General features: G+C 45.6%; 3 protein-coding genes and 1 pseudogene across 6 annotated transcripts in view; 2 read left to right on the top strand and 2 right to left on the bottom strand.

Moving 5' to 3' along the window:
- The window catches only part of SPP2 (secreted phosphoprotein 2), a 20,280-nt gene extending 10,003 nt beyond the window's left edge, over window positions 1-10,277 (bottom strand). Inside the window, exons 1-4 of the mRNA XM_084779698.1 lie at window positions 10,018-10,277; window positions 9,745-9,869; window positions 5,702-5,821; window positions 4,551-4,658 (exon numbers count right to left, since the gene is read on the bottom strand). Coding sequence (XP_084635824.1) covers window positions 4,551-4,658; window positions 5,702-5,821; window positions 9,745-9,869; window positions 10,018-10,084 — 420 coding nt within the window. The 5' untranslated portion in view covers window positions 10,085-10,277. The remainder of the gene's footprint in view (window positions 1-4,550; window positions 4,659-5,701; window positions 5,822-9,744; window positions 9,870-10,017) is intronic.
- A 12,623-nt stretch (window positions 10,278-22,900) lies between these two features.
- On the bottom strand, window positions 22,901-130,357 carry TRPM8 (transient receptor potential cation channel subfamily M member 8). Of its 3 annotated transcripts, XM_084779685.1 has the most exons (27): window positions 130,107-130,357; window positions 103,011-103,180; window positions 91,600-91,721; window positions 87,727-87,800; window positions 84,700-84,856; window positions 83,693-83,870; window positions 80,855-81,027; window positions 78,736-78,910; window positions 77,750-77,817; window positions 73,250-73,447; window positions 67,906-68,008; window positions 66,206-66,324; window positions 61,880-62,170; window positions 60,283-60,378; window positions 59,286-59,415; window positions 58,766-58,911; window positions 57,438-57,550; window positions 56,605-56,821; window positions 52,625-52,716; window positions 51,704-51,845; window positions 48,488-48,659; window positions 45,497-45,674; window positions 36,028-36,218; window positions 31,410-31,509; window positions 30,022-30,055; window positions 27,416-27,507; window positions 22,901-25,249 (listed from the first exon to the last, which is right to left on the bottom strand). In XM_084779685.1, the coding sequence occupies exons 3-26, from the start codon at window positions 91,714-91,716 to the stop codon at window positions 27,457-27,459; spliced, it is 3,315 nt and encodes a 1,104-aa protein (XP_084635811.1). In that variant the 5' UTR covers window positions 91,717-91,721; window positions 103,011-103,180; window positions 130,107-130,357; the 3' UTR covers window positions 22,901-25,249; window positions 27,416-27,456. The 3 variants fall into 3 exon arrangements, with proteins under 3 accessions (XP_084635811.1, XP_084635813.1, XP_084635812.1); XM_084779687.1 differs by lacking the exon at window positions 27,416-27,507; XM_084779686.1 differs by lacking the exon at window positions 103,011-103,180.
- LOC311596023 (small ribosomal subunit protein eS6-like) lies at window positions 97,263-98,018 on the top strand (annotated as a pseudogene). Its single transcript has one exon. The product of its transcript is annotated as a small ribosomal subunit protein eS6-like (transcript).
- Window positions 130,358-130,453: 96 nt separating the features above from the next.
- HJURP (Holliday junction recognition protein) lies at window positions 130,454-141,992 on the top strand. Its single transcript, XM_084779688.1, has 7 exons — window positions 130,454-130,643; window positions 130,732-130,798; window positions 134,078-134,133; window positions 136,234-136,324; window positions 137,532-137,602; window positions 138,919-138,997; window positions 140,322-141,992. Exons 1-7 carry the CDS (start codon window positions 130,548-130,550, stop codon window positions 141,863-141,865), a joined length of 2,004 nt encoding a protein of 667 aa, XP_084635814.1. The 5' UTR covers window positions 130,454-130,547; the 3' UTR covers window positions 141,866-141,992.
- Window positions 141,993-144,179: the final 2,187 nt, after the last annotated feature.

Here is a 144,179-nt window from a genome sequence, read left to right as displayed (position 1 = left end):
GAGAGAAAGAGAGGTGGGGAGGGAAGGACAGAGGGACAGAGGGAGGGAAGGAGGGAAGGAAGGCAGATTTACACATTGCTGGTAAGAATGTTAAACAGTGCAGCTGCTATGGGACCCAGTTTGGAAGTTCTTCAAAATGCTCAACAGTTACTGTGCACTCAGCAACTCTATTCCCAAAAGGATTAAAACTATGTATCCCCAGAAACTTGTGGCACAGATGCTCCTAGCGCTGCCATTGATAATAGCCAATATGCATAAATAGCTTACAATGTCTGCCAGCTGATGCACACATAAATAACACATAGCATGACCACACAATGAGGAATTATTACACAATAAAAAGGAACGAAGTTCCTGCATATCCTTTTACATACTACATGCAAACACATTTATTTATAATTCTACAGCCTGCACGAGCCTGCAAAATATTCGGCTAAGTGACATAAGCTAGTCACAAATGGACACATGCTGTACGGGGCTATTTATGTGATGTGACTAGGATGGACGACATCACGGAAAGCAGATCTGTTTGCTGGGGGTGGGAGGATGGATTCTGAATTTGGATAGTGGTAACAACTTGACGACCACCACACAAATATACCCAACCCCAATGAGCTGTCATGTTTAAAAGGTAGACTGTATGCCATGGAACTGTGGCTTAATAATGGTGTTGGCTTAAAAAAGAAAGAAAAAAAATACATTTCATCAGGGACTAAGGATGTATAGCTTGGTGGCAAAGCACACACTGTGTTTGGGAGGCCCTTCATCCCATCCTCAGCAGCACACAAAAATAAAAGTCACAGTGTACATAGAAAGCATATATAACAATACACGGTAAAATGTTACCTTCGCCTCGTTTGGCCCTTGTTTCTGAGTTAGCTGGACCACATGTCACAGGTATATCAGAGAGTTTAACTCAGACAGTACAGGAAAGGGGATCCTTGGTACTCAGCATCAAGAAAAGAAAATCTTCAAACTACAGCTCTTGGGAAAGCTCAGAAATTACCTGGGAGGATGACCCCTCAGAAGTAGGCAGTGTGACTGAGATCAGTCAACAATGTTTTTGTTGTTGTTGGTAGTGGTGGTGGTGGGTTTTTTTCTATGCACTGAGAAGATATTCTCATGTGACCCTGAGGTCTCTGGTCATTGGTTTCATGGCTTCCTAATTCTAAAATACACTTCATGATAAAACAACCAAGGGGTGGGTATGCCAACTCCATGGAAGGCACTAGCGCTCACGTGCAGTCCTTGAAGTTGGAGTTTTATACACCTTTAATACAATGTTCATAAAAGAGTTCCATTTGGAAAATTGAATAAGATAGAAGACAGAGAGAGAGTTATTCTATACAGCTGTACGATAGTGGAAAAGATGTAAACACTTGTCAAGAATATCATCCCACTATTAATGAGCAAATGATGTAACTGTGATGTTAATCTCACCATTGGAATCTAGAAGGTTCCTCTTTGTGTTGTATTCCTGCTCATTTCTTTCCCAGATTTCTTGTATTCTTTTAACAAGTATTTACTGAGCACCTATGTTGTGGAAGTTTTGATTTCTTTAAAAAATCAGCTGTGTTATGTAACCACATTTTTGTTTTAATGCCAGTTGTGGGCTACAGGACTGCTCCTCTCTGTCCATAGCTGATAACAGCCTCATGAGAGGGCACATGATCTTTGTCAACAGGAAACTGCCTTGTGCAGAGACATGCAAGAGGAAGAAGGGCTGCAAGAAGAACGCTTGGAGGAGACGATTGGAGGAGGAAGAGAAGGCAGCTGCAGCATTTGCTGTTACTGGCTGAATATCCTGATGACAGAGATTGGTATTGCCCCAAAGAACCCGATGACCTTAAACAGCACAAAGTAGCCAAAGAGAACTACATTCCTCTCCATTAGCCTTCTTTCTCTCCTACATGGTATTTGGGTGTTGGGATGGATTGGAGTGGAGAAGGGAGAAAAAGATATAAGAAACCAAACTAAAAATATATTTTAAAAGTGTGTCTACACACCTATCTGGTATCAAGTATAAATGAAGTGGATGAAAATGAACATTCCTTAGCCTCAGGGGATGCAGTCTAGTATGGAAAGCAGTCAAGGATGTAATGGGACATCAAGTTATAAATGTATATCATTGATTTCATGGTAATATTGCAAACCACTTTGTCATGGCCACTGCCGGTTGTTAACATGATGAAATTTGGAATTAAGTAGAAGACACAGCTCCTGGGGACTCTATGAAAAGGTTTAAGTAAGGAGAGAAGATTTGCGCTAAATACAACAGTGCCATCCCATGGTCTGGGGCCCTAGGCTAAATAAAAAGAGGAAATGGAAAAAGCCAGTGGAGGACCAGAACTCTGCCCCACCCCACCCCTGTTCCTGACTTCAGACACAGTGTGACCAGTACCTCACACTCATGATCTCCTGCTGCCATAGCTAAAGCCATCCTTGCTGCCATGCCTAGCCTGCTGTGATGGGCTGTGCCTTCAAACTGTGAGCCCAGCTGAACTCTCCTTTAAGTTGTTTTTGTCACAGCAACCAGTAAGGTAACTAATACATATCTCCAAGGCAATTAGGGGCAAAAGGCTCTGCTACTGACTCAACATCTATTATACAAACCCTACTGCTGGTATTTCACATCCATTGAGGCCTCATTTGGACCCACAGGGTAATCACTCAGAAGCCTTTATCTGACATATCTCATTCCCCTCCAGGGCTGAAGGCTCAGAGACAAGTCAATATTCCTAAACCCAGGTCACTTTTGATTTCAAGAGGATCAAAACTTTGAAGGACCCCATCTCTCCCTCCTAAGGCACTATACTGGAACAGAAGCCATCAGGTGTAAGAACTAGGCTGGATCTCTGGGACAAAGACAACGATGAATAGATTATCAATTTACTCAACCAGATTGTAGGACAGATTGGGGCTGAAATAATGATGAGTCAGTGATGGGCTTGGGGGAGGGGTTCACACCTTGATAAAAAGTGCTTAGTCATGCATATGCCTCTTAACCTCTTGCCTCATTTTTTTCCCTGTAAACCTAAGAGTCATGTCTAGACTCCAAAGATGGACTTGGGGATCACTGGACCCTTTTGTCTATTGCTTTTCCCAATTTGGCCCCATTAAATAAATCTCTCGTGGCTTTTCACTATTTCTTTAACTGGCTTAGTGGAATGGGTTGCCTCACCTAGCCTGTTGAGACTGGAGCCTGGCTGGCCTTTGCTCTGAAACCTCTGGTAATAGCAGCTGTCTTTATTACTCAGCATTTAATGGATGAAGAAGCCGCAGGTCCTGGAAGTTAAATAAGGGTCAAGTATCCTGACTAGAGTGAAGATCTAATAAACAGTTTTGAACACTGGTCCAACAAAAACGTCCCTGTGCTCTCCACTAAGCTACAGACGTGGGTGTCAAACTTGGAAATTTGGTAAGTGCTGTTCTGAAATCAAGTCCCAAATCTTAGAGAAGGACAGTGAGAGGGGAGCGAGGATAAGAGGGTTAAAAGAAAAAGGAGAAAGATGAAGGGAGGAGGAAGAGAGGGAATAAAGGAGGAAAGAAGAAAGAGAGATGGAGAGACAGAGACAGAGACAGAGACAGAAATAGAGGGATTTTATCAGTCCTGTCCCCCAGCACAGTGGTCCTTGACCTTCATAATATAGCGACTCCTTAACAGGCTTATTGGAATGACTTGCCTCATGTTGTGGTGACCCCAACAATACAATTATTTTTGTTGGTAAGTCATAACTGTAATTCTGCTACTGTTATGAATCATAATGTAAATACCTGTGTTTTCTGGTGGTCTTAGATGACCCTTGTGAAAGTGTTGCTCAACCCCCAAAGAGGTCACGACCCACAGGTTGAGAACTGCTGCACTACAGAACCCCCATCACCACCACCACCAATTCACCGACGAACTGGGTAACATTTGGTGATTGTGGGAAGCTGGAAAGTCTCAGGCTTGGATCAAATCATCTTGCGTTATCTTAGCCCCTGATGGCCTTTATCACCCACCTCTATGTATGAACTAACATCCTTTTGGTTAGTAAGTCAAATCCTTTGTGAGTGTAGAGATTCCCTAGCTCCCAGCAAACCCAAAGCTAAAAATGACATCAGATACCTCTGATGTCATATAGAAGTCTCCCTTCTTTGCTGTAAGCCACCTATATGAAATTTCCACAAATGTATTTGAAAAATGCCTTCAATTGTTCTGTTCCTATAAAAAACATGAAACAAAAAGCAAGCTATCACGCTGGGACATAGCATGTGGGTTAATCAGAATCTATGCTCTCAGCTCATGCTGACTCATATTTAGCTCCAAAGTGAACTATTTCTTAGTCCAGTCGAGGTTAAAAGCTGTGTTGGGGAGGGAAGGGCATGGCTGAGAGGCAGTGGGAAGATGTATGGAAGGCGAGCCTGTAGTTATAAAAGGGAGAAACCAGCTGTGTGAGCTGAATTCTGTCTACCCATGTCTGAATGATGACCCAGTTGTCCTATCGAGCTCCCACGGACATCCCCAGCCCCAGCTGGAAGGAGACAGGCCCCCCCTGCCGCCATCATACCTCTTCACTGCTGCTGGACTCGGATGTGAAGGCCCAGCGGCAGTGAGCCCACACATCCTTCACCTGTCCCCTGGACATCTGCACGGTGCTCCTGCAAGCAGCTGTTGGCTGGAAAAGGCAGAGTCGTGAGTTGCTTCTTCAGCACCCTGTGGGAGGGGTTAGACGCTGGACAATAAGCTGGGAAGTACTGCAAGGCTTGCAAAATGAGGCAGAAAGGAGAAATCCACAGCGGTGGTTCAGCTTGCCAAAGTGAACCCACTACAGAAGGGAATGTTCAAGTATCTGCCCAAGTTCAATACCAGTCTCCGAGAAAAGCCTGCCTTTCCTCATGAGCAAAAGGGCTGTGTGGAATCCATTCTTGCTTTAATAGAAACAAGTGGTAGAGATGATATATATTTGATTATATGGCATACACACACACACACACACACACACACACACACACACACACACACGTCACTTGGCCATACAGTTTGGTTAGGAATGCATGCATGTGACAGCCCTCTGTAAAACAGAACCACCTTGAAATTTCACGAGAGAAATAACAAAACCATTCCTCTGTAATGAGACCTCAGAAAGGCACTCATTTGCCTGAAAACAGTTTGGGTCTGGACTGATGGTTCCACTCTCACCCAAGAGCATTCCATCCCACAATATCTGACTCTTCTGGTTGCAAAGAATACATAAATAAACCTGCCATGTGACCAGGACGAGAAGGAAAGACACACTGTGGGCAGCACCCAATCGTGGACAGTGTGCCAAAGCTTGGCTCACAGTTCACAGTCATGTCGAACAGTTTCAGATGCATTGGGACTTTCCTTTGCTGTCGGCCTCTTTGCATTCACCATGCCTGATACAAAGCATTCCACCTTAGGAGACTGCTATGTTGCCTCCTGGAGATTTCATAATAGGGCACTGGAGCAGAAAGGCTTAAAGAATTGAGCCAGATCACTAAAGACTGCAGATTCCACAACTCAAGAGCTCACTCCTTCCAGCACAGAGCACACAGCTCATGACAGGAAATCCTGTGGTGACCCAGAATGTGGCTGTTTGCAGACAGGCAGTGGCCAAGCTCACTTGGTGACTCTCCATCCACTCATGGTCATGGAAGTAGTGAGGTCCCCCCTTGCATCATGTTCTGCATCACTTACCACATGGTAGCCCTTTTGGAATGCACAGGTGGAGGGGTCATCAGAATCTCTCAGACACGTAGTTTCCTGAACACTGAACTCTAAGTTCATGACCAAGGTGTCTTCATCCAGGACGTTGACCTTCACAAAAGCAAAGCATGGATTTGCACTAGACATGTCCCTGAGGTTCATGGTGCGAGATATAACCCCTTCTTCCCAATGGGAAAACATTGACGACAGAGCCACTTGCTCACTGGGAAAACTATGTGCTATCTTGGCATCTCTTTGTGCAGTGGACACACTCACACTAAAGCCCATAGAGAAAAACCATGCAACACTGACAACCGTAGACACCTCTAATCCCAGCACTCAGAAGGCCGAGGCAGGAGGTTCCAAGCTTGAGGCCAACCTGTCCTATAGAAAGAGGCCATGTCTCCAAGACCAAGAATGGAGGGAGGGAGGGAGGGAGGGAGGAAGAGGAGGGGACAGAATGTATGCCCTTCATGCCAATGCCAACATCACTTTTAAAGAGTTATGTTAACAGTTCTTTCTCAGCACTCATACAGCCCATACTAGTGAACCCATCCAGTCCCCAAATATTATTTGTAACTCCTAAATCACTGGCAAAACTCGGAGTCAGCCAATGTGCATACCCCCAACTAAAAAGGAGAAGGAAGCAGGGTACTCTGCCTTCTGCACCGTGAACAGGGTATAGCTTCTGCTGGGAAACACGTGTCTGGCATTTTTGTGCTTTCTTTGGGTCATCTCAGTGCCCAAGCTGGTGCAAGAAGCTGTCTGGCATCAAGAATAAGAGATTGTGATGTGCCTTATGTAGAAAACACATGCATTTAATAAGAGTTCTTTGGGTGGGAACCCCAGGTCCACGAGCAGTGGATTCAATGCTAACGAATCTACAATGTATATTATATTAGGTACCTATAAGCGAAAACTCACAAAAATAAGGCTATATATTGAATGTGTCAACGAAAGCATTGTGCCCCATACATCACTCTGAATCTCTTCTAGGAGCCACGATCTAGTCTTTGCCAGTTCAGTCTAGAAAACAGCAAGAGCAGAGCACACGGACTCGTCGTGACATTGTCTTAATGAAGGTACCACACACGGCTACCAATTCATAAAATAAGTAAATGAGCCACAGGCCATCTCTTGGTTGAGCAGTTTTGAGTTATGACTAAATCGACATCATTTTAAAAATTCTTTCCACCAAGGGTGGCATCCAAGGGAAACTTTCAAACTTCCTGAAAAGCCTGGGTGGTCTGAGGGCAGCGGATGTTGTGATATACCAAGTCCTTCCCTGTGAGCTGGGCACCTGAGACAGACTAGAAAAGGTGTCAGGCAGGTGTGATTCCAGAGTGGGTACTACCCCACCCATGCTGTAGTTTGTGCTGAAGTTACGTCAAAAAGCACATGGTAATGGGGGAGAAGGGAGGAAATAAATGAGGAATAAAAAGACTCAGAGGAACCTTCCAGAAGAGGAAAAATGTAAGCAGAGACTCAAAGGAGGGAGTTTATTATCTGAGGAAAAAGCAGAGCCCAGTGTCACAGGGCAAAATCAGAGCAGCATGAAGAGAGGAAAACCACTTACTGCAAGGTTGGAGAGATGGGAACGTCAGACAGATCGTGGCTATGGGAAGTCTTTACAGAGTCAAACATCAACCCAGGCTTCTTTGCACCCACAGCAATTTCCATTGCCAACAGCACTTGGCCATACCGTTAGCAATCTGTCTCGAACACACCCTTTAATTCTTTCCATAACCAGGCTAGAGGGCTGGGGTTCCAGGATCCTGTACTCTGCTTCCCTTTGAATGACAAACTCTGTCCTTATGCTAATTGTCTCTTCTCTCATTTGACTGCAAGTGGCCCAAAGAAGCCTTCCACACTTCACTGCCTTGTTATTCCTTCTCTCGGACAGCTTAGGTCCCTGGTGGGGTTGTGAGGGGATGCAGAGACAAAAAGGCCACCCTGACTAATGAGGGGGTCTGAGTAGGTCTCCCGCACAGAGGAGGAACACCTTACTAGGGAGTTGGTGTAAAGGCCGTCTCTGTCCCCTTGTTTTGCAGAAACTTCAGTGGTCCTGTGCGCATTTCCTGTGACACTGTAGAATGCAGAGCTCAAATGATGGAGTAGAGCAAAAGAGGATCAGGAACAGGCAGGGATGAGGTGGGAGAGCGACACAGAGACAGTCAGGCAGGGATGAGGTGGGAGAGCAACACAGAGACAGTCAGGCAGGGATGAGGTGGGAGAGCGACACAGAGACAGTTAGGCAGGGATGAGGTGGGAGAGCGACACAGAGACAGTAAGTGTCACATTAAGTATCGGTTAGGATCACATGTGTCATCTGTAAGTGGCTTATCTTTAGGTCCATGTGCCTGGGGTCCGGCCTGCATGACCACGATGGTCACATGTCAGGTTATGCTGTGTTAGCCGTGTCTCACTCGTTACCTGTCCACGCTGTCCCAGATTTGTTCTCTCTGGATCTGTCCTTGTGCTCCTGTTTAATGAATTGTTTGGTTCTGTAGTGAGCAATAGCTAAATTACAAGTGAATTTAAACTGTTGATCTGCAAGTTTGGCAAGAGGATGTACGTTCTACAACATTCCAAGAGGATTGTATCCAGTGCCAACAGAATGTGGCCTGGGTGCCAGCAAAGCAGGGCGGGAGGAAGAGGCAGCTTCATTTTGATGTGGCTTTCACCCAGAAGCTGCTTGGCCTTTGGCTGGCAGCTGCCTACGCCCATCTCCAAGTGCCTCCCCACAAAAGTACTCAGTGTGACCCTTGACAGTCAGGTGCTTGGGCTGGTGCCTCACTATAGCTCAGCCCACATCTTCACGAGCAGCTACCCGGCTAGAAAAGGCATCTGAAACAGTCAATGAATTTGCTTTGATTTTGGAAAAGAAAACATGGAACAGCGTCTGCAAAAGGGGACCAATGGGGCATGATCTACTTGAAGGCAAGCTGGAAAAGTGAAGTGTGTACTCCATGGAGGAGCAGCTGAGTGTGAGAAGAGCAGCTGGGTGCGAGAGGAGCAGCTGAGTGTGAAAGGAGTGGCTGAGTGTGAGAGGTGGTGGCCTAGAATAGAGTGGAGAAGGGAAAGGCAGGGAGAGGCTGTGGTGGCTGTGCGGCCTCTGTGGAGGTAGTGGCTGCTGGGCCACCTGGCCACCAGGTCACTCTTGTCTCCATTAGCTTGGCTACTCTATATCTTCCTCATTTCTGTCCTTACCTTCCGGTGAACCCCCACTAAGCCAATAAGAAGACAGTGAAACGTCTCAGGGAGCAGAAAGGAGAGAGGCTTCTCTATGATACTGCTCCATCTTCCCCTCATTTTTGCCACACTAAGTCATGGCAAGCCCAAGATAACGTCACTTTCCCCAGTTCTCTGGGTGCCCAGGAAACAGTACTAGCAAGTCAACAAAAATAGGTGGGTTTCTTTGGCTCAGAAGCCAGTGTTTCTTTCCTGTAAACACTGGGAGCCCTAGGCCGGGCGTGGTGGCTCATGCCTTTAATCCCAGCACTCAGGAGGCAGATGTGGATCAATGTGAGTTCGAGGCCAGCCTGGTCTACAAAGCGAGTCCAGGACAGCCAAGGCAACACACAAACACACACACACAAAAAAACAAACCAAAAATGAAAACAAAACAAAAACAAACAAAAAACAACAACACCAAACAAACAAACAAACAAAAACACTGGGAGCCCAACACTGAGGAGAAAGAGAGGCTCCTTACCAGGCAGCACTCCTGAGTCAAACAGCACCCTAGGAGTCAGGAGGGCTTTGGGGCTCTTCACACAAACCAGGACACGCACACAGAAGGAGCCAAGGTCAGAGGGAAAACACAGAGGGAAAGAATCAGATGCCCCCAAAAGCTTTGAGAGTCTCAGGACAAAAAGAGAAAAACTGTAATTAAATCACTTCTTGGTCCAAAAAGTGAGCATGAAAGAACAACCAGCTCTAATCATTGTAATAAAAATAATTTGCTTGGCAAAGTAAGCAAAGACAGACAGGGATGGTAAAGAAAGCCCGGGAAGGTGTCCCCATTCACTTACTCTCTTCAAGGAGCTCCGGGTCGCCCGAAACAGGTAAGGACTCAGAGACTGTGAGTTCACCTTTGCCACCGAGGCACTGAGGGCTTCCCGCAGGGAGGAGGGGTCGTAGTCATACACCGGGAACCCTGGAAGCAGGCAGGCCACAGTGAGAGGAGTTGAAGTCGCAAAAGGGCTGCGCTCACCTAGAGCCTGGCCAGCGAGCGCATTGGTGTGTGTGTGTGTGTGTGTGTGTGTGTGTGTGTGTGTGTGTGTGTGTGTGTGTGTGTCCTTTACCTGAGGCACACCGGTAGTGCATTCCCAGCGCCAGCACAACTAGCACCTGCAGCACTGCCCGCTCCATCCTGAGAGCTGTGACCCAGAGCCAGGGAGATGGCCTCTAACAGGCTTCAGGACAGCAAGGGCTCTGCTGAGGGCGGCAGCCTGTCTTATCCTTGTCACCTGCGACCTAGCTGCCCTGGCTGGTTGGAGCAGTCAGGAACTTCACCAGAGATGATTGATTCCGGTGTCAATATTTACTGCTGACTTTTCCTGTGGAAAAATTCCACGTTGGGGCCACTTTTGAAGTTTGGACCTCTCCGAGGGACTTTAGCCCACAGCAGGAGACATTCCCAGAGGCTTGAGTCTCTGTGTAGGATGTTTTTCTGTCTTTGCGCTTCATTCTTTTGGGGGAAGGTGGTATAACTGTAGACTCAATAAAACGATGACTTTAAAGTGGTTGGGTATTTATTCCTTCCCAGGTCCTCTGTCTCTCCGTGCCAGCTCCCTCCCTTTCTAGAGACCGCACACATGGAGTGATTTTTCCCCCTGTGTGCATAGCTCTGCCTGCCACCCCCAGTACACTACAGGGGCCGTGATTCAGAAGCCACAATGGCCATGTTTGTGATACGGAACGTAATGGAGTGTGTGTTGAATGAGTGAGCGCATGAACACACCAGGTCTCCCTGAACTGTATTTCAGGTCTCTCATTTGGAGCTGGCACTAACTCCTGGTGCATACAAGGACCCAGAGCACGCTGCTACGAGACAATGACCACTAAAATTTGTAATTCCATTACTTTTAACCTGGTTTGAACTCAATTCCATTAGAGTCTTCCAGATTGAACTAACGTCACCATCTGGCTCCAAACACTCTGTTCTCATTAAATGAACTGCAGTAATAAAAGCAATTGCAGATGAGCAGGGGAGACGAAGGAGACAGCAATAGCATCGTGTTGCCAGCGCAGGGCTATTGATTTTGCTTGCCGCTTGCTGGGATGAGGAGCGAGCGCTGGATCTCTCAGATTCTCTCGGCTATAATTAAGTGTTAGCACCAGGCGTGCAGGATGGGCTCTGATGAGAGCTAAAAGGCAATGATTTAAAAATGCCCCCACAGAATTCCATCATGTCTTGTAAACCCAGAAGATTAAAGATAAGCCATCCAGACATGCTCATGTTATGGGTGGTTTCTTGTTCTTCCTCCAATCTGCAGAAATGTGGGCCATGATCATCCCAGCAATTTTCTGCTTTTCCAACCTCAAATACTTGGCCAAGGTATTAGCAATTAGGTGGCACTAAGTGAAGCATTGTGTGGCGTTTTGCACACAGTCCCTGGAAATTGTATAAAGTACATCACAGACCATTTAGCAGGAGGACCTGGGAACACACTGAGCAAGGACGGATGGGTGGGTGGCTGGCTGCATCAAAAACGAAGATGCAATGCTCCCCATTTTCCCCAAGGTCATTTCCTTTTTTTCATCTCTACTGTCATTAAATTATTTGCACGGGGGGGGGGGGGATCACTAAATTTAGAACAAATGTAAAAATGGAATCTTCAGCTGATTCCCAAACCACAGACTTCGCAGCTGCCTTCTAATTTCTTACAGCATCATGGTTTCTAAACTGAGCTCTGTGGCCAAGAGTCTGCTTGCTAGTCTCGGCTCAGTGTTTCTGGAAACATCGAGCCTGCCACCAGGATGGTCGTCATTCGGCGGCAAAGCCCACAGACATCCTCAACACCGTCTCAGGACTTTGCTGAAAATGTGCATCTTCTAGACCCATCCAGAAGCACCCAATGGAGACTCCAGAGAGATGACGGGCTGCCTTTACTTAACAGAAGCACTCACGCATGCACGCACGCATGCACGCATGACCACCCATATGCACGCACGCTGTGATTCAGATCCACATTTATGCCTGAGAAATACTAATACAGAACAGAGATTATTAGCCAGGGGACTTTGCCCATATGAGGGTTACAGCTTGAATATGAAATGCTGCTCAGAACCCCACTACCCCGCTACCCCGCCCAGCTGCCACAGACCCTTGTGTAACAGGCTACCTCAGCCGGTGGTCCTACTAGCTTCCAGAAGCAGGGCTTCCACAAAGGAAGTGTCTCAAAGGAGGTGCACCCCAAGGAACACTTTCTTCCTCTTTCTCTTCAGCTTTCTCTGCTTCTGGCTTCCTTGACAGGAGCAGCTTCATGACTCCATAGTGCCCCCCCCCCACTCCCCACCACCATATTCTGATTAGCCATAGGCAATTCAGCTCTTAAGAAAATTAAGAATTTGAGAAAACTTCCTGCTGTTTGTGTACACAGTAGCTGCACTATTTTGCCTCCCTATTAACAATGTTCAGAGGTGTTAGTATCCACAGATCTTAGCTAACACTTGTTGTTTTCTCTCCTCTGGATAACGGCCATCCTAACAAATGTCAAGTGAAACTCTGCCTTCAATTTGCATTTTTCCTCATGATGGGTGGTTGTGCATCTTTTCATACCCCCATCAGTCATCTACCCATCTCCTAGCCTGATTTATTTGAATCTTTTAGTTAGGATAGATAAAGGTTTGCTAATTTGATGTCTTCCAGTGGTATCGAGCGGTGGGGCTAGTTCTATTGCTCTTCCCAGTCTCTCTAAGCATGTAGAGAAAGGCTGGTCCCCAGCACCCCAAGATGAACAAAGCCCCAATAGTTCCTCAGTCAGTCAAACAGCCACAGCATTTGCTATGCTTTCCCCGCTCTAAATCCCCAGATAGAAACTGGGAGTTGGGTTTCCCCTCCTACCTATTTGTTGTGCTGTGTTGGGTATGGAAGTAGGAAAAAGGGTTCCCGACAACTTCCCTAGTGACTTCTAGACAGCTGGCTTCATTCTCATGGAGGGGCCAGACCCCTTCACCAACTCTAGCCATGCTTCTGAGAAGAACTCACTATGAATGAGAACTGAAAAGAAGTTGTGTCTGCAGAGACAGATTGACTGATTAGAAGTTCAGTACTGTGGAGAGATTGGAAATATTACAGGTTAGAAGCTAATTATCTTATCTTGGGCTAGATTTAGCCCCTGGAATGGCCATTCCTTGCCCAGCTTTCTGTCTGAACTAACATCTTGTGACAAATAAGTCGAACCTTTTGAAATCTATTGACTTAGCTTCCACCGACCCAAAAGATAAGAATGACATCAGACAGCATCTTGGACCTTTAGAAAAGATTCCCATCTTACTGTAACTGCCTCTCACATGTACCCACCAGTGCATTTTAAACTTGCCTTAATTTATGACTTTTCTCTGTTCTATAAAACTATAAAAACTTCATGAAACTTCTTCCACATTGAAACATGCCATTTAGGGTAATCTAAATCTGTGTTCCCTGGTCATAGTGTTTCAAACAGGCCCCAGAAAAAACCATCTCTTGTTCCCTTGGGTTTTTGGGTCAATACTGCTCTGTGATGTTAAATTAGTACCTACTTTGTGAGAAGACTCTGAGGCTTACTTTCCTGTTGTGTGGCATCAGTGTCAATCAGCTTGTGCTCAGGGGTGAGCAAGGCCAGACAGAGAAAGCTCTGAAGGTCTTATACACGTAAAGAAACTCTCCCACCTTCAACTCATTGGCTAGAGATGGCTACATGGTTCTGACTTACTCCAGCTTTGGGGTCATCCTGTAAGCATGTCATGTCTTGTATTCTTAAGGTCTATATAGTGTTTGGATAAGAATGGCTCCCCATAGGCTCATGTATTTGACTGTTTGGTCATTATGGAGTGGCATCACTTGAGAGTGATTAGGGGGTGTGACCTTGTTGGAGTACATGCCACCTTGTTGGAGGAAGTGTGTCACTGGAGAATGGCTTTGGGGTTTTAAAAGCCCAAGCTAGTCCTAGTGTCCCTCTCTCCCTGCTGACTGCAGATTCAGATATAATATATAAAGCTCTGAATTTCTTCTTGAGTACAATGCCTGCGTGTGTACTGCCGTGCTTCCTACCATGATGAGAATGGACTACACCCCTGAAACTGTAAGTAGTAAGCCCAATGAAACGCTTTCTATTTTAAGATATGCTGTGGGCATGGTGTCTCTTCACAGCAACAGAACACTGACTAAGCCAGTAGACAAGTAAATGGGAGTCACAGAGTACTAGTGACAACCGTGAAAAGCCACGTGCTATTCTGTGGACAGTGTAGTCAGGATCACAAACAGACCACACTTCTGTGGCCATGGAACATGAGGGGGGGGGGATGTAAAACAGCTCTTCTGGGAAGATGAAGAGTTGAAGAAATTCCATTGTACAGAAGTGAGATTGGAGGATGGGACAGAAAAGAGCCAAGGCACTAAAGTCATGAAATAGGAGCAGAAGCCCACCATCTTGAAATTTGTAAATAAAAAGCAGAAGGGAAAAACAAGCAAAACCTTTTTTTTTTCAAAAGTCATAAGTGGTGACGTCAGCTCTGGGTAACATGTGGTGGGCAAGGATTACTGCTTTTTAATAAGCCTTATATTCTTGGTTTTCTAAGATAGGCCAAATATTATTTCTTTTATGAAACAGAATTGAGGTTGGCTTAAATGTAGGATTTAAGCCTGAGAATTAAGAGTAGAGAGGCATGTAAAAGAAAGGCAATCATGCACATGCTTCTCAGGAGACTGCCTCAAATACAACTGCAAAAAAGACAAAAAAAAATCAGCTGGATGTCTCAAGACTAAAAGAAATACCCCAGATATTTAACATAGATGATCTATTTCTCTTTAAAATGCCACATAGTACCATGTGTCATCGTGTCACTGGCATATTGAATCTGGCCTGTCTTCACAGATACCAATGAGCAGAGACAAGGGTTCAGTCTTTAAACTGTGTTTTATGTAGAGACCTGGCAATCTGAGAAGGCAGCAGATTAACAGTCTAAAAAAATACTCTGCCTTCCAGCTCACCAGCCAACAGATATGCAGGGAGAATCAGAAAGCTGGAGAGACACAGGCGTGGGTTAGGCATCCTGGACCAGTCTTGGGATGTCTTTGAGACTTGTGATGTCTGTCTCTCGTTATCACCCCCTGCACTCTTCCCTCATTCTCTGCATGTGTGGGCTCAGGCACTCCTCCAGTTAATGTGTGCTAACATCAGCTTGCACTCCTCCAGGGGCATCTGGGATGGAGGAGGGTTAACTCAAAACAAACAAACCATTAACGGTGTCTGTGCTGAGCTAGTAATGTGTGTGTGTGTGTGTGTGTGTGTGTGTGTGTGTGTGTGTGTGTGTGTGTGTGTTAACTCCAGCCTCCAATATGGAATTTGAAAGGGTCCCTGCCTGTCCCTCCATCTGCTACCAATACTTTTGGGGAGAAAAGGAAGAAGAGATGTGGTGGGATGGTTTACCAACTCTTCCACTCCATGTCCTCTCGTGAAGCAGCAAGACTGAAGGCCTAAGATAAGTCTGTTGTCAGGTTCCATCCTGCAGTCAGCAAGCACACTGGAGTACTTTCAGGGCACAGGAAGTTGAAGAACTGAATGACCTCCACTGAAGAGCTGTCAGTCACACTAGAGAGGTGTTCCATGAAGATTCTAGAAGAGTGTCCCATGGGTGGATTTGAGATAGTTAGGAAAGGCTCTTCTGAAAGAGCAAGCCTTGAGATATGAGCTTAAGGGTGATTGAGAATGAATGAGAGAAAAAAGCAGGGCAAGAGAGCTCCAGACAGACAGACTAGGCGAAGTAGGAGCTCTGGGGCAGAAATGGAGTCACACAGAGTGATTCCTCTACATTTCTCTAGGGCAATCATTGATAGCATCTGGAGCCCTGGGTAGAGTCACACAGTTTACCTAAGGTTGCTCTAGAGGAGTGTTCTTAACCTGTGGATTGCAACCCCTTCAAGAGTTTAAAGATCTTCTCACAGGGGGTCACTAAGACCATTGGGAAACACAGACACTTACATTAAAATTCAAAACAGAAGCAAAATTGCAGTTATGAAGTAGCAACTAAAGCAATTTTATGGTTGGGGGGGTGTCACCACAGCATGAGGAACTGTACGTATTAAAGGGTCACAGCATTAGAGAGCTTGGGAGCCACTGCAGTCTGGTGTAAGGAATTAAAAGCATCCTGAGCCCTCGATGGAGTCACACAGTTTGCTCAGCATAATTTCGCTGCACCATGTCACTCTAGAGTAACCCTCAAGAGCACCCTGAGCCCTCTTAATGGTGTCTCATGAGAAACAGAGTCTTGGAGCTCAGGATGAGGCACAGAGGTGTGTCTCAGTTGAGCAGGAGCATGGCAAGCCAAGGTAGGGGACACACACCGGACTAATTTCAGAGCCTCCTACCTGAGACTCCAAGTTATTTTTGTTAACCAGGCAGACAGTTGTATGAGAGGCACTGGGGATCCTTCTGCTTCCACTGCAGTCTGACAGCTGGGATCTTTGGGGGGTAGGGATGAAGTCACTGCTTGCTCAAGCCAAGATGATAGTCCAAAGTGGGCAAGAGTAAGAGGAGCAAGGAAAAAGAGAGATGCTTAAGTTTAAAAAAGCATTGTCAGGACAGCTTGGAGGTCAGGGAGGGAGCGAGGGAGGGAGAGAGGGGGAGACAGAGAGAGACAGAGAGAGAGAGAGAAACAGAGACAGAGACAGAGACAGAGAGAGGTAGACAGAGACAGAGAGACGGAGAGAGAGAAACAGAGAGACAAAGACAGGCAAAGATACACACAGCGAGAGACAGAGAGACAAAGACAGACAAAGACAGACAGAGATACACAGAGGGAGAGACAGAGACAGAGAGACAATAGTGAAGATGTCTCCATGTAGCCAGCCAGTTGGTCGAATATGGAAATCTAGGCTGGAGATCTGAGAACACACGCACACGCTGAGAGTGGGGCTGAGTCCACCCCTCCACCTCTCAGCCCTATATTTTCTACTCCAGATCCAGCTGGCCAGACCTCTTTTCCCTGTCTGCTCACCCGGCCTCTAACGCCTACACATCCCCCTCACTTTGCCACCAGCAGCAACTTCATCCCCACCCTCAAAGATGGCTGAATAACAGAGGAAGAATCTCTTCTCTTAGACCAAAGGGGGAAAGGAGGGAGGAGAAGGAGCCCCAGTCTCTCTCTCTCTCTCTCTCTCTCTCTCTCTCTCTCTCTCTCTCTCTCTCTCTCTCTCATCTAACATCTGCCTCGTTTACAAAAATAACACAGAGGCATGACCAAGAAGAAAGAGAGCATGGATGGCCTCACCAAAGGCATCCTCCCTTCCCTCTGTCCAGAGATGAAACACCACTGTCCCAGAGAGGGCACAGCCTGCCTGATTATTTTGTTCAAGGCCTCCTTTCTCTAATGAGGCAGCTCAAACTGCAGGAGGTAGCTCAGTCCAACCCACCAGAAGGGACCTTGCATCTCGGAGACCATGAACTATGAGGGAATTAATCTGGACCCGTCTAAGCCCCAGGCACACAGTGGGCGCCGGATCAAACTGATGGAAATGAACTCACCTCCTCTCCAAGTTCAAGCCATGTGTGCTTCAGCTCTGGTGATGAATGCCTCCTGGCTTCTAATAAGCTGAGGAACTGTGCCACTTAATTACAGAAGGATCAGAGGAGCAAACCTTTAAAAAAAAAATACAGGATTTTGGAGCTAGAAGGCGGAGCGCTCTCAGTAGCAGGAGAGAAATTGTTTCCTGACTTGGAAATGGCCCACACTTGGAGTGAGAGCTCTGAAACCTCCCGAGATGATGAAGGACAACAGAGGTCAGAGCCAGGAGCTGGGCTTTGACGGACCTGCAGGTGGTGAAGGGCAGGGGCTCTGAGGAGAAGGGCTATTTGTAATGTTCTGTTGCCCTGGGGTTCTCCCACAGGGTAGGCTGCTGAGGGCACTGAAGTCGCCTTCCTCTCCTGTCCCCATACCAGTAACTCCAGAGTCTCATCGCTTTTGCATCAGTAAGGGTGCTCACCTCAGAATAAAGCATGTAGGCATTGCCTGGTGCATCTGCAAAATTGTCAGCCTAGGATGGGCATCCAAGAAGATGCTGGAGAGCTCTAGTCTCAGAGTGTATTTGTCAAGGTTGTCTAGAGTGACAGGACATATAGAGTGAATGTATGTAAGTATGTATGTATGTATGTATGTATGTATGTATGTAATCTGTGTGTATTATTTACACACACACACACACACACACACACACACACACACACACACAATGGTTGTCAATGAGCAGAAGGTCCAAGAATCCAGTAGTTGTTGAGGCCAAGAGGCTGGATGTCTCAGCTGGTCTTCACTGTATGCCAGAATCCTGAAGAAGTAGGCTCTAATTCTGGGGAAGGAATGTGCTTGCCAGCAAGGCCGAGAGCAAGCAGGCAAAGAGAGCAAGCTTCCTTCTTCCATGCCCTTTACATAAGCTTCCAGCACAAGCTGTAGCCCAGATTAGAGGTGGACTTTTCTACTTAAAAAGATCTGAATTAAATGTGTGTCATCCCACCGCAAAGATCTGTATTAGAAGTGTATCTTCTCATTTCAAACGATGAAGAAAAAAAAATCCCTCATAGCCGTTATTGGGTTTTAGCTCATTCCAGACATAGTCAAGTGGACAACCAACAATAGCATCACACACAGAGAAGCCAAGGAGGCTCTGGAGAGGCTGTACGTGGTGGTGGTTTTGCCTCTATAAGAGGACACATCAGGGGCTGAGAGCAGCAAAGCTGAAAACAGCAGCCCTCTCCATCCAGCTAGAAGGATGCCTGCTCTTTCATTCTTCACTTGTCTCAGAAAAATGAATGAGGCATCACTGGGGTTTGTCATCAATGAAGTAAACGTAGGAGAGAAGGAGGATGAAAGTGGAGGCTGGGAGTAGGCTACAGCCAACAGGGACATAAGCATCTCACCATTGAGGGACAAGAGATTCTGAAAATTTTATTAGTATTGTTGTTGCTGGCGGAGGCAGCGATGGTGGTGATGGTAGCGGAGGGGGGTTGCGGTGGCGGAGGGGGGCGATGGCCGGGGGTGCGGGCGGTGGTGGCGGTGGTGGCAGCAGCAGCAGTAGTAGTAGTTTTTACTCAGAAACAGTAAACCAAACAAACTGTGGAATTTTACTTTTATTTACATAAAATCATTACACATGCTGCTCCTGGACTCCTAAGTTAAAAGTGCTATTGACTCTTTTTTAATGTAGGAGCCTGAAGTTTTGCTATTTCAAAGCCCTCTGCTGTATGCAAACGCACTCCAAGCTGAGGGCAGGAATGGGCCTTCAGTGCCCTCACCCTGCACAGCCCCCTGTGCTCCTGTAGGATCCACGTGCCTTGTCTCCGAGTACAGCTCCTTGAGCACAGTTACTTTGATTTCCCCTGGGGAGGCAAACACCCATGATATGTGCAGGCTGATTGCACAGGCTCACAGCATGAAACATTTGTCCAGAACACAGAAATAAAGTCTGCAAAAACACTTGGAAGCCCCAATAACCAACATAGTGCGAGGGTGGACCACAGGGCACTCCAAAGGTAGCATTTGAGGCCAGGAGAGACAATGGGAGCTTGACTTCTCAAGCACTGGCCGCCCTGTGATGTCTGTGCCTCAACCCTTCCTTGTCAGTAATTCTATTCTGCCCATTGTGGGTTCTGGATGTCTCCCATCTTCTTCCTCAGAGCTAGTCCCACTTACTAAAGCCCCATCATAGCTCATGACTCAATTACAGCTATGGTCACCAGCTCTTCACTATGGATTCAGAGCTGGATCCAGCCACAATAATGCATACAACTTATGTATCAAATGAATGGTTTAATATACAAATGAAAAAGTCCAGGTCTTTATCTTGTAAAAGCTTCTGATCCAGTGGAGAAAGAGATCTGGGATGGTGATGATATTTTTTTTTTTCTGTTTCCAGTCGACTGGGTGTTATTGCTGGGTGTCTGGGAGTGTATTGCATGATAGGATTCATGTATGCATTGCTGTAATCAATAGAGACATTTCCTTCCCTAGGGTGGGTGGGCATCATCTATCCCCATGTGTGTATGTGTGGTGTGTGTGTGTGTGTGTGTGTGTGTGTGTGTGTGTGTGTGTGTGTGTAATATATATGTATAAAGTTTCAACATTGACCTTTACTGGCCCCTGGACTGGGACTGGTTCCTAAGACAGGATTCTGGATGGACCTGCAAACTGCCACAGATGGTGGATTGTTGGACTTCTTAGCCTAATAAACCCCATTCCAAAAACACCTTCCATTGGTTCTAGAGAACTCTGCCACATGATCCTCCACAATGCCTCATAGATAATAGGCTGCCAGGGTTGTCATCAAATCCACAGACTGGCTTCCATCCTCATGTGAGCAAGAACTGGTGGGCTGGGAACACAAGGGAATACGTGCACTTAGCTAGGCTGAGAAATTATCTCAACTAGGCAAGACAAGAGAAGGAATGTGGGCCTGGAAGGCATCTCAGGACATGTTAAAGAGCCAGGGCATGCCATCCAACCACATAGCCCTTGATGTGTGCCTGCAGCGTCCATACAGAATGGATGAGACAAATCAGCTGACATTGTCTCTCCCTCAAGCACTCCACAGCCCAGCCAGGGAGATAGTCTAAACAGACTCCGTGGGGGATCAGTAAGCACAGCCTCCCTCCCAACCAGGATGGTGGATGAGGGATGGGTTATAGGTCTGTCAAGGTGCTGAGGTTTGCATCTAGCATCAGGTGATCTGGGGGGCCATGAGTGAGGGAGTTGGGGAGGTTACATGAGAAAGAGATGTCAGAAGTTGCTCCGGGAGCAGAGTCCAAGACAGGCTGTCTGGAGGGAGTGACTCTCTAGTTGGACTCTGACCAAAGCATAAGAGGTTGCCAGAGGTGAGGCAGGGGGTGGGGGGGCAAGGAGTTGAAGAGACTTTAGGGAAGAGAAATGGTAGAGAATAGTGAGATATGCCTCCCAGCATGATGGATACATAGGACTTCACAGCCTGGCATAATGTGGCCCATGTTCTAGAAGATTCTGTGTTATCTCCTTATTGGAGTACTTTACATTATGTGTGCTGTGCACATACGAACGTATGAATGTATGAATGCAGTGGGAGGGGTCAAACCCAGGATCTCATGCATATTGGACAAGCGCTCTACACTGAGCTTTAGTGAAGCCAAGATATGTAACTTTACTTATTTACTTTTAACTTCTTGCTGGTTCTTTGTTAACTTCACACCATGTCCCCAATCCCACTCATCTCCTCCTCCTCCTCCTCTCATACCTGCCCTCCACTCTTGCAACCTCTCCTTATCCCCATCAGAGAAAAACAATCTCACTGTGGAAGTTGTACTAGGTCCAACAACTTCACATGCCCCCACCCCAATGCTGGAGTCCTAACAGTCACTACCCATCTTCAGTCATACATGCCCTGTTCTCCACCCTATACTGTTTCTTGAGGCATTTCTACACGTCAAACACCAGATGGTCTCCTGTAAGGGGGCATTCGTAGGAAGCCAGTCTTCTCATTGCTATGGCAGGGCCACATCCTGAGAGACCTCTCTCACTCTCTTATCCTCGGTCTGAGTCCCTCTGTGTTTGAACCTACCCCTGAGTTTAGCTGGTGTTCCCTTTGCTGTTGGCTCTCTGTCTTAGAGTCACTTCTTCTACCTGAGTAGATTTTAAAATGGTGGAAAGCACAGCCTGCCAGTTCCTCCCGATTATTTTAAGCCATTCTCTTCCCAATTAAGTGATCACACAGGAGAGCACTTCGCCATGTACGAGAAGTGAGGGGAACTTCACAAACAAGACTTCTGTAGGGGAAAATGCAAACTGGCAAAACACATCGGTGCTGTTAGCGTGGATATTTTCCCCATAGCCCAGCTGGACGCCAGCTAGCTGAGCTGCAAAGCTGTCTGCTCAGGTTTGACAGATGAATGGGGCAGGCCACCAAACACTGAAAAATTTGTCGCCAGGAGAGTAAAGTCCCATGTCCTCGTGCCTGCGGCAGTGGGTAGAGAAGGATAGCAGGAGGTTGGCCTCCAGTGCCCAGCTCTAGCATGGACCAACCCCCTGACTTCTGAACAGTTTGTTTTCAAGACAGAGGCTGTAGGCAGCATCCGTCTCCATGACAACCACACGATCAGTCTCCTGTGGACCACAAAGGAGCAGGTGGGAGAAGATACATTTTCCCGATTCCTCCTGGGGTGGGTGTGGAATGTGCCTTAGGAGCAGAAGGATTCGGGAATACTATCAGAGACATATCTATTTCCAGCATCTCTGGTCCCATGCTGGGCACAGGTGGCTGTACTGTGGAGTGTGGTTGTGGATGAAAGACACCCATGTTAGGCAAGGGTAATCTGCCAGCCTACTGAGTTGCCTACATCTGAACCCCTGTAACCTCTCAACACACTGGTAAGTAACACAATGGGGTAGGTGCCTCTGAGTCCATGAAGCTGGAGACCCTTAGGTTACAGATGGGTGCCCTAAGCAAATGAAACCTACTGTGGTAGTTTCAAACACTTGATCTCTAGAAGGTTATGTTGTTTAGGGAGGTTTAAGAGATGTGGTCTTTTTTTTTTTTTTTTTTACTATTTATTTATACAATGCTCTGCTTGCATGTATACCTGTACACCAGAAGAGGGAACCAGATGCCATTATAGATGGTTGTGAGCCACCATAGGTGTGGTCTTGATGGAGAAAGACAGGCCTGCTTTGAGATTAAGATTCCCTTGCCAGTTCTGGTTTGCTTTCTCTGAATCATGTGTATGGTTCAGCTTTCTCTTCCTGTCACCATGCCTGCTGTCTGTTGCTCTGCCTCCTTGCCATGACAGATTCTTAGCCCTCTAGAACCATAAGCCCAAAGAAACTCTTCTATAAGTTACTTTTGATAATAGTGTTTTATCACGACAACAGAAAAGTAGTTAATACACCTAGCAAAAAGTGGACCACAGTATCTAAAGCTCTTGATGCCAACTGCTACTGCTGGCACTCTTGTTTCTGCTTGTACTCGGCGTGGTCCAGTACTCATCCCTGTAACTCAAATCCCTCTAAGAATGACTGCAGCTCAGCAAAGAATGGCTTTTATTTTATTTTCCACTCTCACTAGAATGACATACATAAACATGACAATTCCTCCACGGCTTCATGCTCTCACACACTGGCTGAGGCCGTGTCGCAGGGTTCTCTGGAGCTGTGCACAAGACCACAGATGGTTAGTACCAGACCAAAGGATGTAGCACCTTTGATTTGACAAATAAGCAACAACACATGTAGCTATTTCATGAGCTACATTAGAAATTATGACATCACGTGCGCGCGCATCCTGCAGAGCAAGCATGTGGAGATCCCCACCGAATGCGAGCAAACCCTGAGCATTGTCTAACTCTTCTTCAGGGTCAGTCAGCAGGAGCATCCTGTGTACACAGACTCTTTTCTTAAGCTGGTGGAGACATGGGTGGAAATATGAACACGTGAACACATGCATTAAGCAGGGGATGACAAATAGACTAAGCTAATTTAGTCCTACAGGGACTTCTAAATCTCATTTATGTCTCTTATTCATAATCCTTACTTGAGTTGAAGGTAAAGGCCTGGTATGGGTTTTCTGTCCTCACAGTCTGTGCACAGCCACGGGTTTTATTTTTTGCAAACCCCTGTAGAAAGGACAGACCTTCCCCCTGGTGGTGTCAGACATGGCAAGCACCTGGGTCATCAGGGTGGAATGGAAGTGGAACATTCTCACTAACAGAAAAATGTTCAACTTTCCGTCCATTGGCCGTTTTCATTGTGTAAATTTGTCCCATCTGCCCTCTGCTTCTGAAACCCCAATGAGTCAGAGTCCTGTGAGGTCAGGATGGGTTTAGCTAGAAGGCATCCTTTATCCCTCCATTCTGTATTGGCATTGTGCAGGGCACGAATAGCCAGACCAAACAAAAATAAACACATCTGGGTTAGTGCTTCAGTCACCCTTCCTCCTAAATATTAATTCAACAGCTTCCCGCTGAGGGTCGCTTCTTCAGTTGCTGAGTGTGTGGTTTACGAAAAGGCTGAAAAGCTAATTATGAGTGCTAAAGCTGCCTTATTCCTTCTCAGCGCAGATCTACCACTGATCCTAGAGAAGGGTAGGGGTGGAGTGCTCACCCAGATAACCACTCAGGGTCTATACCAACCACATCCCCATACTCCACAAAGCTGAAGCAAGAATGTTGGCTTCTTCCTAAGGTGAGAGTTAAATATAACATCATATCTTAATAGAGAGAGCGCCACGTATCTTACATCCTATGAATAAATCAGTAAATCCTACGTTGCTATACATTGGTGAAAAAAAGCCTTGCAAGTGGCTTGATAATCAACAGATGTATTCCAAAGACTCTAGTGTGCCAGATAGGAGATTTCTGATGCTCTTAATGTGGAAGAAAGAGTCATGCACAAAGATCAGCTATCAATGACCTACATTATGGAAATTGCTAGAGGTTTGGATACTATTGAATTACTGATTACACTTGTACAGACTGTGAAAAAACACCTTTGACAAAACAGCTGTTGAAAGGGCCAATATGTGCAGATGATGACGCGTACGATTTTAAAAGTGAAGTGTAGCATGCATAGAAAAAGCAGGATTTGGGGAAACACACATAAGCGTGAGCAATGATTACACGAGGGAGTGGGAGGTTGTTTATGTGCATTTATGCCAGCTGACATCCTCTAATATCCAGTCACTGATCTTAATGGGGAAATAATGAGAGAGTGGAGGAGGGGCGTACCCAGTAGGAAAAAATGGGCCTCTCAAGGGCTCCTTCTGGGATGGTCCCTGTGGCAGGAGTCCTGGTGAGCCCAGAAGCCACTGCCTTGGTGCCCCTCCTCTGATATGTGAGAAATACCCTGGGGTATTTTAGAATATGGCCTCATTTGGAGGAGTGGGGGCTAGGTCTTTTTAACAATGTGTCAATGGATTTATCATGCAATGCAGAAAAAGAGAACATGGAAAAGAAACACAATAATAGCATAGGTACAAAATCAGGGCCAGGGTCATAGTCATGGGATGTGCAAAGGGCAAAGGTGGGAAAGTTCAAAGGGCAAAGAAGGTGTGAGAACATTTGAGCACTCAACATTATCAGTACAAGGCTCTGAGATGCAGAAAATACAAGCAGCGTCACAGAGGAACACATGATCCATGATCCTTTGCGCCCCTCTTCATGGGCAAGGTCCTCCTTACACTGTGCTCCCTGACCTATGCCCTAGAGAGTGGCCATGAGTCATCAGCTATGTGCTCAGGGGCCCGAGAAATCGTCCTTTACAAGTCAATAGCAGTACTGATCATCAGTGTCCCATGAGCCTCTGCATCCAGATGGCTGATTTGACCTGCGAAAACAAAAGATGGTGAACACAGAATGATTTTTACATCTCCACCCTCTGACAGCACAGGCTTGTTTCAAATGGTGTTAGGAAGAGGTCTGGGCATGCCAGCAAAACTAAGAGGTTAGCTGGTGGCATTAGCTGTGTTGGGAGTCCACCCGTGTGAGCTGTGTGAGCTTCACTGAGCAAGGCCCGGCTCATCCTATCCAAGTTAAGCCTCAGAGAACCAATAAGGACTTTATTTGCTCAGGGGTTGCTACATAAAATCAAAATTGAATAGATAGTCAAGTTGAAAACAGAAACATTTATCAAAATGCAGCTTTCACACGACTTGCAGAGGATTGTCCAAAAGCTCCCTCTTTCAGAAAGAAAGTGAAACAGTGAAGCCAGGAGACCGTTCTCTGGAAAGCAGGGTCATCTCCAAGAACTTTCTTCCACTTGTGGTGCTTAGAGAGGCTGCCCACTCCTGAGGAACAAAGTAGGGAAAGCAAATGCTTGCCCTAGAGTCTTACATCCAGCTACAGTGCAGGAGAAAGAAAAGAATTGATACAGTGGATGGACCAAAGGTGGACACAGGAATGAAGATGAGGAAAATGCTAACTGCCTGTCTGCATGCCTTTCCCCAACCTGTGGCAGCTCTCACTCCTCTGAGGTGGCTTTTCTGTGCCCTGTCATGTCACCCCAGGCAAAGGTTACAGCCCTGAGCCCTAGAGAAAGAAGTACCAAGAAACACGGGACCACCAGAGTCTGAGTCACGTGAGGCTGGTGGCCAGTAAAACTGAACTTTTCCTTAAGGGTAAGAAAAACTTACCTAGAAGTAAAAAGTGTACGAAAATGGCATTTGGCAAACTGAAGATGCCAGTGGGTGAAATTCGTGGGGCATGTATTTTCTGCTGTGTGTGTGTGTATGTGTGTGTGTGTGTGTTAGTGTAATTACTAGCATATGTTAGTTGGAGTGCCAATGTATGTGTTAGTGTTTGTTATTCTGTGTGTATGTTAATATGTGAGTGTGTTAGTATGTTTTTCAGTGTAATGAAATGGGCCTGAATTCCCCAGCATATTCAGGAAGTGCCGCGCAGTTTTCCGATTCTATCAGGCTTCAGCCTTCTGTAATGGAGGTCTATAGCTATGAGCTGTGACTGCCGGGACTCAGGGAACACAGATGAATGGCCAAAGTCACCAGAACTTCCTTGCAGCATGACCACCAGGCAGAAGGAAGTCCTACAGTCCGAGGACTCACTGCAGGGAAAGGCCAGTGCGACGGGCAGTCCAGGAGGCCAGAGCCAGAGAGCAGCATAAGGGAGGAGCTCAAAGGTCAGTGTGAGAGGCAGTTCAAGAGGTCAGCACAAGAGGTCAGTGTGAGGGGTCAGTGTTAGTGGTCAGTGCAAAGGGCCAGTGTCAGGGGGTCAGTGTGAGACATCAATGTGGGGGGTCAGCATTAGGGACCAGGGTAAGAGGCCAGCACATCACAGTCCTAACGCTGGCGAAGAGGATTCTTCACTGAGCTTCCATTCCCTTATGATTTACTTGTAGACCAGCAGAACACACACAGTTGTTCCTCCTCCCCCTCCCTACCTCCCCATGCCCTGAAAAAAATTTAACATGTGGTCTCAGGACTGGAACAGGTTCCGGGAAAACATGTTCAAAGCCAACGGCAAGATGCTGGAGCAAAACCTTGAGTTTGACTTTGCCAATTAATTGAATACCCGTTATTGTGCAAACGAGCTGTTGTTAAAAACCCTCCCAGGACCCCCTTTTTCGGTTGGCAAAATGGTGGTCGGCACACATCCACCTACCCCACAGCAAGAGATGTAAGAAACCATGAGAAAAAGCAACATTTTAGACATGCTTCCACAAAATATCTATGATAAAGTGGTAAGGAAGGAAAAATAGCAAATCTTAGATCAGTATGACCTCATTTCAGTTTATGTGAAAACTGCCATAAGGTTGGCGAGTGTTACACAGATCCTGTAGGCTCTCCGTGCCCTGGAGCCACCATCAGGGAGGGACGTGACGAGGAACTTCCATCTCTTGCCTCTAGCCCATGACTTATTTGATTTGTTTTCTAGAGTGTTTTATTGTCAAAGCTGATAACACACAAGAATAAAAAACCACACAATTTAAAAATATTCTTAAAGCAGAGCAAAGGAAAGAAGACGTTCGCCAACTCACCTCGCTGCCGTTTGGCATCTCCCTGTGAGGACTCACGCATCTTATTTGATTTTATTAGCAATCTCTTTCAGAAGACCTTTGAGATCGTTAAGCTTGGGGAGAGGGAGACACAGAGTCCAGTCTTAAGATGGATGTTCAACATCCCATTTTAAATGACAAATACGTTAAATAGTAAACGTGACACAAGGAAGTCAGGGCAGGCCCTGCTTATTGCTTACTTATGGTCAGCAGTTAGCCAACGAAGCAACATTAGCTTCATGAAATGCAAATAAAAATGGGTTTCCTCCTAGACTTAGCAGATTATGTTGGCACAGGAATAATGTATGCAGATGTATGCAAATGTGCCCAAATGTATGCAACACATTACTAATAAAATTTTGCTATATAAAATATAATACTAATAAAAATCATTACAATACTAGTAAGACATGATTGTATGCCTCCTAACACACACACACACACACACACACACACATACACACACACACACACACAAAATCCCCCAAATACAATTTACACAGATGATACATATGTGGTCCGTTGGCTCATTTTAAGTCACATGCCATCTTGATGTAATTTATTAAGGTGCATGGACAAGTTCTAATTTCTGTGTAGTTGGCTCCCAGCTTGCTGTGTGACTTACCCCCACAAAAGAAAAAAACAAAGAGAAATCGTGATTGCTAGTGGCCAACTCAGTGAATTTAGCCCTAAGAGAACACCACTTCCAGGTCCCTGGTCAGCTGTGAATAATTTTGTTTTCTGTTATAATGAGAAGGAGAATGGCTTTGCCCTCCCCAGTCCCCTGCCAAGAGGATTTGTTAATATAAAACAGGATCAATAAGGCTCTTCGAGGAGAGCGCAACAGTCTCAGAGTGAAATAAGCGAAACAGAGAACAAACCAAAAATGAGCAAAACTAAGAGTTGCTTTTGTGAAGAACTAAACAAAGCCGGGAAACCTTCAGCTAGGAGGCAGTTAAGATCTGTTTCTGCTGCTGAGCTGTGCTGACTTGAGGAACCAGGGCTGTCTAAGCATCAATTTTCCCCAGATGTGGGGGAGAGCACAGTCTAACATAACAGGCTCCCACAACCAGAGTGATGGCCAGGAAGGTATAAACTAAACCCAGTTAGACAAGGGCCACAGAAGTCCTGCTCCAGGGACAGGCTGGCCACAGATCAGACAACTACGCATTGGGCCACACACCAGATTGAGCACAGGTCTCATGAAGGACACACTTTAAGCATCTACATCCAGGCCCCTTCACTTTGCACTAGGGTGGCTTGCTAGCCACTCTGGTACTAGACTCTCACACTAGAAGCTAAAGGCTTCTTAAATACATACAACCTCATAAGGCTAGATCAAGAATACAGAGCTCAGGGACAGCAAGATGGCATGGCAGGTAAAGGCACCTGCTGCTAAGCCTGGCGACCTGAGTTCAATCCCCCAGGCCTACACAGTTGAAGGAGAGAATCAATACGTGAGAGTTGTTTTCCACACCCATAGTGTGGCATGTACACACACACACACACATACACACACACACACACAAACACACACTCACACACACACACACACACACACACACTAAAATGTAATTTAAAAAAAATACAAAACTCTGCCGGGTATGGTGGCAGAGGCAGGTGGATCTCTATGAGTTTGAGGCCAGCCTGGTCTACAGAGTGAGTTCCAGGACAGCCAAGTCTACACAGAGAAACCCTGTCTTGAAAAAAACATCAGTATCAAAATGTCCCTAACAAAGAAAAAGCTCAAGAACAGAGAGACAGCTTTGGTAGTGAATACTAGCCAACATTTAAAGGCAAACAAACACCAATACCATTTAACCTCTTCCACAAAATACAAGAGGGACTGCTTCCAGACTACACATATGAGGCCAAAATTACCCTGGCCCCAAAGTCTGACACATATAGCAAAGAAAACGCTAGTCCAATACCTTGGTGGATAAAGATGCAAAAAGAAAATTAAAATAATAGGGAGCTCAGTTCAAGAGTACATTAAAATGACCATACACCACAACTAAGTGCAACTCACTCCAGAGATGTAAGGGTGGTTCAGCATATGAAAACCAATGGTGTGGTAAACTTCAGGAACAGAACAGGGGCACAGAAATGACACATCACATCCACAGTAAGAGCAGGGAGAATGAATGCATGCATGCCTAAACTCAGTTCAACTCTTACACAGTCCTGGACCCAAACCCAGGGAATGTTGCCACCCATAGTGGGCAGGTCTTCCGACACTAATTAATGTAATCATGATGGTCCCTTATAGACATGTCCATAGGACGAACTGGTCTAGACAACTGTTCACTGAGACCCTCTTCCCAGGTGATTTTTTAGATTGCGTCAAATTGACAGTTAAGTCTAACAGAAGGGGCACTTCTGGACTGTTGCATACAAAGGCTGGCAGCTTAAGAAGAAATTTTGCTGTAGGCCCTAGCTCTTAGGTGATTCATGCAGACCCACGTCTAATTTTTTTTTTTAAACAATGAATGTCTTCTTTTGTTTTCCAACCCCATACACCAGCCTATAGCCAAAAATCTCACAGACGTTAAAGATAAAATAAATCATTCCAGAACTCTGAGTCATACCTTTGTATCCAGTTGTCTAAACCGATGCCTCATCCTGCAAGGAAATTACAAAGTAAAGTAAGAGGAAGAGTTGGAGGAGGGAGGCTGCCTGGCCCTGTTTTTGTCTTTCAAAGGGCAGAAGACAGATTATGTACAGTCTTCATCAGGGTCAGCCTCACTGGTCTCTCTGATGTTCTTCACACCCAAACAAAGCAGAATTCCTTTCTCACCCCAATTAAAAAGACAGAAAATCAAGGCTATGTCTGCTGATAGGGGTGGTGAAACTTGACACGTAAGATCTACCTTTGTCCATATCCAAGACCTGGGAATCTAGAAGACAGGGCATCGGTGCTGTCTCAAGAGAAAGAGCGTCCTACACTCCTCAAGGGTTATGCTAATTCTAAGAAAGAGATTAGTTGGGCTCATATTTACTCATGCTGGTCAGAGTACATTTTGAGGTGTGTTTAAGCTCTTAGAAAAAGTAACAGCTGTCACTGAGAAAGGCCAGCCTTCACAATAGCAAGAACATGCTTTCTTTCTTTCTTTCTTTCTTTCTTTCTTTCTTTCTTTCTTTTGCCTGCATTTTATTTTTTTATTATTTATTCAGATTACATCCCGACTGTCATCCCCTCACTTGTATCTTTCCGTTCCCCCTCCCTCTTTCACCCTATTCCCCTCCCCTAGGGGACCTCCTCCCCCACCATCTGACCACAGCCTACCCAGTCTCATCCAGATAGCCTGCTTCCCTTTCCTCTGAGTGCTGCCAGGCCTCCTCACCAAGGGGAAGTTGTCATATTGGGGGCACCAGAGTTCATATCAGACTCCGTGATACACTACTTACATACCTTCTGCAGAACGGATCGATTTCCCAACTTCTTCAAGAAGTTTAATGACTGGGGGAGGGGTCACATAGGGATTATATAGTTTTTTAAAACCCACACAATTTAAATATGATAGCTATCACTTTCCAGAGACAGCTTGTAACAGGCCACCTTCTAGCTCTGTATTGCAGCATTGTGAAGATAAACATGCCAGTGGCCTCTGAGTCTTCCTGGAATTCACTTCTGCAGTTTGTGGCTCGTGTTTCTTGGCTCTGTGGATCCTATTGTCTATCCTTCTACACTCAAGCTCTTGATGCCCAGAACACAGGTCATCCCACTGTTCCAAGAGAAAGACGCAGCCCACATTCTATTCTGTACCCTTTGGTGGAACAATCAGATTAACTGAGGTGTGGTATCTCCCTGCTTTGAGGGAATGCCGTACGTCTAAGTATCTGTCATCTGCAATCGCCTGGGAAACATTTTGAGTTACTATCACTCTCCTAACTGAGTATGCCTAACTGCCATCACTCTCCTAACTGAGCATGCTCCGGTACACCGCCTCCTACATATACAAAGTGCCTGACGTACTCCTCTGAGTTGTCATTGGCTTTGGTGTTGATCTTGACAAGGTAATTCTCCTTCATGACGCCCTCCCATGCCAAAGTCTCGTTGTCCTCGTTCCTGAAACCTGAAATAATGAGAAAAGGGGGAAAATAAAACCATTCAGGTTGCCTCATCTGGCCCTGTTTCCCAATCGATGCCCAGCAGGCATCTGACAGGCTCTGGAACTAGGACAATTAGATCAGTCTGCACCAGCTGATCTGATTACACCACTGCATACTAGTGATGGGGGGGGGCAGGGCGGGGGAGAGCAGTGGGATGCTGCTACAGTTCTCAGTAAGAATGAGGGCGGGAGCCACCTGTGTGGACTAAGAGTGCAGTCTGTATTCTAAATAGAGATTCATTTGAACCCTGTCTGTGCCTTTTGAGACTTAGCACATTCCACCAATAATTTGAGTGTTCACATTGGGTGCATCCTACTCCTCTGTTTTGATGACGTGCACACACAAAGCCGTTTGGCTGGTTACTCACTAAAGGTTTTCCAACTCTCAGTCTAAAGCCAGGAGATCCTTAGAGGTGAGTAACCTGATGACACTGATTCTGTGTGTGGGTCATGTGGGTGTCCTCTCTTCCCTCCACCCTTCCCCCATGCCCTAAGCCACGGCAAACTGGACAAACTGGCCTGGGACATGTTCTAGGGAGGTTCATGTTTCCTTGTCTTTCAGCATGTGAGCCTTTCAGCTGGAGGCCAAAGGAAGGTTACATCATCAAGATCACATTTGCAATGGACACCAAACCCCAAGAATTCATGGGGACAGGAAAGAGATGTTTATATAGGTGGCCACTGGAATAGACTTCTGAGGTTTTCACCCTTAACTTACCATGTAAACACATACACTCTCATAATAGAGTTTATAAGCTCTAATACCTTCCTGGATTGAAATAATTAATTGAAGATCAAAGCAATGTTTGAGTGGCTGGATTCGAGAAAGCTCCATGCAGCAAACATGCCTTTATCTTTAAATGATTCTACATGATAGTTCCTAACCAATTTCCTTTCGAGTGAGTTTTGGAGTAGTTTCCAATGTCTTTCCTTCAAACTAAATGCTTAGACCTCAACATAGGTAAGATGGAAACTTCTGGACACAGGCAGCCAGTACAAGAATGAAAAGCAGCCAAGAAAAATGACCAGCTTCCATAACAGTCAGGGAACGGTTAGCTGAAGTGGTGGCCTAGCATTTCCACCAGCTCTATGGGAAAAAATGAGCAGGCTCTAAAGTAATAGACATATATTAATCCCAGCAAAAATATAGAGAAGCACCCGCCCAAACTCTGGGGAGAGTTCATCCACTGGAACAACTTAATAGTGACAGAGGATGAGAAGGTTGTGAGAGGCATTGCACAAAGAATTAGTGACACACTTATTCCTCATCTAGATAGTTGTCTTCTATAATTAACATTAAAAATTATTCATATGGTGAAAATGCACGTATATCACTTCTTATCATGACATCATATACTAATAAGAATCAAACCAGGGGCTGGAGAGATGGCTCGGTTGGTTGTGAGTGTTTGCTGCTCTTCCATAGGATCTGAGTTCACACAACTGCCTATCACTGCAGCTCCAGGAGCGCCAATGCCTTGTCCTCCGCAGGCACCCACATTCATATACACATACTCACATGGAGACACATGTATACATAATTAAAAATTAAAATAAATCTTTTTTAAAGAGCCTACCCAAAGTATACATTTAATAAGGACTTGGCTAAATTAACTATGGTACACCCATACACTAGGATAGTTTATAATAAAAATTCTTAGTATGGACATTCTTTGTTCATGGATATTAAACATGTTTGTGGTATATTATCAACTGTATAAAAGAACAATTTACCCTATAAATGGATGTGCAGCCTATTCTCCAGGCAATATGCATGCCCACAGAAATAATGCCAGCTGTTGACATTTATGTCTGGGCGGTGGTTATATCTGCCATGGATTCTTACACGTGCTTTTCTGTATTTTTCAAATATTCTATAAAGATCATATATTGCCTTCCAAATCAGAAAAAAATATATTTTCTAAAATCACAATTACCAAGTAGCACATTTTTTTCTGACTTGAAGATATTGCTAAACAAGTAAAAAAAAATTAAAGTTTGGACTCGGCCTTTTTGCTTTCTGGGTTTTCATTTCTGAAGAAGAGCCATGTCTAGATTAAACCCTTGACCTCCCCGTTGTGTTGGAGGCAAACACAAAGTGCCCCTAAGGAAAATCTGCAGCTGGAGTCCGGGGAGAGGCAAGGTGCTACGGTGTCTAGAATTAGTCCTCTCTAAGAGGCAACAAGTGAGCCCGCGTGACTAAACAGGGTAGAGAGTATCCGTGAGGGAACTGGACTCTGGTCTCCTCTCCATGATCACTGCCACCAATGGGGAGAGGGGACCTGTCCTGCTTCTTTGTCTCCTCCTGAGAGTGAGGTCTGTAGGAGGAGAGCAGGTGGCATTGTTTCTTCCAATTACAGGCATGTATTACCATGTCTGGCCTTTCAAGTCCTTAGGTGTGTGAGGCAAGGCTTTTGTCAAAGCCATCTCTCCAGCTCCTTTTCCTCACTATGACTCTTATTCATTGTTCAAACACAAGGAAATGTGGAAGCCTTCCCAACACATTGATTGTGCCCCCTCAGTCTTCTCCCAGATTCTGAAGACACTCTCATTTACAACAGGATCTCAAGATGGAACCAAATATTGATGTGGGCATGTCACTAAACGCCTCTGATATTCGGATGTGGCTTTTGAGTAGTACTTAAATTCTAGATCTGCACTTCCAGTTTCCATACTGGACATAAAGACTTTCAGTTAGTAACGGCTCAATTTGTTTTCCAGGGTAAAATAATAGGGAGGAAGACAGCCACTTATCCAAATTGTCAACATACTTTCATCAAGGAAGACAGTTATGCATGTGTAATGGTCAATGACACCTCCAAAGTGTCATTTAATGTCTTGGAATGACACAGTTAAAGCTGAGTATGAAGGCCCTTCCTTCTTCAGGCTGACTGAAAGCTGGAGGTGCATTTATATTCTGAAAGCCAGGATATAAGTCAGGTCTCTGTGGATGGGACTGAAGGTCAACAGTGAGTATCTTGCCTCCAGTTTGAAGTAAAGAATCACACGCGCACACACACACACACACACACACACACACACACACACAAAGATGGCACTTAAAATTTGTCATAGTTTCCATCAATTATAGTATCTAGGAAAGTGATATTGTTGCTTTCTGAATCATAGTATTTGAAGTTCCATCAAAGAGGCCTTGTCAGCCTAACTTGACTTGTAAATCCGGTAGTGGAACTTATTCCATATTCACTTCATCACATACCACAAGGTAAACAGCCAGAACACCACACCTAGTTGACTCTGTCAAGGGCACAGTGACCTTGCAAGAGCCTCTGATGGAGCAAAATGGAGTGGAGTTCTGAGAGGCGCTGTGATGGAGACCCAGAAACACAGAGGTGCCAACAGCATGCTACAAACAAAACCTCTGGAGCATTGGTGGGCTGCAGCCAGCAAAATGACGGGGGCAGGCAAGCCCTTTGGTAGGTGACTCTCTGCCTCAGTGTTGCCCAGATGCTAGGCATAGGGCTTTAGGATGTAAAGTTAGCCCTTCTGGGTGTTCATCTGCCTTGAGATGTTGCCTCCTTTCTATTGTTCAGCCTTCCTTTCTGCCATAGAAATGTTTATCTGTCTCTGCCCCCATCACTGGACCTTGGAAGTATGTAAAGTTGACACTTGCAAAGGTTCACTCCTGGGTTTGAATGGAAGGTTAGATGAGTTTAGATGTTTGAACAATTCTGAAATAATAGTTAAGACCTCAAAGACCATAAGAATGACGTAAATGTGTTTTGCATTGTGATATGGACATGAAAATTTGGAGACCAGAAGTAGAATGACACCAGTTGAATGAATTTTTCTCCAAATTCCCATGTGTTAAAGGGTTGGCCTCCAAGATGGCACTGTGGGGAGGTGGTGACACCTTCAAGAGGTGGGGCCCAGCATGCTCTTAAAGGAGATAGTGAGACTTATTTCTGAGTCTCTCCCTGTTTCCTGGAAAGTGATAGATTGATTTTTCCCTGTCACACACTCTCCGCCAGACCCAAGGCCATGGAGCCACCCAGTCTTGAACTGGATTCTCCAGCACTTAATCAAGTGAACCTTTCGCTTTACAAGTTAATTACCTGAAGTGTCTCATTACAGTGATAGAAATCTGACTAATAAAAGCAACCCCAAAAGTCCTTGACCCTGTTGAAAGTCAGGCTAACCCTGCCTCCCAAACATAGCTTCACAGAAGTAGTAAGGGGAAAAAAAAACCCCCACTCTACCCATGGTTTTACATTATCCATGAACCCTACTGAGGAAACATCTTATTTACACTGTTACTATGTTTGTCCCAAAGTCATTCCCCTAAAAGAGGCTACCCAGCAGCCCTGCAGTGCTTCCCAACACACCTCGTCTCTTGAGCCATGCATTGGCTGACCTGACACACAGAGACACACAGAGAAGTGACCGCAGTGATGGAGACCACACATGCCTTGTAATGACCCACTGCGCCAGAACCCGAGCCCCAGCAGCTGACCCACTCACAGCAGGCGGAGGACTCCATGTTCTTCTCTTTACAGCAGCATTTGAAACATTTCTTCACCACCATGTAGAAGTAAGCGAAGACGACGAAGGGGAAGGGGATGTTGAGGCGGTTGCAGTACTCCTGCACCAGGAAGTACCGCTGGAATTTCCACACCTGGTCGTTGTTCTCCTGCACGATGCCCACGGTGTAGCTGTCAGGGGAGAGAGAAGAAACAGCTGAGAGAGGGATGCACTACCTACCCCACCGCTCCGTTTGCCTGTGACGCAGCTCTGCTGGGCAGCCACTCATGTGGTGGCCTAGGCTAGACATGGGAGAAGAGTTGTGGTTGGCTCCACAGCCAGGACAACTTGGTGCAGGCAAGTCTCTGGCTTTGGTTCTCTTTTGGGTTGTTTGTTTGTTGGTTGGTTGGTTCTGATAACCAGACCAACAAGAAAAATGTCCAGTGAACTTCAAAATGGTCTATATTTCCAAGCCTTTCAATGATGCCCTCATCCATCTGTTACTGTACTAGCTACAAAGAGGCCTGGGAATGATGACTCTGGGAATGGTTTACCCCTTCTTCTGCCTAATTTAAACAGTCTGGATACATCTTGCTGGCATTTCTCAGGAGCCTCAGACAGAAAGACAAAATGGCTGTCCTAAGGACACCTGCCACTCGTTGGCTTCTACAGGACCAGGGGAGAAGGACTCTAGGAAGAGCTATCATCAAGGACTGTCACCTGTGAGCTTGTACAGATCCCAGTTGCAGACATACATGACTTCATGTGGAAAGACCCTGGCAGAGGGAGAAATGTGAAGAGAGTCCTATGGTATGCCGACAAGGGCAGATGTGGCTTTCTGTGAGCTGTAAACTTGCGGAGATTAACAGATGCACAACTGCTAGGAACCAAGGTGAGGGGAAGCCATCTCTCTCCCCATCCACCAATGCGGTCTCACTAACTGTGAAGATTACAAGCCGCTCTATAGTGCTCTGCTCTCTCCACTGCACTTGGAGTTGATGGAGCTGAGAGTGAGGCCACTGTTTATGAGTTCATCCACAGTTTAGAAATGTCATACGAGTGCTCCATCTGAGCCACTGAACTACAGAGCGTGTTGGATTCTGGTAAAGTCAGTATTACCTTGGGAGAGATGGTGTTCAACAGCCACATTGTGGAAACTAACCAGGCAAGAATTTGCACCCCTTTCCTACTCTTGATAAGACCCAGAAGGCTGAATGGAAGTCTCTGCCAGACACAGATTTATAGGAACTGTGAGCCCCATGAGATATACAATGCTGCAGCCCAGAAGAAGCCGAAAGGTGTGGTTTCTAAAATGAAAAAGAAAATACCTCTACAGAAAAACTGTCTCTTAATGGAGATACAGGCTCTCGGTTTTCTAACCAAAAGTATGTCTTCCCATTTCTTTGAGTTTTGCTGAGCACCGGGAAACTTAGTTTGGCCTCTGCTTCTTTTCCCATATTAATTCAGCAATAGCAGGTTAGTTGTGGGATGAGCATGTGGCAACTGATTACCAGCATATAACATTTCTAGCTTGGCAAAAGGTTTTCTGTTTGTTAGTTGGTTTGGGGTTTTTGTTTGTTTGTTTGTTTGTTTTGTTTTGTTTTGTTTTGTCTTGTTTAAAGATGTATTTATTTATTTATTTATTTATCTATTACATATACAGTGTTCTGCCTGCATGCCTACACACCAGAAGAGGGCACCAGATCTCATTATGGATGGTTGTGAGCCACCATGTGGGTGCTGGGAATTGAACTCAGGACCTTTGGAAGAGCAGCCAGTGCTCTTTCCCTCTGAGCCATCTCTCCAGCCCCTGTTGGTTGTTTTTTTGTTTTGTTTTGTTTTGTTTTGTTTTGTTTTTAAAGGAGCCTTAAAAACACCCATTGTTTCTACCCAGTGACTTCACTTTTAGGTGCTCAAGCTAGAGATAAGGAGATACTGATAAAGCTATACAGGAATGGATACACACACACACACACACACACACACACACACACACACACACACACACGGCTCCTCACCAGGTGAGAGCTACCTGTGCCCCTCAGCTAAGAGAAAAGAACAATGTAAGCACTCAATACTGAGAGCACACTTCCTGTTTATGGGATGATAATTGTGATCTCATTGCACGGCCCGTGAAATCCAGTTTATAAATAATAATTTTTTGTACTTTGGGGAAAATTTTATATGTTAAGAGGGAGTAACTAGGTTCAAACACCTACGTAAAGTAAACCATGACTCCAGGGACAAGTGGGTCTGTCTCCGGTGGTAGCATCTCCTGTATCACAGCTGGGTGCCCTTGGTTCTCCTGCCCTCCCACCTTCCAAGCATCATACAAGAAGAGTGAGTGCTGCACATGCTTATCTTAGTGTTGGTTTCACACTCTACCCCTAACTCTTCAGAGTGACGACCGTTGAACTACCAAAACTCCAAGGCTATCAAATAGAACACACTGTCAATATACAAGGCTCGGATTTGTTTACTTATTTAAGCTCTCCTATAGCTCAAGAACCTCCAGGTCACTACATAGCTATGGATGACCTGGAACTGTTCATTCCCCTGCCCCCATCTCTCAAAGATGGATTGCTGGCACAAGCCATCACCACAACACCACTTACGCTGTGCTTCAGATCAGGCGCAAGGCTTCATACATGCTTGGCAAGCACTCTACCATCTGGGCTACATCCCCAGCCCCTACAAGATTTATTCTAGGCCGCCATGTCTGTTGATTGAGTTAATATGTGGATAACTCTGTAAGTCTTGTTACCACCTATGACTGACAGATTGGAAAGCCGAGGCACAGAAGGGCAGGTAAATTGAAGTGTTGATTTGGTCTAGCAATCTAGTCCTGAGTCTGTCCCAGAGCAGTAGAGCAAAAATGTGTGATGTTCTGAGAGTTCCGCTGTTTCCAAGGGGTTTAATAGGATGACTTGACATTTTGTCAAGTACAAAGCATTTGACAATTTGGGTACAAATCATTACAAAGCAGCTAACAATTTGGGTAGTGTGCATTTTGAACACAGCAAGGCCTCTGAAAGTTAAGAAACCCATATTACTGAAGGCTCACATGCAAAAGTGCCTATGAGGCATGCCAGTGGCTGCCTGGCTGATTCTTTCATCTACTTTCCACAGCAGAATTTTCATGTGCAAAGCAGATCAGGGCTGTGGATCCATTAAATGAATCTAACGGTGCCTTGTCTGGTGGTTATTCCCAATGTAGGTCAGGTTGCTGGAGGCTAATGCTCAGCCTGCCATCACTACCACCTTCCCTGGTCCTCAGCTGCTTTTGCTGTCTACAAAGGGCACCGCCTTCATCTGCCACAGCAGTAGCCCAGAAGCACTCGAGATTAGTGACACTCAGGCTAAGCTGCCAGACATCAACAGCTCACTATTTTCTGCCAGAACAGCCATTTTTATTCTAATCTTTAGCTCTAAGAGCAGCTTACAATTTCATGCACCTATTCCAAAATGGATACTGATTGCTTAAAACTCAAAAACCCAAACAGAAGCCACTGCACCCACTTTAAACATTGAATGCCATTTTCAGGTGTTTTATACAAAAGACGTTGCTGTGCCCAGACGGAGGGAGAACATTGCTTGCAGCAAATTAAGAAGCGCATGGGCCTCCCTCCCGTGAGAGCTCAGAGAGGAACTCTGATGGAACGCCCACTATGCCTTGCCTGAACTGGCCATTCGGACTCACTGAAACACATTTTGTATTTTCCAAATCATGTAGGGAAGGATCCGACTGACTGAAGCCGTTTGCAACCTTTCATTTGTTTCTGCACAGCCCTGAGAATGCTCAGACCAGGATAAGGCCATGGGGCATCACTTTTTTGAGTCCATTTAGCCAAAGGTCCTTCTGGGAAGGCCTGCAACCCCTGCCTCAGAGGTGCATAGTTAGAGTCTGCCAGTCACGACTCTGCCTTGTGCTGTCATTCTCCACCTCAGAGGACCCCCCCCCCCCTGTATCATTGTTTTGTTTCTTCTTCTAGGGCACCAGACTTCAAGGCCCTTCCTGTCAGAACAGCAATTTCTTCTGCATCTCCTGGGCAAGATGAACCTTGGGAGCAACACTTCTAATAAATGGTAAAAAAAACTTGCATTCACCTCCCACGAGGCTCAAAGGAGCTAGTGAGCATGGGCACCAATACCTGAAAGCCAGGGTCCACCTTTCCTGCACGACAGAAGCTTCCAGATTGTTCAATTTCTTTTAAATCAGCTCAAGATTCAGTCAAATAGACGTGGGAGTCCTCCGGGGGAGGCTGATTATTAAACATAGCATCAATTGTTCTGTCCAAATTATTTACATGTATTTGTGTGTGTGTGTGTGTGTGTGTGTGTGTGTGTGTGTGTGTGTGTGTGTGAAAACATAAGTCAGGCTCGGCTGTTGTTCTTTCTTTGTGTCCCTCTTTTTCTTTTGACTGATCTGCAACTTACTAGTTTGGCTGAGAGCCAGACCCAGGGATCTGCATGTCTCTGCCTCTCCAGAACTAGGATTAACATGTGTTGTCATGCCTGGCTTTTTAATGTAGGTTATTGGTCTTGAGCTCAGGTCTTCATGCTTGCTCCACAACTCTCTAATTTTCATAGTCTTTAGAAGTTAGTTTTAACTTCTGTGGAGAAAAGACTAGATTCTTCGGAGAAAGGCCTTCTACGACTGATGTATGAAAATGTCTCTCAGTGACACAGGCATCAGAGTGGTCTGGGATTAGCCTCGCCCCTGCCAACTCAGTCAGTGTTCGAAGTCTTCCAGGTGACCACTGGCCATCTGCATCTCCCTAGAGGAAACCATAAAGCCTGCAATAGCCTGCTAGGAGGTTGTCATCCTGATTTAAAAGAAAATGGACAATCTGGAAGCTGCTGTCATACAGGAAAGTGGGCACTGGCTTTCAGGTATTATTTATTAATCTGTATACAGTGCTCCGTCTGCATGTACACCTGCAGGCCAGAAGAGGGCATCAAATTACATTATAGGTGGTTGTGAGCCACCATGTGCTTGCTGAGAATTGAACTCAGGACCTCTGGAGGAGCAGTCAGTGCCCTTAACCTCTGAGCCAGCGCTCGAGGGAGGTGAATGCAGGCTTTCACCATTCATCAGGAGTGCTGCTCCCAGGGTTCATTGCCCATGAGGTACAGAAGAAAGGCAACATCTCAGTGGGATGAAGGTGGGCAGTGGCAGCAGAAGTCATCTCACAGGACCAACTGAGTACCCTCTGTGGAGCTGAGGAGAGGAGAGGAGGAAGCAGAAGCCCCTTGGAGGGAGACACTCGCTAAGACTGGAGATGTCGGTAGCCTTCAGCAGACGTCTGGAGTTCAGATAGCCTTGGGCACAGATGAAACCCAGAAGTACGTTAAAGGGACAACACGCCACGAGCACAGATCAGATGGAGGGTGGAATGTTAACAACAGTGCTATAATCCGTCGTTGGCATGATGCATCGTAGCTCCAGATCAAAAGGAAAATGTTTCAGTAATTACAGGAGAGTCTTCTGAAACGCCGAACATCCTTTTCCGGTTAGAAAATAGGCAGAGGAGAATGAAGCAACAGGACAAATAAGGAATTGGGGCGGAGACCACCCACAAGGTAATAAAAAGGAGGAAGACAAATTGTTCATGAAGGAGGGCTGTTACACAATCAATAAGTGACTCTGTAAAAGCCTTCCTGCATAGCAAAATGTAGCCACTGGGAAAAATCATAGAGAAAAGAAATTTGCTCACATCCCTAAATGGCTGGAAATAAGAAAAACCTTGCAAGCCCCACACAAAAAGAACTACAGAAGTTTGCTGGAAACTACAGATACCAAAATACTGTAAATATACCACTCTTTCTGGAGATTATGAATCCAGTTTCTCCTAAATAATTCAACAAAGAGTCATGAGATTTTTTTTTCAAAAGAAGGAAAATCTCACTATAAGCCAAGGGCTCCTTCATAGAATTAAATATACATGAAAACCAAGGGAAGATTTGAGTAAGAATAATAGGGTCGGGGGAGCTTGTACAACAGATGTTTTAATGACTTAAAAAAGACTTCAGTAATGAAAACTATTTGATAGTAAAAACCAAACTAGAAAGAGCGATCAAATCAGAATGCACAATCTGAAAAAAAAAATTATAAAGAAAAAAATGGATGTGAAACCAACAGTGGGTTTCAGAATAAATTAAAAGTCCCAAAAGACTTATTAGCTAGATTCCTTTTCCAAAGATTTATTCATTTTTATTTCAAGTGTATGTCTGTGAGCCTGCATAAGTTTGTGTGTACTATGTGTGCACAGGAACCCACAGTGTCCAGAAGAGGGCACTGGGTTTCCCAGAACTGGCGCTTCAGACAGGTGGGAGCCACCATGTGGGTGACAGGAACTGAACCCTGGTTCTCTATGAGAGCAGTAAGTGCTCTTCAATGCTGAACCATCTTTCCATCCCCCAGCTAGACTCTTGCCCAAGTATCTCCTCCAATGTGTCATAGAGGACCAATGGCCTTTCCTTCCCAGACACATGAGTGTAACTTTCTAATCAGAACTGCTTCTTTTCATAGGGGTAGCCCTGACTCTTGAGCTCTACCTCTGCCCAGCATGTATGGTGAAACACTTGCTGTATCCTAGTCCCCTTTCAAAAAGAGGGCTCAGTGTTTAAAGGCATAGCCTGCTCTTAGAGAGGATAGGGTAGGTGATATCAGTGTAGGCGAATGTCTCTTGCTTTTCTGTGGAATACCATCCAGTCAGCCCCTAGTGCTCAAGGACTATCCCCGCAAGCACATTTGCAATGGAGATAATGTGGTCACCATTGTGAGTGCCTAAGTTTTGCACTAAATACTGTGATGTGGTGTCTGGCAGGGGTGACATCCTGGAGCCATTTGCCCAGGGAGCGATCTCCAGACAGCTTAGCACTCATCAGAAATGGCATATGAAGGACTGGCTCACTGTTTACAGCATGGCCTCCACTGCCCTCAGACTTCTCTCCAGGGCTCACTGAAAGGAAAGTAAGCCGGGATTCCGGAAAAGGCTCCCAGGGGAAGGCAACAAGACCAATCACACTGAAGCCCTGAGTGAGGTGGTAGCTGGGTGGGGTGCAGTGACTCTTCCAAGAAGACAATGAGGAAAGCTGAACACACACATGCAGCCATAAACACAGATGCAGACCTTCGCTGCCAGAAAGGCCCAGTACAGCTCTGATTCCCTCATTTCCTGATCACAGTACAGATGACAGGTGGTAATATTGGAGAGGTCCTTACATGCCAGGTGGCTTCCATGACAGCTCATAGCCCAAAGATTCCAAGACCCCTGTCAACTCAATGCTGTGGCATTGGCTGCTGTTGGCCCTTGGTCTCATCCCTGAGATCTGACAAGAAGCAAGTTCATGGAGGGAAGATTCATGCTGGCTCATGGTTTGAAGGGACATAGTCTGGTTCATCGTGGTAGGACGGGCAGGGAAGTGTGAGCAGCTAACAGCTGCAACTACTAGGGCATCGGGGATCCTCACATCTCAGAGGATCAAAAAGGGGAGGCTGTAGGAAAGAGGGTTTGATGGAGGGAGAGAGAAACACTGGCACCTGAAGCAAAGCTGAGACCTGCTCCCACCCGGGAACTCACTTCTTTCAGCCAGGCCTTCCTTGCTAAATGTTCTGCAGCTTCCAAAAAACAGTGCCATCATCTGGGACCGAATGTTTAAACACACAAGCTCACAGAGGACAGTTCACAGTTCTGCAGATTTAGCTGGTGGTCCATTTTCCCCTGAGCTGTCCAATGTTCTGCTGGTGTCTGCCCATGCTCACAGCAATGGACAGGCTGTGTGTAATCTTGGAAACACTGTAGGTGACAGGTTAGTTTTCAAGTGTGGCACCATTAAATCAGTGTTGGCTCTTTGCATGGCTCCAGATATAATTTTTTATCATGTGGTTGTGTAGGTAACATTATCTTGATATCTTCTAACCTCTGATTTTTCTTTTCAGAAAAATTATAACTACATTAGATGCCATAGAGCTACGTCTTCATAACTTATCTGTCTCCAGTATCACAATGATTTAAAAGTGTTAGCAGATGACTACTTGGTTATTTCCCACCTTTTAATGATCCAAAGGCATGCACTAAAATGCTTATGAAAGCATTTATGCCTCTTATTGAGAAGACTCTAGAAGCTACAGTGTCTTTACGCTGAGAACCATAGGGAACATTATTCTTGAAACAGACAGATGGACTGAAGTTGTGACAAACAGAGGAAAAGCCTCAGAACTAACAATTTGGAAGAACCTCACCATGGCTGTCCATCAAGACCAAATCAGCAGTCCGCGTGTCATGGATTCGCCCCTTCTTTCACGGCCACTCAAAAGCACTTTAAGTTACAAAAGCTTTATGGTTTGTGACCAAATATGTAAGTTGTGGAACAGTTAAGCAGATTATTAATATCATTCGCTGTGACACACAGGAACCATCGCTGTGTCTCTTCACAGCTACAGACACTAAGATCATTCTGTTTGTTCGAGATGCCACTTCAAGCATCTTTCATACTTGTGAGAAACTATATGCAAGTGAGAGACGTACTGCAGCTGAACAAGGTAGGGCTTGGACAAAATGAAGCTCTTCAAAGTCATGAGTGAGCTTGTGACAGAGCCTTGTGAGCAACTTAGCAAGTGTCTCCCTGGAGAGGCTAAGACCAAATATGCCAGAAAGCAGCCTCTGACACCTTCCAAGCTCAGGATGGATAGAGCTCCTGGGTCCTTTGACTTCTGGGTTACACATCTGAGGTGTTATTGGTTGTCGTGTATTGTTCTGTACAAGCTTGTCTTACGTAAAACCAAACGCAACCGCAAGGAACCCCAGAGGTGATGTGCTCTGGAGCCATCACGCTAACACGGTCAACACTGCGAGCTTTGGAATCACCTAGGAGGCACCCCTCTAGAAGGGTCTCTGACAATGCTTTCAGAGAAATTTAACAGGAGGGAGAAGACCCACTCTGAACATGGTAGGACTAACTCATGGGTCGGGGTACTTGGCTGAATAAAAGGGGGAAAGGAAAAAGTAAGATGAACAACAACATTCACCACTTTCTGCTTCCTGACTGCCGATTCCACAAGGTGACACCCCGACTCCCATGACTGCCCCACAACAGCAGACTGTACCCTCAAACCATAAGCCAAAGTAACCCTATCCTTCTACTCATTGCTTTTGTCAGGTGTTTTGTCCCAGTAACAACAACAAAATAAATAAATAAATAAATAAATAAATAAATAAATAAAAGCAGGCGTTTCAGTTGCTCTCTGGAGAACTGACATGACGCTGAACATAACCTGGAGTTAATGGAGCTGGTCACATTGCTTGTCTGTGCTGTCAACTCAATCAAAGAATGGCCTATAGAGTACTCTGGGTTTTTTTTTTAACATAGTCCCTTTAAGGGTCACAACCATGACACCAGACTCCCAATAGCCTCTACTGTCAGCCAGACTGGAAGCCCAATGGAATGCGTGACGCAGACATACCCAAACATGGCGACGAGGAGGTTGACCAGCAGGATGTTGGTGGAAAGCATGTAGATGCACACCAGCGGGATGGTGATCCACTCGGGAAATCGGGGCAGGTTGTGCTCATCCAGCTCCACGCACAGCGGCTTGGATTCATTTCCGGAGAAGGTGCAGTGGGAAAAGTCATATGTGGTACCTGCGGGCACAGAACCAAGAGGCCAGTGAGGCCCCTTTGGAAAAGCAAGGACCATGGCAGGCAAGGGGGTGTGGGATCAGAGCGACCTGATGCCTTGGGTACAACCTTCAGAGCCTCCTGCCCATCAGACGGTTTACAGAGCAGCCACTGGGAAATAGAGACTTCATTAAGATCAAGATCAAAGCAAGAGGGTGGTCCAGTTAGCTTCAGTTACCAACCTAACAAAGCCTAGAGTCATCTGAGGGCGTCTCAGTGGACAGGCTGCCAAGAACAGTACGGCCATGTCTGTGAGAGATTGTCTTGACTGATGGTTAATATAGGAGGACCCAGGCCATTATGGGAAGTGCCATGTTTAGGCAACTGGGAGGAGGGTAAGACTACAACTTAGGGTCTCTTAGAAGGCTAGTTTATCATTCGCCAGTGAGATAGCTAGCGAGCAGCCTTCCTCTGTGGGCCCTGTCTCCAGTTCCTGCTCAAGCTCTTGCCCTGAGTTCTCTCCGTGATGAATTGTGAACTGGAAGTGTTACCTTTGGTCAGTGTATCTTGTCACAGCAACAGAAACTAGCACATGGTGTGTGGGCATGCTCTGTGCCCCCCCAAGAAGCATCCAACCTCCTCAGTGAGTTTAAAGATTCAACCTGCACCAAAATCCCAACAGGAGGTGGGCAAGATGGGCTGAGGCCATCCTCTTCATTGGCCCACCCAGAAACAGCTCCCCACAGAGAAACCATCTCTGAAATGATCAGCAGGATGAGTGGGTGACAATCATGTGTGCAAATAAGAAGACACGGATGCCCAAAACAGTGGCAACAGCACATGCTAAGGCCCTGTGGTGGTAAGACAGAGGGCTAGGAGAGTAAACTGGGCAGTGCTGCATTGCTGGATAGCTATGTTCACAATGAAAGCCATGGAGCACTGTTAGAGGACAATTAACAAGTCTTTACCAAAGGACTTCTGTGGTCACAGCAGACATCTAAAGGATCCAGAAAAGGTCACAAGGAGAGCATGAGTAAATGCCAGAGCACTGTCAACAAGGATGTTCTGTGTGGAGGAGTCACGGGATTGAAAAAATCAAGCAAACCAGCTGAGCACTAGCATTTAGGGGCAGTGTCAGGGGGAGGCATCATGAGTTAATCTTGATTGACAACCCGATGGGCTTTAGAGTCGCCTAGGAGACATGGCTCTGGGCATGTCCATGAAGGTGTTCCCAGAGATGTTCAGCCTTTAGTATGGTTGGCCTCCTTCCCATGGGCTGGTGTCCTGGACTGAATGAAAAGGAGAAAGCGAGCTGAACATCAGCATTCACTTCTCTCTCTTCTCTCTTGATTTCTGCCTCTTGATTGTGGATGTGCAGAGACAAGTTTGCTTCACTCTCCAGCCGCCATGACATGACAGACTGTGTCCCCTCGAACGATGAGCCAAAACAAACCCTTCCTCCTTAATTTGTTTCCGTCAGGTATTTGGTCACAGCAACAAGTGAAAGTAATTCTGGTCTGTGAAGGACATCAGAGGTCTGACATGGCGTGGATAGGAGATATAGCTTAGTGGCGGAACACTTCTCTAGCAAGTTCAAGGCTCTGTAAGGTGGGAAGAGCTCAGCACAGTCCTTGGAGGAAATCTGGGTCTACAAGAAAAGGACTTTTTATTTGAACTAGACAATATGCATCTGTGTGAGTTCAGAGAAGGCCACAGGCTGGGTCTCTAGCTCTGAGGAGGCACTCAGCCAGAGCCCCTGCTCTCTGTGTTGACACCAGGGACACACTCTATAGAAAGAAGGTTCTGTACCAAGTAGTGTGCAAAAGAATTCAAAGGATAAAATGTGCATGCAGCACAACTGCCTGCCTTGGCCTATTCTTCCCTCCTTCCTGCCTTCACCCCACTCCCTCATCCCCACCCCCTCCAACTCTCAAGTGCTGCTCCTTCGTGGGACTCAACCCATGAAGAGCTGTCCTCAAAACAAACTGAATCCCAATGCCAACTAGAGGGCCCCAAGGACCCTTTCACCCCTGCATGGAAAAGGTCTGTTTCTATGAGTCAAGGGACAGAAACTGATGGAGAAAAAAGAAATCACAGAGGCCGAGAAATGCCACCTGCTAAGCTCAGCCTTGGCTCAAGGAAACTGCCAGTCACTGCAGTTCATGCTGGCAAGACAGGAGAGACAAGAAGTCAGGGCTACTGGCAACATCATGAGCTCCCGCCACACAGTCCAGCCAAAACACGATTTGCTTATGCCCCATGCCTGACTTTTACAACCGGAGTGTGGGTACAACAGAGCCACCATGCTACCACCAGTCTCACTTAACAGCCTGCTGGGCAGTGAGCTAGTGATGGGAACCTGGACATTGTGACAAACAGGGGACAGTTCACAGCACTCCTGTCTGGATGAGTAACGACTGTCCCCTTCTACCCTGGTAGCATGACTGGCTGTAACTGAGAAATGGCATGTTTTATAAAAATTGGGATGTGGCTCAGTTGGTAGAGTGCTTGCCTAATGTGCAGGAAGCCCTGCAGTCAACCCCCAGAGCCACATTAGCCAGGCATGGTGGCAAATGCCTGCAACCTCAGCAAGGGTAGGAGGATTGGGTATTCAAGGTGATCCTTAACTACACAGGGAATTCAAGGGCAGCCCTGGCTAGAGACCTTTTCTCAAGAAATACTGATAGATAAAAATAAAAAGACTTAAAGATTGAACGGGGAACAAGGTAAGATCTTATTCAGGGGCTAGGAGAAGAGGTGAATGGGTCAGGGATGAATTCAGGATGTGAGCCCAATCAACACCAGGTCCACCTCTGCCCGAGCAGATGCCAGCTTACTATCCACGTCACTGGGCACCTGGCCAAACATGGCCAGGTAGGGCTCGTAGATGACAGAGCGGAAGATCCACCTCCATCGCTGTTCGTTTTGCCTAAGGATCCCCTGTCTGGCCACTCCGAAGGCCACCATCCACACCGCAAAGAGAAACAGGAAGAAGAAAACGTCGATCAGCTGCCAAGGAAGGAGATCAGAACAGTTAGAACCACACCCACAGTGGCTGGCTACGCAGCCTGACCATTCCCAGCCCAGCCACGGAGACAGGCGCAGAGAGGTTCCAGGACCCAGAAAATGTAAGTCATCAAGTTGCCTGGCCACTTACTTATTTGCCTTTGGTTGATGAGTGATTGACTGATGGCTTGTGGACTGCCTTGCTGGGATTAAGACCAGGGCCTTGCACATGCTGGGCAGGTGCTCTACCTCTGAGCTACCTCCCTATCTCTTAGCCAGTAACTTAAGAGCACAATATTGTTGCCTTTAGGTTTGGAGATGTCTAATAAGCAGAACGAAACCCAAGCCCCGCACCTTGCTTGCTGATCTCCAAGCAGCTCAGACACAATAGCTTTGTGAGCGAGGGCCCAGCTCAAAACCCAGAGGACCTCTGTTTGGGAGGAGGAGCTCTCTCCAGACACACCTTGCAATACGTGCCTTCTTTCAAGGCGCAGACTATTTCTGCAGAATTACTTCTTAGGAGAACAAAAGCTGCCTTTGGCAGCCGAGAACCATTTACTTTTTCTGCTGTGTTTTGCACACACACAGCTTGATGTCATGGTGACTGGATGCCTCAGATATGCTTTGTGTTAAAACCACGTGCTCAATCTCAGTGTTGGAAGCGATGGCCACAGGAGCTCATCCAGCGTCCCGTCTGATTTCCAGATGGAACCAGCTTTGGGAAACAACATCCCCAGCCTGCAATTTCCCCCTGGCCTGTATGTAAAACAAGCCTGGTGGCCTTCCTCCCGCATGAGTGTTCCAGGGTGTAGAATTTAGAATCCCATCATCTCTAGGCATCTGGCTCACGATTGATCTCTAGAAAAACATGTCCACCTCCCCGAACTAGAGCAACTCCATCTACAAAAATGGCAGCAAAGCCCCTCCCTACATACACTCTGAGCAAGCTGCTCAGACTCAAATGGAAAGCACACTGCAAAGTGTGAACTCCCAGGAAACCCAGTGCTGCCAGCACGGCACATGGACACGGTTGGAGCCCTCTTTCCTAAAATCTCCCCTGAAAGTAGCCTGTATTAAAAACATAGTTTGTTGTTTTGTTTTGTTTTTTTTTTCCTTTTTTAATTAATTTATTCATATTACATCTCAGTTGTTAGCCCATCCCATGTATCCTCCCATTCCTCCCTTCCTCCTACTTCCCCCCTACTCCCCTCCTCTCCCCTATGTCTGTGTCTGAGGGGGACCTCCTCCCCCTGAATATGCTCATACGGTATCAAGTCTCTCCTTGGTGACCTATTATCTTTCCTCTGAGTGCCACCAGGCATCTCCATCCAAGGGACATGTTCAAATATGGGGCACCAGAGTTTGTGTGAAAGTTAGATCTCCTTCTCCACTCAACAGTGGAGAATGTCCATCAGCTAGTCCGGGTAGGGGTTCAAGGTTTACTGCCTATTTTTTCCTTGGCTGTTGCCACAGTTTGCGGAGGACGCCAGGGCCCAGACTCGCCTGTAGTTTTCCAGGACCCGCTGGATCCTTCTATTTCCTCTTTCTCCCAGGCTTCTCACACCTAAAGTTTCAATAGGATGTCCTCCCCTCTTACCCACTATCCTGGTAGGTACAGTTTTTCATGGGGACGTACACCTTGGACTAGTGTCTCGATATAAGTGAGTATATACCATTTAGCTCTTTTTGCTTCTGTGTGAACTCACTCATTATGACAATTTCTAGTTCAATCCATTTGTCCACAAATTTTGGAAATTCCTTGTTTTTAATAGCTGAGTAGTATTCCATAGTGTAAATGTACCACAGTTTCTTTATCCATTCTTCTATTGAGGGACATGTAGGTTGTTTCCAAGTTCTGGCTATTATGAATAAGGCAGCTATGAACATGGTTGAGCATATGTCCCTGTTGTGTAGTAGTGCATCCTCTGGGTATATTCCAAAGAGTGGAATAGCTGGGTCTTGAGGAATCGAACTGAAGACCCAAAGATGAATCCACACACATTTGCTCACTTGATTTTCGACAAAGAAGCCAAATCCATTCAATGGAAAAACGACAGCATCTTCAACAAATGGTGCTGGTCTAACTGGATGTCTACATGTAGAAAAATGAAATTAGACCCCTATTTGTCACCATGCACAAAACTCAAGTCCAAGTGGATTAAAGACCTCAACCTAAAACCACAGACATTAACCCAGTTAGAGGAAAAAGTGGGGAAGAGTCTGGAACTCATAGGCACAGGAGACAACTTCCTGAACAGAACACCAACAGCCCAGGCCTTAACATCAACAATTAATAAATGGGACCTCATGAGGCTGAGAAGCTTCTGTAAGGCAGGTGACACTGTCAAGAGAACAAAGCGACAGCCTACCGACTGGGAAAAGATTTTCACCAACTCTTCATCTGACAAAGGTCTAATATCCAAAATATATGAAGAACTCAAGAAATTAAACACCACCAAACCAAATAACCCAATAGAGAAATGGGGCGCAGAGCTAAACAGAGAATTCTCAACAGAGGAATATCAAATGGCTGAGAAACACTTAAAGAAATGCTCGACCTCCTTAGTCATCAGAGAAATGCAAATCAAAACGACACTGAGATTCCATCTTACACCCATCAGAATGGCTAAGATCAATAACTCAACTGACACCTCATGCTGGCGAGGGTGTGGAGAAAGAGGAACACTCCTGCATTGCTGGTGGGAATGCAAACTAGTACAACCACTTTGGAAAGCTATCTGGTGCTTTCTCAGAAAAATGGGAATAGGGCTTCCTCAAGACCCAGCTATTCCACTCCTTGGAATATACCCAGAGGATGCACTACCACACAACAGGGACATATGCTCAACCATGTTCATAGCTGCCTTATTCATAATAGCCAGAACTTGGAAACAACCTTCATGTCCCTCAATAGAAGAATGGATAAAGAAACTGTGTTTTGTTTTTTTAAGGAAAAAGCAAATGCCACTGTGAATGCAAGCTATGCTGTGGACAAAGGACTCTGAGCAGGCAGGAGAAGGGTGCCCGCCAGTGTCGCTGGCACTTACCATCCGCTGCAGCATTATAATCTTGGGTCCTAAGTTCCTGCTAACGGTGAAAATGTGGATGAGCCTTAGAGTGAATATAATGTAATCCAGGCAGAAGATGACTCGCCCAGAGTACAAAGAGCTCTTATTAGAAGAGTGGAGCCTGTGGAGAGAAAGAGAGAACTTATGGGACACGGCACAGCACTTCCAACTTCACTGCAGTGTCACTGCATGTGTACACATGCACGCATGTTTGTGGAGGCCGGAAGCAGACATCCGGTGTCTAATTCTACTGCTTTCTCTCTTAATTTTTGAGGCAGGGTCTCACACTGAGCCTGAAGCTCGCTGATCAGTCAATGAGCTACCAGATCTGCCTATCTTGCCCCAGCCCTGAGTTCAGGTTATGGTGGGTGCTGTCACCCTATGCTTTTACACAGTTTCTGTGCATCTGAACACAGTCCTCACAACTGCACGACTGAGCCAACTCGCAGGCTCACTTTTGGGTCTTTGGTGATCATCTTAGATTTAGCTGTCTTCGCACACACTCTATTTCTGCCGTTAGAGGGCAATATGGCACCTGTAAGGGCAACTGCAGGACCACTGTGCTTGCCAAAGTCACTCGTAACTTAAGTTAAGTGGGCCAAAATGAATCAACACAGGAAGACACTCAACATCCCCAGTACCCTCTCCTTGGATTCTAAAATGCTCCCCAAAGCCCATTTGAAAAAACAAAAAGGGAAATTACAAAGACTCCAAGATGGGGAGAAATTTATGTTGGGCTAGGTGTGTCTCCACAGGGCAGGGGTAATGGGTTCTTATGACCATATCTGACAGGAAAGGAAGCGACACTCCAGCCCATGGACTTGAGATGCCTAAGATTTTTTTCAACATCTTTTGTGCCCAAAATGTCTGCAGTTGGGAAGGTGGTTAAGGACCGCTTACCGGAATACAATGCCCGCTATGAAGTAGAAGAGCCCCAGGGTATCCATAACGTTCCACAGGTCGGTAAAGTAATTCACTCCATTCATGTACCACTGTGGCAAGAAAGAGCAGACAGACATGGGCAGCATGGACACCGGTCTCTTCCAGGCCTGGAAACGTCCACTCAGTTTCTCTCAGGGCACTTTTGAGACTGTTTGTGTCAACTGAGCCCTACCAGAACCCTGCTGTTGCAAGGGGACCAGAAAGAAAGCTGCTCTCTTATATATGTGCAGCTATTAGAGGCACAAAAAGGGGCCTGTGTTCTCTTCTCCTTTTGGAATGGAGCCCCAACGAAAGAGTGTGACCTGTGTGGGAAAACGTGAAACAGCCGAGGACAGAGGTGTAAACAGTGCACTATACAACTACAAAGTGTCATCCAGATGTTGTCACCATAGATGTGTGTATTCATTGTAAAACTATTGTCTCTGTCACACACAACGGAATAACTTGATTAGTGTGATCTTTTCTAAATGTATACAGAGAGGAAAGACTATTACGTGGACTCCACACACCGGGTCTGAAGAACTCCAATCCAGCTAGCTGTCTCACCTCTTCATTAGCCTACCTGTTCAGAATCTAGCTACTAGGAGTCTGAGGGTCTGACCTCAGGGACAGTTCAAAACAGGGGACGGTGGAGTCAGTGACATGTGGTGCTGAGTCCCATGAAAGGCAGATGTTCACATCTTCCCATGAACTCACCCACCTGAGTCCATCTTTGACTCGGATATCCTATTTCCTACTTTGTCCCTGACCCCAAGGCCTAAACAGGATGGCTAAGGTGCCCATCCTGGGAATAGTGAGTTTCTCGGATCCACCAAAGTCCTGCAAGCTGGGATGCAGGAGGGAGGCAGGACACACAGCTCCAGTAGCCAAAGGACGAGAGAGCATTACTGGATCACAACGGAACGGTCAACTCCCCCAGGTCTGGGTGGCCTGGGGCAAACCATGTTCCACTGTGGGGAGCCAGGCTCTAGGTTGGGACCCTGGAGAGGACACAAGAGTATCCATTTATCTGGGCAGTGCTGATCCCCAGGGCACCAAATGCCATTTGCTATTCCATGCCTCATAAGATGAGAGTGGTTGGCACAGGCCCTGCCCACCTGTCCTCTCTTTCATCCCTGCTGGGAGGCTGGTACATAGCGATCTGTACAACCCCAGTGCATCCTCGCCTGAGTGACTTCAGAAGCTTGACCCATATTATGGGAATAATAGACAGAGGAACCCTGGGCCACCAGAATGCCACGGCAAGGAGAAAAGACATTGGGTTTTGCTTGTTTGTTTGTTTGTTTGTTTGTTTGTTTTTAATTGACTAGAAGCCTCTTGTCTAAGGGGGAAAGCACAAAGCTAAGCTGGGTATATAAACTACCAGGATGTGTTCATTCTCTTTTGCCCTGTGATGGCCTCCGAACTAAAGGGAGTTTCGGAGAAGGCGGGGCGGAACATTTTAAACAAACATCCCTGATACCTGCTTAGCTCCACTAGGAGTGAGTTAACAACTATTTGCATTGTTGACTGTCTAGGTTAGATGTCCTATGTTAGCTGTGATCATCCCCCTCTGAGCAAGGGACATCATTGGTCACCAGAGAGCATGGATTTCTGAGTCCCAGACACACACACAAAACAATATCTTGTTTAGGGTTTTCCCTAACAACTGTGGATCTAGTCCATTAATTAAGACTGCATAGGCCTGCAGAGCCTTTCCTTGAAGGAACCTTAACCCAGTTTAGGAATCCAAAGACAAGAGTCTGCAGAAACGAAGGGGAACAGCACCCTCTAGTGACAGATTCCTCAAGGACAAGACTTGACGGCAATGGTGTGCCTAGGCCACCAGGATGTCTCTGCTCTGAAGAGAGTAAGGGCAAGGTCCCTCTGTCTGTCTCCTCTTCTCTGACCTCAGTTGTCATAACCATAGTGACCCTTAGGAGTTACTTATGAGCACCCTGCTTGTCCCTTCCTGTATTACAAACACATGTTCACAGCAACGTGACAATGCCAGCTCTGGCTTCAGATGTGCACAGCAAATGAAAACCTAAATCTTGATGCTGTTCTGTGGGCCACCAGAGCATGTCGGCACTGGGGAGCTCAGAGGACTCCCTGATGGGATCAGTACAAGAGGTGACAGCCTGATCCGGGCTTCTGTTTTTCCTGGGAGTCTCTTTAGTAGAAAATACACTCAGAGAAGGGACCAACAACGGAACCGAGCTACTGCATATCACTTACTGCCTCTTTCAGCCCCAGCTGGGTTTCTTCCTTCTCCTCACCTCTTTCCTTCTTTGGCCCTCTCTCCCTCTCCCCGCCCAATCTCATAACTTAATCTCCTATTGGCCATGAGTCAATTGATCCTCTGGCCAGCAGTTCTTCCCTGAATGTTGTGTGCCCTGCCCCCACCACCACAGGATACCTCAGCCCCACTCTACTAGAGACACATCACAAGCCACAAGGAGAACACTGGGAAGTAAAGGCTGGCCACAGGGAGAGAGGCCGTATGGAAGTGCTGTGGACCGAGCTGTACCTCCAGACTGAAGGCCTCAACCCTCTACCTGGGAACATGACCGTGGGTGGAAATTAGGTCACTGCAGATGGAACTGGACAGGTCGAGATGGAGTCAGATATGACATGACTGTTGTCCCCAGGAAACGGAGAAAGTAGGACACACCTGTACATAGAAAAGGCACTGTACAGACACAAGGCCAGGGATCAGAGTGTCACATCCACAGGGCACAGACTGGCAAAGGTGGCCAGAAAACTTTTTTAGAAGCCAGGGAATAGCACAGAGCATTCTCTTTCACAGTACTATATGAGATCAGCCCAACCCGCACCTTCATCTTGCACTTTTGCCTTCCAGAACCGTATGCAGCGCACTGTTTTGTTTTGTTTTGTTTTTTTGAGACAAGATTTCTCTGTGTAGCCTTGGCTGTCCTGGACTCGCTTTGTAGACCAGACTGGCCTCAAACTCACAGCGATCTGCCTGACTCTGCCTCCTGAGTGCTGGGATTAAAGGCGTGCGCCACCACACCCGGCTTGCAGTGCACTGTTACTCAAGCCATCTTGTGTGGGTTTGGTTTTTTTTTTTTTTAATCTTTTTTCCTCTACTTCCCCTGACAATCCACCACCTCCCACTACCTTACCTACTGGTCAAGAAGACAAGTACATAGGGCCTTGGCATCACCGCTCCCAACCCTCATAGCCACAGGAGACGTCACTTATTAAGACAAGCCCAGGCTAAGACTAGACAGACCAGCCCTCAGAATCCTTTGCAACCCGGGAGTCCTGGAGACTGTGCATAAAGGTCTATCAGAGAAAGTTAGCATGACAACATAAGCCTACTTAGTGTTCTTGGACTAACAGGACCTTCCAAGGGGGAGAACATCACTGTTTGCCCCTTCAAACCTCTTGCATCACTGGGCCTCGTACTAAGTAAACTGTAAATACTCTGTAAGTTGCAAATACTTGCTAAATGGATGTATTTTAAGGTTCGGGTCTAGAGAATGACAGAGAATCTGAAAGGCCTTTCTGAGACCATTTTCCACCAGGGGTTAGGACAGTGCCACCTTCACCATCGACATGAATCTCTTCAACATCTGCTGTCTCAGTAAGTACCTGCTCCATGGGGTCTGGGATAGAGTTTGGATTCAGTGGTGCAGCAAGGATCCCAAGAATCTGCACAGTCAACAGTTTCTGGGGATGGAGACTCATTGGTGGAGCAATTCATCCACCCAATTGGGTTTTGGGCTCCCAAGATACAGCTTTCATGGATCGTCTGGATGGGCTTTCATGATGTAGCTGCCTTTGAGTCACCCACTGTCTTGTCAGGTACCCCAATAAAGTCACTGGTTCCATACACTAGGCACGTGTGGAATCACTTCTTTAGTGTGTCCTGTCTGGGACGAATAAACATTTATTCACATCTCCCTGGAAAGAGTGATGCAACACTTGCCTACCTGCCTCACTTCGTCACAGAAGAGGACGAAGACCAGGGCGTAGAGGACCAGCTCTGGCGTGTGTGGCACCGAGTGAAAGTCCATGAGCAGCACGTAGGCAAACAGCAGGAGGAAGGCGATGTAGAAGACCACGTTCCAGGAGAAGACCACGAAGGGCGAGGTGAAGAAGGCCACGTAGCACCACAGCAGCTTCTTGTGCTTGTCAATGGGCTTCTTCCTAGACCGAGGCAGAGGCAGGACAGTGTCACCAGCCACACACATGGATACACACTGACACACTTCATACATTCTCTCTCTCTCTCTCTCACACACACACACACACACACACACACACATGCACATCATACACACTGACACAGTCAAACACACTCACATACATTCATACACACTGACACTGTCACTCATACTCACACATGCACAAACATACACACTCGCACATAGTCACACAGACATACATACTCATACATGTGCACACACTCACACATGCACTTGTACACACACACACACACACACACACACACACACGAAGGACCATGGCTTGCTTGCTGCCACAGACAAAGAACAGACAGGGTAAAACTGGATCCCAAGGCTGACCAAGACAAAATTCAAAAAAAAATTTTTTTTGGAATTATTAGAGAATCCAAATTCAGCCTCAGATGCTAAACACAACTTCAGGCCCACCTTCCTGAAACCCAACGCAGGAAAGAAGATGCCAGACCAAGCACACAGATGCCACAGTGAGTATTCTAAGTTCTAGGTGTACAACCATTTACACAAATGTTCAAACACGCACACAGATGCTCACACACATGATTAGATGTCCCAGTCCACACCTAAAAGATACGAGGCCACAGCCCACCAGGGGAATGACGAACAGACACAGGATGATCTTCCAGTTCTTTGTGTCTCTGGAGATCTCTCCATACCATTGCTTTGAAAGAAAATTCTAGAAGGGAACAGAGACGGAAAACACAAGTCCTTATTGACGTAAGTATATGGGGGACAGGACATAGTCCTTCCAAGCCCTACATACTCCCAAAATATCTAAGCCCTATATCAATGCCTTTAGTCTTTCAGAGAAGGCATAAAGAAATAACTTAAAATTCTGTTTGATTTTCATGTCTTTTTTTCCCCTAAATTCGATTCTATGAGTTTTTAAAGAGATGGCTATGTGAGTGAAAATTGACTAAACCTATGAATTTTTAACTACCACAATTCTTTTTTGTGTAAAGCTTAAACAGGGATGTGTCTGCCCCTTTCTCCTCAGTGATGCTGAGTTCAAAGGCAGGGCCAACGCACTCTGTGGTGTCCCCAGAGTTCCTGGCTGGAGGCACTGGCATGCTTTTATTTGGAAGCTAAAAGGAAGCCAGGAAAAGAGAGGATGAAATAAAGGCAAGAAGACACTCCCCTGACTCTGTGTCAGCTTCTGAAGGTAGGCCAGGAAGGGCGTCCATGATGGCAGAGACTGGAAACGTCAGGTTGCCACCAAAAGAGAGATGGGGACAAAGAACCTGACCACATTAAAAAAAAAAAAAAGCCAACCGGAAGGAGTTTGGCATGAAAACAAAGCAAGGGAAAGCTGAAGCCCAGTCTTTGCCACTAAGGGGGCTGGGGCTCTTGTGCCGTGGCCACAGCCGTGCCCTTGCCTTTCCGTTGGGAGAAGGACAAGTACCAAATGCTTCTTCTCCTGTGAGCGCTGCCATGTCTTAGACCACTGGGGGTTACACCCTTAAAGGGACTTTGGTTCCTCCTCTTCCTCACCTTCTGCTTCCTGACTGTCGTGAGGTGAGATCTACCTCAACCACATGCTCTGGCCATGTCCTGCCACATCATGTACCCAGAAGCAATGGGCACATCCAGCCATGAATAAAACCTCCAAATACTGTGAGCCAAATTAAACCTTTTCCTTTTAAAGTTAATCACCTCAGGCATTTTTGCTACAGTGCTGGAAAGTTGACTGATGCACTCTTGTACCATCTCCTGAGGTAAGACTTTCCAGAAAAGCACATGTGTCATCATCTTCTTCCATATCGTCACCCAGGTACTCCCTCAATGATTTTTACATAGGATGGGGAAGTCATTTTCTTAATGCTACTGATGCCATGTGATGCCAGGCTCAGCACATTGCTGATACATTTTTCAGGGCCTTGCTTTTGTTTACCTGGACCCCAGGCTGAGCGATGAAATGCTGGTCTGTAGCCTCCACTGCCAGCTCTAGACAGTTGCTCCCACCCCAGGCTTCACAAGAGTAGACCAGTAGCTGCTCCGCCAAGTCTTCATCGCTGCTGTAACACTCGGTGAATAGCTCTGTATCATCAGGGAGGGGAGAGTGGGCTCAGCTGGCAGACATGGCACCTGGCCTGCCTATCTCCAGTCAGAACCTTAACAGAATGGGCATGAGGATCCAGGCATACAGGAGGCGTCGAGAAAGCTGTCCAAATGTGAACCTTACTGCAGAGATGTTTTCCTTAGACACACATAGTTGGTGGGGCTCTTTAACGCAGAGGGTGTTGACAGGTGCGTATGGAACTGAGCTGCCTTAAACACCTGGGGAGACTCCTCTCCGACGTTCTCTGGGAAGGACCCTGGATCTTCTACCTCTCCTTACCTAAACAAACCCTTCCACTTCCCCCCTAAGCCTTCTGGGTGGGATATCTTGGCAGATACTACCGAACACTCACCCACGGCTCGCGTCTCATACTCATTGGCCAGTTCCTCCGATTCCCCAGCAGCGTTGATGTCATTCTTAACTTTGGCCAACGTCTTCAGAAGCTTGCTGGCCCCCAAGGCCGCCAGAGTGCAGCCTTTGGTCTTTTGGTGGGCAGGGATGGGAAGACGTCGGTTAATTCATAATCTCTTCAAGTGGTGGCGTCAACATTAACTTTTGGAAATAGGAAATGGCCAAGTCACCTGCTCATCAGGATTCAAAATCAGGTTTGCGATGAGCCTGGAACAGACTCGGGCCACAATAAGCTTTTCGTGGTCTCGCACATGGAATCAGTATATAAAAAGAAAATAACTGGATAAACACTGCAAGACATTAAGCGTCTAACAGCAGGTAGCATGGCTGGCCCATTATTTCAATTTATCATATGGTAACAGCCAAATACAGGGAGAAAAGAATGAGAACACCAAAGACCTGAGCCATCTGACTGAAGGCTGTATCTGAAATCAGCAGTCAAGGGCTGAAGTGGAGACGGAAGCACGGGTGTCCACAGATTCATTTATAGAAATAGTGACGTGCTAAACCACAAAGAAAAGTCTCAGCAGGTAATTCAAAAAGAATTTTTATAGGCCATAACAGAATAAAACTAGGAATTCTTATTTTTATTTTAATCTTGTCATTATTCGGTGCTGGAGATAAAGCCCTAAGACTTTTTACAAGTGAGGTAAGGGCTTCGAAATGAATTTCTTAAGTCAATTTTCAAAGCTTCTTATACTTGGGGGAAAAATAGTGCACAGACACATGAGGAGCAAGAGTGTGTTGGAGGACCCCTACATGACTCCTTTCTGGGCACCGCCCATCCTAGGCGTACCTCCAAGGTCATGCAAACAGAGGCTGGACGATGGTCCTGTGTCCCAGATACCCCCAAATTAGGCATATGAGTGTAGGTTAGTCCAGACTTCTACACTATAGTGTGTATTTGGCGCCAATTCAATGTGGGCCTAGATATTTACCTGCTCCCAAATGACCTTGGAGAGTTCCTTCTTGTTCTGAAGGATGGCCCAGATGAAGAGAGCTTGCAGGGGGTGCCGCGTGGTGAGAGTTGCATCCTGCCAGGGATCAGAACAGTGGGTCACCACATGCAAGTGTAGCCCACTTTAGGCACACTATTCTCACAGGGAAACGAGGCAGTCAGAAAGCCCCAAGAAACAGGCCTCCTGTCTGGAGACCTCTGGAGCTCAGGGCTGAGTCTGTTTCAGCAGCGCGGTGATGTGATTCTCTTCGCTCACTGCAGCCCAGCAGGTGATGTGATTTGACACAAAATCTTTCATCTATTATAGAAGACAAAGTATGACTACACGGGAAAGTATAAAAGGGGTGGGGGTGGGGCGGGTGCCGAGAGCAATTTAAAGACTGAACGGCTTCTGATATGCCATGGAGAAAGCAATTCCTCTCCATCCTACAGATCAGGCTCTCAGCTAGGGAAAAAAAAAAGTGTTCAGACCTAATCTAACTTTCCTGTGGCTTACGACCAATTGTTAGCACGTAGAATGTGCTTATTTCTTTGGAGTGTTATTCAAAGATTGCAGTCCTAGCTCGTATTTAAGATTTTGCATCTTTCAAGGGACATTCCAGGTGGAAAGTGGCCGTGTGCGTCCCTCTTCAGGTGACTTGATGATTTTACTAAATTCTAAACTGTATATAGGAGGCCCAGCGATGTGCTGCGTTAGTGATGTGCTGTGTTTCAAACTTTTTTTTAAACATAAATAAGCATCAAACAGAAGATCTACACTTTCAATTAAACCACCAACCGAGTTTATTTACACACACACACACACACACACACACACACACACACACACACACACACAACTTTAAAATGTCTGAGTCACAAATGACAATGATCCAGCTTGGGTTTCTCCAGAAGCAAACAATCCTAAGATAAGAATTTGAGGAAAGTGTGTTATTTAGAGAGTGAGGAAATGAAGTCAACAAGAAAGAGGCCAATAGAAGGCACGCCAGCAAGCAGGTGGCCATGGTGTGTTACCAGGGGCTTATTTCACAATGGCCCTCTAAATGAGGAGCAACTGGGGCACTCACGGCACTGGCCTCTGGCCAGAGCAAGTGTTGGTAATGATTGCTGATGCTGATGGGTGAAACAGGCCCTACCTGGACTCAGAAAGGAATCCCAGGGGCTTCACAACTGCTCTAATGGAAATATCCACTACTCCACTTACTCACAGAAGAATTACTGGCAGTCCTTCATCCTTTCACCTGGGCATTAGGGAGCTATTTTTGTGAACATGAGCAGGGAGCCATCTGTTAGTCGCTTTCCTCCATCAAACAGCCCTAAAAAGTGTGTCACACAAGCCTTGTGATCTAGAAATAATGTAAGTAAACAGAGCCAGGGGCTAGAGCAAGACATCAGAAAACTTGCCCAGTGACTTTATTCTTTTGGAAAGACAGTAGAAAAAAATGTATGACACCCTTATAGCTGCTTTATGGCAATTGGGGGGAAAATAGGAAAGATGGAGGCAGAGAACTGAATTCTGGGAATAGGAAATATAAAGGCTGAGAACTGAATTAAAAGACAGCATCACTGGTACATACATGAAGTTCCACATCCAAGTCCTCCCTGCTGCTTCTGTCCTCCTTCCAGAAGCTTCTACGGAAGCTTGCCACCAACTTCCAGACAAAGGTGAGGAGTGCGTCATTGTAGGAGTTCTTGGCAATCTGCAAGTTCCGGTACACTAGAGTGCTGAAGTGGGCGGAGAAGAGCTCGGTGAGGACGTCATTGGTGAGAAACTTCTGCAGGTTCAGGCCATTCTCCAGAAAGAGGCGGACAAACTTGGGCCTGTCCTTAATGAGGGCCGTGAACATGACTTCCTGAAGGTCAGCGGACTAAAGAGAAACAGTAGGAGAGAGCTCATACCATAAGGCCCATAAAGAAAACACAAGTGTCTCTGTATTTCAGCCACAAAATCCTAGTATCTTCAGCTTCCTGCTTTGACAATAAAATCCATCTTTTCACCATCTAGCTGGGAAAACAGCACAGTGGAGCCTTTGAATGTGACCTGGGCTCTTATTTATGTGGCGATAGCATGCCCACTTAGGCATGACATGGGCCAGGACCTGGCTCTGCCACATGGCATAAAAAGTATCAGGGACCGGAAGCCAACAATGGGAGTCTACAGCAGACAATGACTATGAACCAATTGTCAACACTGCCAGTTCATGCTGTCCTTCCTAGGTGCACTCTAGCCTTCCCTACAGTGATAGAGTTCTCACACAATTGCCAAAATGGAACCCATCAAGCCACATACTGTCTAGCAAAGATCTGGGGTGTGACACAGCAGTGAGTCACTGACACCGGGGGTTGGCTACCTGAGTCAACATTTTCTGAATGTCTGGTTAAAATTTTCCTATAGAGCTTTCCCAGGACTCCTTTTTTCATCCTTATTTATTCTTAGACAGGGTCTTAGCTTGGTAGCCCAGGCTGGCCCGGACCTCACTACATAATCCATGCCGGCTTTGGATTCATAGCAATCCTCCTGCATCAGCTTCCCCAAGGTTTAGATTATAGGCAGGAGCCATGAGTCCCAGCTTTCCTAAGAGTCTAAAGAAAGATCATTGTCTGCTTCTTCCATGATCCAGTAGTTTGCCCAGTGTATCAGTTCTTAGGTGTAATATATGACTGCCATGATATTTATTACAAGTTAGCTTCATTGCCAGCCCTCATAGATCCAAAAGGTCCTCAAGAGTTTATTCCTGGCATTAAAGGTGGAAGGTACAAGGTCTGAGAACACAGAAACCTCCAGCAGAAGTCTATGGCATCTATTCCCAGAAACTCAAGCCCACTGGTGCCCTTTGATTCCAGCACTCCTCACTGACAGCAGCCTACTTCACTCCTGGGCTCCTTGTCTGGCCCCCACTATAATGGCAGCATCGGTGCTTTTCATATCTGCCTGATGTTGTTTACTTAGACTCACACGTTGCCTAGGGGAAATTGCTGAGGGTTCTGTGGGTACCCAACTCTTTAGGTCTCTCTGGGATCATCAGGGCAGAGGTTCATCTGGAAAGAGTGGTAGGTACGTTTTCTCCACTGTCCTCAAAGCATGTGTCCATTACACTCACTATCTTGCATTTCATTCTGCGTGTGTGTGTGTGTGTGTGTGTGTGTGTGTGTGTGTGTGTGTGTGTGTGTTCCCATTGGCCCCACACTGGACAGCATGAGGCAGTGGTTCTCAAACATGAGGACTTGTTACAGCAGATTCCTGCCAGTCGACCTTACTTCTAACTCAGCAAGCTTGAGGTGCAATCCAGCAGCTCACACCACCGACAGTTTTCGGGGTTATCCTGTCATTAGTTCTAGGACCACACTGAGAACCACTTTTATACAGGAAAGGAAAGGCTTTGCAGGCAGACACATTTTTGTTTCCAAATTTTGATTCTACCATTCTCTAGTTCTATGAGTCAGAACCTAGATCTTGTCCTGGCTTCAATCTATTTTGTTCTGTTTGGTGAAGATAAAACGAGACAACCCAGGCCGTGCTCCTTCAGACGTTCCAGTTCAGAGCAGCCCCCCCCCACACACACACACACATCACCAGGAACCCCCGTCCTGGAGCATCCATGGTGCTCTGACTCATTTGTCAATGAAATGAGATCATCTCTGCTACGGGTTGATGTGAGTAACTAGGAAGCCAGTGTGTGCATTGTAAAGCGCTGCATGGTGCCATTTTAAAAATTTACTTTTAAGTGGATAATAGTATAGAGCTTAGTAAGAGGCAGTGTTCTAAGTCCCTTAGAAACACCATCTAATTTAATCAGCGTAACAACACACTGAGGGAAGTGCTAGCGCTGTTCTCTCTGTTTTCAGGCAAGCCTGACAAATATTTAACAACAGTGCTCTGAGAGGAACACAGGCACTGATGCAGCATCTGCTGACTCCTATGATGTGCATACTCCTGCCATGGTGAGCTTTCAGCTCCTAATATGACATCCCTGGATGCAGAACCAGGAGCAGATCTGGCAGGGCAGCCCACTGTATTAACAGTAGATGGTAGCACACAAGTTACCTCCAAACACAAGTTCTAAATACAATAAAAGAACTAAAAGGTCATGAGTTGGAAGGGGGGCACTGTATGTGCATGGTGCATGTGTGTGAGTGTGCAAGTATGCACCCCTGTTTGTGCTCATGCAAAGATCAGAGCAAGACATCACATCTCTTCCTCTTTCACTTGCCTCCTTACTGTCCTGAGGCTGGACCTCTTACTAAACTTGAAGCTGGCCTCTCCGGCTAGCTTGTCTAGCCAGTGAGCTCTTGGCATCCACTGGTCTCCATCCCTCAATGCTGGCCTTTCAGACACACACAGCCACACCTAGATTTTTGTGTGACTGCTGGTGATTCGAACTCGGGGCTTCATGCTTGCAAAGTCAATGCCCTGACCCACTGAGCTATCTCCACAGTCCGCACGGTCATTAGCCTTGATCACCTCTTACCTTTGATTTTCATAAAAATTTTTATTTAAATTATAAGGTTTCACGATTTGATTTTCACTAATGACCGCATTCAACAACCAACCCCCTAGATCTATGAAAACATAGCAGCTAGTTTTTGCAAGCCAGGAAGAGTTGGCTCCTCCATGGCACTGAAAGAGCAGGCTGACCCAGGGCATGGGTGAGAACACACAGACAGCTACTCCAGCACTCAAACTCTTCAGTGTGCCCTTCCCCCTAAGCACCTTCAGATGACTTAATAAAATTAAGCACACACTGCTCCTATGTGTCTGACTTTGCTTATTTACCACATGACCTTATTTAAATAGGACAGTTTGCACAGAGGGACTCGGTTATGAATCAATTAATTAATGTACTTATAATTCTACTTTCCCTCCATTAACTAAAGCCTTGTGAGGTGTAAAAGGCTTCATTATGTTGCTAAGGCCAAACACCAGACACTGTTTGCTAAAGGGATGGATAACTCAAAAATTCATGAGCCATGTAGTAGTTCCACTACTGTCATTAAAATTGATCATATGTTAATGTAAGTCATGTCTTAGTCATTGATGATCCGGTGGTATGCCTGAGAGTGTTTTCTTAAACCTGGCTGCTGAAGATGGAAACTGAGTTATGTAGACATTCAAATCCATCCATACATGTGTAAAATCAAATATATCTTAACTGCCCATAATGACTTCAACTAAGTCAGAAGATTAAACACAGATGCACAAAGATGCACCTTTATAAACCTCTGTTGGGTGGCTTTATTGTTCCTCCAAGGCTGATTGAACTTTAGGTGTCTGCAAGTGGTCTCCCATAAATTGGCTGCTAAAATGTTTATCAAACTGAAAATACAGAAAAGTGATCTGCTGGAAATTTTTTTTTTTTTTAGTTTTTAATGACATGTGCGACTTTCATACTGGAGCCACTCATTTGGCCCAGGGAGTCACAAGTGCCTCACCTTAGACACTGGCGAGGGTCTTCAGCAAAATGGTTCCACTTTCCCCTCATTCATCCCACCCCCTGACAGATCTACTGAGATTTGGATGGGTGAGGAAATGGCAAAAGAATGCTGCTGTCTTGATCTTTTCAGTCAAGCCAGATCAATAGTGCCCACACCTCCACCCATCCACTCCTGAGAGAAGACCCACAGCTCCACATCACATGACCTTCTCTTATCCCCTGGCAACAGGGCTGTACATTCAGGATAACTTACATTAGAGCCTTTGGCTATATTATCTGGTTGCAAGAAACCTACGAAGACAATGTCATTATCCCATCCTACACTCAAGGAAAGTGAGGCTGGACACCACTGATATAGCAGAACAAAACAATTGCTAAGATTCTAGATAGACGACCTTGCTGGATAGGGACCATCTGTTGTCGAGACTGTTGTCCACGCTAACCCAGGAATAGCCCCGAGACCCGTGCTACCTCCCATCGGCGGTCATTGGTGAAGATCTCATCACTGGCAAGGTCCAGTTGGTTCCACTCCAGCAGAAGCTTCAGCTGTCCGTTCCAGTTGTCTTTATCTTGCTCGTTAGTGCTGAAGGCTGGAAGCGGGCAGGAAGGAAAGCAACAGACCAATGGGCCATGCCTTAAGAACAGACCAATGGGCCATGCCGTAAGAAGCCAGGCTATTCTATCCAAATATCAGCCACTCATCAAAGCAGGTCTCATGGAATCAGACAAAACCACCATTTCCTTCTATTTCCACTCACAATAAGCTGCGTTGCATATGCCCTGAAGTCTATAACCATCAACCCAGATCAGAATATCTTTCCGCTACATATGAATACAGTGTAACTAGGATATAGTGACATGTTTTCATAGATTGAGGCTCCTTAAGTATATATTCCAAAAGTTGTATCTGACTTATCCTATATCTAAATCTACAAAATAATTAAGCATATCACAGCAATGTATTTGTTATTATACGAGTGTAAAATATTCTCCACAGGCTCCTGTGCTTAAATGTTTGGTCTCCAGCTACTGGCACTGGTCTGAGAGGCTGTAGAACCTTCAGGAGGCATGGCTTAGCTGAGGAAGTGGGTCACAGGAAGCAGGTCTTAGAGGCCCAACTTCCAACCCAATTTCTTCCCTTCCCCTTCTCTCCCTACTCTCTCTTCTCATCTGTCTGTCTGTCTGTCTGTCTGTCTGTCTGTCTATCTATCTCCACCTCTACTATCTCTATCTCTCCTTCCTAGTCCATCCAGATAGGAGGAGCCGAGGAGTGTTAAGCATATGCTCCAACTCAGTGGAGCTGCCTGTCACCTCCATGATACATTACATCCTTTAAAATCATAATTCAAAATGAATCCTCCTCCCTTACATTGCTTTTGTCAGATATGTGGCCACGGAAATAAGAGAAGTAACTAATACAGCATACATGGCTATTTCCACAGCCAGTATTTTCTATATCTATGTGTCCATATGACCTAATTCTATTGTAATAAATAGCACTATTGACAACTTCTGACAAACACAAGAATGTTCTAATAAATACCTAATGGTCACATTACGCTCCGTGTGGTCCCAGCTCTTCTCTATATACTTTGCATTTGCTGGCCAGGTGTTTCCATCTAAAAGACAAGGCTTTGCTAAGGGTAATTGCACTTCAGTGGAATATTTTATTTGAGACAAGAGTTCACTGTGCAGCTCTGGTTTCCTTGAAACTCACTCTGTAGGCCAGCATGGTTTTGTACTCATGGAGATCCACCTGCCTCTGCTTCCTGAGTGCTAGAGTTAAAGGCATATGCCATCATCCCCAGTTCACTTGGATAGAATTCTAAGACAGCAAAGACGTCCTAGAGGTCAGTCTAAGAAGCTAGACTAGGAAGCTTCAGATGTGTGAGCCCCTGAAGTTGAATTCCAAGTTATTTGTGGTGTGTGTAGCACATGGACATGTGTGCATGTGAAGCTTGTGTGTACACGCTCTTGGAAGCACAAAGTCTTTACAACATTTTTAAAGGAGTCTAATACTCCAAAAGTACTTTAAGCCACTGTTAGAAACAGTTGTTTGCAGAGAGCCTTGGTTACACTTGATCAACATTTTAGTGACATAAAACTTCTTATTCTGTGAGATACATCCATCCAAGGAAATTCACCTTATACACGGAGCCAATGTCACTCACCTTTGTACAGTGCATAGGAAATGGCGTTGCTCACAATCTCATCTCCAGCCTCTTCCATCTTAATAACTGTGAGTAGGTGGGAACTCTCAAGAATTTCTTTGAGCTGGTAATATGTCAGGAAGAACGTTGTCAACCAATTGATCTTGGGTACAACTAATATAAACCTTTGTAAACATATCTATTCTTTCACAATTTCATAGGTAGATGCATATATAATATCTTTGATCCTAACACACATTCTTATCATCTCTTATTCCCTTCACCTCCCTCTAAACCCTTTCTTCTTCCCAACAGGTTTTCCATCTACTACTGTGAGTTCTCTCTCTCTCTCTCTCTCTCTCTCTCTCTCTCTCTCTCTCTCTCTCTCTCTCTCTCTCTCTCCCTCTCTCTCTCCCTCTCTCTCTCCCTCCCCTCCCTCTCTCCATATCTCTCTCTCTCTCTCTCTCTCTCTCTCTCTCTCTCTGTCCCACAGTATTTAATTAGGGTTGCCTACATGAGCATGGATACAGGATTATTCACTTGAGCCAAGGTAACGTTACACTGCTGAGGATATGACTTCTCTTTCCTCAACAACAATTTACTACTTATAGCTCCCTGGGGAGAAGATGAGGTTTTATATGAGTCTCCCCGCCTGTGATTATTCCATCTTTGTCTTTAATAACCACATATTGAGAATTATAGATCTCCTTCCTCATCTACATCAGCTAAACCCACAACCCCCACCCCCATGTATGAAAACACGAAACACTAAAGACACCAATTGTCTGGTAAGTAAATGAATGAAGAACAGGCAATAAAAGCCAATGTAAACTTAAGTGTGGCTAGTCATAAAGTTTGAGAAAGGAAGAAGGAATAGTTCAAAAGCATACAAGAAGAAGCCAAATGAACAAAAGATGAAATAGCTTTAGATGCTTGAATGAATGGTATCCAGCATGGCTCATATTCAGATACTGTGGAAAGTTGAGATCTTTATGGGCTCAGAGTAGTTGTGTGGAATCACTGTGCTATAGGACTTGGTGCTACAGAGATCTTATATTATCCTTTATGGGAAACAAATATATTATCCTTTGTGAATTTTTTTGTAGTGTTTAATTTTTAAACAGATTCTTTGAAAAAGCATCTAATTGCAAGGCTCCAGGTACTGGCAAGGATGGTGGCTCCGTGAAGAGCTCCTCCCTCAATGGAAAAAGCAGGCCTGCCTTGGTCAGCTTCAGTTTTAGATGATGGTGATTTCATTAGCAAAATTTAGACCTGGACCTTCTGGGTCTATACTGGGCAAGAGCCAGGAGTCTCATGGCCTTGCTGTTGGAAGATAGCAAGATATGGACTGAGAACGTTCTGGGGACAGCTATTAGGAGGTGAACTTTTAAGGCCCCTGTTCCTTGGGAAGGGGTGATGACAAAGGCTTGGGTTCAGAAAACGCACAACCAGACAGGGGAGACAGATCAAAGCATCAGCGAAACACAAACTATGAGGATTTTGAGGGAAGGGAAGAGATGAGCACAGCAGATTGAAGCCTTTGTTCAAACCAAAGGAATGGAATCCAGGAAGAAATGATAGGTGAGGCGTCAAATCTAGGGCCCAGGGTAATGGAGCACACTTGAAGCGGGCAGCTCCATGCAAGGAGGACATCTTTGATTTTGCAATGAAATGGGAAAAAAAAGAAAATAAACATGAATACAGAGCACAGTGACAGATCTAGAGAAGGTTTGTGGACCCTCTAACTATATTGCTTCCCACACTGCATCTCCTCTCATCCTGTGCTTGACTGCAACCAGTACAAGAATTCCTGAAAGCAAACCAGACCTCAGTTTCTCCCTGCTTCTGGACTTTCAATGATATCTCATGACAGTTCATCAAGACTCAAACTTGAAAACTGTGCTCAGATAACTAACTGCCTGTTCTGGTCCCTCGTAAGCTCTCCCACTCACAAATGTATCTGCTCTGCCCTCATTCAATTCTTCAGATATATTAGCTTCTCAGCTCTGGACTTTTGTGCATGCTGTTCCCGCCATCATGATGTTCATCTTCACATTAGCCTCTCTCCATCCCTCAGATTCTGGTTCCCACATCACTTTATCTGAGAGACTTCCACAAAGCCCCACACCACACCACACCTTCTCTATCTATACTATATTTCTTTAGAATACGCCATGATGGTTAAAATTGGTTGTCCACTTGACAGAATCTAGAACCCCCCTAGGAAACAAACCTGGCAGGCATGCCTGTAAGGAACTCTTTAGATTTGGTTCTAAATCTAAATGTGGGTGGGTATCCTTTGATGAGCTGGGGCCCAGGGCTGAATAAGAAGGAGAAAATGAACTGAGCCCCAGCATTTCCCCTCCCCCATCTCTTTCTCTCTCTGCTTTTGACTACTGAGGCAACGTAACCAGCTGTCTGATGCTCTTGCCAGCATGGTTTTCCTGGCATGATGACTGTAGCCCCTAGAAGTATAAGCTAAAATAAAACCTTCCTCCTTTAACTTGTTCCTTGTCAGGCATTTGTTCACAGTAATGAAAAAAGTATCCAATGCACACTCATTTCAGTTTGAAATAATAGAGTGGTTTTCATAATAATGTCACATGAGCTTTTTTTTTTTAACTTATGCTCCCTGTGTGAGGCCATAGACACAATTCTTGATGTGACCAAACCAAATCTAGCACAAGGTGCACCCATAATAAATACCAACCAAAGGAGCAGAACATGAAATAGCTTTAGATGTTTGTTCAAATGAATGGTATCTAGCGTGGCTCATATTCAGCTACTATGGAAAATCAAGATCTTGATGGGCTTGGTAATTGTGTGGAATCGCTGTGAGGGAGCTTTTAGGGGAGAAGGGGAGCTCCCAGGGGCAGAAGGAGAAGGATTTCTTGGAGATATGAAGTAAGCATAAATTCATCTTTGGAGGTCAGCCATCTATCCACATGACCAGCAAAGTCACTCAAGGAAGGTCAATGTTGGAAGGTTGCTTATATATTTCACTAATTTACATATTTATTAGTTAATAATCCTACTCTCACATTTGGTCTTTGGGAATCTGTACCAATCTCACAGCCCCATATGATTGCATAGTAAAAATGTCAGAGTAATTTTCATTTTTATGTATGTCTTCTGGTTGACATGATTAGAAATGAATATATTTAATTAGATGTGATATGAATCAGATATGAATAACAGAAATGATAATATGATCAAAGGCAGCAAAATTACCCTGACATTTAGCTTAAAATGAATTGCCTATAATAGTTTTCTTGAAGTAGAAATAAAAATCCCTCTTAAAGAATGGAGGGACCATTAGGATTGTTGTGGTTTTGGACATATCATGAACCAGACTCCAGGTGCCAACTTGTAGAAGGCTTAGGAAGTCGTTGGAATGGACCCATGTCCATGTTAGGCACACAAACTAATGGTTCTCTGTTCCTTCTTCTTTGGGTACCCTGGCACTGACCACTGAATTATGTCTAACCAACACAGGACATGGAGAGAGGTAGCCAGGATATGACACCTACAACTAAGATTGGTCCGTGCACCTGTTAGAAGTAACTAAACCTATACAGGTATGTGATGTTTAGAGAGTCCAACATACATCGCCACTTCATAGAGTAAGCACCTTTCCCCTTACCTATATATTTTCATGTGGAAATAAAATCAAGGAATGAGTTTTCTGGCCACTGCCTACCACTTTGCTACCCAGGTGAACAGTGAGTTTGACCTTCTCTAACCGGATCTTTGATGGCTATCTTCACTGGTACCTGTGGCCTGCACAATGTGATGCTCTGGTAAGGAGGCCAGGGTTCGTCACATACTGACTGTGATGTGTGGGTTCACCCAGTGCACTCTGGGACTCAACACAAGGAAGGACACCCATGGCTGGATGCCTCTCAACCTCTTTGTTTAATTCCGCCTTCACCTTCCATAAATGTCCATCTTCATCTCCATTTGCCTTGTTCTTGTGCTACACTTGGACATGACAAAACAAAGCCCCTGCAAGAGCTTTCCTACAAAACCACCAGAGTTACCTTTTGGTGTGAATATCTTTTCTAAAAAAAAAAAAGCAATATCTCAGTAGAAAGATCACATGCCATCACAAGGCAAGCCTGACCCAGCACAGGCGCGGTCTCTTGGCTATGGGGATAAAATTCAACCATATTTCTAGGTTCCAAATTTTAGACACTGGCCTTCATCTAGAAAGACTTGCTTTTTTGACTACTTAGGATTCCACCACTCCAACAGGCTGATGAGCTAGCAATCCTCTTGTGTAATTAAAGGAGTACATTAAGACCAGGTCTGTGGGAATTAATAAAGAGTGCCTGGCAACACAGAATGCTGGGTTAACTTGAGTCATCTTTTAGTCAGCATTTGGCCTGCCCAAGCTTGAAATAAGCAATATTAAGTAAGAAAAAAACAAAGATCTTTTATGTTTGGTGAATGGGAAATTTTATGTTCGGCTACATTTAATATCTTGAGGGCCTCTACAGATACTAAATACTGGCGGAACTATAATCAAGTTTTTAAAAAGCTTGTTGTTATTATTATCCTTTGTACTAAACCCAACCTTTAATTGACTTTATGGTGAAAATAACCCTTGTGCTGTAAGCCTGTAGAGACGAAGCTTCCAGGTTAGTACCAGCATTTGTCTGGTAAGCTGTAAGGGGAAAATTTTAAGTGGCAGCATATGCTCCTAGATATATCCAAACACATATGTGCATTTCTGAGCCTGGAGATGAACCTGCTAACATAAATGGAAGCTCTCTCATGTGCTGAGAAGCCAGGACAACGAGTCAGCAAGTGAACAGCAGCCATGAAATAAAGAAAGGGAGGAACGTATAACAGTAACATGCCCAGATGTTTTCATAAGATTATCAGCCAGAAGTTTAAGTGTTCATCTATGCAGACTTTGCTCAGAAATCCATTAGGAAAGATGAGAGATTCCAAAGCTACCATAGGCCAGGAGGTAGATGGCAGTTCTTCCACAGTGATGACTTAAGTAGATGTAGACTCTAGATAGTTAGCACTGCCAGGGTCATCCTCCCTAGCTGTGACAAATACCAAACACGGAAACATGTGTTGGCATTGTGGCACAGGAGAAAGACGAGCTTTGCAAAGGGTTTGAGCTGAAGCCCTGTGTCATATCTCTTAAGAACAGATCATTGGAGAGTCACTCAACTTAATCCAAATTTCATTTTCCAGAAAGATGCCTACTATGGACCAGAGAACAGTTTTAATTCATGAAGGAGAAAACAAACACTCAGCATTGCTAGTAGAATCAAGAACAAAAGACACAGTCCATGCCAGGAACCTGCCGTTCCCATACACAGCCTCTGGCATCTTTTCCCAAACTCACCCATTTGATCCAGCTCTCAACCTCCTCTTCAGGTAGCCGGGACACAGTGCGTGGTAAAAATCGCACTAGCTTCTCTTTGACCATAGAAGAGGTCAAAACATCCTCCGCCTCCACCAGGCTGGCAATCACATCGGCAATCTGGCCCGAGCCTTCCACCACCACACAGGGGATCTTGCTCTTGATGGAGGTGTTGATGGCCTAGGAGAGGAATTAAAAGTCAGACAGATAGAGGGGACCACCATCATCAAGACAATCCAGCTGAAGCCAAGGTTCTAAATCAAGGGGCTGAACAAGATGCTATGATAAGTCTTACCGTTTTTCCATTTGAAGCTTTTATTTACAATAAAAATCAAACCAACTGCAGTGGCTTTATGAATGGGAAAAGTGAGCCAGTCATTTGACAGGCTAAGAAAGTGATAAGTTCCATAAAAAGAACATCTGTCATAGTTTATGCCTTCCATAAAGAGGTGCTTTGAAAATATCCTTATATACAAAATTGACCATTCCAAATACTGGTGTGGTACTTATGTGACAACTGTGAAAACTTGATTCAACACAACTGTATTTGATAACTTAACTAAAAGAAGTTTTTGATGCCCTGAAAGTACTTTAAAAGCAGTTAACCATGTATTTTATGTATTGACTTCTTCGTTCCCCACTTCACTTGTTGCGAGAAAGTAAAATAGACTAAAATAGACTTACTTTCTGGATAAGCACTTCTCACACCAATGGTTTGTTTTTCAAGAACTTCAGAAGTTGGAAGAGGGGACTCAGACTTTTCATCACTTGACCTCAAGATCAAGGGATTAATCTACACATGGGCACAGAAAACCCTGCAAGTCCCCTTCTTGCCAGATCGACTGTTTCCTATAGAGAAGACACAGCCCTCAGGCCCACAGCATGGAGCTCCGATGGGTCTGAGGGAACAGGCTGGGCATCTGTCCACATGGCTCAGAATCTACACTCAAGATGAATATAAGGGCCAGCTCTAGGTGGCAGCTAAAATGTGTGGGGCCAAGTATTAGTTCTGTGTTAGTCTTCTGATCTCCTCACCCCACTTCTGAGGGATGGATACAAGCTGGGCAGATCTTTGTAGATAATGCTGTGGAGACATCCTCCTTTATGTTGCGCCAGCTCCCTCATCTTCCTCTCCTCCTTAGACAAGAAATCTCTTTTTCCAAGTTTTAAGTTTCAAAGAAAGAGAAGTCATGTAGCCATCTCCCAATTCATCTCGCTCCGCCTCTCTTCTCTGCCACCACTCTCTGCTCCCTCTTTATTTTTTCTCATTTATTTTAGGTCTTTGGTAATGTCATACAATGCATTTTGATTATGGTCACTCCCTTCCACCAGCTCCTCCCAAGTCATTCCCTGTTTCTCTATCCAACCAATAAAGGAGCAACAAAGGCCCTAGAATATACCACAGGGGCAGGAATGGATTACTTTTGGTGGGAGTTGTTGGATGTTACATTTCACAGACCCCCAGATACTACAGGGTATTGTCCTTGACAGTAAGAGCAAATTGCTAATGACACCACCCACATGAGTCATAAAACATGGAGAAATCAAGCTAATACTAACCGGGAAGCTTCGTCTCTACTGACTAGCATTCATAGTGCAGGGAAGTGCCATGCACACTACCAGAGTGGAACAGACATCATCAGTCTTACCAGATGTGGCTTCTGTGAGCTACAATAGCAACTGGCCTGGCAAGACACGCCCACAGGTACAATAGAGGCATGGATGTCATGGGAGTAACCAATCACTTCTGATTGGATTTGGGGCCCAGTCCAGAAGATAAAACCCACATCCAGAATTGTTAATGGGCTCAGGAGAACCTATGACTGTCACTCTGATGAATGGGCATAGCATTAAACTGACTTATCGCTACAACCATAGATTAGTGCATCTGTCCACCATTATTGGAGAAGCTTCTTTTTACGGTAGACTAACATAGAGACTTGCAACAGTGCAGAGTGCAGAGAATGGGAGACTATAGAATGCTCAGAGGCCCTAAGTGGGACATCTATTTCACACCCCTCCATCCACCTCCTCTTTATATGGCTGCCCTTTCAGCATTTGTCTGGTGATTATTTCACATTGAAAAAAAAATGGTCAATTTTAATTGCTCCCTGAAATTTTCTTTTAAAACATCTTTCTTTGAAAAACTCCTGAGTGGCTTTTCCCCCCACAGTGATCTTGAATAAATAAATGAAAGGTCATCGCTCCATAAAAGAATAGACAGTGAGTGTTCGTCTATGATTCCAAGTAACTTTGTCATCGATGACTTAGAACCCCGCTGAAGTGCTCTGGTCACTGGGCAGAGAAGGTGACCATGTGCACGTCTGCTTACTCTTACCTCAATTTTAACCTGAAGCCAGGAGAGGGGAGTTGGACATAGAAATAATCAAGATAAGAGTTTAACATGATTTTCTTATAAGATCTTATTCCTATATCAACAACAACAACTCTGGAGGGTGATGTAGCCAAACACTAACTACAGTGAAGTCACACTGATGCTATTTCTAAAGAGTCCAGGGGCCTGAATTCAGGTGCAACAGCAACATCAGAGCCTATAGAATGGGTGGGAAGGTGGAGTCCATGACCAGATACTCAGTGCTGCAGGTGCAGAACCATGCAAGAGCCCTGTGTTGGCAGCATCACTCAGGTGTGAGGGTCCTGCACATGGAGTCCAGGATCCCTGGAAGTTATCCATGCCACTCTAAATGCACCTCCCTAAGCTTCTCAGCTGAGGAGCAACCCGTGTCTAGCAAAGGACCAGTACATGGCGGGAAAATATTCCTACTTACTTCAGTAAAGAGCCTAGGCTGTATAGAAGGCAAAGTCAAGAAAGTTCATGAACATAGCTTTCAAGAATTGGGGATGTCACAAATCTGTGACGGTGGCAGGAAAAAGAAGGAACTGTAATTAAAACGTAAAACACAGAAAAGCTATCCAGGGAAACTATAACAAAAAAATCTGACTAGGGACTTGAAGGAGCCTCCAAACACAAGAAGTGTCTTAATACTTAAATACATATGGCCAGGAAAAAGTCTCTCCAGAACATAATACAGCTTAAATACCAAGACCACAAAGAAGCAATGTCTAAAATTGCAGAGAAAAGCGCCAACTCCCGAAGGCAATCCCATTAGAGAGATCAGACGACTCACCATAAACCCCAAGTCAAGAAAGTAAAGAATGACATACTTCATGCCCTGGAAATATTTTTTTTTAATTGCCAAAAAGATTAGCATACCCAGAAAAGTTATTTTAAAGTTGAAGCAGAAGTTAGAGAGACATGTCTGTCTCTCATCCTGTACTAAAATCAAAGAAAACTGGATTGAAGACCTTACCACACGACCTGAAACTTTGACCTGAGGCAGAAGAACACAGCGGAATGGCTCAAGACATAGATATATGCAAGTGCCTTCTGGGAAAGATCCAGTGGGTCGGGGAAACAGTAGCAAGAACTGAGAAATGGAATGGCATGAAATTAAAATCTTCTTCATAGCAAAGAAAACAGTTAACAGAGTGAAGAGACAGCTCATAGAATGGGAGAGAAGGCTTTGCCGGCTATGTAGCTGGCACGGTATTAAATTAATATCTAGAACCTATAAACTCGAAAAGTTTAACCAAATTAAGCTTGTATTAAATAAACCAAAACTCTAAACTGTAGAGCCAGCAAATGAGCAACTAAATTCAACAGATGGTCCTCAAAAGAAGAAATACAAATGGTGTGTGTGTGTGTGTGTGTGTGTGTGTGTGTGTGTGTGTGTGTGTGTGTATATTTGTGTGTGTGTGTGTGTGTGTGTGTATATTTGTGTGTGTGTGTATGTGTGTGTGTGTGTGTGTGTGTGTGTGTGTGTGTGTGTTGGGAGTGGAGGATTGGGGGTAGGAGACAAAGAGACACATGCTTGGCCATCTCACCACTGTCAGATTGACTACCATCAAGAAATGAAGCAACAAAATGCTGGCAAAGGTGCCAAGGAAAAACAACCCTTATATACTTCTGATTGGAATGTAAATTCCAGTCATTATGGGAATAAATATAGAGGTTCCTCAAAATAAAAATAGGAAAACCATATGACCCAGCATACCACTCCAGTATACAGCCAATGGAATCCAAGTCAGCAGACACTGGAGACAGTGGCACTCCCATGTTCACCATGGTACTGCTCACAGTACTAAGATATGATCACACTAGCTGCCCAATAGATGGATGGATAAGGCGTTGGATATATACACAATAGGGTTTTAGTCAGCCATGAAGGGAGAAGGGACTGTGTGGGATAGAGACTGAAGAAGAAGTGGGGAAAGAGACCAGCGGACTGCATATGAGCAAAGTACAGGATGTCCATGTATGATAAGGTCAAAATGGGACCCATTTTATACACTAACTGCAAATTTAGTTTTAAAAGACCAAATAAACCCAAAGCCTTGAGGGAAATGCATTTATTATGTAATCTTATAGGCAAGTCTTCTGAAAACCAAGCCAGAACTCACTTTCAAAGTCTCTTTTCCACCTCCTTGAGCAAAGCACACAATGGGGATCTTACCACCATAGTTGGAATCTGTAAGACAAAGAACAAAGTCTGCTTTGACTCCATCTTTAGGACTGGGTGTGGCTGAAGGTGGGAGGAGCGACTGTTCTGAGAGCCCATGGCATGGGTAATAACTGCTTGGACTTGACCTTAATCTTGAACTGACAGATCACAAGGAAGGACCATCAAAGTGTGACATGGGTAGGAGTCCCATTTGTAACTGCTTTTTAAGATGCTCAAATGGGCGCTTCACTGGCATTTGTGGATTTGATTAGGCTGAGTTGAAGCTTGCTCTCACTCTCTCCCTCATTTGTATAATCCTGTGCTTTCTTAAGTGGGTGACAAATTTGCATAATGAGGCATTCTCTCAATGGAGCTTAGTGCATCTATAAATAGCTTCCTGATCTACATCTTAGTTGAAGGGAAAACAATTGGGAATATCCTGTGAGTCAGCCTGTCACTGAATCACAAAGCAGGACACCCCTCAGCATGCTGCTCACAGGAAGGGAAGACACCTGTGGCTTATCACACAACATCTTGGACTCAGTTCCCGAAAAACCAACATTTTAGGTGAGTATATGCTGGTAGTCCATGGAAGGAGCCAAACTTAAAGCATCGAATAGCCTTCCAGTTGTGACCCTGGTATGTTGGTTTGCTACCTAACCCTACCTAACTGCATTGCATCTTAAATACATAGTTTTCCACTAAGAGCTTCACTTGTTCCAGATGTCAATAGAAGAAAAGCCATTGGGCTTCCTAAACCAGAGTGTAATAAGTTATCTATCTGTCATGCCTTCAGTGTGCCAAAGGGCACATGTCAGTGACTCCCCAGCAGGGGCAGGGGCGCTCCTGGGATGCTGAAGAATGAGGAGAAATATTAGCTCCTCCTTAGCAAGGAAGCTGATACCACAACAGCGCATGGCTGGCCTCCAGGTCCTAACTGCTGACCTTCACTGGTACGCTCAGAGATGTATTTTTCCAGCTGGTTCCGGAGCTTGGCTTCCACTGTCGGATGTCCATGACATCCGTTGTCCACAAGCAGCAGGTGGGTGTGATTGTTGTCCAGGATGTATAGGGGGTCTCTCTTGAAGTCATCCATGATGTATTGAGCTGAAAAACATCCCTGAAAGGCATGGGGGACACTTGTCTTTGAGATAGAGGGTGACATTGTTATGGCCCTACTAAAGTTAGGGAACGTATGGCAACAAACAGCCTAGGAGAGACCGAACACCAAAAATACTATCTTTGTTATATGTATATAATGCTCTCATGACTCAAAAAATAGAATACTGATTAAAGAATTAGAAAAAAAAACAGACTATGGAAAACAAAATTCTCAGAAATGAATTTAAAGTTCAGTATAGCATAAGTGTTTTAGACAGTGGCCTTGTCTCAGTTTGACTGAGCTCTGTTCTGCCCATCTAATAGGAGTGAGTGCTACGGTGAGCTCAATCAGGCCATATCAGAAGATGTGGCCAACAAGATTATGAACAGTTTTTTCCATACAGAAAACCAAGCACTGTCACCCAGAGAAACCAGAAAGCCCGCCACAATATCCTAAGAGTTTGTTGCGAAACCACATGGCCACCGAAGATTGTCTTCAGAAGCATAAAAGGGGTAAAAACTAGCAGTACAATTTAAGCCTCCAAAAACTACAGAATGAAGACTGTAGGGTGCAAGATGAAAATATAAATTGTACCTAATTCTAAGAGCTGTTAATTGTTGTCATCAAGGTTTGATGTGCGTTTAGTTATTTTCTAGGCATATGTGTGTATAGGTTTCATAATTTCACACTTACAATTATAAGCATCTCCATGCTGCCAAAATATCTTCAGAAATAGTATTTTCCTACCTTCATGGTTATTCTTCATTTTGTGTAGTAATCTGCCTGGACTTCCCTCTTTACTAATGAATATTATTAGATTATAATATTGATAATAAGTATCTAGTCACAAGTATTGCTGGATATTTAGATTCATGTTAATCCTTGGTTATTTCAGAAACGTTTTAATGAGAATATTTGCCCTAAGGGATGAACTTATTAATGTAATTGTTGGGACTTATACTCCTGACATATTTCTAAACAGTTCTCTAGAAAGAACACAGCTTTGATTCCTAGGTTCCTGTGTCCCTTATAAGTCTCAAAAGTGATGACGGAGACAAGAAAGTGAAACATATTTCTTAAAACCACGGCCCTCTTAACATTTACCATCTAAATGTCTAGTGAGCCACAGATGGGAGAAGGTGTGCATTAAATTTAGATTTCTGAACATCTAGCCCAAACCTTCTGAGGAGGACTTGGGAAGTTTCTCACTGTTTCCAAAAACGTCACGCTTGACACATGCGACAGGAGACATCCTATGTCCTAGAACATTCCATACATGATTTGAGGGAAGCCTGCCACTTCTCTAGATCAGTTCTCAAGAAACATTTGGTAGCGTGGGTCTCACAGCCTTCTCCACCCTGGGTTAAGGAGGCAGGACAATACTGGATTTGAATTCCCAAGAATCTGGCACAGCCATGCAGGGCGGTGCTCACAGATGACCTCTTTTGTGGATCATGGTTATAAAAACAATGGGCCCAAATCTAACATGCGCTATCCAGGGAGAGACTTTAATGGCAAGATGCCTCCTTTGTTACTTCATGCTTGGAGTCCCTTAACTATCCCCCACCTCTCTTGGTTTTTAATTGCCAAGGTAAAAAGCTATTCTCATAAAGCAAGGCTTCCCTGTGATCTGGCTCCATCGCAGAGCCCCGGGACTTGGGCCATAGCCCAGTGGTTCTCAACTCATGGGTCACAACCCATGGGTTGGGGATCAAACAACCCTTTCACTGGGGTCACATATAAGATATCCTGCATATCAGATATTTACATTACAGTTCATAACAGTAGCAACATTACAGTTATGAAGTAGCAACAAAAACAAATTTATAGTCGGGGGTGACCACAACATGAGGAGCTGTATTAAAGGGTCACAGCTTTTAGGGAGGTCGAGAACCAGTGTCATAGCCATTGCCCTGGTCTTTCTCCCACATGACCTTGCAGACCTCCCTGGCCCACCCATACCTCGTCATTGCAATTCCTGATGAGGGTGTCCCTGTTGGAGACCATGCCCCATGCCGCTATGCCGATGGCCACGATGTTCTCTTCTGAATTCCTGCTGATGGTGTTATCTCTCACCACCTCACCTATGTACTTCATCAGACCGTAATGAGTGCCTCCAGTAAGAATCCAAGCGCCTGCGGAGGAGGGAGGAGGGACAGAACTTCAGCTAATACTGAGTAAGGTTTTTGTCCCATGTTTCTAGAATCCTAAGGAAACCTTCCCACCATGAGTTCCAGGATGCTATACTGAAAGCCAGAAGAAGAGTCCAGATTAGCAAGGGCTCCTGAGAAGTGCTTACTAAAAAAACACGGGTTCTTGGCTGCATTCTAGTTCTGCATTCTCAACCTCTATAGAAGTCGGACGCGTGAGTTTCCAGTAGAATATTTGCATGAACAGCGAATGCCTGGCCTGAGCCTGTATGAGAGCCGAGCAGTGCATCCACAGACAGCAGTGTGCCCCTCTCTCTCTCCCTCTCTAGCCCTCACACTGGTCAGAACAGAACAGGCCTTCCTAGTCCCAGCAACTTTGCTTTGCTTTACATAACTTTGTATATTTCTATTCAAGGTTTAAGTTTGATGATCTTCTCAATGCCAAGCATTTTGCAGAGTTTTAATGCAATAAATGAAAAAAAAAATACCTACAGGTTTGGGTTGTAGCTGAAACACAGAGTGTTCAACTAGCACATGCCGGAGCATGGGTTCAGTACCCAGCACCAAAACAACAGGCAGAGTATTTAGTATAATGGTGACTATCGTGTGACTTGTCCCACGGGCTGTCCCCATTCTAAAGGCAGTCTCCATCCATCCTTAGGGCAGTCCTCACCTATAAGACATTCTCCACCCCTAGGAAAGTCCCCACCCTGAGAGAAATCACTGTTTTCACTTTCTCAGCTCTAGAAGTGGAAATCTCCAGAGCCCTGGGGCAGCCCTCTGCTCTAGCTGTTAGAAAGTTGCCATCAGTCTCCATTGCCTAATTTTACTGCTGCCCAAAGACAGTGAAGAGCTAGATCATTCATTGGTCACTTCGCACTTCAAAGACCTGACAATCTGTAGATGCACTGTGGTCCTTAGGATGTTCATACCCAGTTCCTCAGGCCAGTTCTCAGTGTTCCAACTTAAAGTAAGCTGCCTGGACATGACCAGCTACAAAGGCTCTGAGTGAGTGTGCTGCTCTTTGCTCTGGCTAACTTAGTGGAGTCTCTCTCTCTCTCTCTCTCTCTCTCTCTCTCTCTCTCTCTCTCTCTCTCTCTCTGTGTGTGTGTGTGTGTGTGTGTGTGTGTGTGTGTGATATGTGAGCACCCCTGCTACAGCACATGTGCAGTTCATGTGGATTCCAGGTATTAAACTCAGATTTTCAGGCTTGACGGCAAGCCTGGACATACACAGGAAAATTCAAATCTAAGATAAAGTGCGTTTCCTCAGTCCTGTCAGCCAGTGCATCTTTGCAAAACAAGTTCCAAGTTCAGATAACCTGAGCTCATTCCTGGGAAAAACGTGAATCAAACCTAAGGTGAGATACAATCTACAGAGCTATTGATGTGTGCTCATTGAAGTGTGATGATGAGCAAAAGCTGAGAACTAATGCTGATGTAAGAAAACCAGAGAGGGGCTAGAGAGATGGCTCAGCTGCTCATCCAAAGGTCCTGAGTTCGATTCCCAGCAACCACATGGTGGCTCACGCCATCTATAATGTAATCTGATGCTCTCTTCTTTCATACAGGCATACATGCAATGGAGTGCTTTTATACATAAATAAATAAATCTTTAAAAAAAAGAAAAGGAAACCATGAGAGGTATGAAAGTTAAGGGAATTTGCAATCCAAATAGAAAATAAATTTCTTACTTAGAAAGCTCATTATTAAAGGGGCACAGTAGACTATGAAACAATAGTATCTGTAAGTGTAAACTGCCCTCGGTTGGAAAATTGCACTGAAATATGTGTAAGGGGACATCCCTCTTCTTAGGGAGACACATGCCAGTGAACTTGGGAGCCATGATGTCTGCAGTCTACTCTCAGATTACTTTGCTCCAAATCCTAATAAAATGAATATTCATAAAACAATAAAAGACAAATATAGAGTGCTAGTCATCAGTAAATCTAGAAGCATGCACATCCATCCATCATGTTACTCTTGAAACATTTCTGTAAGGCTTGGATGTTTTTAAAATGAAAAAGTAAAAAGACAGAAGGTGTTAATATGAAGTCAAGGCCACTGTTACCTAGTCACTAGACAGTGCTCGTAGCCTAGCTTGCAGCCTCGGCTTCCAAAAGTCAGTGATCTCCAAGACTAAAGGTAAATCTAATTAAAGCACCCTTTTTGATCTACTAGAATCTTCTGTGTAAAATTTTATGTGTGTAATCAACTAAATAAAAATACTGGGAGGTATTTTTTCTAATGAAAGCAATACCTTAACCCTGAGTGATAGTTACTCTGTGAATCTGTCACTCAGAGCATCGTGTCTTCCCATACATCTGAGAATTGTATTTATAATAAAATGATAACTACATTTCTCGGTGCTAAAGAGATGGTTCAATCATTATGAATTGTACTGTGGACCTTGGTCCAATACCCAGTATCCAAATGGCAGTTCACAAGGGCCTATATCTCCAGACCCAGGAGGAACCAGTGCCCTCTTCTGGCCTTTGCAGGTGCCTGCACTCATGTGTACCTACCCCACATAGACACACATATAGTTCTAGGAGCCTCTGGATTCTGTGGGAAACTTTGCCGTCTGCACACAAGATACAATGCAGTTTTGGAGAAACTGCCCATGGATATGCCCCTCAATGCCTGCATACCTTTAGACTGTGCAATGTAAATCAGCCGGCTGAAGATCTTGCGCATGCGTGGCTTCAAAGCGAAGTTCTTGGCACCACCAGTCACTGAAATGACCAGGTTGGGTGTTTTGAGGTGCCAGTGCTGGGTCAGCAGTTCATAGAGGGTTTCAGAGTCCGTGTCGCAGGATAAGCGGATATACTGTAGGAAGCAGAATAAAAGCACCAGGATTGTGGGCTCTGTCCCTGGTGTGTTGGGTGGCTGCCTGTCCCTAAGGCACAGGACAGGGTGTCCTAGGCAGGGCTGCCGCCAGAGCCTCACAGGAAAGTGGAAGGAAGATGTGAGGGAGGGAAGGGTGACCCTGAATGGTTCCCCAAGCCAGATGGAGAACCTGCAACTCCACCGGGCCTTTGAGGTATTGGAAGCAGGGTAGGGAAGAGATGATTAAGGGGTCCTCTTCCTGGGTGAGCCAAGGAGGAGACGGGGTAGGGCCTGTGGGGAGACTCACTGACCAATCCTGGGGTAGAGCTCCAGACAGTGGGTGGAGCTGGGTGTGCTCAGGGACTGCCAAGACAGGGCTTGGGGATACATGGGGTCAAGGTCTGAGCGCCAAGCCTTGGACTGAGCTGCCATTGAAGCAGAGAGCACGGACATGCTTGTGGAAGACCAGTTTCTACCTGAAAGACCCTTGTAAAACTCATGGATATGAAGAAATGTCACTGTAGTTGGAGCTACAGTAATCCCCAGGAAAGTTGTCCCAAAATAAAGGCACTACTCACAACATTACTCTGCCATCCTCCAACAGTTAGGCTCAGCCGATGCCACCAGGACCTACGACATGTCTAGACTACAGCTCCAGCCATGATCTCACCCTCAAATGCTGAGTTTTCTAACTGAGCACAATCTAGTCACTGTCTTTGACAACTTCACAACTTGTCTACTCTTTCGATGATTATTGGTAGTCATTACCCATCCCCCCCACCCCGCGCCCCTGGACAACTCAAAGTAACCCAGGTAGACAATTGCTTACCTTGCCTTTCTTCCCCAGAGTCTCAAACTGAATGTCACCAAAGGCGTCCGTCGGAAACTCCTTGGTATGTTTCTTGTAGCTCCACTTCTCATTTTGGTTGATCTGGGTGCCTTCGATGTGCTGGCTCTGGGCGTAGCCACACTGGCAGACACTCTCCCTGAGCAGACAATGTTGGTGAGAAGCAAGAGATTTCCACCTACCTAAGTGGCTTATCCCATCTCAGGATAAACAATGCACCATTAACCTTGGTCAACACCAGATGAAATTCTGCCATCGCCCTTTAGTCCAAGACTATGTCCCTCATCTTGGCTGGTTGTCTAGCTTGGTGTTTTGTTCCCGTCTGATTGCCAGCACGGCTTGCCCTGTGCTGGGAGCAGAGCGAGGTGAAGAACAGAGCCCTGCCCTCACGGAGCTCATTAGCTGGGTAAGAAGCCATGAAGCTGGTGAGGGGTAGAGCTCAGGAATCTAGCAACCATTTAATCAGCTTCTCACATGGGTCCAAGCTAACTCATGGGAGCCCAGGAGTATGCAGGCATTAGTGCCAGCCTCGCCAGATGCCCAGCAAGTGATGCTCTTCTGGATGCACATAATCTCTTCTTACCCCAAGTCCTACTCACTAGGGGAGACATTATCCCCTCTAGGGGCCCAAAGTTCTCCAAAGCCTAGAAACTGCCCTTCTTTACTAGATATTAGCTACTTGGGAGACTTTGGGTTAATAATAGTTTGGGCTAGACAAGGGAGACCAGTAGGGAGTTCTAGTCCCTCCCATTGAAAGTTCAGCAGAATTCAGTGTTAACATATCTGTGAAAATACTAAATATGTTTCTAAAGTCATAAAAACTCAAGCTATAGACTAGATCCTGTACCACCACTACCCCCTGGCAGGATCCGTGCTTCCATTGGCACAGCCCTCAGGGAACTCACTCAGCTTAGCCAAGGAGAAAGAGTCTGCTGGGACTTTGCCAGTTCTGCTGCCATCTCTCTTACTAAGTCCTGGGGGACTTCCGGAGACAGGGCTGCTTTGCTCTGTCACTGCTTCTGCCATCCACTTCTCCTTTGGCACATGTCCACAGCCATCCAAGCTCATGGCAGGGTGGCAGATGCCCCACCTTGTCCTGGCTATGACTGATGACATAATCCTGAGCCCTTTTCCCTGCTAAGGATAGGGGTACATCTTAAATGACCTTTTGACCAAGAGAGCTGTCTGTCTCCTTTACAGGCTAGTATCTCTCCAAGAACTAATATGCATGAATTCCTTAGAAACAGAAAAAGGGGCTCGCTAGAAAAGAATCTGGAGTATTGGCATGTGGAGAAGAGGCAAGAATAGAAGAAAGGAGAGCTGGAAAGGATGGGCGATGCCGCCACCCTAGTCGTCATCCTCAGAACAAAAGTTCCAAATCCCTCAGAGCAGTACTCATCTTTATTGTGGCCATGAACCATGTGTGTCTATTTGGTTTTGTAGCTTAATGAAGAATAATTACAGTTGGTAATTCAGTTCAAAAGATCAGTGCTCATTTGTCACTGCCATGTTGACAGCACTTATGATGCAGAAAGTTTTATGGCAAAGAGCTACCTGCAGACAGTGTACTTCCTGTTTCTGCAATTGTAGACAGTGTGCTTCCTGTTTCTACAATTACAGACGATATACCTCCTGTTTTTACGTAGGACTCAACATGGACAGGAAGTGAGAGCAGAACAGGCCAGACCAGATCTGTGGGATTCCCACTTTGAGAGTGTTAGTGGGTAGGTGCTGGGCTATACAATGTCTCAAAGCAGGAGAAAAGTTCCAGCATCCTCCTCCATGGACCACTCAAGAAACAGACACCCACTAGGGATGGGAGCAAATGTCTGTCTGGGTTTAGCACAAGTGTGGCAAGCCCAGGGTTTCAGCAGTAATCTTTGGCCTGTGTCATCTAGTTTGTCAAGTAATAACAAAATAGGGGTGTCAGTATTTCTTGCCACTTCATGTTGAGGGATATTTGATCACATTGTGAATCCTGATAATGTGAACTGGAAAAGCCTGTGTCTTGTTGTGGTGTGGCTCAGCCCTAGCACACACCTTTAATCCAAGAGCTAAATAAAGTCAAGGATAGGTCAAGAGGTGGAACAAGTGACTAGTCAACAGAGAGTGAACTTAAGTAAACAGAAAGGAAGGGCAGTGGGCTGAAAAGTATGATGAAGGAGAAAGGGCTGTTTTCCTTCTGGGATGTTGGCTGAGTAGGAAAGTCAGCTGGGTGCTTTCTCTGCCTCTTTAAGCTTTCACCCCAGCATCTGGTTCCTGAGTCTTCACTGGTAAAATCGAACAATTGATATTTTGTTCAAAAAACAACTTCATTTGAGTCCCTTGTCTTGTATCGCACCGGATGCCATCCATTCATTTTCTCACCTGCTCACTAACATTATGAAAGACCCCCTGTGTGTTGGGGGTTGTGGGGCCTCTTTTGTAGCCAGCTGACCCCCTAAACACAAGAGACTTGGAGTAGAGAAACACCCAATGAGAAGAGTAGTCCCAAGGACCACAGCTTGGAAGAAGGGACACTCAGATAGCAAAGGAGCATGTGTGTAGCACTGCCTGGAGTGTGTGCAACAGGGAGCATGTGTATAGCGCTGCCTGGAGTGTGTACAACAGGGAGCATGCGTGTAGCACTGCCTGCAGTATTGTGCAACAGGGAGCATGCGTGCAGCACTGCCTGCAGTATTGTGCAACAGGGAGCATGCGTGTAGCACTGCCTGCAGTGTTGTGCAACAGGGTGGACTCCCAGGCTCATGGGAATACTGAAGGGAGTGACATTCTCTCCCAGTGACTTTACCAACTGCTGTGTTGCCAAAGATGAAAGACAACAGGAAATGGCAAAACCAAGGAACAACTACAGGCATGTCAAATCCATCTTAATCACACGCCATCAGGGACGTATAAGATGCAACCGCCTCCAGGAGCAAACTCATGGACATCTGTTCACTGTATTAACAGTCGGTGATGGCCTACTCTGAAACACAGAAGCAAATGTGGAGGAAAGCTGTAGCTTACATGGCCTTGGAGTCTCTGGTAAAGAAGACACATTCTCGTTTTTTAAAATTTGCCTGAATAAAGTTCACCAAATCCTGTGGGGGGAAAAACAGAGTAACATTACTCATTTGTTCTCAGCTCTGCTGGTATTAACGAATACTAGCGATGTCCTAGCCCTCCTTCAAAAGTTGTCATGGCATTCGTTTTGCTTCTTTTGGTGTACTCGGAGTTTATTTTTAATGAGACATAAATTTAAATGTTCAACTAAATGATAATGTTTCCAGAAGTTGTGTAGATGTATCTTGTATATAAATGGCATCATACACACACATACACACACACACACACACACACACACACACACACACACACATACACACTGTTTGCCTTCACAGTTACCCGGATGATAGTTTGGAACTAGAAAAACTACTGACACATATTTCCATCCCTCTTCTGCCTGCTTTTTAAAAAGATGTTTCCCAAAATGCCCTACATTTGTGTTCATTCTACTGTGGGCAAGGAGGTTAAGCACAACTGGGAAGTAGTTGTAACAACCAGCCAAAGCATTTATAAACCAAAGATGTCTCTTATGTTAGCAGAACAAGGCATTTGAAAACAGTACTTTGAAAATACTCATAGCCTCCATAATGAGAGAGCTTGCAATAGGCATGCGTCATAAGTAGGGTGATCAGAATACAAAAGGACTGAAGATCAATAAAAACAAAGCAGATGGCCCAATAGGAAAACATCAAGAGACAGAGAAGATGTGGAAAAAAGGAGGCCACAGGAGAGCATAAATGCATGAAATGCTCAACCGTGAGAAGAAGCCATTTGACATCCACCAAGACAACAAAACTTAAAATGACAGTCAACAGCCACAGGAGATGAGGGGAAAGTGAAGGGCCTCACATTCACAAAGAATGAGAGGGTAAATTGGTACTCCTCAGGACTACTACTCATGAAACCATCTCTCTGAGGACCACGGAAAGAAGAGCACTTTCCCATGAGCCACCTGCACTCTCTCAACCCACGGAGGTGAGGCTCCATCCTCAGAGATGACTAGTCCTGACAAAGTGGGCCTGCTAAGGTCTTCCCTTCCACAGAAGCCCCAATCAAATGCAGGTCATTGGGTGCTCAGACCACTTCCCTCACAGGTGGCCTCACAAGACAGCCTAGCTCTGAAGCCTGCCCTAACTTCTTGTCCCCTACAGCATGGCCAGCACCAGATATGTATTATAAAAGATGGGGTTCCTCTCCTGGATGGAGTTTACCATGCATCCCCAACCCCCACACTGACAAGTCCTCTGGTATCAGACACCTGGGACCCTTGCCTCCTTCCTCATCACCTTTTGAACATGAGTGACCTCATAAGTCTCCTGACTTAAGCCCAGACCTGTTGAAGAAGACCTTCTACCTTCAACTATTAGTTGTCAACTCAAAGGACATTTCTTTTCTTTTCTTTTCTTTTCTTTTCTTTTCTTTTCTTTTCTTTTTAGCTAGGTTCCATATACATATCCAAGAACACTAGGTAGTCTTACTCCCAACATCAAAAACCAGAAACTCAAGTATCCGTCCCTTTGAAACTGGGTAAACAGGGGCCCACAGTGGAGTTCCACACAGATGCTTTGCTTTGTGCATCAACATGGACCGATCCCCAAAACAGTAGTTAGGCAAAAAGTCAAGAACTCACAGAAGAGTGCTTTACAGCACAGCACTGCTGCACTTGTGTCAAACAGAGACAAGGCCAAGCAACACAGACAGTCGCACAAAGACTGGGCGACACAACAGTTCAAGAGGCAGCCTATGGCCTGAGGCAGAAAAGAAGGCACCCTCCAGGGCTGCCCGGGACAAGGAGGTCACATGGGGACTTTGAAGCACTCTGCTTCTCAGGTTTGAGGTGGCTCCCGGGTAGTCACAGTGTTAGCTACTGGAAGCGTGGATGCTACCGTCCTTCTCTGGGTATTCTCAACAAAATTTAGGCTAAGCACAGTCCCCAGGCTCCTCTACATAGACAGTGTTTGGTACTTTCAGCTGCCCCGTTTTCTCCATCAGGATGTTTATCCGTTTGGGTGATTTGGAGTCTTCCTAATGTGGAAGATAGAACTCAATAGCAGTGACTCTGAGGAAAGGCGATTTCTTTTAAATGACCTGTTTAAAAAATCCTCTTCTGAAGATGCACTTTCTAAGCAATATAAGTGTGCTCAGGAGGTACCAAGGAGCCAAAAGTCTCAACCTTCATCCCACTTCCGGGATGACACTGGTACCTGGGGCCAGTGGTCCTTTGTAGAGAGCCTTCCAATGGTGTTCTGTTGCTTGGGGTCAAAAAAGAAGGAGACGGAGAGCAAGGCCTGAGGGTTCTGGAGGGGTTCCCCTTGCCTTTGTCCAATCTGTCACGAGGCAGCACTGGAATGAGTGAGCTCTAAGGAGGCCTTTAGTCCCGGGGGTGTGCAAGGTCAGCAGTGGGCCCCAGGGGAGGACACCTCTGCATGTTCTGTGTCCTGAGCACTTCCCTCTTTAGTTTCAGCCACGGAATGCAGGTCTCAGCTGGAGGAAAGCACAGGCGTTTGCTGTTCCCTTCTGTGAGTTTGCTGACAGCACAGAATCCACTGGTTAGATCAAATCGATGGCATGACTGGCTCCCTGAGCCCCGATACGCACTCCTGTTCCTTCTCCTTCTTTTTAAAGCTAATATCCACCCCAACATTTAGTGCTGCAGCCGGTGGAAGCCAGATGTCAGACTACAGTGTTCTGACTAATAGAAGTGTGTATCAAGCTTGACAGTCTAGAGAGCTGGTGAGAGAGGACCACATTAGCCTCCTGGTGCCCAGCTAAGTGGGTTCCAGTGAGAAGCCATGACCTGTCAGCAGTGCCAGTGTTGCTCGGGATGAAGAGAGATGGGCCACAGAAAACAACCAGAAAAAGAGCAAGGCAAAAGCAACCAACTTGAGACAGGACATGGGTGTCACAACTAAGTCCCAAACCCACAGGATGACAGTGAAAGCATCAATCACAGGGCAGTGAAATCAAGACTAAAAACATGGTCAACATGCAGAGAATAAGTGACTGCAGGCTTGCCCAGCCCCAGATGGAGCATCCACAGTATCCCTACACCTTGTACTCAAGGAACATCATAGAAAGGGGGCTGGAAAGACTGTAGGAACCAGAGATCCAGGATGTCCGCTGCAGGATAATGATAATGTCCCCTCAACAGGACAGAGCTGCTGCTCCCATGAGCTTTAAACAATATGGCTGCCTGCACAAGACCTACAAAGTCCACACTACTCAACATGCCAACATGGATGGAGAAACACGTCATAAAGCCCCACCCCTAGATGAAGAGCTACAGGGAGTCAGCGGCTGCTAGAAGAGAGTGATCCATGCAAATAAGGGCAACACTAGTTAGAGTCAATAGGTTTCACAGGCACACACTCGCACACACACACACACACACACACACACACACACACGCACACACATGTGCATGCACACGCACACGCACACACATGCACACACACACATCAATATAGAAGAATAGGTCATTAATTCAATAGGGGGTTTCTGGGAGAGGGAAACTTGGGAGGAGTTATAGGGGAAAGAGAGGGAATAGAGACAACAAATATAGTATATTCTTTTGAAATCCTCAAGTTTTTACCAGGAAAAAAAAAATGATCAAAGAACATAGTGTTTAAATTTTCCTAGTGACTTATTAAAATGATAGTTATTTTAAACAAGAAATGCTTGAAATACAATATAGCAATGAGCATGCTTCTGTGTTCTATAAAAATAACTCACAAAACAAATACTGCCCAGGACACAAGATGTTATCTTTTCAAAGATGGCAGAGTGACCACCAAATAAGCCTAACTGTATCACGTGGCCTTAGTATGGACTTACACTGTCACTGTAGGACACATCTATGCTCCGAGACACACTGGAGTACAGGGTGCGGGTGCTGCCCAAAGTACCGTTTCTGCGGCTCCTCATGCTGAGCCTGGCTCCCTCGAAGGGCATCTTGCCTGTGGAGATTCAGGGGACAAGTGGGTTACAGACAGTAAAAGGGCTTCCCTAAAAACATGTACTCTGGTGTCCCTTCCTGCCACCCTCCTGCCTTTGTCATGTGTGTGTACCAGGTTCTACCAGGCTCACCAGCATCATTGTACCCTGTACCTATTGCTTTTCATCCTCTAGAGCTCAACAGACATTTCTGCCTTTCAGCACTAGGCCCTCTTCTCCCTCTCTTCCTCTCTCCCTCTCCCCGCCCCCTCTCCTCAGTGCTGCCACCTTATGGTGGTAACGTGCATGACATCATTTTATGACAACAGCATTCCTGTGGCAAACTGGCTGACCCACTCTAGAGCACCACCCGCTGTGCTTGCACTAGCTGTCTACGTGTGTGTGTGCGCGCGCGCGCACGCGTAAGCATGCTCATTCTGTGGCACTCATGGAAGTCAGAGGTCAGCAGGTTCTTTCCTCCTGTGATGCATGCCAAGAACTTTCCTCGGACTTGCATGGCTAGCGCTTTCATTTGCTAAGCTTGCTGGCTGGCCTCTGGCTGGCATTGTATAGCAGATAGATCACAGCCACCAAGTGGAGGCTGCATCCGGGCTCTGATCCAATCAAGCAAGGCCTGAAGTTCACATGGCCCAGGTCTCCCTGAGACTCTGAGGCTGGTGTGTGAGTCCCAGGGACACCCAGCACTGAGCACCTGTCTGGGCATCAGAGAAGCTCATCATCTGTGCTGAGGGAGCTTTTACCATCCTCACTCTCCTTCTCCCTCAAAGACACTCATCTCTGCTACCAGAGACCCATACCCTCATGCCTCCTAAATTCTGACCTGCATCCCAAGCTCCAGGGCAAACCCACTAACCAGATCACATGACCTGCAGTTGTGACCGTGGCCACCCAGGGCCCTGCTCCTCCCTGGGCCCTTCCTTTTTCATCTGCACCCCCGCCCTCTGTCTGGAGCCCTCTTCCCCAGATCCCCTCTATCTAGTTCGTCATCCCTGCCCACCTTCCAGAGCTCAGTTTGCAAGCCCTGCCGTGGGGGAAGGGGGAGATGTACCATGAAACCAAGGCTGAAGCAAGCCATCACAAGACTCATTTATTGATCGCCCCAGCCCCCATTGGCTCACTGAGGCCAAAGTCATGTCTGTCCCATTCGCCACTAGACATCTAAGACCTGGCAACGTGCAGGAAATATAGTCATATACCATGCACTGGATGAGTCAGTTGAGTGAATCAGTACTCCCTCGCAAATCCTGCAGGACAACCTCCACGCCAGCTCTCATAGCCTCTGGGTGTAGAAACGGCTAGCACACAGAGTTGACCTGGCCCTTACAGCGCCTCTCACCCTACAGTTCTCTGGCCTTGATTCCTCCACCCAAGATCAAGGTTCCCAGGCCAGCCACAGACTCTCCTGAGCCGCAGATCTTGAGAATTCTCCTGGAACACAGGAAGCGTGTGCGGCCCAAACTGGTTAAAGCACTAAGCACTTCTTTTACTTCTCCCCCTAGGCACTTCAAAGAGCCACTCAGAGTATTAATTGGTGCTTCACATACATTACTGCAAAAACCGCAAATCAATCCTACAACGTATTCGAGATGCCTCCCATACAGCAAATTGCTTCTGAGTGGGGCACAGATGGTCAGGAAGCGATTTCATTTGCTTTGCAATGAGAAACTTTACTGTGCTGCAAAGAAAAAGGTCTGTTTTTACTTTTGAGATCACTCTCCACCAAACCGGAACTGGGGGAGCTGGGGGAGCCTTGCCGCTGGCAGGCCTGCCCCTCTTCTTCTTCTTCTTCTTCTTCTTCTTCTTCTTCTTCTTCTTCTTCTTCTTCTTCTTCTTCTTCTTCTTCTTCTTCTTCTTTAAGGTTTATTTATTTATTATGTATACAATGTTCTGTCAGAGGACACCAGATCTCATTACAGATGGTTATGAGGCACCATGTGGTTGCTGGGAATTGAACTCAGGACCTTTGGAAGCACAGCCAGTGCTCTTAACCTCTGAGCCATCTCTCCAGCCCTGCCCCACTTCTTTTGGGCATTTGTTTCCAACCCTTGTCTGAGGTCAGCTGACAATCCAGGCTGTGTGAATGTGAGCACTTTTTATGAGGCCTCGTGTAACATACGGCACGGGCGCACGTGTTTATTGATCCCCTAGACACATTCTGCTGTGAAAAATAAAACAAATGTTTGGAAGAAGAGATAGAAGTTCCACAAGAAAAGACTCGAAGCAAGCTCCCAGGGGGCTGGAGAGGGGCTGAGTAAATAGGGCTTTTAGGGGAGAAAGAGGCTTAAACTCATCCAAAGGAGAGAGTACTGGGAAGACTGGCCAAAATCAGAAAGGCTAGGAAAGAGAGAAAGCCGCACCAATTAATGTCCACCCCCCAAATGCCCACCCACATCCAATAATCCTGAACCTGCTAGGAACATGAGCCAAGGACTGACATCTAAATCCAAGCTGGGGAACAGAGTCTCCAATCAACACAAATATTGTTCAGCCTCCTTGTAATCAAACGGGAAGACTTCTCCAACAATGAGGCACCAACAGGGAGTTGTGGATGGCAGTGTCGTGTGGTGAGAGGAGTGTGAGGGGCACACACATTCAGACAATGGGGGTGGGGTTCAGGGGTGGAAGGTGGAGTAAAAACTGCTTGAGTCCCTGCAAAGTCATTGGTGACGACATAGCAAGCTTTTTAAGTCTTAGAAATAGCATAGCAAACTTTGAAAATGATTATGGGCTTTAGGGAATCTAGTTAAAAGAGTCAGAAATACATGAGAAAGTTACACTCAGTTTTCTTCAGCAATGCTTCCCCTGGTAGCTTGTCTGTGCGCCAGCGGATGGCCTTACACCTATGGACACACCGGCAGTGCTGCCCAGTCTCAGTGGGAGTTTATTTAAAAGCACATAAAGTTGAGAAGGAACAGAGAAAGAAGGGTGTTGGAATAGTTCGAAAAAACAGCATCAGGGAGGATTCAATTAAAACATAACATATGCATGAAAATCTCAAGCAATGAAAAGGTGTTATTGTTAGGCGTTCCCACCAGCCTGCTTCTAGGTTGCTTAGCAACTGCTGACGTCACAGGTGACCTGCATGCTCCAGGTGTACCTGAATAAAAAGGATCTGCTAGCCTTTTTCTCTCCCTCTCACTTCTCCTTCTCTCCTTCTCTCTCCTCCTACACTTTCCTACTATCTCTCTGTCTCTCTGCCTCTCTTCCTCTGTCTCTTTGTCTCCTACCCCCAATCCTCCACTCCTAACACACACACACACACACACACACACACACACACACACACACACACACATACATACACACACACTTCAACCTCATGGCTCACTCAGGCCTTAACTCCTCTCCCTTTTCCTTCCCTCAGATAAACTTCCTTCCTTTATACCATATAGGTTACACAGAGGCCTTTCGTTATGTATTATAACAGTTATCCCAAAGGCTAAAGAGACAGCACAGTCGATAAGGTGCTTACCCCTCAACTGTGAGGACCTAAGTTTAGATCCAGAGAAACCACATCAAAAAGCTGGCCCAACCAAGAGTAAGATACCCATGACAGACACAAGCAGGTCCTTGGTGAAGTTCCTGGTCAATAAAATCTTATACCAAACAGGTGAAATGTGCCTGAGGATTGACACCACAGATTGTCCTCTGACATTCACATGTATGCACATGTACACCCACATACATGAGTGTGCTTGTGCAAATGTACATGCACACATACTTGGAAGATGTTTGATGTTCAACACTGAGTTTTTTGCCACAGGGAGAACGGGAAAGGAACTACCTTTCCATAGCCAGGAGAATGTTTTTCCCAAAATAGACAAGATGGTGGTACCATGACAGGAGTGTCTTGAAGATGTGGGGAAATTGCCAGAGCTTCTTGCAAATAAGAAAAGATCACGATGAATAAAATAATAATAACAAAAACACTCTAATTTTGAGATTGTACTCAACCACTACCCGTGTGGCCCTGAGGAGGAGCTTCCAGATACTTGGGTAGTAGTATCCTTGCAGGCAAGGTCACTATCAAATGCATCACACATTAACATTCAAAAGCCCATGGGTACAGATCAATCAAAGTGCTGTCCACGATGCCTGATTTTAATTTTATACTTTAACTTTTCATGTTTTCCAAAGTTAAATATATTTTGCATGACACCTGGAAAGCACTTTTAATGAAAAGGAAACAATCCTGGAGTTGGGTAAGGTGAAGGTGACCTCTGACCTCAGTCGTATCCCTCTCCTCCAGGAGACAGGAGGTGAGAGAGTAAATATAGCAACACAGAGATCTCTGTCTCCACATGGAGAGGAAGGCAGAGCTGGAGGCGAGGAAGCCATGGTGGAGCTGTTTGCTCTAAAGAGGTGGAATCGAGTTTGAGTCTTAGGAAAGAAACTAACAGATAGGGGGAGATCAGAGTCCAGGATAACATCAGAATATAATAATTTTAACAATACCAGCACAGGGACAAGAAGGCATTTCAAGGGTAGACAGGGGAGGTGAATATTAAATATACAATGGACAAGGAGAACCATGAGGTTGTTTAAGAGTTAAACGAAGATGAGAACATTTACAGCAAAAATCCCACTGGATTTGACCCAACAAAACAAAGAAGGCCAGAGGTATCCTGGTGAATTACTTAAGGCTAAGAATAAATGTCGAACCATACAGCCAGCATAGCAGGAAAACACCGCAAAGGAGGGAAGTCGGAGTGCCATCCAACTTCTCACCTCCAAAGCTCTTGTCAAGAAGCAGCTGGAGCACTCTTGCTTTATAAGAGGGGTAATAGTGCACCCCGATACCTCTGCCCTCAGCCAATGCAGCTGTGAGAGCAGCAGAAGATACTCAGTAGTGTGAGAAAGAAAGGACGCCAGGAACGTAAGTCAAAGGACATGGAGCTTGATGAAACTAAAGAGTAAATGGAAAAAAAAATGTCAGGGTTATGTTTTCAGTTTAATTCACTTCAATGAAGTCAGATTTGAAAAGATTCTGCAATGCAAAGAAAGAAAGAAAACAGAAGTGGGCAGCAGGGATAAAATAAGAGAAAGAGACTTGGCCATGACAGCTTCTTCCAAGCACATAAGGAAGCCTGCTTTAGTGGTACCCTAATCTTGCTGATGGCCAAAGTGAAGAGAAGAGCACAGCCAACTGCAAGCTCTCCCACAGATGGGAAAGCACACCAAGCCCACATCCCCCAGTGCAGAGGCCCAGGGGAAGAGCTGTAGGATGGGGACAGTGAGTGTGACTATGAAGAGCAGCCCAGGGGATTTTCTGTGCATGGGACAATTCCAAAACTTGATAGTCGGGTGATAAAGCTACATGCGCTAATGTGTGCATGAGAAAATGTGGAGAACTTGAGTGGTGTCCGTGGTGTCCCTGGTCTGGGTCGAGTAAAACCCATATGTGATGTTATCAGTTGGGGACAGGGTAAGCCAAAAACACTTGACATTTCCCTGCAATATTTTTCCAATATAATGGTATATTAAAAAGAAAAATATCTTGTTGTTATTTTCAAGGCTCCTCCTAAGAGGTCGGTGGTGTCAAGATGAAGCTGAACACCTCCTTCCCTGCCACCAGCTGTCAGAAACTCACTGACGTGAACGATGAACGTGAGCTTCATGCATTCCAGGAGAAGCGCACAGCCACAGAAGTAGCTGCTGATGCTCTGGGTGAAGAGTGGAAGGGTTATGTGGTCCAGATCAGTGATGGGAATGACAAGCAACGTTTTCCCATGAAGCAAGGTGTTTTGACCCATGGCAGCATGCGGCTGCTGTTGAGTAAGGGGCATTCTTGTTATAGACCAAGGAGAACTGCAGAGAGGAAGCACCGGTCTGCTTGTGGATGCATTGTGGATGCCAATCTGAGTGTTCTCAACCTGGCTACTGTAAAAAAGGAGAGAAGGATATTCCTGAACTGACACACACTACTGTGCCTCATCAGCTAGCAGAATCCGAAAGCTCTTTAATCTCTCTAAAGAAAATGACATCCGCCAATATGTTGTCAGAAAATCTTTAAACAAAGAAAGTAAGAAGCCCAGGACCAAAACACCCAAGATTCAGCATCTTGTCACTCCCTGTGTTCGGCAATACAAACGCTGACACGTAGCTCTGAAGAAACAGCATGCTAAGAAAAACAAGGAGGAGGCTGCAGAATACGCTAAACTTTGGGCAAAGAGAATGAAGGAAGCCAAAGAGAAGCGCCAGAAACAGATTGCCAAGAGGCTTAGGCTGTCCACCCTGAGAGCTTTTACTTCTAAATCTGAGTCCAGTCAAAAATAAGTCTTTAAGAGTAACAAATAAATGATCATAGATTGAAAAAAGAAAAAAGAAAAATGTCTCAACATCCCGAGTCTCATGGTCAGGAGCATCCTTGGTATAACTTTGCAATTCCTACAGCTCCAACGATGTAACGCCTACAATAGTAACCGTATAATCCCTACAGAACCAATCATGTGATGATACCTACAACTCCTACTGTGTAAGGCCTGTAGCTCCAATTGGGTAGTACCCGGGGCACCCGACAAAAGTGTGCCCAGCTCCTACAGCCTCCTGAGTGAAGCTGAAACTGTTTCCATGAATGTAGCTGAAAGCCAGACCCACCAGGGAGGTGAGGGGCAGGTGGGGAATGCAGCCAGTCCTAGGATTTCACTTTGTGAAACTGTTGGCTCTGTATTTTCTTCCATCTCTTAATTATTCTTACTTACAGTCCTTCCAAAGAATTCTGAGGGATCTAGTGCAGTTAGCGTGCTAGGTTACCAGGAGGTTTTCTCAGTGAAAAAATTACAACTTCACCATATGCCATGAAGATGCCCCCTCCCTTCCCCAGAAGGAGCAGGAGTGACTCTAAGCCAAGGACAGCAGTTCCCTCAACTTCCCACTCAGGCAACAGAGGTTTACACCACAGGGTCACTCAACAAATAGACTAATCTGAGATGTTAGACCAGCAGTTCTCAACTTTCCTAATACTGTGACCCTCTAATCTAGTTCCTCATGTTTGTGGTGACCCTCAAGCACAAAACCATTTCATTACAACTTCATCATAGTGATTTTTCTACTGATTTGAATCAGTATAATATAATATAAGATAATATAAAATATCTAATAAGCGGGATATCTGAGATGTGACACCACACACACACACACACACACACACACACACACACACACACAATGGGGTTGTGACCCACAGGTTGAGAACCTCTGCTCTAGACTCACTTCCCTGTGCTCTTGGACTGAGTTCTCAGGCAGTGCTGCCTTTCAAATCACACTTGTAGAATTTCTGGTCAACCATGGGATGCTTCAGATTAGACAGTGAGCATCCATTCTGAGACTGCACTAAAGAGTTCACAGAATGTCTAGTCAAATCTTTTAAAAACACATTCTGTAATTGTCAGGACCTGAAGAGGCAGCCTCATGTAAACTTCAGATCTCCCCCTGGTCAACTTGAGCTCATGAACAATGCCATCTGCTCATTTTAGAGTAAGAAACACCCGGGCCCCCGGGCCCCCCACCCCCCCGCCCCGGCACAGGTACAGTTATGCCCTATGCCTCCTGTGTGCTGGGCTCCGTGCTGAGCTCTCAGCTACCTTCCCATGAGATCTCCTTAAATGGATGAGGAAAACAAGACACAAAGGAGCACCTTTTTCCAGAATTCCATGGTTGATAAGTAGAAAATAAAGTGTCCAACCCAGCCAGCCTGCCCCAGGAGCCTAGCCTTGAAAGGGTAAGTAGCTTTGTGCCACTTCAATATCTCTTGGAGAAGGTAGAAATTCTCATTCTTACTGTGTTAATACAATACCATTATAATTCCATTTTGTGCCAGAGGAGTCAAGGACAACACAAGGAACATTACCCATAGAATCAACTAACCCAGGCTCATAGGGGCTCACAGAGACTGAAGTGACAATCAGAGAGCCTGAATGGGTCTGGCTTGTGTATAGGTCCTCTGCATATATGCTATGGTTGTGTAGCTTGGTGTTCTTGTGGGGCTCCCAACAGTGGGAGTGGGAAGTGTCTCTGACTGTTTTGCCTGTTTTGGTGACCCTTTTCCCTTTCCTGGGTCGCCCCAAGTAGTCTTGATATGAGGGTTTGTGCCTAGCCTTATTGTAACTTGTTCTGCCATGTTTGGTTGATATCCTTGGAAGGCCAGATTTTTTCTGAGAGGAAATGGAGGAGGAGTGGATTTGGGGAGAGAGGAGGAACTGAAAAGAGTGAAGAAAGGGAAAACTATGGTTTGGATGTAATATATGAGAATTTTTAAGCTGTTTTTTTTTTTTTTTTTTTTTTTTTTTTTTTTTTTTTTTGTTCGTAGAGGCTGGCCACTGTGGCTCTTTTAAACTGAGGGAGGGGCATGTACAGCAGGCATATGGGGGTCGGAAGACAATTTGCAGGGACTGGTTTTCTATTTCCAACATGTAGGCTCTGGCAACTAAACTCACATCCTCGGGCTTAGCTGAAGTCACCCTCACTCCCTGAACCATCTCACCAGCACCCCTGTGTCTTTTATTACAAGTGCTTATAAATAATTTTTGTAATCATCATTAGCAGTGGGATATTCTTGCATTCTGTGATCCAGACACACATGAAAATCAGTGCTGTTATTGTCTTCGTACAATAATGGTGTTTGGCAATGTCGTTAGAATTGACTCTTAGCTTGGCTCTCTTAGCGACCAAACTGGTCCTAAAATGCCATTTTCAAGAAAGATGGATGGTTGTGTCCCTTTGTGGTAAATACAAATGAGAAAGACGCTCTCTTGTATAGCTCTGAGTGGGAGGAGGCACTTGTTTGTGCTCTTGGAATGCTCCAGAGGGCCTGGCACCAAACTCCAGCCTGTTCCTCTCTTCTTTTCCATCAATTATTCATTGTAATGGGAAGAGTGACACTTGCAGAGCCTTCAAATATACATGACGCCATCCAGCGACACCCATCTCCCCATCCTATTCTGTCAATTATGCTGTAGAGGTGTGTGCAGAGGTGCACAGGCCTGTAGGGGACAATATTCCCCTTGGCCTTTAACTGTCACTCACCACTAAGAAAGACTAAGTTTTTTTTAAGTTTGTTGCTGTTGAAGACATTCTCCTGTTTTTCTAATTGCAACATGTTTGAAGTTTAAACAGATGGGCAACATGGCAAATTTCGTGGAAGTTTAATATTATTGGTCCCATATGGGCATAGTGTCCACACCTGTGATACCAGTATTTGGGAGGCAGAGGCAGGAGGATTGCTGCAAGTTGGAGGTCGGGTTTTTTTCTACATATCAAGTTCTGTGACAGCCAGGACTACACGGAGAGGCCCTGTGTCAAAAGAAACGCACAAACAAATAAAAATATTGCTGCCCCAGTATCGCTCTCTAAGGAGCAGAGGTGAGACATGGGCAAGCACAGAGCTTCAAGGTGCTATTTTTCAAAAGCCTTCTAGAACAAGATGGGCAGCGAGCGAGTCACAGAGGAGGCTACACCGCGCTCCACTCACAGGTGCCAAGAAGAGCAGCAATGCATACACGAGAAATACAGTCCTGGATGGAAACAACTTCAGCCCAAACTTTAGAGACAGATAAATACGAAGTTACAATCTTGAACTGGCCTTCCCTCTACTCCCAAGATTCCGGGGAAACAGAACTCCTGCCACAGTGAGGACGCTCGCCTTAGTACAGCTGCAGCCCATGCGAAGGGCACCTGTCTCAACACCAACAACATCCACACGAGCCTTAGAGTGAACCAGAAAGGAAATCTTTAATTATTCATCCAGCCCCTCTGCTTTCTCACGGACTTCTAAATAATACAAACGATGCCCATTCCAATCAGCTGAGAGGCCCAGATAGCCACAGTGAGTAAAGACAAGCCGAGCCTGCTTTCCTTCTTTTGCGAGTAAAGAAAATCTGCTATTTGACTACATCCCCTCTTGAGTTAATTCCATCTCGTCATAGTGTTGGTTTAAGACAACTTACTTGATTCAGAGTCCCAGTAGATACGCCCAGCCATTAGGAAAGCTATTTTGATGACTTCTCTATGGGTCAATCAGGAAAAGGAATGTGCAATCAAGCATATTATAAAATCGTGCCCCAGAAATTCTAGAAGAAACTCCTACATTTAGAAACCAACTTAGATGGAGAGGAGCTGATCCGTAAAGCAGCATCTTGCCCCCATCTCTTGAATCAGGACCTAAGAGTTTCAGATCTCTGCAGAAAATGATGCCCTGACCCAAGGTACTAAACTCAGCCCATCAATTGCACAAGCCACAGCAAGGGTAGCACTTACGGAGGGCAGAAAGCAAAGGCTGACAACATACCGTGGAGCTGCTCAATCAGGCAAGAGCTTCTCCCTCCTCAAAGAGCCTGTTTGTCTCCTCTCCCACTGGAGGAGGGAGGACTTTATAGGCGAGGCCATCCCAGCCCCGCCTCCTTCTCTAAGCTTCTTTGAAAAGAAGAAATACAAAAAAAAAAAAAAAAAAAAAAAACCGGAAAAAAAAAACCCCATGCTGATGAGCCTTGCCTAAGTATGTAGAAATGCAAAGAAGGTCATTATTAAAGGCAAGGGTGAGGTAAGAGTGATTTCCACTCTTGGCTTGCCACTGGTATTAATTCCTACTAAGCTCTAATTTCTACAGTTAGTGGCACATTTTAAAAACCACAAATGAGATGGGAAATGCTCATTATGAAAAATGATGAGATTAATTGATTTAAAAAGCATTAATTAAGATTAGAAAAACACTCTTAAATGCACGCTATTTCACCAACGTTGCTCTTTTGCATATTTGTAGATTTTTCCCAGTCTTGGACTACCTATGCAGCGTGTCAGGAAGCTGGGCTGGATCAGCTAGGCTAATTTACCCTTACTTCCACATAAGTCCCCTTCATACGTTTTTGTCTTCATAAAACTAGACCAGAAGAGAAGATGTAAGCATGGCCAGTGGATAGCTTTCAGCCTTACATGACACATCACCAACAGAGCTGGAGGTCCTCAAGTCTTGGCTATTATCTCCAGTTTATGATTATATGTGGAGTGTAGGCTAGAAACATGTAGAAACAGGGGGGTGGGGGGGCGGGGGGAAGTGTAACTTCAAATTTGATAACATGGGCTGAAGAGGTAGCTCAGCCAACCCATGGCTTGCCTGGAAAGCATGGGGGCGTGGCTTGGCTCCCCAGCATCCACATAACAGCCAGGTGTAGGGGATGCGCACTTAAGTAATCCCAGCATTAGTGAAGGGTCCCAGTAGAAACAGGAAGACCCTTGGGGCTAACTGACCAGCCTGTCAAATTGAATCAGTAACAACCAGGTTCATTGAGAGAACCTACCTTAAAGAATAAGGTCGGTGGGGCTAGAGAGATGCCTCGGTGGCTAGCAGCGCTTGCTGCTCTTCCATAGGACAAGAACTCAGTTCCCAAGACCCACATGAAGCAGCTCACAACCACCTGTAACTCAAGCTCCGGGGCGTCTAACTCCCTCTTCCGGCTTTGGCAGGCACCTGCATGGACACGACACACACATAATAACAAATAAGGTAGAGAGAAATTGAGAAGGGTTAGCCTCTGGCCTCCAAACGCATACCTACATACACATGAAGAGGATGGCATGGGAAATACAGATATAATGGGGTTGGGGATTAGGCAGGATGCGTATCAAGGAATACTTCTGTAGAGAGAGCCATTCGAGCAAGCTCTGGGAGGAGGGCTGGATTCCCATGACAATTCCTAAAGATGATATTTTCAGTGCAAAGAGGGGCAAAAGATGTCAGACAAAGGTCCCTAGCTCAAATACCCCGACCATGGGCCATGTGACAAAGGCTATAACAATGGCCAAGTGTAAGGCATCGGGGAATGGAGGATGCATACAAAGTGAAGCAATGGCTTCTTCCTGTGAGGGAGGAAGCCTGTGAAAGGAGATGGGGGGGCACCCACTGCAGCTCCCACATGAGAGGTATCTGTGTCTGTCAGAATGGCATGACGGAGCCTGGACGGTCTTGACTTTGAACTAAATCTCTAACACATCAAAACAGGTGTTACCAAGAGACTGGTACAGGTTACAACATAGTTGTACAATTGTATTGTAGGCTCAACGTCTCCCTAGAGAGAAAACCCCCTAGGCACAGAAGACTTGCTGCAATCTGCTACCTGGGGTGGGGCGGGGGACCTATATGCTAGGAATCCTGAGCTGAGATCAGGTGGTATCCTGGCACTGAAGTCTCAAAGCCTGACCAGACTTTGAACGTTGGGTAGGAGACTTGCATGTGCTGTAACAGTGACGATGGGCTGATCCTTACTGAGAGGGAAAGAGTCAAGGCCATGCATCTGTGACACTGAGCATCATGGATAGGCTAGGGGTTGGCCCTGAGGGCTAAGAGAACCGTGGGCAGACGCCTTCCTTGAAGGATCTCAGATCCTGGAGAACAAATAGCTGCCCTCCAGGCCTACAAGCTGCTTCAGGCTTCCTGCAAGCATGGCTCAAGCCTTGCTATCTCCTCCAAAACAGCCTATGTAGTCTCTACTGTGGTCTGAATGATGTCCTTCTAACCTGTTGCATTGAAGAAGTGACTCTTTGTACCCCAGAATAGGAGCCTACTCGGAAACACGGGTTTTAAATGGATGGTTAAAAGGGTGAGGATCAGTTGGTAAAGCATTTGCCATGCAAGCATGAGGACCTGAGTTTGGAGCCCCAGCATCCACCTAAAAAGCTGGAAAGCGGTGCACATCTGTCATCTCTGTGCTGGGAAGTGAAGGACAGACAGATCTCTGGAACTCACTGGCCAGCCAGCCTGGGAAGTCGAAGGATAAAGTGGTGAGCGATTGAGGAAGACAGCCAGTGTCAAACTCCTGACCTTCATATGCATGGGCACATGTATGTCTAAGCACATGCACATAGCCATAGGAACACATGTGCCTATCACACACACACACACACACACACACACACACACACACACACACCACCACCACCACCACCACCACCACCACCACCACCACAACAACAACAACAACAACAACGCCTAAGCAAAGAGGTGATAAAGGCAAAATGAAGCTATTAATCGGGGTTTTTATCTCTACTAACAAACAAACAAACATTCATAAAAACACACAAAGGAAATAATCCTGCGAAAATCCTTGGAGAAGATAGCCATCCATAGCCAAAGGGAGAAATCTCTGTGGTACCACACCTCAGACTGCCAGTCTCCAAAATCAAGAGTAAAGACATGTCTGTCACCACCATAGATGCAGAAGAGAGGAAAAGACATCTGATAAACTCTGGTATGAGCCTCCACTGCCTCCTGAGTTCTGCCCAGCAGAGCAGCTTGATCTGAGAGTGCTGAGAAAAGCATCAGAAGCCAAGAGAACTAACTGTCTGAATCTCCAAGTGAGGACAGTAACTGCAGGAAAGACTTTCTCACTGATTTTTCTGGTTACCAAAGTCAAGTTATTCACTTTATCTCCTAAGTTTCCGTTATTCATCCAAATATCTTTTATCAAAAAACAATAAACTATCACCTGGCCAAGTCAACCAAGTTCCATTTAAGTATCTTTAGCATGTCCTAAAAGTCATCTGTGAATGCGTCCTCACCATAAGTAAACGTCATCTAGAAGTGGGCAAAAGAGTTGAGGAGATGGTTCAGTCAGCCTCACGTGCTTGCAAGATCTAACTGATCAATCTCCAGGACCCACACAAAACCCAGGCACAGTAGCATGAACCTATAACCTCATTGCTAGGAAGGTGAAAACAAGTGGGGCCTGCTGGCCAGCCAGTCTACCCTAGTCTGTGACCTCCGAGCAAGTGAGAGACCCTGTCTTAAAAAACAAGCCCTGAGAACCTTGTTCCCAGCTCCAGGCCCCCAGTGCCTCCTGCAACGGTGAACTACGACCAAAGTGGGGGTCTCACGATTGTGCCATGTGTTGACAATAAGTGATGGTTGAGTGCTTAGCCCTAAACAAAATACTTCTACCATCCCTCATAAAGATTAGGGAGCTCTGTGGAAGAGGGGGCTCTTACAGTAAAGACTGTAAGAGCAGGAACACAGGGACGAAGAGATGAAGGGAGAAGGGCTGCAGAATGCTGTCTCTTGGATAAGGCTTTGCCATCTGCAACCATGAACTCCCAGCCAGCACAGATGACTGAATACGAAGTAGCCCATAGCCAGACAGAGGTTGAAGAAGGGTTTGGGGACATAGCTTGCCCATTACTGGTGAATTAATAATAGATTTAAGGAAATGGGGAGTCATTACCTTCAGCTAGCTGTGTTCACACTGATGAACCCCCACCAGGCTCCAATAGATCGTCTCAATCCTATGATTACACAGATGGCCCCCATTAAGTCAATAGGCCTTACAACACAATCAAAAATCATAAATCTGAAAAAGGGACAGGTGAAGGTGTGCGGGGAGATTAGAGAGGGCTGGGAAGATGGTAACCAGAAAGCATTATATACATGTGTAAGCCTGTCAAAGAACTAACTCAATTTAAAAAGAAAACAAGGTAGACAATTTTTTTAGGAACAAGACCTGAGGTTAGCCTCTGGCCGCCATGTGCGCGTGCACCAGACACACATAGACCTGCACACACTTGAATGTATGGACACACACACACACACACACACACACACACACACATGCACGCAGAAGAAAAATAAGCAAATAAAATGAACAGTGAATGAGGGGGAAACAAAAGTAAAACTACAGGCAGAGTGGTATGAGCACAAGCACGCAGCCTGAAGGTTTGCCATCTTTCTCAAGACTTGACAAAACTCATCTTACCAGGCCGACTTTTATTTTAACGCTAGGTGGTTGCACTACCTCTTAGTACCAGGAGATGGCGGCCATAAGCAAAGTCACTGAGCTCCATTTACCAAGCAGGCTTCCCAGGTGATAAACAGTGTTGACCTTGCTGGCTCCTCTATGTCTCCTGGTCCTCACTAGGATAAACATGGGCATTCATGTGCTGTCTGCAAAAATCATAGACATGGGCTGTCCAATCTTTGCTTCCCTGATGTTTGTCCCAGGAGGACGCTTGTCAGAACTGAATGAACAGGACGTGGTTGGCAGTGGTGGCTACAAAGCACTCGATACCCCTATGCATTGAAAATGTGCTGGATGGCAAACTCTGTGTGTTATGGATTGGATCTGAAATGCCAAGGCTCATGTTCCAAGCACTCGTCCCCAGCCATTGGTGCCAGGTTGCAGGCTGTGGAGCTATCCACAGGTAGGGACAGGTTGATATTTAGGGGTGAGGCTGAAGACTAGTGCCCAGTCACTGCCACATGCTCCCGCCACCCCCATACCTTTCCCACTCTCCTGGACTGACCCTTTTGAAACCATGAGCCAAAGTAAGCCCTCCCTCCGATAAGATGTTCCTGCCAGGCATTTTGTCACAGTGATGGAAAAGTAGCTGTCACGTGGTATGACATTTTAAAAATACTGCATGAGACTGGTTCTGGTTTGGCACCAGGCTCTGGTATTTTGCAATTGTGAACAAAGCTCAGGAAGATGAGATCCTGTCCCCTTGTCTCAGGTGTGTCCTCCAAGGGCCAGCTGCGGTGATGGATGGACCCAATTAGAATCCTTCCTACCTGAGGCTACAGAGATGGCTCAGCAGTCAAGAGGACTCACTGTTCTTGCAGAAGACCCAGGTTTGGCTTCCAGCGTCCACACTGGGTGACTCACATCTGCCTACAACTCCAGCTTGAAGTGATCTGAAGTCTCTGGCCTCTGCAAGCATCTGTACTCCAGTGCATATGCTCACACCTCCACACACACAATCTAAAATAAAACAAACCTTTATTTTAAAAAAATCTTTTCCTTCCTCTGATATCTTTTGTCTTCTGCAATTCAGTTTGTTTTGCAGAGGACCGTAGGAAGAAAGGGACTTTATCTTGCTGCCTAGTCTCATATAAAGCAGTGACATGCTCAGCGGTCCCATCAACGTTGATCTCCACTGCATACTAAAAGCCCATACCTACACTATAGGTGATACATAGTCTCTAAGATTCTATGCTGAACTCTAAGACCAGGCTCCCTAGGGAGGCACGGCCTGATGAGTGGGATGATTCTCAAGTTCAGTGGGGCTTGAGCACTGCAGCTCCAAAGAAGCAATTGCCACCAAGAGACAGCGTAGAGTGGTGGGGACCGGGTGCTGCTCTCAAGTACAGAGCCAGGCAGGCAGGGATGGAGTAATGACAGAGAGGTGATTGACTCTACCCCAACATTCACCGTCTCATATGACAAGACAGGAGAGAGGGAGGCTAAAGTGAGCACAGGAAATTCCAACCAGAGCTTGGGTAGCTTCTGGACTGCCAGGAACCACAGTCATAGGAGAGACTTCTGGCACACACAAACAATCCATCTAAAGAGGAGCAAATGGACTGTTTGCTTCCAGTCAACAGGCAGTCCCCCTGGCAACTTGCTCCAATGTTTATAACCCTATGAGGTACCCACTGTGGCCATAAATAAGCAGGGACACCAGCAGGAGGGCCAGGCACCCACTGGGTATCCCATCTTCCCCTTCTCCAATCCCATTACTCCTATGCCTTCTGGAGGTCCCCTGCTATCCCGGGCACTGAACCCATTGTAGTCTCTCTCCACGACACACTGCATCCATCACACAGCAGAGCCCTGCCTTTTCTGGATGAGTTTGTGCCATGAAAGATGCTTAAAGGAAAGATCCCTTTCATGGCTGCATAAAGAGTCCAATTTCATGTAGAGGTCACACAGGGTCTATGTCCTTGTCCCACTCTTTTGACCATGTATGGAGATGCAAATCCACCATGTAGGCCTGGTCTCCCCCAGAGGCTTTGGCCTCAGGTACTGGTTGGGGAGTAACAGGGAGGACTATCACAACCTAGTTTTGTCCTGGCCAAATCTATCGCCGCTGTCTCTCCACTGTTGCCACTACAGGCATGCACCACCATGCAAAGCTTGCCATGGATGTCATCTGCAAAGCTCTGGCTCAGATGTCACACTGAGTATGGAATCATTGTGTCTACACAGAGATGTAGGCACAGTACCCTGAGTGCTGACCTCACCAGCAACAGCACCCAAAGACCCCTGACCAACAACAGAGTTTCTGAATCCAATCCATTGATGCCAATGATGCTACAGAGTCAAATGTGGTGGCATGGGCCTGTGACCCCAGCATTTGGGTGGCTGAGGCAGGACAGTGGTGAGTTCAAAGCCAGTCTGGATCTTAAAAACCAACTAACCAACCAACAAACAAAAATGAGCCAAGCATGGTAGGACACCCCTAAAGTCTCAGAAATTGGGATCTCCTGTTTGAGGCCAACCTGAGCTACATGAGATTTTGTCTCAAAAGATGATTGAATGAAGGAATGAAAAAATGAGTGGACTTTAAAAAAAAGAGTCCATGAGACCTAAAGTAAGTCATTTCAAAAGGCCTCCAAGACTTTATTTAAACCATATTGTTAAAGTTCTGCCTTCAAATAGCTGAAGCAAGGCTGGGAAGAGGGGAGGGAGGCTTTTGAGGAATGCATTCCTCTGCCTCTGTGTGTGCTTCAGTGCCCAAGTGAAACAGAAAGTATTAAAAATTCACATGGTCTTCAGTTTGGCCTATCTGACCTTGCCCTGTCCCATTTTTAGAGCTCTGGACTCTAAAGGGCTCTAATAAGAACCCATTTCTTCCCTTTTATCCAAATTACCGAAACTTTGAGATCACTGAAAGAGTGCTGAGTGATTGCTGGCCACTCTCCTGTGGTAACAGCACAGCAAGGAAAACATACTCTGGGCCCATGTGGCTTCAGAGCTGCCGCTGGGCTTCTGACCAAGGATGAGACGCCCCTTCCCTAAAAGCATGGTGGCCGGGGGTGATGGAGGTAATGGAGTGGGTAGGGGTGGCTATGCACAATTAGGTCATTAGTAGCATTGCCACCGCACAGAGGGCCTTGAAGGGCAAAAGGGTTCGAATGCCAGAGATGAAAATAGCTAGGCCATCACAAATGGGAATTAAATATTTGCCCTGAAAGTAACCTGATGGGAAAGAGATTTTCCAACAAGTGAGGGCATGCCATCATAGTATGCTAGCCCCAGAAGCCTTGTCCCTGCCCAGGCAACTAGTGCTATAAGCTCTGAGCTAGGGGCTGCAAGCTTCCACGCAAGGAAGTCTATCCAGAGAAATCATATTAGATAAGTAAGAAATGGGTGCAAGTTATAAGAGTCTTCTCTCTTTAGGTGAGATGGCCCATTGAAAAATTCAGAAAGGCTTTGTTAAGTATATATAGGTTATATATAATATAGCACATATAGCACCTATGTTATGTGTATATGTATACGTATATATCCTGACAGTGGCACCCCAGGCAAAAATTCATGTGTGTGTACACCTGTATGTGCACCTGCATGTGTGTGTGTAAGCATTTGTGTAGGCCGGAGGTCAGCTGACCACACTGATTTCTGCTTGCTTGTTTTTGAGACAGAGTCACTCATTGACACCAGAGCAGAAACAGAGACCCCACCTCCACAAGGAGGAAGGAAAGTATCATCTCCCAAAAGCTGTCCCCTGGCTACAATTGTGCTGTGTTGCATGTGCACATGCGTGCGTGCGCGTCCGCCTACGAGCGCGCGCGCGCACGCGCGCGCGCGCACACACACACACACACACACACACACACACACACACACACGAGGAGCCCTGTGGTATCCAGCCATGTTTATGCTGTTTATCACAGCAACTGAGCACTGATACAGTCTCACAAAGCAGCAAATCTTTCCTCCCCCTTCATTTTCCTTCTTGTGGAGGATTTAATTGTTTTACAACTTCATAAGATCATATGAAAGTGACAGAAAGAGACACTGGAAACAGATGTATCCTTTGCCCATTTTATTAGACCTTTTTAAGTGACTAAATTTCAAGTGCTTGCTGAAACTTGGGGGTGTTACATGGCAGCCCAGCACACACTATCACGTCTGATGATTCAGCTTAGAGGAGGCTAATCAAGAACATCATCAGCACTGCGAAATTAATCTACTGACCCTGATTTCTTCCAAAATTAGTCATCATCCCACTAACTGTTATAACTGAGAAAATATGAGAAATGCAGTGGGATCCAGGCAGCATGGTTATTTATATTATGTTGTCTATGGAATGGTTCAGTAAAAAAAAAAAAAAAAAGGCAGGCGCAGACCCACAGCCAGTTTGTGAACCAGAGTTCTCATCTGTCACACAAAACTCAGGGCAGGACACCTCCCTCCTGCCTGAAGCAAAGGCACAGAATCAACGGAAATGTCAGGGCCATATGATATTCCATTTGTGTCTGTCTTCTGTGATCTATGGGATTGTAATTGCACCCCTAATTCTGTAAATAAAGCATCTACGAAGTCCCAGCATAGCACCTGGCTCACAGTGTCCTGTAGGCTTAGCTGGGACTCCAAGGGAGCCTTTCCTGGGATGCCCTGGAAGATGCAAGAAAGAGAGGCAGTGCCACAGAGAGGGTCAGTGGCTCTATATAACAAAATTACAATGCAACAGACAACCAAGCCTGAATTCCCACCAATGTGGAGTCCCAGGAACTGTAGCTGAATTTGTGTGTATTTGAAAATTATTTTTGCCCTCTTTCACTAATCCAGGGATGACATAAATCATTTGAGCTCATGTATGTTCTGTGCCTTCCTGTAAATTTTTCTATACAAAAATAGCTCTTGTCTCAGGCCTCTGATATATAAACCACATTCCCCTTTGGTACCCAGCGGTTCTCAGAGATGGGTTGTGACCAACATGATGACTCCATATCTGCCATGGTTCCTAAGACAGTCAGTACCTAGTGCCCAGTGATGTTCGTGTAAGCTGACTGAGTAATTCAGGTACTGACAACCAGGGTGTTCCAGTGGCCACTCTATAGACTATGGTGGAAAACTATGATCAAACAGGCTCCTGTCACCTTCCACTTCCCTGAGTCTGGTAGTTCTTGCCCCATTTGAGGGTTAAAAGCCGCCTTTATCAGGAGACTCTTGTCTGCAAATGAATTTATTTCTAGGGTCAAGTAATAGAGAATGTTCAAAAGTAGACTCCTAACAATCCCACTGCAGAGATAGAGGCACACAGGTGGGCTCTTCACAACGACACCCTTCGCCCCCTTCCTTCTCTTTTCCTTCCCCCTCTCCTCTTCCCCTTCCTCCTCTCTCTTCTTTCACTCTCTCTCAAGTCTTTCCTGCTTTTCATTTTCTACCTTTTTTTCCCCATCACAACTCTTGTCGCTCTTAGCACAACCACAGAGCCCCACCCTTGATAGACAGACATGGAAGCTACCAGATCTTGCTGGCCTGCCTGTGTCTTAGCTTCTGAATGTAAGAAGCTGAAGGTATCACATGTTTTTTTTTTTTTTTAGATCTTTCTGAGTTAAAAAAAAAAAAAACAACCAACAAGCTGGGTATGGTGCCTCACACCTTTAATCCCAGCATGTGGGAGGCAGAGGCGGGTAGATTTCTGTGAGTTCAAGGCCAGCCTGGTCTATAAAGAGAGTCCCACGACCACCGGAGATGTTACAAAGAGAAACCCTGTCTGAAAAACCCAAACAAAAAGAAACAGGTGATACTAAGAAATCACAGGCTCAGAATAAATACAGCCTGGGGATATTCTTTTAGGATCAGCTCAACTGGGGCTCAAATGACACCACCAGGGCCCGGCTTCTGTCTCTGTATCTTGCTCCAACCTTCTTCATTTGGCTTTTTTTGCAGACATGTTTTCCACTCATGGTTGCAAAAAGGCCCAAGCCGCTAAGTCTAACGTCATCTCTCAGGCGTCTACTCTAACCAGCCACTGTTGATGGTAACTCAGCGACTACATCACCCAAAGATGTGTCTCATGAGGCCATCACTGTGTTTAGGACCTTCTAACTCGGGAGCCTCTGACTGGTTCCTCTGTTCTCCGGCTTCCTGTACACTGTCTTCTTACCCAGTCCGATTCTCACACTCATCCTTGCAGGTGCCTAATTTTGGACACTGTTGTAGATGTAAGTAAAGAATTCAGTGTGGTTGAACTAAGTGATCTTTGAGGACCAATTCCTCATGTCCCCACTACCTAGCAGAGAGCCACACCAAGAGACAATACGGAGAGTGCTTTGGGGACTGTGCTCCTCAACACCCAAACCAAGGTGAAAATAACATTCTTAATCAGAGAGGCTGTGGGATTCGGGGTTGGTTTCTGCTTAACTAGGCATTGGCCAGAGGCCTTGGCAGGCTTCTGGGCCTCAGAAGGACACAATATGGAGGAAATGGGGTTGTATTGCACACAAGGGACTGGAGGCCAATTTTGCAACAGTCAGGAAAGACTAACTGCTGTGGCTGAAATGATTATTTCCAAGAAATAATATAAAATAAATAGATGATAGATAATAGATTAGATAATTGATTTATAGATGATTAGATAGGTAGACAAAGAGATTGGTAGACAGATGATTGATAGGTAGGCAATAATAGATAGATTATAGATAGATAGGTAGATAGATAGATAGATAGATAGATAGATAGATAGATAGATAGATAGATAAAATGTGCTTCTCACTCATAACTAAGTTGAATGTCCTCACTGTAACTCACTTGTAACATTTATGATCAAGATGGCACACACAGAGACCTTATAGACAGCTCTTCCTTTTTTCAGTTTAAGTTGTTCTAATTCATCTTAAAATTTGATTAGTAATAGTACAAAAAGCTTCAGACTTCAGCTTGCATAGGTCTCTGAATGATGGTAAGGAGTGGGTATCCTTCTGTCACAGGTGAAGATACAGAGCCAAAACTATAGAGTGATAACTATACGACTTGCTAGCAGTAACGTGTCTGTGTCCTGGTTTGCTAGTGAGGATCAGAGCCAAAACTGAAACCACAGTTTGCCTCCTCCCCCAGAAACCTCGCCCTTGGTGGTGACCCAGTCTCCCGGGCAGAAAGAGCCATGTGGTAATTCTGCTGCTCCTTCAGTTGCCCTTGCTTGTTTGCCCCCTCGATGCTCTTTCTCTGAAAGGGGCTGCTCTGTTAATGATGCGAATCCAGAGCTTGAGCAATGCTTGCTCAGAGGACCCCATACATTGTGGAACCACGTGACCACACTCCGCTCAGGCGGATCCCTCTCTGCTGGGCTGGTGTTAACTTGTTCTTGGGCCAGCTTGCACGTGGGATGACGTGGATGTCAGCTCGTGCACACTGCTGAGGTGTTGGAACTGCGGGACCCTGCTCGTGGCGACAAGCTGCTGATGTGTCACTGTGGGGCATCCTGGCCTTCACTATCACACTCTCTGATTTCATCACGCAGGCCAGAAAGTCAGGCAGAGTCATAAGAAGCAAGGAAGAATAATTGAGTCCAGTGCTTCTCAGCCACCCATACTGACAGGGAAGCCACGCACTGAAGCAATTGAAAGCAATTATTGAAAGCCATTTGAATCCTAAATACACTGAATTTTAGAGAAAAATGCAATGAAATGACACTTTCATGAAAAATATATGAGGTTGTTTCCAGTAATTATAGATCCACGTGGATGCTTCTTTCATTGGCCATTAATTTATATCAATTATTTACTGAGTCTTGTGAAACTGTATGCTAAGAACCACTTAGCACAGGGTGTCCAAATGTGCTCTTCAGACAGACAGACTATAGTTTCTTTTTGGATTATTTTTCTCCTATGACTGATATTTTAAAAAAGGAATCAACAGTTGAGATGAAAACCAATTTAAAAAAAATTAAGTCAGGGTCTCATGACCAGGAATGGTGGCACACACCTTTAATCCAGAACTTGGAAGGCAGAGGCAAGTGGATCTCTGAGTTGGAGGCCAGCCTCGTCTACAGAGTAAGTTCTCAGACAGCCAGGGATACACAGAGAACCCCTGTTTTGAAAACAAAATAAAAAGTAATGAAAAACATACATACAGTCTTATGGATCCCAGGCTGGCCTTGAACTTACTATGTAGGCAAGGATGCCCCTGAACTTCTGATTCTCTTGCCTTCACCTCCCAAGTGGCATTTTAAAAAACACTATCATTTATGTATTTCCATTTTATGTGTATGTGCAAGTACCTGCATGTATATATGTGCATCCTGTACAGGTTCAAGGATGCCAGAAGAGAGCACTGGATCCCCTTGAACTGGAGTTAGAGGCAGTTGTGAGCCACCATATGGGTTCTGGGAACTGAACCCGAGTCTTCTTGTGAAATCAGAAAGTGCTCTTAGCCAATGTGCTGTCTCTCCAGCCACTCTTAATATGTAGCCTTGTCCCCATCCTCTGCCCTTAAAGTTATGTTGGGAAGTTCTGCAACTTTTTTGTCTTTTTCTTCTCCAATCCCATAGAAGACTTCCTTTCTAGGAGAATCCCTAGTGGCCCAAAGTGGTGGACACAGTAGGAATTGTCCTGACTCGCTGGGTGACCTGCCCACACCTATAAGATTCTTTCATGAGAAAGTCATATCCCACTCTCCACTCAAGTGTGGAGACTGTTCTGACCATTGGCTAGAACTGGGTGCCTCACATTTGACCATGTCCCGTGGAGGGGGAGACCTGGTGGCACTCAGAGGAAGGACAGCAGGTTATCGAGAAGAGACTTGATGCCCTATGAGCATATACAGGGGAAGGTAATCCCCCTCAGGAACAGTCATAGGGGAGGGGAATAAGGGGGAAATGGGAGGGAGGGAAGAATGGGAGGATACAAGGGATGGGATAACCATTGAGATGTAACAAGAATAAATTAATAATTTAAAAAAAGATTCCTTCATGACATCTGATCATCACGAAACCAAATGGAAAACTCTCAGTCTCTGGCCGTTGAACAAATTTAAAACTTAGATCCAGCACTGAGTTCACATGCTATAATGTATAATTTTTACTTTTGCACTGTTTTCTGGTTTTGAGTGTTGAATGATAACAAAAGTGACTTCTGTATACAGAACAGAAATGCTTGCAAAAATGGGAGGATGTCCCAAGGAGACTGTAGCCCTAGCACCATTAGGGATGTTGTTTTTAATGTCAACGTGAGTTAACTGCATTGGCCCAGTGACTGGGTCAACAAACTCAGTTCCAAACTACCTTACAGAATCCCTTTAGCCTCTGTGGTTGACCAGTTGTCCTTCAACCTGATCCGCCCCAACAGGCTGCTATCCCATCATTTCGTGTTCTTCTATGTTTTTTGAATTGCTGGCTTGCTCTCTCACCTTGGTATTTTTCTCTCCTACTTACTTAGTCTGGCTAAGCCTTATCAGCCTAGAAGGGCCCCTCTCCAGGCCTCTCTGCTTTGAAGACCCTTCTTGGATGGTTCCTGTCCCTTCCCATCTGCTACTTTCCTGGGCCATGAATCACTAACAGGATAACTATGCACCAGATTTCCTACTAGTAACCCCTAGTAAGACTGGAATGCCTTGGACAACCTGGAATTCCCAGGACAGGCAGAGGCTTAGCATATATGTTACCATTAACAAATATTACCCCAGTCAGCAAAGAAACCCTGCTGTAGTATAGACAAACTGCACCTTGATGACAAGCTTAGACATATACCATTGGTTCAAATCACAAGATATTATTTTTACCCAAAGTCCTTCCCCAAAACTTTCTGGCAAGGGCAGTTTCATTTCAAATTGATATAATTAGTAACGATAATGGTAATAAATGCCTAGAAAACTGACAGAACTGGGACTAGGGCTATAAGTCAGGCTTGCCTAGCATGCATGAAGTCCTTGCTTTGCTCTCCAATCCCACAGAAACCAGGCATGGTGGTGCACATCTCCTACCCCGGACCTCCAGAAGTGGAGACAAGAGAGGCTCAGTAGTTTGAGACCATCCTTGGCTACATAGCAAGTTTGAGGCTAGCCTGGGCTACATGAGACCCTGCCTCAAAAAAAAAGTGGAGGAGGGAAAAGAAAAAAAACAGAATTGGAGGCCTGATTCTTTTTTTTTTAATGAACATATAAAATTGATGAAGTCTCAGATTCCTTCCTTCAGCAGAATAGATGCAAAGGGGGTGTAGTAAAACTAGAAATAGCAATTTATCATCTTTAAATAGTTCCTTGTCTGCTGTAAAATACTTCTGAATATATAATGCCCTTTTATTGGCTCATATTTCAGTCAAATGGTACAGTAAATAGCATTAAGCCCAGGCATCTGGCATTGCATGTGGAGTGTAGGAGTGGATGGATCAGCCTTACAGCCAGACTGCCTGGGTGCCCATCAGGCTCATCACAGTCCATCTCTGTGACTGATGCTGAGGAAGTGGCTGTATCCTCACCTAGACCATGAAGATGCTGCTTTACTCTCCATTGTGAAATAGAAAATGAATTAATGTCGTGATACTCAAACTGAACTACACATTGCATTCACTGGAGAATTGTAAGATAAAAAACAAACAGCTCAGGGGGCTGGAGAGGTCGCTCAGTGTTTAAGGGCACGTACTGATCTTGCAGAGGACCAGAGCTCAATTCTCAGCATCCATGTCTTCTGGATCGCAACCAGATTGAAGTCTACTTCCAGGTGGTGCCAATTAGGACTAGAGATGTACCTCCCAAGAGCACCTGCGCTTATGTACACACCTGTCCCCCACGCAGACCAACACACACACACACATACACACACACACACACACACACACACACACACACACACACACACAATTAAAACTTTTTAAATCATTTGTTAAAAGCCCAGGCCACCTAGTACGGTTCATTTCATGTGTCAACAGGATTGAATTTTTAAAGAACTAGACAGTCTAGAGAGACATCTCAGTGGTTAAGGGCACTTGTTGCTCTTCCAGAGGACCTGGGCTTGGAGTCCCAGCAAGCACATGTAGTTCACATCCATCTGTAACTGGCACCCTCTCCTGGCCATTATGGGCACTGCGTGCTGCACAGATGTGCAGACAAAACACTCACATACATAAACTTAAATAATTTTTAAAGGAAAAATAAATAAAAATATCTGGACAGCTGGTCAAGCATTTCTCCTTGTTCTGTGTCTGTGAGGTGTTTCCTTTCCAAAGGTTATCCCTCCCCCACCCTCTTCTTGCTCTGGGACCAGAAGTCCAGGCTCTCTAGATTTGACTCCAGGACTCTCAGTAAAAACCCTCTTGGTCCGCAAGCCTCTCATCTGGACTGAGAATCCCACCATTGGCTTTCCCAGGTCTGAAGCTTTGGGTCTTCTAGACCATGCTGGAGAACCCAGGGTTTGCAGATTGTAGATGATTTCTATTAAAACATCACAACCACTCCAATACACTCTCCTCAAATAGGTAGGTAGGTAGGAAATGGGCAGACAGATGGATAGACAATAAGTAGGTAGATTGATGATGATGATGATTATTATGATGATGATTATGATGATGCTGATGGAGGAGGAGAAAGATAGATAGAGGATAGATGATAATAGAGATAGAGGATAAATGATAGACTATTGGTTCCATTTCTCTGCAGAACCCTGATTAATACACTACCATGTAGAACATTTGCAAATAGCCAAGCCATTCAGGCATCATTATCTGTCCAACAGGTGAGTCTCATCTGCAGGCAGCAGGCACTAGACCTACCAGCTCAGCACCTGGTGCACACCCAGGAGTCCTCACTGTACCCTCTCCCCAACCCTGCCTTTGTGCACTGTTTACATTGCCCAGGGATGGAGCTGGAGAACTGCTACAGAGACTACTTTCTACTAGTTTCCTCCTTATTTTAGATGCTTTTCTTAGGGAACTCTAAAATGTGTCTTTTACCCTTCTGTCCCCTTTCTCTATTAGTACCTTTAAAACACACTCAAGTAACGTGGAAAGAAGAAAGCAAGCCCTGTGACCCCAGCAGTGGGGAGGCTGAGGCAGGAAACTGGTTGAGTTCAGGGCCAGTCTGACTACACCGCAAGGTCTTCCCTCACAAAACAGAATAAAAGGAAGGGAAAGGGGGAGAAAGGGAGCACAGAGGCACACTAAAGCTTCCTCTTTGGACTCCATGCTGGAGGTAGGAGCTACCATATGGAAATTTTCAAAAATAAGCAACGAGTACATTTAAATCACATGCTGTTTTAAGTAGTGGGATGAAATCATGCCGCCCCAATCCATCCTGCTAAAGACAAGCATATCTCTGCCCAGTGTATTCATACTGCATGCACTACCCTCCCGCTAGTCACACTGGTATCCATCCTGATTGTAAGGCTTGCATTCAAGGTTCCCCTCTTTGGCTTAATCGTGGCCCCAAATTAGAAGACCGGTGATTGAGTCATGCCAAAGAGAAGCCAGACAGTGAAAAGGTAAGAGTTCTTAATTTAATGAGAAAAGGTTGTATTGATGATGTTGCTAAGACTTAGAGGAATAACAAGTCTCCCATCCACAAAATTTCTAAAGAAGGAAATAGAAATCCACACTGATATTGCCATAACACCTTCAACTGCAAAAGTTACAGCCGCAGTGCGTGACAGGTGCCCCAGGAGGAGCAAGAGGCCAAAGGCACATGTTCCAAAATCAGGTCACTCAAGATGTAGGTTTTACACCCTTCATGCCCTACTTTAATGTTTTGTCAGCACTTTAAGGTCAGATATATTTCCAAGACTTACCGGTCCTATTTTAGAACATCCCATAATATATTTAATCATGCCCCTCTATTTTGAGCAAATCGGCTATTTCCAGCTTTTCTGTATAATAAGTAGCCTGGTGATGAAATCACATTTCTTTGCATCCACTTGCTCATTGAAGAAATATCACCATTTCTGACCCTACACCAGACAACAAGGCAGAAAGGCATGAGAAAAGAAATGGACTTCCTGGCCACTCTTTTTAGGGGTGGAGGGGTGGGGATGGGGGACAACCACAAGTAAACAGATAGATGTGCAGCAGTCTGGATGATAGCATAGGCAATAAGGAAAGCTGCTCTGGCTGGGTGTTGTTGTTGTTGTTGTTGTTGTTGTTGTTGTTGTTGTTGCTATAACAAACACCATGACTACAAGCAACTTAAGAGGAAGAAAGGTTTGTTTCAGCTTACAGGCCTCAGTCCATCATAGAGAAAATCAGGGTAGGAGCCCAAACCATCATCCTTGAAGGCAGAAATCATGGAAGACACTGCATGCTGACAATGGTTAACATTAAAAAAAATTCTGTTTTGCTATTTGCAAGGGAACCACTACCCCAACAGGGAGTTAATCTCTTGGACCAATGTTCCTGGGGTCATGCAACCCTTGAGCTGGCTTGTTAAGCTTGTGTTGTCGTTGGTTGAACTCCACCACTAATAGCTTCAGAGGGCAAAGTTCAAAAGACAGAGACCCACAGGAGTTCCTGAATAAAGGCACAGGCCCTCCTTTTCTGCATGTTCTGCCCCCTCAGGTCCTCCCATGTTCCTTCAGTGAGTGGCTCCAATGGGGCAATTGATACCTATAACACCACAATTGGAAAGAAAGATCCTTTTGATCATTTGAGAATTAAAACCTCTGAGACACATGTCTGTCTGTGTGCCCTGTCATCTCCAGCTCCAACGTGGCAGCTTTGGTCACTTGGGGACCAGTATTGTCTTTTGTGAGGTATACTGAGCTCATGCAAAGAGAACCTTCGGAAGATTTCAGGCATTCTCAGCTTTGAAACAGTACTTATGGTCTGCTTTTATCATACCAATGAATATTTTATTTATTTTTAATTATATGTGTCTCTGTGGGGTGTGTGCCCTGGAGTGCAGTGCCCAGGGAGGCCAGAAGATGGCACAGATTTCCTAGAACAGAAGCTACATGTAGTTGTGAATACTCAACATGAGGGCTGAAACCCAGACTTGGGTCCTCTGGAAGAGAAGCCAGCACCCTTAACCACTGAGCCTTCTTTCCAGCCCCAGACAGTGAAATTTCTTTAAAAGGTAACATATTTTGGACAGCCAAATAAAGGATTAGCTAGTTGTTGCACGCTTTTCTCCAATCAGGCTCCAAATGTAAACTAAATCATTCCAGCCATCTTTCATCCTCCGTCATTCCCCCATCACCCTCACCCACAAATGATATCAGTAACACCCCCAAAATTCACCCATTTTCAGTATTTCACCTGATAATTAATTAAAACAAAGCCCAATAGCAGAAAAGGGCAAAGTAGGATAGTGCAAGGCTGTTTAGCTTTGGAAAGCTAAGAACGGTAATTTTTAAACTAGACACGCAAAGGTGTGAAACAGGACAGGGCGTACCTACAGGATAGACATACTGACAGATGCAACAGTGGCTGGTAGGTGGTTGACCAAATTAAAGATCGAAAGTTTAGTAAAACAAGAAGAAAAGAAGAGTATTTTTGATAGAATAGAATAATCATATACCAGAAGCAACTGTGTAATTCAGTAACTCTGAAGAGTGCTGTCCTTTGATGAAGGACTCCAGGGGACGACACTGTGACTCTCTTAGTTACTTTTGCTTTTGTGACCCCCTCCTACTTAAAAAGATAGGAAGGTAGACATAAAAATTACAATGTTATGTTGTATAAAGACTAAATTAATCCAGGCTGTCCTAAATCCATTTTTATTTTCAGTTTTAAACGTTGCTGAGGCTAAAGAGATGGGTTTCAGGTTAAGAGTCACTGCTCTTGCAGAGGACCCAGTTATGTCCCCCAGACCCCACACTAGGCTCTCACACACTTGTAACTCCTCTTCTGGGGGATCCCATGCCTCTGACCTCCACAGGCACTCGGGTGCATATACCCACACGGAGACACACACGTCACACACAGATCATGGAGTCTGACCTTCTGCTACCTGGCTTTCTGCAGCAGCAGGATAGCTGAACCGAATCATCTGGATGCTGATTTCACAACTGAACTCTCTGTGACCTTCGTAGACACACTCCTCTCTCTACAATGTGCATTCGAGCAAAGGCTGAGTGACAGCAAAATAGATGTTTAACACTCCCCATCCCCCACTGGAGCATAAATGGGACTCAGTGCTGCTTGGGGGAACTCGAACTAAGCAGGGATGTGGAAATTTCCTCACCCTGATCCTCAAGGCTGTCTGAAAGGTTTCTAAGAGCCTCGCGCTCCAGTGAGGAGAGCCGCAGCATTCAAAAAGCATTCCCTGCCCTAGTCATTTCAAGGTTGTGGCAAAGAAGTGTGAGGTTGTCAGACCCCTCTGGGGCAAAGTGATGCATTTGGCTCTGCGGGCAACACGGAAGGTGTGCAGTAATCACTAAAAAAGGACACAAAAAGCGGGCACTGGGAATGCAAGTATTCTGCCCTCCAAAAAGCAGAGAAGGAAAGTAATTTAGCTGAGTTCCTGTGCCCCAGGCATTTAGAAATCTCTGCCCTCGGATTTGCATTACTACTCATTTGGTTTCCATTTGCTTTTTTGGAAACTATAAAGCTAGACTCAAGAGTTACTCTCTGAAATAAGTTAGTAGTTCTTTTCAGACCTTAGAAAAGAACACAAGGTTTCAAGATGGAAATTTTAAAGGGTGCCTGCAGCCACCTCCCTCCCTCCTTGCGTCCTGGCTTGGCACGTGCCTGTCCATCCCACTCCAATCGCTGCGGTGTGACTTGGAATCAGCCCCTCTGTGGGGTTCTCAAGCCCCATGACTGCTGGCTTAGGGAATCAACATTCCCTTAACAACCAGCTTGCTGGTACCAAACACCGCCTCACTGGTATGATCTCCATCACTCTACAAAGGTGATGATGGCCATTCCCATTTTACAAATGGCATCACTGAGCCTCAGGCACAATGCCCAAAGGAGCCTTGGTTAGAGATTGCAGATTTGGGATCTCAACATAAGTCACCTCCCTCCTTCATTGGGACAATGGAAAGATCAGTATACCCGAAGTGCTTTGCATGCTCTGCTCAATGAGCATGTTACCATTATTACTAAACGGAAGTAAGTAGCCTCAGGAGCCACCAGCCAATCCAATGCTATTATCAAAGACAGAACATTCAATAAGAGCATCATGAGACTCACTGATAGCCTGAGAACTGCTCACAACGGATGCCATAGTTTGTATCTGGAATTGTCTTTAAAAGTCCATATGGAAAAGGCGGGGGGCTTTGAGCGCAGGTATCCTGGCCAGAATCTCTATGCTGTAGGCTGGGAGGACAAACCTAGCCTAAAACCCTTGCGTCGCGAGTCAGTGAGAAGGGAATGGTGAAACAGGCAGTTACGTTAAGCCGGGTAACAGTGAGGCACTAAAGCAAACAGAACAGAGCCGATGCCAAATGTGAAACTCAAACCTTGTAAATATGTGAGCCTATAAACAAATCTAGGAAGTGGTGCTGCAGAAACATGCGGGAAATAGAAAGCGCGAGATGATCTAGCCTAGAAAAATAAATGGAGGAGGCAGGAAATTTGAACTCTTGACAAATGCAGGGTTGTCTTTCTCCCCCAGCTGAGGAGAAAAGCACCCATTGGAGTCAGGACTGATGCCACCTTTTGTGAAATCTTAGTGTTGGCACACACACAAAAAAAGTCCACTTTGCATAATTCTCATTAATTTTTTTTTAAATAAGGATAAGGTACAGTAGGAGAGAAAATTCCATTCTGAGGAGAAAAGATGAGAACCATATGCTCTGCGTTCTGTTTCACATCTGTTACAGTTGAAGGAACTGTCTTCAGGCCAACTTCAAAGCCTGTTCTGCCCCTTTCCCCCAAATGCTCAGATGCTGGCTCACGGCCGTCTCTGCCTCCCCTTACAACGCTGAGTGAACGTGGCCAGTGGGTGACAGGGATAGTCCTAAAAGATCTTCCTAGAGTGGGGTAACTAACAAAAATGTAAATACACATAGAAGAGACTATACTACTTTGCACACTCATTTGGGACCAGGCATCCTCTTGGCCCCATTTTCCTTAGATCCCAAACAGTGGCTACAACTAACCAAAGGCCACCCAATACATCATGGCAGAAAGAAACTACAGTGAGTGGAGTTGTCTGTCTTAACTGATCAGAGGTAGAAAGAACTCTGTCTTACTACCAAGATGTTTGTGACATTTAGGACCGAGTCAACACACTGCAGAACAGCCTGCACAAAGAGAGTCTGTGAAGCTTAAACCTTATAGTTTTCATAGTAAATATAGCTTTAGCCACTTTTTCCATTTGAGAGTGAGAATGGCAGCAGGGCATGGTGGTGCACGCCTGCGATCCCAGTACTCGGGCAGGCGGATCGCTGTGAGTTCGAGGCCAGCCTTGTCTACAAAGTGAGTCCAGGACAGCCAAAGCTACACAGAGAAACCCTGGAAGCCCTGTCTCAAAAATAAAAAATAAAAAACCTCTAGGAGGTGAAACCTTGCTGGAGGAAATACATGGCCTATAATTGTGAGTATACAGAAAGCAAGATACCAGTTAAATGGTCAGGCAGTTACATTGCTCAGAGTACAGCTCAGAGTCACATTGTATAGGAATTTAGAACTGGACCAGTTTTACGCAAGTTTTAGCACTTAAAGTATTCTTAAGAACACGTTCATGACATGGCATAACTGTAGTTCAATACCTACTACAGCCCCACAATCTTGTTCTCTCTCTCCCTCCCTCTCTCCCTCCATATCTGTTTGTCTATCTGTCTGTCTGTCTGTCTCTTCCTCATTCCCTCTCTCCTTTCACTCTCACTCTCTCTGTCATCACCCGCCCCCCAATTCCTGTATGTGGATGAAAGTGTGATCACACAGCTCAGCTTCCTGCTCCAGCCACCATGCTGCCTTCTCTGCCACAATGGACTCTGTCCCTCTGGAACCGGAAGTCATAGTACACTTTTTGATCCTTAAGCTCCTTCTGTCAGGGAATTTTGTCACAGACATAGAAGAGTATCTAATACAAGGTCCATAAAAGACGAGAGAGCTCAGCCCAGCGAGATAGCTCAGCAGGTAAAGGTGCGTGCCACAGAGCCAGGTGATCTGAGTTCACTCTTCAGAACCCACACTGTGGAAGGAGAGAACTGTCTTCCCAGAGCTGCCCTCTGATCTCCACATATGAGCCAGAGAGAGCCAGTAAGCAGCACCCTTCTGTGGTTTCTGCCTTGAGATTCTGGCCTGACTTTCCTCAGTGACAGACCGTTCCCAGAAATTGTAGGTTGAAATGGACCCTTTCCTTCTCAAGTTGTTTTCAGTCAATATGGCTTATCACAGGAGTGGAGACGAAATTTGAACACCGCGGAGAACCATGGGAGGAGGAAAGAGCTGCAGAGGGATGCCAGATTAAGAAGAGAGGCGAGAGGGCAAACCTAGAACATTCCTACAGTGGATAGTTGTTTGAGGGACTAAAAAAACAGACAGAAAAGAAAAGAAATGATGTATAAACTACAGAGTGAAAGCCGATCTCAGAAAATAAAGAAGGAAGGGGGGAGGTTAGCAAGTTTTCAATTAACCTCATGCCTCCTGTTTTAAAACTATTCACACATAAGACCAGAAGGGCTGGCCTCTGTATGCTCCAGAGAAAGATGCCATGACAATTTTCAGACCCATAAATGATGGGGTTGATTAAAAATAGGCCACCCAAGTCAATCTAATCGTGTTCTATTTTTAATGTAAATTCTCCCATTGATTTTTAAAATGTGTAGCCCATTAAGGCACATTAATCGTGACCCTAGGAATGTGTTTGTGTTGCCAAAAGCCCAAGGTGAAGAAGAAAAAAGCAATTTCCCACCACATGAAGGTGGAGCATACAGATCCCCAAAGCCTTAGCCCCATTTTCCCAGGGCAGGAGAGGGGGCACACTTCTGGGTAAGGCTGGGAAGTGAGGTGCCATGAAGAATAAAACGGGGCCCAACTGCATGGAGGCAGGGTTAGAGTGTCTGCAACCTCATAGACTCACTGGGATAAAAGGACTCCAATGTCATAGGTGCAAGGGGGGGGGGGAAGCGTGTGCTATCTGTGTTCTTTATTCCGTGAATAGCACAGGCTCATATTTGCACAAACAGGCACCCGCTCTGGAAAAATATGGCTGAAGAAAGCTAATGCTAAAAATTACACCATCATTGATCTGAGTCTATCCTTAGACGTGCACACTCAAAGTGTGAAAACATATATGTTACATGCAGATGAGATGGCTGCACAATTCACTGCACAAAACAGACTGACCCCACACAGCTGGCAAGGCTTCCGTCATTGGGAGCCATCGTCAAGGGAGAGGGTGCACACCTGTTAGAGAATGTGTCCTCATACAATTTTTGTTGCTGCGCAGGCAAAGGCAGCAATCGGTTTACGAAAACCAATCGGTATGCAGATAGCAAGGCCATATCATGAAGTTTAAAGTTAACAGAGACAAGGGTCCAGGGACAGGCAATTAATTCAGTAGTGATTTAGGACAGACGTTATCACCCCCTTGTTATCTTCCAGGGTCAGGCAATAAGACCAACAGTCTATATAAACACTATCTCTCCCACTGTCTTACCCTTTGTCCTAGTTTACTGATGACTGCAAGGGAAACTCTTGCACTGCGAGCTTGCCCTTCTGTGGCCTTTAACATTTCTTTAACAATCTACATTTTCCAAAGGTTTCTGAAATTTAATTTTGTACAGGGGGGAAGGTATGTACACATGAGTGAGGGTGCCCATAGGGGTCAGAAAATGCATCTTCCAGAGTTGGGGTTACCAGTGTCTGTGAGCAGACTGACAACAGTGCTGGGAACCGAACTTGGGTCCTCTGCAAGAGCTGTACAGGGTCTTAACTGCTGATCCATCTCTCCATCCCCAACATATAGAATATATATGTTCAGAACCTCCATTTAAGACTTAAAAGCCCTATTCATTTTACATGTCAATGAATGCAGTTCTTCAAAAGTTAATGGATGAGCTGTTACCAACCCCTTCCAACGCACCCTTAGAACACCAAATATTGTGGCTAGTGGTTTGTAAATATCCCCAGGCTAAATTCCTACCAACATCTTTCATTCTTTAGAATCCAAAATGGAGACTTATGACCTTAAAGCATAAACATGTTTTGAAGGTCCTTTTTACATCATGTCATACTGACCTCTGGGAACGCTGCATAAACAAATGCTATCCTGAAGGGTTAGAAATCACTTCTTCACACCCACTCTAATATTTGTCATTATGCTAATTTCATAGGCTTTGCATGACGATTTAATTTGGCCCTTTTTAACTTTCATAAGTTAGCATACAAAGTAATAGGTTTCCTTGTGGCATCTTCACATATCATTATACCTTATTATTTTATTATTCATTCCTAGTTTAGTTTTGAGACAGAATATGCCAAGCGCATCTCATCTCTTGTTGACAATTTCTGACCTGTCCCCTATTCCCCTTAATGGCTTCCTACTCCTTTCTAGATGTTCTTATTATTAACCCTTTGTAAGATTTAATCTGTCACCAAGAAGAGACTTGATACCCTATGAGCATATACAGGGAGAGGAAGTCCCCCTCAGCCACAGTCATGGGGAGGGGAGTAAAGGGAAGAGGGGAGGGAGGGAGGAATGGGAGGATACAAGGGATGGGATAACCATTGAGATGTAATATGAATAAATTAATAAAATATAAAAAAAGATTTAATCTGTCTTTTTCATTTTGTTCTTGGACAACTAGATTTGTCTTAAGTTAGTCACTATTGTCATAAAGCAGTGTTTCATTCCAGGGGCTGGAGAGATGCCTCAGTGGCTAAGAATGCTTGATGCTCTATCGTGAGGACCAGAGTTGGATCAAATAACCACATGAAGCTGCCCACAAAGGCCTGAAATTGCGGCTCCAGGAGATCCAATGTGACCTCTGGCTTCTGTGACCAAACAGGAATGTGCACATGCACACAGGCATGCCCGCATGCACACACACACATTTTTACAAAAAAGTATTTCTGTCTTTATATTTTCCCTTTATATCCAGCATAATCACTGGAACAGCTTTCCTGACCACTTTATCCACTAAAATGACTGTGAATAACACACTTATTTCACAGAGTAGGGCCTTTAAGTAAAACAAATACAAATATCATCATTTGTAAGCCAACAAACTATTTTAACAATATAAAAGTAAAATATAATTAATTGTGTCATAGCAAGTACTTATATGTATAATATAAATGCCTAACTTCCTGTGCCATGAAAAGCATAGTGAAAAAAGAGCCTAGATATGGTTTAGTGGTCGAACACTTACCTAACATGAGTGAGCTCCTGGCTGCAATCCCCAGTACTGCCTCCTGACTCCACACAGCCCCATAGTACAAGAAAATTTGAAAATATTTAAAATGTAGTATCAGAGGTACTGATTAACACTAGGATTTGGAAACCATATTTCACGAGTATGAAGAAGAAAGGGAAATTATTTCATTGGAGGAAAAATTAGAATATTGGGCAATAGAATATCTAGACTATCAGAGTGGAGAATAAGTAGGAAGTTTGATATTTGCACAGATTATTTGGTCCTTGTTTTCCAGTCTTGTCAAAGAATGTCCCTGTGTTAATCAGAATCTGGAGTGATGAGGACATATTGGGAACATGGGTGCTGAGACTTTAGTAACAGAAAGAACATGGCACTCTGGCTTCTGTTAGAGGCAAGGAGAAGCAGAGAATGTCAGAGCCCAAGAAGACTCAGAGAAGTTGGTCCATGATTACAACAGACTAAACCTCTGAAGCTGTAAGCAAGATTTCTTTTGTATGAGTTACCTTGGCCCTAGTGTCTCTTCACAGCAATAGAACAGTGACCAAGACAATAAGTATATACTTAATAATTAACTTTCATGACAAGAATTCACATCACCATATTTGAAAACTATTTCAATAATTAACAATATATGCTTTGGAAATAGCATCAAATATTTTGAAACAATTTTATTAATAAAATACAGCAAGACCCTTGAGTTGTATACATCTTCACTAATATAATAATATTTGGGCCAATTGATCTGTTCTGTTTCATATATGTAACTGCTTCCATTGAGTCTTTTCAATAGGGCTGATCAGTACTCTGAAACCATCTCCACCTGTGTAGCTAAACTCTGAAGAGCTATTTATGCCTCTTTCCAATACAGTGGATGTGAACACTCTATCTGGAATCAAAATCATCTGTGAAGCGACAGGGTCTTGGTTATTTTCTTATCGTGATGCTAAAGTACCTAACAAAAAGCAAGTTAAGGAAGCAGCCTTCACATTCCCACATGGACCAGGGTCATGCTGGGGTAGGGAAAGATTGGATGGGGCAGCCCCCATCTGGGAAACAATCTCAAGAGAGTCGGACAATTTACAACCCTCCCAGAAGCTGAGCATCTTGAAGAGGTCTTGAAAAAGCATCTCTCTGTGCCCATTGCAAATATACTGTATGGACATCCACAGTCTGTGAGCCAGGAAGTTCCCTCCCCAAGTTTCAACAGGACATCCAAGAAAAGATTATGGGTTAGGCTGAGAAGTGGGGAGGCCCCTCAAGAGACTTCCTGGTACTCAGTAATGAATTCACTATTGAGGAGTGATTTAATCTAGCAACATAGCTAGTCTGGATGGAACACCTTTAATCCCAAACAATGAAGGTAAGTTAGTTTGTAGAAGGAAGGACCCATGTTTGAAATTGAGAGGCAGACAAAGTGATGAATCAGAGAAAGAGTTAACAGAATAGGCTATGCCCAACTCTCATAACAGAGAGGAAAGAGAGGTGACTTAAAAGGGAGCAGCACAGAGAGGGGGAAAGGAGGCAGTTTTACAGAGACAGGCTGTAGAGAGAACAAACTAGGCACAGGTGAAGACAGACGAGGCAGAGAATGAGAAGGAGCCAGAGATTAGAACAGATTGCTAGAGTTAGGTTGAGGCCAAGCAGAACAAAAAGTCAGAAGTTGAGAAAAGCCAAATAGAATCAGTCAGCTTGTAGAGGAGTTTGAATCAAAACAGCTAGCTGATTAAGCCAGCCAGCCAAAGTTCATGAGTTTATTCAACAGTAAGTCTCAGAGGCTGAAAACATTCTAGGACTAGGTTACATTGTACAGAGGCTGGAAGCTCACAGGACTCAGCGTAGGTTAGCAGGAGGTAGTAAGCTTCCAAGAGGACGATTAGGTGAGTAAAGAATACTTTTACACATTATCACCCATACAAGCACACAAACCATCCTAACCTGGGGTTCATTCCCCCAGCCCTGCAAAAAGACAGAACCCCAAAAACTTATCTGAAAATGTTCTAAAATGTCAAAATAAAGTCCTTCATAATATGGACACCAAATTACCCCGCTTAAGGAACAAGATTGTTATCAATTAAGAAACAGCCTATACACTTCCCCTTGGTGGGGAGGACTGGTGGCACTCAGAGAGTGAATAAGCAGGCTACCAAGATGAGACTTGATAGCCTATGGCCATATTCTGGGGGAGGAGGTCCCCCTTGGTCATAGGCCTAGGGGAGGGGAATAGGGTGAAAGCGGGAGGGAGGGAGGAACGGGAGGATACAAGTGATGGGTTAACAAATGAGATATGATCTGAACAAATTATAGAAAGAAAGAAAGAAAGAAAGAAAGAAAGAAAGAAAGAAAGAAAGAAAGAAAGAAAGAAAGAAAGAGCGAGCATATAATCTGAAACGGCAGAGAAAGTTGATAATCACAGATTCTGTCACCTTTATAAAGTCGGCCATGACATTTAAACGCGTTTTCCGTTGGGATTTATGAACACTGGTTTCCTGACTCCTTTCAGGGAGGATATTTGGAGCTGTCTCTCTCCCAGTCCTCCCCAAGCTGGGGAACTGGTAGCTTTTTGCCACTCAGACGCGAGCTTTGAGAGAGGCTTTGAGGAGACTCCGAACCCAGGCAACTCTCCTAGAAGCCTCTAGGGGGCGCGGGAGTGCAGCATGGAGAAGCAATGCTGACGTTCCATCGCTCCGGCGGCCCTCCCTCCCTCGTTTCCGCCGGAAGTGGCTCCCTGGGCGTGGCGGCCGGAAACCCGGGCGGGATCCGTTGCGTAAATATATTTGAAAGGGCCTATCAGCGCTGGGGGCGCCACATTCGATCTGTGCGCGGACTTGGGCGCTGCTGCGCTTTGGCGGTGAAGGGCGGTAGCCATGGACTCTGAGGGTCTGCAGGAACGCCGGCTGCTGCAGAATCTCAAGGAAAGCAGGAGACGCTTCCAGACGTACATGCAGCGGCTGATAGCGAAGGTGGGCTGGGGATGGCCGAGGCGGGGAGGGCGAGGCGAGCGGAGAATCCAGCGCTCAGGGGTCTGACCCGACTCTTCCTTCCCCGCAGTACAACCAGCCCTTTGAGGACGACCCGTTGGTGGAAATGTCCACGCTGACCTACGAGACGCCCCAGGGTACGGAGCCTTCTTCCTTGTTCGCAGTGTACTACAATAGTGGGATCTAGAATATGCAGCGCAGCACTTGTCCCCCTCCCACATAGGGACCTTGCATCTGTGTGAATTGCTGGTTTTCAAGTCGTTTCTTCTAAAGGGAATGCCTAGAGACGCAGATGCAGCCTGATTTTTAAAGTGCCTGGCGTGGATGCCCGACCTTAATTGTGTACTGTAGACTAAGAAGGGCGTAGACAGTCACAGGCTCTGCTTACGGGTGTGTTTAACAGTCACCAGAGTGCCTGTCGAGCTGTTGGAACAGCACCGAGTACTGCTCGGCGCTCATGGGCTGTGCTGTATAACTTGGACGCATCTGTTTTGGACGGTCCCGTCTCTCTGCCTCCCATAAGCCATCTTATTTAATGTTGTGGACAGCCTTAAACCTCACGGATTCTCAACTGGAGTATGTTTGTATTTGTATTTGTGTTTGTATTTGATGAGGTCAGTTCCTTCTCTGAGACTCATCCCTGACGTCTGTCTTTGTTTACTAAATAAAATCTGATCACAGGCTGTCAAGCCTGCATAGGACCCATTCTTTTGTGCAGTCTTTGCCCTTGGTCTTTTTTTGACTTTTCAAGAGACATGTTGGGTGAAATTTTTACACAGGCAGAAACTGAATAGCACTGCATCAGGTTGCTTTTGCTCTGTGTGGAAATGGGACACAGTAATATATAGAAGTCCTTAGTGTCTGTCTGTCTGTAGTCTTCTCTTTGTCCTTGTGGCTGTTCATGAAAGGGTGTCTGGGATGTTTTGGACAGTTCCATCTATCATGAATAACACTCACTTTGGTCAGTGAAAACTTGATGTCATTTATGTGAGAACAGCAGTGAGGTATCTTGAAACATTTGAGACCATCACAAGTTGGCATATAGTAGCCCTCCCTGAAAACAGGCTAGCACACAGACACCTAGGGCTGCATCTGTCATTTAATAGATGTGTCCTAGCAAGCTCGTAGCTTGGATTCATGCCACGAATCCCTCGTCCTGTTACTTATTCTGAGAGACTGTTTTTTGGCATGGCCTTTCCTAAGTTGCATCTGACCTCTCCAAGCAATATAGTGTGAACTGAATTCAGGCATAGAGTAAGGCCGAGCTGTTGCAATGATTGTGGTGGAGACAGCTGGAAAGGAATCACTTTTGTGTGTTTTCAGTTCACCTGTGCCTGCACTTGGGAGTGTTGTAGAGTTCAGTTTCAAACCTGCAATGTAAGTGCAGTTAAAGTAGATTCCACAGAGAGGGCCACTCAGCCAGAGCAGCAAAGCCTTGCTTTGACTGTGAGCCTATTAACTCAAGCATCGCTGTCTCCTGGAGAGGCTCAGTGGTACAGGGGTCAAGTGCAGTCAGACCTCCCAGAATTCCCAAGCTGACTCCACTGCATGAGCAGAGAGCCTGGGCTAGTCCTCTGAACTCTCCTCTTCCTTCCTGTGTCTGTCTCTACAGTGAACGTGGTTAAGTCTTTGTCCTGTGGGCTTTGGGGGCAGGGAGCACAGAGGTGTAGGAATTACATGCAGATGAGTTTTTGAGTACTAAGCGATATGTCCTTGGTAAAAATCTGGAGCATAGAGGGTTCTATGTAAAAAAAAATTTTTTTCTGCTTCTGTGATAATGCAGCCATCTCAAATCTCCAAACCCACCTTTTTTTTTTTTTTTAAGTAACTTGTATTTTTCCAGGAAATTTAAAAGGACTGAGTATACTGTACAAGTTCTGCTAGCTACTAAGTGATAGAGCTGTTCCAATGAACTCTGGGACCTCTCTGTACATACTCTTTTCTGCACTGTACAACTAGATTGCCCTAGGAAAGTCCGACTCCCAGGATGAGCCTGTTGCCCCATAGAAATGCTTGCTCCGTAAGATGTATATGATATATATGCCTTCCCATAAATACATATTTTAAGAGTAGTATGTGTTTGGAATGTAAGACATACTTAGCCATTCAGGTTAGTGGTAGAATTGGCTTAGCTGCTACCTTCTGGGTAGGAGAGATTGCTGTTAATGACAACTTTGTCCAACCTTAGGTTTTTGTTTTTTGGTTTTTTTTTTTGTTTTTTGTTTAATGTTTTCTTTTTTTAATTTATTTATTTATTAGTTCATTCATACTACATCTCAATTGTTATCCCATCCCTTCTATCCTCCCATTCCTCCTCCCTCCCACTTTCACCCTATTCCCCTCCACTATGACTGTAACTGAGGGGGACCTCCATCCCCTGTATATGATCATAGGGTATAAAGTCTCTTCTTGGTAGCCTGCTATCTTTCCCCTGAGTGCCAATGGGCCTCCCCGTGAAGGGGACATGGTCAGATATGGGGCACCAGAGTTCATGTGAAAGTCAGTCCCCACTCTTCACTCAACTGTGGAGAATGTCCTGTCCCTCGGCTAGATCTGGGTAGGGGTTCAATGTTTACTGTACGTATTGTCCTTGGTTGGTGTCATAGTTTGTGCAGAACCCCTGGGCCCAGATCTGCCCATCATAATGCTCTACTTGTAGGTTTCTAGGACCCTCTGGATCCTTCTATTTCCCCATTCTCTCATACTTCTCTCACCTAGAGTCCCAAGAGGATGTCCTCACATCTATCCCACTTTCCTGGTAGGTGAAGACTTTCATGAGACATGTCCCTTGGGCTAGTGTCTAGTTATAAGTGAGTATATACCATTTGAGTCTTTCTGCTTCTGAGTTAACTCACTGATTGTGATCATTTCTAGTTCAATCCATTTGTCCACAAATTTCGGGAATTCCTTGTTTTAATAGCGGAGTAGTATTCCATAGTGTAAATGTACCACAGTTTCTTTATCCATTCTTCTACGGAGGGACACTTAGGCTATTTCCATGTTCTGACTATTATGAATAAGGCTGCTATGAATATGGCTGAGCATATGTCCTTGTTGTGTGCTGGTGCGTCTTCTGGGTATATTCCAAGGAGTGGAATAGCTGGGTCTTGAGGAAGCCCTATTCCCAGTTTTCTGAGATAGGCCCCGAAAATATGGAACGCTTCACGAGTTTGCTCAGGGGCCATGCTAATCTTCTCTGTATCGTTCCAATTTTAGTATATGTACTGCCAAAGCGAACACCCAACCTCTTAGTTTTAAAAAACTTTCTCCTTCACAAAGTTGAGCAACAGCACTCTCAAAGCCTGGAAGCTTTTAGTGTGCGCCTCTTATGCCGTTCAGTTTAGTTTTCCGTCAGTGCATTATAAGCAGAAATTGAGCATTTCCGATTACTTCAGCTGTCATCTTTGTTTCCTTAGGCTTGAGAGTCTGGGGAGGAAAGCTGATAAAGGAAAGCAACAAGGAACAAACCCAGGTATTTTCTGTCAAGTTTCTGCCTTGATGCGTCATCGCTGTGGTGTGTTGACAAAACAGCTGCACTTGTAGTGTGGGTGAGCCTCCTGTTTGGAGATAAAACTGAGAAGTGTCTCTTCCATTACCTGTCTCCATATGCTACAGTTTCTCCCTCACAGTCCACGGGCCGTAACAACAGACTTCCCTGCACGGGTGCTGGACCAGCTCAGGGACCTGCAGGCTAAGCAAGGCCAGTTGGAGCTCCTTTGTTGAGTCCTTATTTCCTTTGAGAAAAAGCAATACATCTTCTCCTTCTCTATAACCAGGAAACGGTGTGGGGGGTGGGCGGAGTGTGGAATGACGCGCCCTTCTGCCTTTCTCTGCCTCTAGAAGGAGGGTCTCCTAGTGCCAGGGCTTTACAACTAGTGGTCTGATCGTGTTTTCCTGGATGGCATCAACATAGTTTGCCTTCCTGCGGTGAGACAGTGTGTGACCCTTTGCTCTGGTAATTAGTGTAAGGCTGTTTGGTCTAACTGAGTCTCAGGCAACCATGGTTGCTGGGGAAACCTGTTAACCAGAATGGAACATCAAGATTAAGGTTACACAGCATTAGTAGCAATTCTGAAGTTAAGCTTCCTTGGTGAATAGAACGCTTGTGTTAGCTAGACTGTTGTGCCATGTAATCATGGTGCCTTTTTTAGTTAATGCACCTCTTATGCTTTTAAGATATGAGGGGACTCTTGTCTTTACCTTCACAACTATAATCTAGTTGCCTTTTTGAGTATTTTGAAACAGGGTCTCACACTGTTGCCCAGGCTAACCTGGAACTCACTGTGTAACCTAGACTGGCCTCAAACTCATGATTCTTGCTTCGGCCTCCTTAATGCTGGAATTACAACCATGGTCCACAGTTTCATTTTTAAAAACTGCTGATTAGTCCCAGGGCATTTGGCCCGTGTACCTTTGTTATGAATCAAGGTTGGCATGCTTTGTCTGTAAAGATGTAAATACTTAAGGATGGCTGGCCATATGTCTGTTAATTGTTGTTCAGCTCTGTCATGAGGGAAGCCATCAGATATAGTCCATGGATTGGTTTATAGAGCCCACTGCATGGTCCTCGAGGAGCAGCCTGTCCTGGTCCTTGTGCCATTCCCCACTCCTAGAATGGTAGTCTTGGTAGCAAAAAAAAAAAAACCAAAAACCAAAAAACATTATTTACAATGTAGAAGGCCCTCTGCCTGGGGTTTGTAGAAATGCTAGAGCTATTCTTAAGGCTAGAAGTGTGGTCATGCATAGCCTGTGGTTACAGCTGGGGAACAACCCCACCCCCCAACACACACACACACACACACACACACACACACACACAATTATACTGGGGTTTATTCTTGGTGATTTCTCCCAAAGACCAAGTATTTATCCTGGCCCCAAGATTGCCAATCTGAGGACTGTGGGAGGCCCTCCATTAGGGTGGACACACTCCTCTCCACTGGTTTGTCATGGGCTCACTTTGCAGGTGCCAAACAAGCAGCAGATGTTTGCTGAGAGCTGGCTGCTTCCATGTGTGTCAAAAGTTCTGCCCTTCAGACGCTGAATGCCACAAAACTTAAGCTGAGAACTTTGAGGTCTCGGCTTGCAGTGGCGTCCAGGGGGTCAGGATTCAGTAAATTTGGTGCTGCTTGGCCACCTCAGGTTCCTGGGCCGTGGAACTAGCACCTGAAAGGACTATTGCTCACCCTGCTGGCTTCTAATCCTGCAGCCAGCTTTCTGTGTTGAATAAGCACTTGTCGGTGCCTTAGTGTTAGAAAGCAGGAGTAGCCTCCCTGGAAGAGTGGCTGTTGGCTCCACCCAGCAGGAACTGCAGTGGCCATAAACACTATAATGCATGTAAATTCCAGATCAGCCCTGTGGGCTCCTGAATACTGCTGCATTCTCTCTATGACCAGGGGAATTCTGGGAGCCTTGAGGCCCTTCGTTAAGCATATACAGGAAGATCATTGTGAATCTTCCTGTTCTCTTGTGTGTCTGCAAGGATTGTGAATGGATTGGTAAATAGTGACTTAAAATGCACTGTTACTTAATCAAGCTGGTATTTCTTGATTTTTTTTTTCTATACCCCAAGGACCCTTCTGTGACCGTGATTGACAGGTTAAGTGGGCAAGCTCCAGAAGGCAGCAAGTGTTTACAGCCCTGCACACAAGTCCTCGGAGTTGGTGAGTGTCACCTTGTTGGAGAAAGCAGCTAGGAAGAGGCCTGCCTGTCTCCACTACAGCAGTACACAGATGAGGGCTTTCGTTGTTAATGCTTTGTCTAGATTGCTAAGCAGTATCTTTAAAACCTAAGTTATAAAACTCCCTGCTATGTTCTTCTGGGTCCTTGAAAGATGGAGAGCCATGCCTGTCTGTGCACTAATGTCAACATTTAGCCAAAGTACAGAAAGGTGCTCCCCTCTGCCACCTTGGGCTCCCACTGACCAGGCGTTCTTCACCTGGTTCATTCTGGCTACAGAGTCTAGCCTTGGAACTTGGTCTGGAGCCCCGCATGGTGGTGCATGTCTTTAGGGCAAGCACTAGCAAGGCAAAGACAGGTGGGGCTCTGAGTTCAAGGCCAGCTAGGTCCATATAGTGAGTTCCAGGCCAGCCATGGCCTACATAGTCCATGTCGCAAAAAAAGTGGGCGGGGGATTGGGGGGAAGCAAACTTTTTGTATTTCCTCAAGTGAAAGTAAGGAGATGATGATGATGATGATGATGATGATGATGATGATGATGATGATTGCAGGGTTAACTGTGTTAACCCAGATCCTGACTCCACAACCTCTTAGGCCCATGCCTCCCCGACTGCTTGAAGCTGCTCAAAATGGTTCCTTGAGCGCTGCCTTGGGTGTACTCCAGGGATGTTAGTGAGCTGTAGGTTAAAGGCTCAGTTCCTCAGCCTGATTAGCCACATTCACTGTCCAGTAGCCCAGCGCCTGACTGTTAGGCAGCCAGTAGAGACTCTCATTGTCCCTGTGAGTTGGGTCTGCTGGATGAATGTCATAGAGTGTCTCACGTCAGAGGTCATCGAACTGGAGAGTCTGCTGCTCCTACTGCGTAGTCACGTGTCCTTCTGCTCAGGGCCTGGGCTACTGGCAGTCACCGGCGTAAGGGGAGCATTCTTTTTCTGAAGATTTATTTTATTTAAATTATGTGTATAAAGCATCAGATTCCCCTGGAGCTGGAGTTACAGGTGGTTGTGAGAATGCTGTGAACTGAACTCAGGTCTTCTGGAAGAGCAGTATGCCATCTTCCCACTCCAGGGAAACATTCTTGAACCAACAGTCTCTACTGTAGACACACAGTACAATGCAATACAATACAATACAATTTAAAAAAAACTGCCTATGAGATGCTTCATGCACTGAAATGTTCTCTATTTCCAGCCTCAGAAAGCAGCAGTGCGGAGACAAGCTTAGATTTGGATATACTGCTTCAAGGTGCAGAGTATTTTAAGGTAACGTGTGTGTGTGTGTGTGTGTGTGTGTGTGTGTGTGTGTGTGTGTGTGTGTGTGTGTGTATGTGTGTGTGTGTGTGTGTGTTAAGACTTGACCAGACATTAAAAACAAATTGGGGTGCTGTAAGGATTCTCTGCTGTCCTCAGAGCCTGTGAATAGATTTCAGTAATTATTTCCACACTTTTCTTGTGCTATCAGACTTTCTGTTCAGTGAATACCCCATGGCCCTAGGTAGCATCAGGGAAGTTCAGGAGATAGGAGTCATGCTGGGGGTGACTTGTCTACTGTCCTGGGATAGCTTAGACCCAGGGGGGCCAGGGACTCCAAGAGCAGCTCCAGCTCTTAGCTGCACAGTTGAGGAAGTAGCAGCCCCCACCTTTCTTGGTGCAGCCTCCTCTCCTATCCCCAGCCTGCTGCACCTGGTCTGAGGTGAGTGAAAAGGAGGCAGGAGAACGGCTGCAGGGATGGCCTCTCTCCCAGCACACATGCCCTCTGCTTCACAGCAGTTGCTTTCTCAAAGCTTTTTCTTTCTACAGCCCAGGACCACATGCCATGGGATGATGCCACCCACAGTGGGTTGGGCCCTCCTTTGCCAGTTATTAATCAAGACAGTCCCTCACAGACATGCCCACAAACCACCTGATAAAAACGCTATTTATTCAGTTGAGACTCTTCAGGTGACTATGGGCTACGTCAAGTTAATAGCTAACACTAACTAGGACAGTTGGAGTTGGAGGGGCCCCTGAAGATGTCACCTCCAGTTTCCCAAGTTCTGTCAGCATCTTTGATAGGACAAAGGGCTCCTAGTACCCTAATGGCAAATGCCTAAGGAGTAGTGTCAAGTAGCAAGCACTTCTTCCTCTCATGGTGGCCAGCTGAAGCCTGTGTTTGGGGTCCCTCAGGTACTGTCCTATGAGTGCATTGTCCTCACCTAGCACAGCATGTGTCATCCTGGCTTTTACTTGATCTGAGGAAAGGTTTGGAATTAGACCCAAGTTGATCTAGCCTCTGCTCACCATCTACAAATCCCGTGAACATTCTGACTAATCCCAGTGTGATGGTGGAAAAGATGGCAGTCAGGAAGTACTTGCCAGAAAGGTGGCTGTGGCTCTGTGGGCAGAGTTGTCATATTTTGGATCACTCCTTCACTCTGGCCTGAAGATTTACCAGCCACTGTCATGTTATGGTGCACACTAGTTTTGAAGTGGGAATAACTGACACCATCCAAGGGCAATGTGTTTTTAGGGAGAACCTAGTTCCATAAAGCTGAAGTCTGAGCATCCAAAACTCTGATGATCACTGTCTCTGATTTCAGAATGTGGAGAAGGGAGATGGAAGAGACACACTCATGACTCGGGTTCCTTCATTGACCACACCTGTTACACCAGCCCCTGGTGAGTATGAGGGAGTAATTTTACATGAACTGTGTCTTTCATCTTTGGAAACTTGAGACCCTTGACACCACCTATGATGGTGCTTCATAATAGTCTCACTGTAGCCCAGGCTATCCCACAGATTTTCTTAATGAGCTGGTTTTCCCCTGTAGTCATGATACCATTTGCTATATATCTCTTTGACCTTACTAGTTCGAACATTAAGAGTAAATAATGGCCATTTGTCTGTATGTCTTGGGTAACATGCATCATTGTTTTTTTCACTGACCCTCCCTGGCAGACATGTATGCATGCAAGCAGTATATATTTATTTGGCTCACATATGTTGTATTCCTAAATGTTTCACATGTACTTTCCAAGAACTGGGTGGTTCTCCATAAGTATAGCAAGTTTAGAATGTGGCAGAAACAATAAAATTTTACCAATTGACCCACAATGTCCTTCATAGCCTTTTTTGTCCTCTTAATAGTAGACTCACTCAGGTGGCACCCACTGCGTTTAACAGCTCCTTGAGTTGCCCTCAATGTCATCTCTCATGGAGTCACCTTCTTGAGTTGCCCTCGATGTCATCTTTCATGGAGTCACCTTCTTGAGTTGCCCTCGATGTCATCTTTCATGGAGTCACCTTCTTGAGTTGCTCCCATTGGGCCTTTTCTGTTGGATTTTACCTTTTGAAATCCATGAACAATTCGTGTAATGCAGAAGTCATAGCTGTAAGTGGCACAGGAACATGGCTTCCCAACCATCCCTCTAGAGGTCAGGGGTTAGAGCTACTTATTGGCTTTTTTGCTGTGGTGTGTGTGTCTCTCTGTCTGTCTGTCCATCTGTCTTCAGCTGCCACAGACCACAGAAGCCAGAAGAGGGTATCAGATTCCCATGAAGCTGGAGGCAAAGCCATTTGTCTGTTGCCAAGTCAGGGTGCTGGGAGCTGAGCTCTGGAGCAGCCGATGCTCTTAAACACTAAGTCATCTTTTCAGTTCCCTTTGTTGGTGTTTCTTACTGAAATGTTAATGTTGATAGAATTTTTCTAATTTTAAAGTTTTCATCTGTGTGTGTTGTGTTGGCTTTTGAGCCCACAGCCATCTCAAAGCAGTGTGAGGGAAGAAGATTCCTTTTGCAAAGCTGGGGTGAAGAGTAGAAATCTAATTTTGACTGCCAGAGTCATGTCTTCCCAGAAAAGTCCATTCCTTAACATTTCTGGGGTTTTATTTCATTTGTGCTGTTTTAAACTATCATGATTGTGATTCATGCTTAAGCTCCCTGACCTGGAGGTAGCTATGGGTGGATTGAGTCATGCTTTACTCTGACTCTGTTTTTCTCCCAGGATGCCAGGATACTATCTCCAAAAAGAGCTTTGGTCCTGAAGTGTCCACTTCATCCTCCAGAGACCAGGGTTCCTCGAACTCTTGTCCAGCAGACATGACTTTTGTGCTTAGAGATGACAGTTTCTCCTTACTAGGGACCACCAGCAACAGCTTAAGCAGCCAGTCCTTTGACGTTGATGACAGTTGCAGTGTGACAATCAGCGATCTGTATGAGGGCATGATGCATTCCATGAGTAGGCTATTGAGCTCAAAGCCGTCATGCATCATCTCCACCAAGACCCACATCAACCAGAACTGGAAGCTCAGGAGGAGGCCCTCCCTCAGGGGTTGGGCACACAAGAACAAGACATACTGTCACCAGAGCAAGCCCTTCAGGAGGAGCTCCAAGAAGAGTCCCGTGCCCTGCTCAGAGCCAGGGAAAGAGGCCAAAATATTAAGTGACCGCAAGAACTTACTGAATATTGTCCCCCACAAGACAGGCTGGAAACGGGAAAATGTTGAAAGAAGCAAACTCCAAGTCCATAAATTCAGTCCAGATTGGAAGGAGCTCCAGGTGATGCCTCAGAAGTTTTCAGACGTGAACACAGTGTGCCTTCTTGAGCGGGAAAACAGAGTGGAGGCATTACAATGGCTGATTTCACCTGTTAAAATAGTTCCCAGACCAAGAATGCGTCCAAGTCTAGCAGAGATGCAGTATAGGGAGACCGAAATCAAATTTGACAAACTTCATCAGGAATATTGCCTGCCTTCTGGGAAACTGCATCACCCAGCTGTCCCCTCAGAATCCTGGTCTACAGACGTGAACAGAAGTGGTTGTAGGAGCCTAGGCAGCCCCCAGGGCATAGAAACCCATAGGCTGAGTTTACCTTTTAACAGAGAAAAGGCAAAGTCACAGGCAGCTTTTGAAGACCCAAGTGAAATGTCTGTCAAAGCAGATAGATGTCCGCCAAGGAGCCATCTCTCTCCGTCACTGTCAGAGGACAGCCCCTTAAAAAACCCAGGCCATTTCCAGCAGATGTCTGGCCTTTTTCTTCAAGAACACAATTCTGGACCAATCAGAAAGGCAGTACTACCCAGTAAGGCGATCCTAGCACCATGGATAGGCCCTCAGGGCTGTGGGAAGAATCGCTATGATGAGATTAAAAAAGAATTTGACAGACTTTATCAGAAGTATTGCCTGATGTCACCCCAGCGGGTGAAGATGACCTCGTGTGTCAGAGTATCTCCAATGAAAGCTGGTGCAGCTGTTCCTAGTTGGATGGAGGACTTGAGAAAATTAAATCCAGACTCTCGATTCCAGAGTTCGCCGAAATTGTCAACATCTGGCCAGCGCATAAGAAGCCCCCAGCACTCACCCGCACTTGAGGCTCGCACGTCTGCATGGACTGTTAGTGCTGTTGCCAGAGACCCTCAGTTACCAACAAAGAGGCGCAAGCTGTCATACCCCCAGAATGCATACCAGGCCTCAAGCTGTCATAGCCCCCAGAGTGTGCAGACCAGGCCAAGTCTTAAGGTTCCACAGGAGCAGCAGGCCAGCTGCTAATTGGGTGTTTCTGTGTATTAGGCGTGATGTTTATGTATTGTGAGAAGCTGCTGTGAGGGACAGGATCCTAGCAGGCACTTTTCTGTTTCTCTTTCTGGAGAAGGGGTCCAGGGCATCACACTTGCTAAGCAGTTCCCAGTGCTGCTCCCTGTAGCCACTGTCCAGCCACCTCCCCTGCTCCGCATCACCCCATTGTCTCTGTCCTTTCCTGTGGGATGTTTGTGGTACCTTGGGCTTCTCCAGCCAGCCTCAGCCATTGCTGTGTCTCCTGATCATAGTCAGGGGATCCTCAATGGCATTTTTTCCCTCTCGATTTTAATTACTTGTCTCTACTCCCCACTGCCCCCTTCTTCGCCTTCCACACTTCTGCCTTTGTGGTGTGGAGCACCTCTTCTCTGGACACCCACCCATGTTTCAGGAGGACATGGTGTGAGTCATGGAGCGGGGCCTAAGAGAACCATGCTTACAGCCCTTAGTTTTAGGGGTTCTGGGTTTGGAGGTGTGGGGGTTTCATTTGGCTTTTGAGACAGAGCCTTGCATCATAGACTGGGCTGACCTAGGACTTACTGTATAGACAGTGTGGCCTTGAGTTCCTGATCCTCCTGCCTCTGCTTCCCAAATGCTGAGATTGTTTTGTTTTTTAAATTTATTTCCATGGGTAAAATACCTTGTGAACTGGACCTCCCTGGTTGAACCGCCAGGAAGGGACTCACCTAGGATCAGGCCACAGATGACACCACAAGGAGCACGGCCAAACCTGCCGAGTGACCTCTGTCCTGGGTGCCATGTTTAGAGGGTCTCTGGCTGCCTGGGGTGGCAGGTGTCCCTGGCAAGGTGCACCACTAGCAGTCTCCCTTGCTCCTCATCTTGAGCTGTTTGTCTAGCTGCCTCAGCAGTGCCTCTGTGGCCTGCTCCAAACACTGTGGAAGTGATTGTGAGAGTATAACCTGAGATCCTGATAGGACGGTGGTCTCCAAAGACCAAAGTCCAGAACCTGCATCATCACCCAGCCCGTGTCCACAGCCTTTTGCTTATGTCCCCAGCTGTTGCAGGAACACAGCTGTGTCTCCCGTCCTCCCATCTGTTCTTCCTGCTCTAGATCCACAGAAATGTTGCCACTTTGTTTTTAAACCCTGCCTTGCTGTGTAGCCTAAGCTGATCTTGACCTTGTGGTCTTCTAAGGAGCTAGGGTTATACATAATGCAACATGTGCCTGCCTTTGAAATCCTGCCTTCATGGTGCCTAGTGAAAATCTTGCTTGTACCTCAGCCTGGGCACCTCTGTCGCCTGACTACTAGAGGGGACTTTGACTTTGCAGAGTGTAGAATCAGGCTGCTTGTTATGGTAGAGTCACAGTGTCTAGAGCGTCCCTGGCACCCACAAGTTCTTTGCCACTCCCCTGGAATGTAATAGCTTGTCCTTAAGGCCTTTACCAGATTCTTTCTCTAGTTCCATCTTAAGCCACACTACACACTTTCATCTTCTGTTCCTACTTCAACTATAAATTGCTTAGAGAGGGGACCAGATCTCCATATTCAGTGACAACACAAAGGATAGTAGAAGCTGGTGCCGCCTTTGTGCTAGACCAGAGAGCCTTTTGTGTACCTTCCTCTATCCACACAAGAACCCTTTGATGACATGGGCAGGTTCTGTCTCTTAGTAAGAAGATAGTCGGCCTGCTAACTCCTAAGTTCACCCAAGTTGGGCTAAGATTTAAACCCAAAGACTTGCCCACAGGGCGCAGAGCCTGCTGGAAGAGCAGCAACTTTGTCATGGCTGCTATTGCTATAGTGTGCCTCGAGTTCTTTAACGGGATGGAATTGTCTGCATTTAGCATAAACATATGAGTGCAATGGAATAGAAGTTAGGCATCTAGTGGCTGGCTTCAAAGCACTAGTGGGATTGTGTACTGAAATTATCATTCAGGATAGAAAAGTGATTTTAGGAAATTTTTAAAATTTAAAAATCTTGCCTTGCACCCTTGCCTCTAATTCTTTTTAGATGGAGTCTTTGTCACTGTCACCTAGGCTAGCCTCAGATAACACCTTAAGCATGCAGCACCACAACTGTCTGTTCTGCCTTTGTTTGTGTGACCTGTCTGCCCTTCATGCAGCTCCGTGGCGTCTGAGGCCGTGAGAAGTGCCTGGTGTGATTCTGCAAATAAAGTTTTATAGTTAGCATTTAAAACATTGGTCAGCCCCATGGACCTGTTTGTCTCAAGTTTTTTTTTCTAATTTAGACCTACTGTCTAGAGTATGCCCCACACTTTTCTGTTTTCTTATGAAACCTACACTTGAGCCCTAGATACAGTGCT

Source organism: Acomys minous, assembly GCF_964271855.1.
Source record: "Acomys minous genome assembly, chromosome: 4".
In the NCBI taxonomy this organism is placed as follows: domain Eukaryota; kingdom Metazoa; phylum Chordata; class Mammalia; order Rodentia; family Muridae; genus Acomys; species Acomys minous.
This window is presented reverse-complemented; position numbering and strand designations above follow the sequence as displayed.

Excerpts from the sequence above, each read along its gene's own strand:
- TRPM8 (XM_084779685.1), bottom strand. The coding sequence starts at position 91,716 with ATGCCCTTCGAGGGAGCCAGGCTCAGCATGAGGAGCCGCAGAAACGGT. Across the intron at positions 87,801-91,599 it reads ATGTGTCCTACAGTGACAGT|GATTTGGTGAACTTTATTCA; the intron begins GTAAGTCCATAC and ends TTCCCCCCACAG. Across the intron at positions 60,379-61,879 it reads ACTTGGATGTGGAACTTCAT|GATGCAACTCTCACCACGCG; the intron begins GTATGTACCAGT and ends GATCCCTGGCAG.
- HJURP (XM_084779688.1), top strand. The coding sequence starts at position 130,548 with ATGGACTCTGAGGGTCTGCAGGAACGCCGGCTGCTGCAGAATCTCAAG. Across the intron at positions 130,644-130,731 it reads TGCAGCGGCTGATAGCGAAG|TACAACCAGCCCTTTGAGGA; the intron begins GTGGGCTGGGGA and ends CCTTCCCCGCAG. Across the intron at positions 136,325-137,531 it reads CACACAAGTCCTCGGAGTTG|CCTCAGAAAGCAGCAGTGCG; the intron begins GTGAGTGTCACC and ends CTCTATTTCCAG.